Here is a 130,362-nt window from a genome sequence, read left to right as displayed (position 1 = left end):
TTATATTCAAATGGACCCACAATTGAGCAGTTGTATCTGATGTCCAATGTGGGCAAAAAGTCTGCTATTTCTGCTATTAATGCATATTGTTAATCTTTTCTTTTCCTTCTTGGAAAATTATACATTTTCTTTTTGTCTTAATAATTTCCCACACAATATATGAGATTATTCATGTACAGAAAAAAAAAAGAATTTTCACAAGGTTGTTAACATTCTGGTTTCCCCCTGGAGGCACAACGATCACTAATGCCCTCCTTGGTCTACAAATCAACTAAGTAATGTTTAATGAAACTTTGTAGGAAATGGGATCAAAAAGGGGTAAAATATGGATATTGACAGAAATGAGAGGGGTTCTAAGTTACTAATCCCCTCCTATTTTACTTAAGGGGGCACACCAGCCATCATATGCATTAAAAAACCAAGAGGTCCCTATCTACTGAGACCCTATAGAACCAAAGTACTTTCATATGCTTCTTTTGTTTAGCATGGGACACCGGAATGATAAAAAATGGCTAATCTACTTTATGGACAATTTATATACATGGAGTGGGACATCATGCACTCTATTATTATTATTTTCATCGTGCATGAGTGATGATGCGTATACCTTATGGTACATTTGTGAACATTTTTTTCTCTTTTATTTCTAAGAAGGATATTTTAGCTGTTACTACTTAGCTAAATCCTCGGATGAAGGGTGCAGCACAGTTCTTCAGTTCCACGAAATGAGTTATTGGTCGAGGCATACTGACATATAGCGATACTACTTATAAACGAGATGGTGAAATGACATAATACATATTAGTGTTCTCCATAAAAGCTCATTATACATTCAGCATTAAGGTTAATTAATAAACACAGCTTTTCCTGAGGGTTTCAAATACATAAACAGCAATTTGTCTGCTGAATGTACTTTAAGGCATCCACCACATCCATTACTGTGCATCTCATTAAGGCATTTAAAGTCCAACTTTTCATCAAGTATCAGTTTCAGGAAAGCTGTGGCATTTCTGCGGGGTGCCTATTTATAATTTTATTTAATTATGCAGCTTGCTGCTTGTGTATAACTTGCTGAGCGAGTCTTCTCCCAATCATCTCACATCACAAAGTAAATGCTACACAAAAAACACCGCAAAGACTGGATCAAACGGTTAGGTTGTGGTCACCGGTGATTAGACAAATTATTAAAGTAGTTGAATGCTTTAAATTGTTACTTAGAATAATAATTTCTAGAGAGTGTTTCTTAAACAGCTTGTAATCTTTCTTCAGACTGAGGTGCAAAGATTTTCCCCGCTACTTAATTGTAAAAAAGAACTATGTTGAAAGGTGATACAGCGTACCATGGGAAAATCCCATCAGATAATATGTATAGATCTAAATACCTCTGATGGGTTTGTGAGCCCATAGTACACGATCCTTGTTGATATAATATAGGAGCAATGTAGATGAACTAACACGGCTCTGTTAATAAAAACGTTTAATATGGTTGGTCTTAGTGGTGGCCACAGGTTTTGCTGCTGTTGCTAACAATCAATGGATCTCAGAAGTTCCTTAGCAGATCTAACAATTAGGTTAATACAGCCTAAGATGAACAACTACACATGACATATTACACCGTGAGTTGACTTACCTACAGCATTCTCGGTGCCCACCATCTGTTGAGGGTACCTCGGAGGTAGTGGGTTCTTTTGACAAGCCCTGTGCCTTGCAGCTCTTCAGACTGCAATCTCTGCAAGCTGGCCGCGCATGTGAAACACGTCTACACGCGCACACGAGGGTGATGCACATACTGGCTCTTATGACCTCAAATTACCTACATGGCCTATATTAACTCAGAACTTTCAGTTTATCTCTTCTTTTGGTTGGTGTAACTTCCCTCTTCTTCTTTGCACCAGTTTGTTATTGTATGTGTTATCGTATGTGTTTCTAAATTGTTCTTCTGACTGTAACAGTGCTGCGGAATCTGACGGCGCTTTATAAATAAATTTAATGTAATCATAAGGTGTGCTTAGTTTTTTTTACACATGGCTTGTCCATTTTGGCTTTATTTTTGTCGAATAAATGATATGTAAAACCATAGAATTCAAAGAGGGTGTGCTTTATTTTTCCTACAACTGTAACTTTGAATATATCAATGTATTATCAGTCATAATTGCTATTTAGGTATTAGTCAGGAGGTTGAATCGCTAGCCATGCATTTTCCTTTTCAAAAAATCGAGTCCTCTACATTTTCTGGACCAATTTTAATTTCATTCAGCCTAATGGAAACATTTTTTGTGATGTAAAAGAAAGTAGTGGTGATGAATTCAGCAATGACTGTTTTTTCTATGGAGTCCACTGGCTTGAAAGTGAAGCTGTATTGCATGCATTAGGCGTTTTTTTTTTTTTATCTAAGAGCTATAACTCCAAGGTTCCATGTTTAATAAAAGAGTGAATAAGGCTTGTAATTTGGGCAATTTTCAACTGGCTATACTGTTCTATTTGTATTTTATATTCTGCTTGTTTCCTGGATTAACACATTTTATTGATAGCTGGCTACTTTTATATATAGCTGGATTCTGATATATATATATCAACGAGGGCCAGTAAAAATATAGCCTTTCCAAACATATTTCTATCTATTAAAGTAATTCCTTTTCCATGCACATGTTTCACTCAAAATGCAAGGTCATATGCTACAAAGTAATTAAGACTGGCTGATCTTGCCCAGAAAGGGCCTGGTGAGTTTCGGTTAAGGAATACATTAGATTGTAACCTTATTCACATTATTAAATACATCCAGCTGGATCACACACCTCTTCCAGTAAAACTGTAACTGATACTTTCTGCAATTCCAATTTGTATTGGATTTTAAATGGAAATTTAAAATTGTACCTGATGTATTAGACTTGCTGGCACTGAATAAAAAGAGGACACTACGCCAGGGATATGTATTTTTTGGCACCACCGCTCTTATAGGTTACAACGCTCATCGTTCGTGGCTATTCAGGGAGATACTGGAGAATTCTATGGGTCATTTATGGACTACAGTTTCCATGCTAATCTTGGATGTTTGGAAGAGTCCTAATCAACAGTAACTAAAATAACAAGGTTTCTGTTTTCTAAGTCCAGAATCAGTAGATTTGTATGCTTAAATGTTGCAACAAAACTCTTGAGACTAATATCTAACAGAAGAGGCTGTAGCAGTGACATTTTGATTTGGCACAGCATTTCCATTTGAATATTTAATTATTCTAGCATCTCAGTTCCTTATTTCCAACCCTTTCAAATTATCAAATAATATCATTTTTTAATTGACTTTGTAGTTTGAGCGGTGATCCCACTGTGTCTCTATGACTCCTTTTTATGGAAATAAATAAAATAGACAGAATCTTAACTCCTTGGCATCCATGTGTACTGTATAAAGATGACATCAGTGCTTGGCAGATAATATAGGATAGAATCTTATGTGATGGGATTAGGAGTAATCAGTACACTAAAAAAGTCATCATACATGGGACGCCTGAAGCCACAATTTAGTACCACTGATCCTTTTTAATAAGAGATGCAGATTGAAATAGAGTAAATAACACAAAACCTGCCACACTGAAACCCACACACACACCAGGACAGGCTTTGCCACACTGAAACCCAAACACACACCAGGACAGGCTTTGGCACACTGACACCCAAACACACACACCAGGACAGGCTCTGCCACACTGACACCCAAACACACACACCAGGACAGGCTCTGCCACACTGACACCTAAACACACACACCTGGACAGGCTCTGCCACACTGACACCCAAACACACACACCAGGACAGGCTCTGCCACACTGACACCCAAACACACACACCAGGACAGGCTCTGCCACACTGACACCCAAACACACACACCTGGACAGGCTCTGCCACACTGACACCCAAACACACACACCAGGACAGGCTCTGCCACTGGTCTTCAATTCTCCAAAGCTGGACACCTCCAAAGTAAACAAACTTATTTTGATTCAGTAGCTATTACAATTTGTCTTTCCATAATGTATTCCCAGACATTGATCTCTATGGTTAGCTAGACTGCAGCTAATCCTTTATGACATAATGCTTTAATTTTTACAAGTACACTTATTAAATTGATAAGCTTATAAATTCAGTTTTGTGACAGCTGTAGAATGCATTATTCTTCAGATACCACACAAAGTGTATTGTACATTGGTAGAACAATAAAATCAATACTTTGTACATTGGGAAATAGTTTTAACTTACATTTAAGTACCCCGGAGATTCAGCATTGTCATAAATCTGTTAGAAAGGCTATTTGTCACACGTGGGGTATAATATACTAAAAGCTTCTCAACTAGATGAACCACAGTTATAACCAAATTCCAATTTGTTTGCATTATGATATAGATGAGCAAGCTAGATAGCCACCTATGTTTTGAGTTATCTGTGGCATATATTCTAGTATAATCATAAAGTTTCCATCTGACATCGAAAATACCCAATTCTAATTTGTTTTAGGCTCAATCTTAATTAGGAAAATGGATTTAGCCATATTGGTTCAAGATGGAGTCTAGGGTTGAATGTCATACCTCTATTTGAAGAAGACACCTCTGAAGTCCTGAGTCTTACGTGACTCTGTACTTCCAGGTTAGGATTGTCTCAGAGTTGCCATTAATAAAAAATATGCAACAAAGAAATATTTGCTTACAAAGTATTTTTCGTTGTAATTGAATATGATAAAAACACTTTAACATAATAAAAGCAATTTTATCTTTTCAACAACTAATATGATTTTCTGTTATACACACGCAAAGTGGGCATGTTTTGTCACTCTGAGAAATTTTGAAATGAATGTAAAGTCCCAAAATGAAGCATTGCTCTGTTGAAACAGTCAATCAGTGGCAGGAAATCACTCCAGTTGATATCAATGAGAGCACATTCTGCACAATCAAGTCTTCACTCAACACTGGTTATCTATCTACATTTATGTTGCAGGAAAATGTACATGAACCCTTTGGAATTACCTGGATTTTCACATATAGTGTTCATTAAAAGTGATCTGATTCTCAACAATAGACAAACACAGTCTGCTTCAACTAATAACACAGAATTATACTTTGCATTTCTATATTGACCACACCATGTAAACATTCATGGTGCAGGGTGGAAAAAGCATGTGAACATTTGGATTTAATAACTGAGTAAACCTCCTTTGGCAGCAATAACCTCAATCTCAAACTGATTAACCTCCTTTGGCAGCAATCAAACATTCCCTGTAGTTGTGGATCGGTCCCACACAACCATCGGGAGAAATTTTGGACCATTCCGCTAACCAAAACTTTTTCAGCTCAGCAATAGTCTTGGGATGTCTTGTGTGAATCGTTTCCTGGAGGTCATGCCATTGCATCTGAACCATTCTGTTGTTTTACCTCCTGTGCTTTGGATCTTTGTCCTGTTGCCTAATCCAGCTTCTGTTAAGCTTCAATTGGTGGCCAGATGGGCTTGCATTCTTTTGCAGAACTTGGATATTCATGTTTTTGTCAATAATAGCAAGCTGCCCAGGCCCTGAGCCAGCAAAACAAATCCAAATCATGATGCCCCCCTCTTTATACTTTACAGTAATTTACTTTACAGTATACTGTTGTGTGTTCCTTCAAACTCACATTTGGTTTTATCTATGTTCACAGATATGTTCACAGAATAGTATTTATAGTAGCACCGGGGAACATCCAGGTGCTCTTTGGCTCTTTAGAAATGTTTTTGCTTTTGGTTTTACAAAAACTTGTTTATTATTTTACGTATGGTAGACTCATCAACAGAGATGTAAGCTTGTTCCAGAGATTTCTGTAAGTCTTTAGCTGACACCCTTGGATTTTTATTGACCTCATTGAAGCATCGTGGTCTTGTCATTTCTACAGGATGCCCACCCCCAGGTAGAGTACCAGCAGTGCTGAGCTGTCTCCATTTGTAGACACTTTGTCTTACCACAGACTGATGAACATCAAGGCTTTTAAAGATACCTTTGTATCCTTTTCCAGTTTTATATAACAATTATTAATGTTGAGTCCATAGAGGTCTATTTTGTTCAAGGTATGGTTCACTTTTTGGGAACACCAAGCTCCAATTTTTTTTTATAGGGCGGCTCTGGCCAACACTTCCAATCTTGTCAAAGTGATTGGGCTCCATGTTAGTTGACTGCAGATGTGTCTTTGGAAAAGTCATTACCCTTCACCCTACACTGGGAATGTTTACATGGTGTGTTTAATAAATACATTAAAATGTATAATTGTGTGTCATCATTTGAAGCAGACTCGGTTTGCATATTGTTGTGAGTTGAAGATCAGATCTAATTTAATGGCTCATATATGCATCAATCCAGAATTCCCAAAGGCTTCACATACTTGTTCCTTGTGTATACATCAATGCCATCCTTCCCCATCTGTGTATTAATACAGAGTCCCCTTTGCTTGTGTCATGGGTGATTCATAGTTTTTTGTCCCACTTCATTCACAGATGCTTGGAGGATGCACATTAGTGTTACTGGAAAATGTGTTATATGATGTATACTTTACATTTTATAACAAAACTGATGAGTACATTTGTTCTGAATTAGACTGCATGTAATAGCTGCTATGGCACATGAATGAAACATCATTTGAGAGTCACATTGGTCTGTCACACTCATACTTCGCCAGGTTGGGATCGAATCCATGTGTCATGTTTCCTCTTGATTGATTCAAACGGCATTTCATGTTCTTGTTACTTCTGTGTTGTTTTGCAGCAGTGGGGATATAAAATATGCCTTTCTTTGCTCTTTAAACCTGTCATAATTAATTAAACGTAGCAGCAGGTCCATGAGGTTGCTTTACTCAGGACAGCAAGGCAGAGGAGGTGAAACGGCTCATACATCATCAGAGAGCAGTAAAGAGAGACAAGCGATTAAGACTTATTTACATTGCATTAACTGTGATTTTCATGCATATTTTTGAATAACATTTTGATGATTAACGTCTATCATGTGGGCTAGAGATATTCCAGGTGCCCCAAAGCATAAGGAAGAGTGTCCTTATCCTGTAAAAAAAATAGAAAGTGACTTCGTAGGAGCAGCCTAGGCACTGGAAATGGTTGGGAGCATGAGCAGATTTTTAAAAGAGCATTCCTTTATCACCAAAGCATCCGTTTTGGCTTAATTTTTGTTGAATAAATCATGACACTGTGAAATATGTCATGTGCTGTTGTTCATCTGAGGTTGTATTTATGTAATTTTTACACCACCTAAGGAACAGATGATTGTTATAATGTCCTGATATGTAAAGCCATAGAATTCAAAGATGGCGGAACTTCTTTTTACCTACATTGTTTTAAAGCTTATAATAGCTGAGTGCTCCACTTACATTTTTGTGTCGTCCCTGTTGCTATTGTCTATTCGACAACTGTCTATGATACTGTCTAAGATATGTCTGGCCGAACATTCTTCTGACACATGATATACTTACCACCAGTCAACTCCAGAACTGGTGAAGAACGCTCCAGTGAGGGTCTAGAGATAGAGAGAGTGATAAATCCATTTCTGACATTATTCTACCCATTTTCATGGATCCTTCTTCCATGCTCACCTGCTCAGTTAACGCCAATACTCTGGCTTTGCAGCCTATAAAATTATGATTTCTTAAAAAACCAAAACACTTGTATGAGTGAGCTTTTGGAAGTATTTGAGTGTGTGGAGACAGGAGAAATAAATGCACCCATAACTAGACATTCCATTCAACAATCTGATTTAAATGATTTAAATCTTATTTAAATCTTATTTAGCAAATCCCCGTGATGTCCACAGAAATATTCATGAAAAAGTTGGATGACTTTCCGGTATTGGCTAATTTCTCCTACAGCTGTACTCATGTCCAAGGTTTTACACCGTTCCACATAATCTTCTGTCACTTCTATCTCTTGTACGTTGTCTCAGGCTCTGTCTTATTCATCTTTTAGCAGGTAATTAGCGTGACAGACTCACTGCGAGAATCTTATTCTCTCTACAGATCAGGTTTTTGATACTCAATAGTTTCCTATGCTCTTTGATGCTTTGAACACCTAAAGGGAATAGCGCTAATTGTTACAGCCCTATGAAACATGTCACAGTCTTTTCACCCATTAGGTCAATCTCTTATGATTTGCCTTGAATGCTTTGGGCTACAGCTATCAAAATATTAAAATTCTTTAAATTATAAAGTTATATGAACAAACGACCATGTGCTTGATTGGAACGTCATATAATCCAGTCGTTTAGAAAAAATATCAGCTCTGTATTTGCAATGTATTTTATTAACTTCATACTACTACATTTCTTCATTTTGCTTATGAACCATTTTAAAGAAAGCTTTGTTTCGTGTGATCACGGTGATCTTCAATAATTATAAACTAAAGATTTATTGGAGTATTTGGGGCATGCCGCAGAAGATCCGTCTGGAGATTTCATCTGAATTTAAATTTCAGGGGCGAAGTAGATAAAAGCTTCATATGGCAGATTTAGTAAAATATAAAATATATTGTGAACTGTTTTCTGGAAATGTTGATATATTTAACCTTGCCAAATTCCAGCAGTAAATTTTATATATGATGCATACGTTTATTTATATGCCGCCTCCCTGTCGGAATAAATTTACCATCACATCTCAAGCATGTATTTATTGTTCCCAGTATAGAAGAATGTGGTTTTGAATCGCCCCTTCGAATATATGAACTACATTGCTCTATGCAGCCAAACCTAAACATGGAGATATAAATCATCTGCTTATTCTCTAGCTGTGGGAAAATAATAGAACAGATAAGATTAAACAAATGGGTGAAATAAAATAATGGGGAGGAATTTTAACCTTTCAACTGTTGGGAACAAATATTTAAGATCATTTTTAAATGAAGGGTGGCTAAGAATTTCATTCTTTTTAAACCACGCTGTTCCTTGGTTCAGTTACATTAATCTTCAGCACCACGGACAGCAAGTGCCCATTCCCGACAGTCAAAGCATTTAGCGTGCACGGGCGTACTTATATATGTAGCCTTTATAGTTAAGTCCATGTGATGTTCTATGAGCCGTATTATATTACCATCAAAATATATGGGTTACGTTCTTTTATAGGCACATTCTTGTACCAGGACTGATGTGTTGGAGGAGATGCCTAAATTGCCTTATGTTTCACATGATAAAAAGGGGGGCATAATTTGTCTTTTTTGTTTAAACATTTTTTTTGCTAAAACTTTATTATATTGTAAAAGTTTAATACAGCATACCATTTTTTTGTTTAAAGGGATACTTCAGCTACCATATGCACTTTAATACATGTGATAGCTGCAAGGTCCCTTTATATTTTTGGGTGTTTCCCATTGCAAATGCATAGGGGCATTCAACAGAATCACCCGTATGCATTTGCCCTTTTTACCCACCCCCAGCTATTTGCTTTGCAGAAGATATGTTTAGAAACTTTAGGTTGCAATGATAGTAATAGTGGGATAGTAAACAATAGACACAACTACCCTAGTCTAGATTGTAAGCTCACAAGAGCAGGGCTCACCATAAAGAGGCCTACTGTCTGACCTATGTGTATGAATTAAAACGTATCCTCAGTTTTAATTCATACACACATACACAACATATTAATAATGACCTTTTATTCTTTTAATATAAGCATTAGTACAAAAGTGATCTGTTATGTTGTGTATGTGAGAGCTATCATCTTGTTGCTGCAGCACATATTTTAAATAGCTACTTTGCTCTAAAGTATTTGTGTTAATAATTTTACAAAGGAGATTCAATGTTGTAAGCAATCTTTCGTGTGTGCCGTAGGAAACATGTTATTGATTCTTTCCTAGACTGACAGTAAGATTCTTCATTGGAGGTAATTCCGTGAAATTTGCAAATGGTCTGAGTTTGCCTTTAGCGTAAACAGATGTGATGGCAGCGCTGTAAAATACAAATCTGATTATGTAAGAAAACTAACAAACGTGATGTTTGAATATAAAACAAGTGATATGTTGTAGTTTTCCACTTCTAGCAGAGGTATCACTATACTGGTGCACTGTGAGAGTGAACAGAAAGTACGAATAAGAACTATCCCTTCAAAGCGGTTAAGCCCCAAGGCCAGGACTTTTCCTTGGACTTAGCCTCCGTCTTCACCAGAACCAGTACAGTTATACAGCAGTTTGCAGATAACCAGAGCCAGCAACAGGCCTTGGTCAATGGACAGGGGGATATCTTGATGGTTAGATAAGCCAAGTTAGTAAACAGATATTAGGATAACCGGGAATAAGCAAACAAAAGTCAATATCTACAATTGGTAAGGAGAGAAAAGAATCCCAGAGTGGATAGGAAAGCTTGGTAAGCACACAGAAGAACATATCCACAAGGATTAGAGAAGTGGAGTTTGAAGCTCGTGTCTTGCCAGTCTCATTCACTATAAGGACAAAAGTATTGGGACACCAGACCACTACACCAACAGGGACTTTTCTGATATTTGATTCCAAATACATAGACATTAATATGTAGTTGGTCCCCCCCTTTGCAGCAATAGCAGGTTCCACTCTTCTGGGAAGGCTTTCCACAAGATTTTGGAGAGTTTCTGTGGGAATTTTTGCCCTTTCATCCAGTAGAGCATTTATGAGATCAGACACTGATGTTGGATGCGAAGGCCAGGCTCTCAATCTCTGTTCCAGTTCATCCCAAAGGTGTTTGATGGGGTTGAGGTCAGGGCTCTGTGCAGCCCAGTCAAGTTCTTCCACACCAAACCAATCCAACCATGTCTTTATAGACCTTGCTCTATGCACTAGGGCACAGTTATGGTGGAAAGGACCTTCCCCAAACTGTTCCCACAAAGTTGAATGCATAGCATTGTCCAAAATTTCTTGGTATGTCCTCTTTAGCAAACCAAGACATTTTGGACAATGCTATGCTTCCAACTTTGTGGGAAAAGTGACTTATTTCTTCATCCTTGGTGTGGTATTAAAATTGACGATTCACAAAGAAATGTATCTGACAAAACAGTTGTTGCTGTAGAAGCGTTAATCTTTATCCAGTATAACTATGTTGAATAAAGAACGACAAGGTCGTGGTGGCCCCAGATGCTATTCCATTGTTCATTTAAAAGCAGAAGCGCACCCGTTAGTGTGGCGAAGCTCATAATTCAGCATTTCAGAGCATAGATCTCATCACTTTCCAAACTGCAGTTAAAGAGTGAAATTCATGACATCAACAGCACATTAGCTAATCAGAGCACAAATTCCCCTGCCAGCATCATACTCCCATCATCCTATGCTCTCGGCACGTGTATCAGCAGGAAAGAGCACACGTCTGATTGTGCTGAGCAAAGACCGTGCTCGTTCGGAGGAAGGCATTCACCACGATGATTATGTAAGAACGTTTCATGGAAACATCAAGGACATTTGCTGACAAAATGTGGGCTTTCTGCATTTAGTGCTTAATTTTAACCTTCTATATACCAGCGAGGTAAGCAGTTATAACAGCATTCGTTTCTGAAGGTTTGGAAGGGTGAAGCTAAAAAGGTCAAAACTGATTGCACATTCAATAAATATAATGCAAAGGTATACACAAATTGTTATTCTTTATAAATTTAGGTCTACGTGTCAAACCTGTCTACCCTACACACAGAGGTGTTGATTATCAGATATAGAGAATGTTCTCAATTCATTTGTTATATCTTAGATGCCCATGCCAGAACTTAGTGAAGCATTAATATTGGAGTTAGTTTTCAGTTTGTGAAATTTCTGCGGTGGTTCACCCTGGTCTCCTGTGAGTGCTATTATTGTGAAGTGAAGGTGTCCAGGAGTAACAATGGCTCAGACACGAAGCGGTAGCATGAACACTCACAAAGTCGTTGTTTGGGGGACATGTTCCTTATCACACCTTGATGTTTTGATTTTACAAGGGAATAAAAGTTATGTTTTATATGTGAAGAACATCCTCTCTTTTATCTCCCATGTGGGTGTGCCATATCTGGGTGATATTCATCATCGTCTATCATTGCCATCCTTCTAACGGACAAGTTAAGAGACCTGTACGTGGAGCACGACTGGACCACACTGTCTATATTGGTTCTTTTTTCTTTTGCAAGTATGTTCTAGTTTGCACTTACCAGTAATCTCAAGGTGAGTCCTCCTCCACTAAATTGAATGGATTTGGTTGACCTTAAAAGAAGCCCTTTCTCTGACAAACCTCTGTTAGAGTGCTTAGTTCAACATGTTTGACAACAACTCAAACTGTCAACTGAGCTGGACTTTCATAAACAGTGAATTTCTGGACACTTATATAGTGTTTCATGTACTGCGCTACAGTTAGTACATAAGTGGCAGGACTTGGCAGGTGGATCACATACTTACCATATAATATTCACGATAGACTGGTTGGCTACTGCCAAGGACCCGATAGAATGGCTGGAGTATAGGATTGTAAGTGAAGGTACTGTAGGAGCTCTTCACTTGTAGTACTAAGAATCATATAAATACCTTAGAAAAATCCCCCTATACACTCATTAAAATACATTTGATACAATGCATACTAGCCCTTGTTGTGTGGAGTCACAAAGTGTAAATTCATCAGTATCTAAAGTATTTACTGTATTTTCCAACTTCTAAACAACCTGGATATTGTTATTCTTTACTGTAGAGATTCCCCTGTGTAAATAACCATAAACATTTGACATTTTGGTTTGCAATGGGATAAAATACAGAAAAAACATTATTTCAAACCAACAAAAACAACTGTGATGAACAAAGTCAATACATCAATAGTGGAAATGCTTTGTCACATTTTTGGGATTAAAAACCCCCTTTCCATTTTATAGCTCAGATACAGTCAGTGCAGGACAGTAGGAGAGGATGACGAGGCAGAGCTGAGACCCCACTTCCACTCGGCTCATGCGTGAGCTTAGAACCCAGTTGCAGCAACTTGAAGCTGGTTCACCCGCCTCTATTACAACCTCTAACGATAAATGTGTACCATTTTAAAAAAGCCCAACAATAATCACATCACAGATAGATACATTCATAACAAGGAATGTCCACTATTTGAGGGTCATAATCATGTTTTGAGTGATTAGAAATAAGATTACGTCGCCCGTGCACAGCTAAGGATGGATAGTCCAAAACATCTTTATATACAGTTTTACGATACATAAACGAAGCCGTTCTAATTATGGATAGATCTCATGGCCAGGAGAATTTCCAGAGGTTGTCTATCCCTAAATAAATGAACGGCTATAGATTTATTCTCTTATCTATATATACCCTGGAAGCAACAGAATGAGTAATGGAAATAATTTTACTTCATCAATCTATTCCTTATATCGTATATACATTCAAATAAAAATAATAACAACGGTAGTAATAATAATACAACAATAATACTAAAGACTCTCAAGGCTCTGTTTTGATACCTCGGTTCTTTTAGCTAAAAGGAATAAGCTTCACTTCCAGTATAATGAATGAACAGACCGTATGTGACATTAGACGGCAAACAGTGCGTTACTGAGCACAATGTGCCTCTACGCATACAAATACAATAACCGATCAACCCCCCCACCCCACCCCATATGGAACAAGGCTGTTTATTGAAAGACACTGCTAGAGGAACATTACAAATGCTACATGGATTTTATTGAGTTTGTAGACAATGCATTGTGAGCGATTGGAAGTGAGATAGCAACGGATAGGAAATGAAAATCATATATGAAAATCAAAATATACATATTGTTTATTCTTAAATACACACATATAATGCGTTCAAATGCATTTGCCATCAGAGGTTGAGCTGTTTTGAATAAATTATAGTACATGAAGATGTTATGCTGGAAAGTTAATGTCTGCAAAGGATTCCTGCATCGGCCTCACAATATTTGAGGGGGCTTTCTTTAACACAAGTCTACGGCAGGTTCATTACATTGGCTGTTTGAGTTCCGGAATACCAGCATCTTCTATCGTCATCATCATCATCACTAGTGTTTCATGTAGCTGTGGTCCAACCTTCTTCAGGAATCTATGACGTTTTTTCCATTGACCAGTATACCATTCCACCTCTTGCGACGCTGTTCTGTTATTGTATTATTGTTAATGATTGTTTGATTTAAATTTCTTCATTTTGTTCACGTGTTGCTTTTTTTTTACCTTTCGTAGATACTTCACAGTCCAAAACACCTATTCAAAAGGCACCATTAGCCATAATTTAGGACTACTGGCATATTTAATCACCCTTCAAAAAACTTGTCGTTCCCTGTAGTACACTTGTCATTGGAAGGTGAAGCACAGTTATCGTCTGTGAAGATACTGCCTCTGGTAGAGCAGAGAAGATCCCTCTGAATATCAAGGAATCCGGGAATACTTTAGATTTGCAGCTGGGTCCCTAGCGCATGAAGGTTTTGTATGCTTGACAGGATTTTTTTCTGGTGTCCAGCTAATGCGATTCCCATTCTGCTGAGTTCACTGAAAGACAAAATCACCACAGCGTTTAATCGGAGGAAGGGGTCTGATTTACTTTACATCCCGCTAGAATGAATTGTGCTCATAAAAAAAGAACATTGAAATGAATATATTACTATTTTACCTAAATTATTTCATGGTATGCACATTTTATTGAAGTGACTTTGAGGAAGCATGCACAGAAAGATTTTGTAAGGATCAAGAATAAACAAATTCGGATGTGACTGTGGGAGTACATATGAAAGGATGGTGCTGAGGGAGCGAAACAGTTTTACAATGGCTAATCGTGTCTGTGAAGGTCTCCACGGACCAAGATGCACAACGCCACCACCGGCAGTGTCCCTTCAATAAATGTTATCTATTTCTGAAATACAACATAATCCAATATGTATTCTGGCAGACTAGAGAAAATGGACGCTTTCAGAATATAGAGTATCTTTGAGGGATTCAACTACGTGCATCATAGAGGCTTTTATCAACGGACTCTGTGAATGTAGTTTATGTATAAACGTATAATGTCTGAGTGGGTAACAAAAAAAGTGTACAAAGAAAAACAATATTTATATGAAATCAACACAGGCGATCAGGGGACTCTGAATGGAAAGTAATGGATTTAAGAGAGACCTACAACCTTTAAAAGTGTCCCTTTAACACATTCTGAGAGATATGAAATAATTAGCTTAGAAAGATTCTGCGCATCATGTTCCACCAAAGGTCAAACGTGAGGAATGTGTAAGCCTTGTAGCGGTAACACGTGTCAATGGAAATAGATTTCATATTGTGAGAGGACAACACAAATCGGACTCCTACCTGTTGTTAAGAAACATGACAGAGTCTAGAGTGACGTATCCCGCCATTGTGAAGTGGTCTTTATACTGGATCATCTTGATAGCTTCCAGCCACTGTTCAATAGTCGTCACAGAGAAGGAGTCAGACATGGCAGGGTCCTGCCTGTGAATATACGGTTATTATCATAACTTGAACATACTCATAGATGAGCTATAAGGCTAATCATCCTAAACAAGCTTAAGACTGTTAACCATTACGACGAGTTACTCAAGAGACGGCTTCCTTAAAAGTAAGATATGACGATCACCGTTGGGTTTGATTGGAAAAGAAACATAACAAATTACTTTATCAGACGCAAACTAATTTATTATTCACTACACGTCCTTTAACACTCCCAGGATCAATCAGTTCCACCAAAAGGAGGTACAATATCATGGGGAGGAATAATCATGCAAATTGTGATGATTAAATTCCATGCTCCCGTGATATATAGAAACACAGAAATTGAAAGCACATTTAAGAACTATTCAGTCCATCTAGTCTGCTTAAATGATTTAAAGTCTTGGACCTCAATAAGTTCTTGGTCTCATCTTAGAGTCAGGATATCGTTTTGTCTATCCCATGCATGTTTAAACCCCCTCATTGTATTAGTCTCTACCATATCTGCTGAGATGATGTTCCCCTTAACTAACACCTCAGTTAAGTAAAACGGCCTTATATTACTTGTAAGCCTCCGACGCTTTAGTTTTAGTTCTCTTATTTTGAATAAAATTTGCCTACCCATCCCTCTCCCCAAAGAATATTTCGTTTCATTTCTTACCACTCAGAGCTATTGGCAAGCTCACTCAGACTGCTCGGGGTCCTTATGAATTTGTCTAGAATGTTGACAATTTGACCAAACTTGGGTCGGTCACTCCGACATTTTTGCCAACAGTCCAGCATGAGTTGGTGTAACACTACTGGACAGTCCATGGGAGGGGGGAGACGATAACCTTCATCTATGGCTTTTATCACCTAAAATGAAGCATCCACCCGTAAGGTTAGACAGAATACATTCAGATCTTCACATGCGCCATAGTTTGCATGTTATTTGATAAACATACATGTGCTACATCACATTATATTTACAAAGAAGATTGGCAGAAGCCAGATGTACATCTCAGTTACATTTTAATTATGGTAACGTTTAAAGCAGCTTAAATGTGTTTTACTTTTTGATGGAAACAGAAAATCTTATTAAACTTATTCAAATATGGAATTAAGTGTATATTTCCGCTTGGCAAAATAAATATCTGGTTTTTTTTCCATTATATCATACTGCTAAACTGAGTGTGGTTGGATACCCATAGCCTATGGGGGTTTATTCACTAAATGAGATTATGCATATGAGTTTTAGAGTTACCGATTACAAGAACAGCACAGTTGATGTTGTACAGAGCTTACTTAAGTCAGTGATAATTCTCACATGTTATCACACTGTTTTAATTAAATATTATGCAGGGCGACTTCAGAGATTCTTGTAGGTGAAATCGCTAGGGGTACGCCACTATAATTCCACCAACTACTTAACTGCGTCTCTCCCGTTGTACAGCCCTTCAGAATACTATGGTACTTTTTACTTAAAAAGAAGAAGAAGAGGTAGAAGAAGAGGAAGGGTGCGCGTTTGCATCATATAAAGAACTCTGAAATCTAATATTGATATTATAAATGTACTTTTTTCATCATATTTTACAAATAAATGTAGGTGTGACGTTGTTGTAGTGTGACAGCTGGATATAGAATTTCGCTTTATTCTGTCTGCTCGGGTAGGTGAAATGACATTATATGTCGAGCCTCTCACTGATTGGAGTGATATCAGATCAGTGACCTAATCAGATTTTGTCCAATCTATGCAACTTAAACTTCAATTTCATTATTTTTAATAGACGAGTACCTGAAGGGTACAAGTTCACATCTGATATAATTAAAGGCAATTGCTTTCTTGTACCGCTTACTCTTCAAATTCTTGGAGCCCCAGAGGTGTGACCGGTGTATGACAAAGGAGCGCAAATACATACAATCTAAAATTAATGGCAGCTTAAGGGTATTAAAAAAAAAATAGATGCATACACTACTTAGAGACAAACTGGAAGCCTTTCTCCAATTCCAGTGTATTGAAAGCAGCCAAAGTGAACACGCTGTTATGGAACCGAGCAAGGGGGGCTCTTGCAGAAGAATGGTGTGTTTATCAAATAATTATGAAATTATACACTGGACGTGGCTATACATTTTTTTTTATACATATCATCCAAAATCAAGTTTGCCGTTTTGGGCTATTACATTAAAAATGCAATTCAACCTATGGATTTATTTATTTTTTAAGTAGGCTGGGGCCAGTATAACCTGATGCCCTACAAGGAACAATGAGCTAGAACAGAAAACAAATAAACCCAAAACGTAAGGTCTATTGCATCAGATAATTTCTCCCAATATTATGAATGAGATTTGGTAACAGACATGTTTCCCTAAAGAAACAAAAGGATATTGAAAGTTTTGCATCCCCGTGCAAAGTAGTAAAAATGGTGCAGTGGCCATGGAAACCAATGGAATGTGCCATCTCATTGCTCCACTCATAGCTTTGCACTATAAATGCTCTTTATATGTAATTTTTTTGTTCTACCAAAATACATCTGGTGGGGGTGGGGCCATAAAAGCGTGTTGTCGGATGACTCACATCTTGATTTGACATTTCCCAGTAAGGTCTTTCTCCATATGAGTTCACTTCCCACATTACTATCCCGTAGCTCCACACATCACTTGCTGATGTGAATTTTCGGTATGCTATTGCTTCTGGTGCCGTCCATCGAATTGGAATCTTTCCCCCCTTGTGACAAAAGAAATAGAGATGTTAAATGTGGAAAAATAAAGTTATTAAACACATGAAATATGTTAATTCAAAGTCCGCTATTATATGCATTTATATAGGTCTACAAAACAAAACCAGTGCTCTGAAGAAGAATAAACAATGAAAATGGATCTTTTGTTATATATACTCTGTAAACCTTGACTGCCATAATCTACATTTGCATCTGGAGTAGACAACTATTTCACATAAGACCCATCAGCTCATCTATCTTGTCCAAGTGGTTCTTGTTCCTCACAGAAGAATTATTGTATATTCTATTTTATTGACAGCTTTAATATATATCAAGCCGCCTATTAATCTCTTCTCCCCTTCTATCTAGGCATACATATTGTATACACATTATTTCATAATGACGATAAAGCGATATATATAAAGTGGCAAAATGTGGCAAAATGAACAGAAACTCAAACAGGGGACAATACAAAAGACAAAAGTGACAAGACAGTCTGTGGAAGTTATTAATAGAAGGCACTTTACAAGATAGATATAGGTTGATAATGAAGTGACAGCACAGAGAGACACACAAGGAGATTGTTGAGATACAATGTTATCAAAGGAAACACATGAATATTTATTCACAGACAGACACACAACACACACTGGTCTACCTGTTCTTTGTTCTCACTACACAGTGTTATTAGTATGTTTTCAGTTGTGTTAAAATGTCTCACCACTTCTCACCATGGACTCACCATCTCACGTGATGGCAGGAATCCAGAACCTCCCCTAGACCTCCTGCAAACTAGCTTCTGGCACTATTCATTTACAATTCCAAATATTAAACGGAAATAAGAGTATATAATATTTATATTAAACCTTTACACTTTCTAGAGTACTAAGCAACAACCACATTTTGAAATCCTATCAAAGTGGAAATGCGTATGTTGTATCTTCTAGAGTTGCAAAGGATGTATGCATATGTAAATTATACATTGCTACAATGAAGCTTTCACTTCCCCAGCCTTATTAGACCATCATACTACCGTATTTCAAAGAAAAAACTCATTACAGATGTAAAATCATCCCACTGAAATGTTTGTATGATTCTTTGATCTTCTGGAACATACCCTAGTGGTATATGCAGCTTCAGGGTCATCTTCAAGTACACGGGAAAGGCCAAAGTCAGAGACTTTGCAGACCAAGTTGTTATTGACTAAGATGTTTCGAGCAGCCAGGTCTCTGTGGACGTAGTTCATATCAGATAAATATTTCATTCCAGATGCTATGCCTCTCAGCATACCCACTAACTGAATAACCGTGAATTGGCCGTCGTGCTTCTGGAAGATAAAGAGAGATCATCCTGGTCAGAAGGGAGAGCAGTTGGGAGAATACACAAGGGGCAATAACATACAACAGATAAAAGCAGAGTAAAAATCCTATCAACTGTACCACATTAATGACGGTATGTCAGACTCTCCTGTATACACCATGTCTAAAACATCAGAATTAGATAGATAGATAGATAGATAGATAGATAGATAGATAGATAGATGATAGACCAACACAGCTCAGCTGCCATGAAAGGCGGTAGTAAATGAGAAAGAGTGGGGGAGAGAATAGAGAAGAAAAAAGTATCGAGACAGAGCTTGAGTAAAAGAGGGAGAAAGTATATAATAAGAGGGTAACAGAAGGATGAATGAATAAAAAAACCCAGAAGATGAAAAAAATAGCGCTTGGTTAAAAGAAGTCAGTTTCACAAGTGTCATTGCTTTCCTTTGTAGCTGGTATCATTTAAAGGCACAGCATTGTAATAAAATGGCATTTATACCATTGAGTTGTAAGCTGCTTTTACCATGGATCCAGGGTTTCCATTTCACGGAGAATTACAGGTTTCATAAAATATACTGTTGTTGACTTTTGTACACGTTTTGTGTCTAACAGTCATAATTAGCCACCTAAGATCAGCTGTAAACCCATTAAGGTAAGTATTTTATATCAAAGTGTTTGCTGGCACATGTCCTGTGTATTCAGTGCTCCTTCCCAGCAGATACCCTGCACTATATAAGTTTTGTTTACAAGTAAGAGAAACAAAAATCACAATAATTATTGGGTTTCTGGTGATAATACAGTGTGTAAAATTCTCAACAAGTAAATCTGTCTCTTGAAGACTAAATTATATGTTTGTCAAGCAAGTGCAATTTGCATACTTATTTTATGCGTGTGATATATAGTATTATTCTGTTAAAGACAATAAACAGTTTGTCCTTCATGCAAAGCCAGCTTGCACATACTTTGCCTCCAGATCCCAGGATGGCCAAATATATCCAACAATGTTGGATAGGAAAATGGATCTATTGATCCAAGAGAAGACATCTAATGAAGATAACCAGTAGTGGAACCATTTCTTGGGACAACACAGAAAAATATGTTACAGAAGCTTCCTCAAATCTTAGAGGTGTCATCAATTCCTTCTGGAGGTCTTGAAATCTTTTATCCAAAATAAAGAAGCAGAGGCTCAGCACTCAAATGATAAGGTCTTTCACACAGGCAACGTTTCGACGCACAGGTCTTTCTCAAGCCTTAGGCTTCTTTATTTGGATTTATTGAGGGACTTGGTGGTACCCTGGCTCGTGCACCATTTCACTGCTGAGTGCTGCATTCCAACCTTTCTTTTTGAAATCTTTTATGACTCTGAATATTTTTTATATATTGGCGTAATAAAGAATCTGACATTTTTAAGTATGATAAAATATATGTGAAGGTATTCTTGGAGGCTCACAAAAAATCTAAATTGGTAGCTCCAAAAATAGTGCATACAATAAAATATGCATACATTTACATGTTCTTAATTCAAAGTAGTTTGTAGAGCGCAAGTGTGGGAAGTTCAAAAGGCCTAAAGGGGAGGACAATATGAAATCCCACCCCACCCAAGCAGATACCAAAATCTGAAGCATTCTATAGCGAGGCATTTAGTCAGTTATGTGAGGAGCTGGGGATGATCTCATATAGAATCTTTCCACTTACAATGTTTTACAGCACTAATGCGACGTATAATTAAGGCCTTTATACAATTCCAAGATTTAATGGATGTCAGATAAAACTTTATATACATATTAAAATCATCTTAGCTGCACCTTTGCTGAATGCCTACACTGCAAAGATTTAATTAGGGGACGGATTTTCCCTGTAGTACTATATAAAGTGCTATACGATACGTTGGTGGAGCGACTGGCCATATTTCATCCAGAAAACATTGTTGGCAGAGTAATTTGATGTTGAAAGGTACAGGTAAAGAAGCCACCGCTTACTTCTTTTAGCAGTATTAAATATCTCGTATGAAAATAATCAGCGAATCATTGTCCTTTATGTTTTTTAACATTGTTCTTCTTCAAGAAAACTGCAGTTTTCTCTGACAGTCTTCATTCTTTTTCAAAGTTACAAAAAAATTAAGTGATCTCTTAAGATTGTAAGCTCGATTGAACAGGGCCCTCCTCACCTGTTATGTCCTGTCTACCCATTGTACAGTAATACTGAATATGATGGTGCTATATAAAACAATAAATAATAAATAGTAATAATAATAAAGTTGACCCACATCATTCATACTGTTATGTGGATTTATCTTTTCTGTATAATGTTACTGCAGTAAATTACTGATTGCAAAGAAGATTTGTAAAGAAGACAAATCTATAAACACCAATACAATATTAACCCTCCAGGATATAGGTATTTTTACGTACTTAGTTTACTGTGTGACATCACACAATATAAAGCCCAGTATAAAACAATAAGTGATGTATATATCATTTTCATATTTGGGAGTTCACAAGAAGAATGTGGCGCTATTATTAATTTCATGGGCCACAATTCACCTTGTATAAAATGACAAAGACAAGAGGGACATTAGGGTAACATAAGAAGAAGGTGCAAGGTATATGACTTGAAGACAAGAGGTGGCTAAATCCAGTGTACCCTCTGATATAATCCTTGTCAACTAAGAAGGGAATACATTTCAGGTTATGGTCATATACAGAACCAATGGAGACTGGAGAACACAAGTATTCCATGAAAAACAGGAAAAGAAAACAAGGTAAGGATAAAACACCCAAGGCTAATGACGTGAGGATGAAGGAACAAGACTAAATCAGGGCAGACAAGGAGCCAGAAACAAGACAATCACGTGGTGCCTACCGTGCAAGTAGTTTATGTGCACAGATACCCCTTGGCAATTGTATCAGTGGCACTGTGCAGCTGGACAGATGTTCCAAGGTCCACAGAAGGCACTCCTGTGAGAACAACGACTAATGCAAGACTAGAACAAGACAGGGGATATACTAAAACATACAGTCTTTTCAAAACTCAGAAAGACCAGGGCAAGCTCCTGCGATTGAGAAAGACTGACTACCTTGGATTTATTTCTGACTAAATTGTCACAATGCCTGCCTCATCTCAGACCATATCACGGAAGTCTCAGCAAGCCAGTGAGCAGAAGTCAAGGATACCCATCAGCCATGGGAACCGTAGGGTATTCTTTGCCTGTACTTCTGGGCAGTAATACACTGTATTCAAATACTCATTGCTTTTTAACATGAGAAATAAAATGTAAATGTATTATTTTGAAATGAGGTGACATTTGGTATTTAGTGATGTGCACTCATTATTTACACAGGGTGTACCATTTATATTAACCAGCTGGATGTTTTGTTGATAGAATCCAAAAAAACTGATTTTTAGGTATGCTCTTGGTTCTAATAATGAAAGAAATGATCATACCTAAATTATACCTAAAGAAAAAGTCTACTGCCACAAAATGAACTTGAAAGCATACTGAACCACTTTAGCTCTTAATATTCTCTAATTAAACCTATTACTTCTAGATTTAATCTGCAATATAGCCCTTCCTTATTGAGCTTGCTACATTCATTAACAACCAACAATAGGTTATTCTTTACCCACCTGGATTTAATGTATTTAAATGAACCACTGTAATGTGTTTTAAAATGGTGCTATAAATATTTTGAATTGCTAGATATTTTATAATCATTTTTCTAGTTAAATGCAAGTAATACAGCGAAATGTTTTATTTAATTTAAGTGCCATTTTGCAGATTTCTATTCACTGATGCGTTTCTGTGACAATGTGATGGAGTATGTCATTCTTTACTCCTCGCATTCTATCATCAATAACCATTTATAGTTCTAGTACTCAAAACACTTATTGTTTTATCCTTTTTTTCTGCTGTATGTCTATCTGTATCTATATAGACAGATATCTGGATAGACTGATACATACATATATATATATATATATATATATATATATACACACACACACACACACACACACACACACACACACACACACATATATATATATATATATATATATATATCACATTATTTGACTGATATTTTGTTTTAACTGGATGTTCCATGCAAGAAGATTGTCTTATCTTCGAGATGCTCCTAATTTTCCAAATTTATAGGATGTCTCTTTTTTCTCCAATCCTTTTTTTCTAAGTGCCATTCTACAAAATCATTACGAGAATTGAATCCGTTTACTGCACGTAACATCTACTCTTGTCATTCTCTTACAACTTCTGTCAATTTTTACTTCAAGAAAAAGCCAATCGGCCTGCTACTTAAGGTTAGAATATATACATTAACAGTACAAGTAAAGTTCATCTATTTCCTACAGAAAATATGTACACAATAATGGTAAACTCATTTAAATTACATAGCAGTACATGTATATAATACTAATACATTGTAATGGCTAATTCTAAGGTCGGTGGAAAGACTAATGGACTTTACCTAAGTTTAGCTCTTTAACACTGGGGCCATTAAGGAAAATTGGTATGGAGTGGGTTATATGTGATGGATTCAAGGAGGCGAATCCATGGATGGAAACGCCATAACCATATTTATTTTAATATACCAATGAAACCGATGTGACTGTTATAACCTCATATAAAGATAGTGGCTCATAAAAATGCTTAAGCCCCAACAGATCTTGATAGATTGAACTTAATATATATAAATTCAATTACCGTATTTTCAGGCGTATAAGACGACTTTTTAACCCGTGAAAATCTTCTCAAAAGTCGGGGGTCGTCTTATACGCCGGGTACTGAAACTTACCAAGCTGAAGAATCACACTTCCCCACGAAGCCCCTAAAACTGTAGCGTATCTCTAGGGGAGGGGTGAGCGGAGAAGCCGCCTCCCCTGGGCCGGTCTTCCGGGCCACGCCGAGGTAGGTGCAAGATCGTGATCTCCCCAACTAGCCCTGATCAGCGGGCGCCCAATGAGCAGGGCTGGTTGGGGAGATCATGACCTCCCTCTAACTAGCCCAGCATTAGGGAGCTCGAGGTCTGCCACTTCAGACCTCGGCTTCCGTGCTCCCTAATCACTACACGCCGGCTATTGATGCTGAGCGTGGGGAGAATGTCATATATATATGTGTGTGTGTGTAAAGGCAGGGGTGTGTGGTGAGGGCAGTGTATAAATGTGTATGTATGGACAGGCGTATGTTAGTATGTGTAGCTATATATATATATATATATATGTGTGTGTGTGTGTGTATGGGCAGTGTATGTGTATGGACAGGTGTGTGTAAGGGCAGTGTATGTGTATATGTGTGTTTGTAAGCTGGTGTGTACGTGTATATGTGTGTAAAGGAAGGGTTGTGTGAGGGCAGTGTATGTCTATACATGTGTGTGTGAACAGGCATATGTTAGGGAGAGCTGACCCACCCAATCCAAGCAGGCTTTGTATACAACAACCAGCCAATCCCCGGTAAGGTACATTGTTTGCCGTGATTGGCTGGTTGTTGTATACTGGGTAGAGGGGTAGTCTTATATATTCTCTAAAATGAACATGCAAAGGACTTTGTAAAAAAAACTCCAACTCGTACTCGCATTCATGCAAATTAACACTCAGTTAAATCCCCTCGACTTAATGTGAGCTGAAAAAAGCAAGCAATTTATTAACCCATCCACTGTGGAATGTGAGCTGAAATGCGAGCCACAACTCGCCACCAAACAACTATACATTAAAGAAAGGACCTTTTTAAAAAATTTCCCATATTTTTTTACACCGGAATGGGATGGAGGTGAGAGGGGTATAGGTGAGCTCTATACCCCCTAAGGGTTGATTTCTATTACTTCCTACCCCATTGCACACGGGGGCAATCTTTGACTAGACAGATATTATCAATCAGTAGTAGCGGCTACCACCGGTCAAATTTAAATCACATTCAGCATATTCGGCTCTCTCCGCTGTTAAAAATAGAAAAATGTATTTTTCTTTCTAAAACAACAAAGTGATTTTCCCAGAGTAATTTCATCTCCTGTGGTTTTATAAGAAAATTGAAACTGAAAGTAATTTTCAGAAAAGCTTTGAAACACGCTTTTTTTACTTCCTTTTATTTCTAAAAATAAAACAATGCTTTCTTTTGAGGAATAAAAAAAAAAAAAAACAGAACGGTGCAGTTTAAGAGCACGGATTTAACTGCTTCATGGGTTATGTCTTACAATGACCAGATACACAAAACAGCATTAATAATGCCCAGAAATGGGTAGAATTGCAATACAGGCAGGGGGCAATTGCTCAAATTTCATTAAACGAAGACTTTGCAGGCACTTTCAAGTGTGTTTTTCTTTATGAACAAGAGCTGAGATTGCCCTGCATAGTGCATAGCTCACATGGGAAGATTTAACTATGCACTATACAGGGTTGGTTCAGTTTTTCATAACCCAGTCTCTGGTGTATTGGTCATTGGTGTGGGGTGAGGGGGCTATTGTGGATAACACATTGCCACATGTCTACATGTCTACATTCTTTTTATAAGCATGTACAGTTCATGTCAGCTATATCACTGGACCATTTAGCAAATATAATACATTCAAAGCAACAGGTGAAGAAAAAATAGAGGAGTATAGCACAACCAAGTATCTCTTGTCAGAACATGGGAAGGCTGGGGGTACATCAATATTTAGGAATGGCAAGAGCTTTAACTAGGGCTCGTGGCACCTGAGGCAGAATCGGAGGGGGCCTCCTATTCTGAAGTCACAACTGCTTCTGAAAATGAAAGAGGACACAGGACATTTGCATACTGACATATAACCTGGTGTCAGAAATATTAAGTGGATGGGCTCAATTCTTTTTCGGGCAGGTAGGAGTGCTGCAAAACCAGTAACCACCAGCAAGGTAAGTTAGAAAGGTAGGGATAAAGTTGTCACTGGGAAGCTATTTGGGGACAAACTTGACAATGGAAAGCTGTTTATGCAAAAATATGGCACTGTGAAGCTGTTTTGGGGACATAGTTGTCACTGAAAAGCTGGTTGGGGACAAAGTTGGCAATGGAAAGCTGTTTGGGCACAAAAATGGCAATGGTAAGCTGTTTGGAAAAAAGGTAACACTGGGAAGCTGTTTGGGACTAAAGGTGGCACTGTTATGCTGTCTGGGGACAAAGATGACACTGTGAAGCTGGGGACAAAGATGGCAGAGACAAGCTGTTTTCGCACAAAGATGGCACAGTTAATCTGTTTGGGGACACAGATGGCACTGTTTAGATGTTTGGGGACAAAGATGGCACTGTTAAGCTGTTTATGCACACAGATGGTGCTATTAAGCTGCTAGGGCACACAGTCGGTACTGGGAAGCTGTTGCCACTTCCTGTGCATGAATTATTTAAAACAACATAGGTGAAATATATGTTGCTATTTGGGGTTCACCATACAAATGGTGTATGGCCCTACTAGTCTGCTGAGCTGGTTGGTACATGCACCATTTTCTCCTATAAAACATAAGTACTTCAAAAAATATTATTTTTCATGACAGTCTCTTTACAACATATTAGTGCCTTATTAGAGAACATTTATATCAAGCAGCTCTTTACAGGCCAGAGCTGTATGTGTGTGTGTGTGTGTGTGTGTGTGTGTGTGTGTGTGTGTGTTCATGTGGAGCTACAAGAACATGATTATAGTTAAATTAGTGGCCACCAGAACATGACCCTGGCCACATCAATGCACAATCCCTTCTCTAGGGCAATACAATGTACAGTAAAGTGGGAATAAACTGCAGAACGTTTTCCATTAAAAGCTAGACACATTTTCTTTTACCTATGCTCTAGACTACTTTGTACTATTCCCCTACGGGACCCCTAAGGAACAAATAGGAAACACTAATAATAATGATAAAAATTGAGGTACACAAGCAACAGACTGGACAGAATATGAAGAGGACCCATTAAAGCAATTCTTCAATGGGAAATCTTAATGTAAATACTATAGGTGCAATAGATTCAGTTCTACAGCAAAGGTAAATTCACCTTCATGAGTGCAATGTATTCTGCTTTTAGATTAACCACCTGTAGCAAACAATTCTATTATTTGGATATCTCCAAATCTAAAAACCCCCTCGAGATAACACAGGGGATTTTACAAAGCCCCAATTTCTATTCTGAGGAAAATCTAAGGGAAGGACATTGGGCAAGCGGTGAACTAATTACTAGGAATTGATTTTAGCATTAACCTGGATTCCAGACCTCGGCAGAAGAGGATAACAAGGAAAAAAATCAAATGTTATTAAACCTGCACAATTAAAGCAGAAAGAGATGAAACATTGGATTTACTGAGCCTGCTAAAGCACACAAAGGAAACAAAAGTGAGGCATGTAACGCTACATTGACACAAAGAAAGGTCATGCCGAAAAAATATTTTCCACACCGTGTAAAAACTCCCAAGTAAACCAATAATCGCCACCTTTGTCTATGAATGTTTCGCTTTCTTTTTATATTGTATGTAGACAGGCACGCATCTTTTATATGCCCAAACATCATGGAGAAGGAGAGCAAGCCGTGTGGGCCGAATCTTTGAGGGTCTCAGGCGGTCTCTGTTTTCGGTCATTCGTTGGCTATAGTCATTTTTCTTGGCACTAACAATGAACATCTTAACCGGTTGTAACCTGCACTTTAACCTGGGAACAAAACCTACTTTTACAATTGAAATTCCTAATTTCCAATAAATGAGCCTAAATTATTCGGATTTTCAAAAATAAAAACTTTCATTTTTAATTAAAGAAATACAAAAGGCATAATTCTAAAATTATTCATACAATTTCTGCTTCTTAGCAACATAGCTGCTCGTAAGTATTCTGCTCTTGAAAAAAATGATTTCCTTTCATTAATCGAATCCTAATCCTAATAAAGCATTTTCCTGTAAACATTTAATGCATTCTTATTACTCCCTGGATGAAATCAGCATTACCATTCTTTTTACTCTGTACTAACGGTGTCAATAATATGCAATAATGTGAAGGGGTTAAAACAGAGACTGCTAACATTTTGCAATTTTTCTTTGCTGTTGGGTGAAAATACAGAAACTTTTTTTTTTCTGTAAAAAGCTAATTTTACGCAATTGTTATGATCGATCCTCAAAGGACAGGACTTAAAAATGTAAAAAGGTCAAATATAATTTAGAATGTAAATGAATTTCAGTATGAAGCATATCTGCAAAGTTAGACATGGCTAATTAAACTCTAATTTTAGGCATACCTTGCTACCATAATCATATAAAAGAAACCTGCGTGTGCTGATTCAGCTGATGAAGAATGATGGAGATTGTGGCTCATAGTTCTATGTCCTTCATGCAGTTTAGCATCTCTGATGTAGGTAATTAAGGAAGAGGGCTTAACTTCAAGGGTATATATATATATATATATATATATATATATATATATATATATATATAAGGAATGAGCTCTGTTCTTTAATTTAAGAAACCTGCCTTTTACAATGGTAAAATAATTTCAAACTCAGTGTCCTCTTGCTACATATGAACTGAAACTCCAACTTTCCCAAAATCCAGGTTGTCTCTTGGACCTTTAAAGCTATGAGGCACTAGTAGGACCATTACTCCTTCAAAACAATGAAGCCAATGCAATAAAAGGAGCAAAAGAACCAGGGGGTGACGTTGGTTTCAGGAGCACTAATCATTGTGATGCAGTATGGGTTTCTCTATTACAAACAATATATTATATTAAAGTTCAGTGGATGGATTGATTTCACATTATGATCTATATGTGTATTACATAGAGATGTCTCTTTCCAAGTGATGTTCAACCTGCCAATAGAGAAAAAAACATATAGCACATCTTGTAACACTTCCCTGTGCTGCTACATCACGTCATTCGTGTTAAATACACTCCATCATTTCTATTGTCAAAGAGAGTATAGTTTGATTTCTCGGAACAGTGAGCGTTCAACAGCACTCCAAGTATATATCTTGCTGACATATAACTTAGTTGGAGGGTCATCCAAATTGACAATATGGCTGATTGGCTCACTGTATATGAGGGCTGAGAATACCTAAAATGAAAATGTTAACATAAAGTATATATACTGTCTATTGTGTTCAAAAGAGCAGCTCTTCTTGGGCTAAAAACTAACTTTTACATAGTGAAACCAAGCAAGATTGCTTGACGTCTTTGGCTGTTGCGCAAGATGAGGCATGGCCATAGCTTAGTTCACTGAGTACTCTAACTCTCAGCGTCTGAGAGTTTTTATGAGCTACCCCAATGGGCTTTCACTGGGCTAAGTCCAAGTGTTAAAGAATAAAGTCATTCATTTACAGATATGAATATATCAACAATCTACAGGATGCAGTTTATGCAATTCTTCAATATAAAATTTTGAGGTCAGTACACTAAACAGTGATTTTGCGGGAGAGTTGAACATTCTCTCGATGTGCATTATGAAGGGCAGATTTTAGTAAGCTTTTCTTGCTCAAAATGCCGAGCCAGCTCTGTTTTAAGGATAGCTAATTAAGTGAAGAAATAAAAAAAAATTACTTATGCATCATACGGGGCCAACTCAGACTTTCTTATAGTATAACACCACTGGAGTTTTTCCCTTGATAATGCATAGCGGTAGTGCATACACTGCATAGTAATATGTACAAGTTTCCTGCAAACGTCTTTGTTAGTGAATAGATTCCATTGGGATGGTTTTTAGTACACCAGTAATGATACATCGGGAGCTGGACCTGAGCAAAGAAAGACACGTAATTTGATCATATGTAACTGCAAAGGGACTATTCAGTAAGTACAGTCATTGTAAAAAAAAAACATATATATATATATATATATATATATATATATATATATATACATATATATCATATTAATAATAGAAGAAGAAGGTTCAAGAGAAATGGCAAAAAAAATGTTTTAGGCAACACTGATTGTGATATGAATATGAAAGTATACACGTAATTTATTTTCTTGTATTTAAGGATGTTTAAAATTATAACTATTATCATCTGTAAGGTCCAGCACGTAGAGCACTGTAATTTGCACAAACACAATATACAATCACCCGAAAGATATGGCAGATTTAAAGAAGCAGATCCAAACCGAACAATACCCTGCTCAGAAGTTTTGACATTTTATAAATCTTTAGCGGGTTATAATTTTCTGATCTGTTATTCCAATATCATTCACTAAGCCCCCATGTGTGGACTTGGACTCAGCGCAGAAGTGTTTTCATACCTTGTTTGATTATATCTTCTTCAAAGTGTTGCTTCGCTGATTTTTTTCTAATACTTTACCATTTTTTTTTTCATGACCTGAAAGGCATCCTTAGGCATTTTAACTTCAAATCAATTCTAGGTGCTGGAAAAGTACTGGTGTGTGAAACTAGATTTTTTTTGTGCCTTGTAGAGGATTGATTGCGGAGAATGATTTACTCACCATGCACTCAAGAATAGTGTGTGCAACAGATACATATCGACAACAGCCAAACGAGTTTCAGCCGTGGTAGAAATAAAACCCCCATGATTCTCAGCCAGCCTATATTAATAAAACCAAATACACAGCCAAGTGCCCCACCATGCGCTTGGCACCCTGCCAACCAATAGCTTGCCACCTTTGCCTTGGTCCCCTGATCAGCGCTCCCCCATAACCAACTTGGCCCTCTGCTCTACCGCTATGCACACGCAGCCACGATTGATTAAAGAAATCAGACTGGGCCTGCATGAAGTATTTCGAGTGACCTGGGGGGAGCAAATGCGACCCCGCTAAACCCAAACCTGCAATAAAAAAAGCTTTTGAGTTGGAGAGCCACACAATGCATCTATGAACTCCCAAAAAACTTTGTGTTTACATCCAAGAATGTAATATATCAACAGTGGTGAGCGGGTTCATTACCTTTAGAAACGAGTCCAATGATCCATTTTCCATGAATTCTGTTATTATCATGACTGGTTTGCCTGTAATGAAAAGAAGCGTTAGCGTGAGTTACTGCATTGTAACCTGGCTTTCCACGGTATGAATAATATCACCTTAAACCGGATATTATACCGAGCGCATTTCAGCATCATTTTGTTGAGGGATCAGAGATTAACACCAATTGAGTTGTGTCAGTATGGACTGACTTCCCCGGTGTACATAATCATATAGACTAGTTCTTACTTGGACATAAATAAGTCCTGGGCACGTAGATAATGCTGCGATGCCTTTAAGGTGCAGTTAGATGGTTTCCTAATTCCTACACTGTATTTTGTCTTGAGAAATGATATCCCATAACTAGAATTAGAGGATCGTCTATACCGAGCCTTATATATACTGTATATCAAACTAAGGATGATCATCTAATTAGCTTTAATGACTTCTTTTGGTTCATTCGGTTGTCTGCTCATTTGCCTGGATGAGAGTCATTTAAAGAGTAATCGCCAATCCAATATTGCTCAGCTAGTGGGATGTGTTATTAGGCTAGAACGGGAAATTAGAGGTACCTGCTAATTGATCGCCCATTTTCCCTGTAGTGCCCAGGACAGATGGACGGACAGCTAATGGTTATGTTCACTGCATGAGCGACACTTACGGATTTAGTGCAACAACAGATAGCAATCAGATGTTTCTTTTAATGATTCCTATCAAGATAAAGTTCTAATTACCTACATTAGACTAGGGCATTCAAGACTATAGATCCCCCCTTCTAAATGTCAAATGGATAGAGAGCTAGACACCGTCATTAGTCGATGCATTAGCCAAGCATGATATTGGTTCATTTGCATAACCAATTAACTAACCTCTCATCCTACTGCTCGGAGCCGGTAAGAACCCTACAGACCTCAACAGCCTCATTTTTATATTTAAGTATTTCTTGCTGTGCTTTTTCAAAGTTCGATTTTTTTTTCCTCTCATTTTTCAATTATTATTGTGGAGCTTCTTTGTTCTTTAGCGAATATGGATACAATATAATGTGCTCTTTAGGTGGATACAAATCAAATAGTTGGCCGCCTAGTTGTCCTCAAAGTTAAATATTAAAGCATTTGCAATGTATATTTTAATACTGACATTATTGTAATAAGTCTTTGGCGTGAGCCGCAGTGACCAAGTTACCATTTAAATTTCTGTTTTCAGCTAATTTCATTCATAGTGTTACTCTTAACACATTTTACACTTACAGGAAAGCTTGGCAGCTTCATACAATACTGCGCATACATTTTAAAATCCTTTTTTAATAAGAAGTGGCTGACACGTTACAATACAATACAATATTTAAATCAAAACTCAGCTGTGGCTAATAGCATTTGGGATATTAAAAAAAATAAGTGCTTGTCTACTAACTTTGTAAACGGCTTTAATGCAAAAATCAGATATTTTAAAGAATACAAACAAAAAAAACCTTAGTAAGTCTGTGTAAATACTGATTTTCACAATTTAGTGAAATTTGGTAAGCTGGTATATACATATATATAGATATATATATATAGATAGATAGAATGTTTTAGATTTCAAGGAGTAAATAAGTAACATAATCCATTGATGACAGTGTGTCAGTTCAAGATAATGAATGTTGGGGTTATAATGTCAGGGAGTTCTTTTAGTAACAAATATGCAAATACTCCACGGAGGTTTTAGATTGAATAATCTATGGCTGGTTGAGGTCAGACCTTGATAAAGCCAGGAGCAGCCCCTCAAGAAGCCAAAATCTACTAATGGCAGTTGAAGCACGCTCCTGTCTCTTGTTCTCAGGGGTAAATGGCTTTTTCGACTGGTTCCAGTAGACGGTAATCACATGAAACAGGATATCCCACTGGCATCAATCCTTCATTCTCACACATGGCACCTTTACAAATGTTGCTCTTTACACTAACAATATCAAGGCGTCTGTTTTCTTGAACAAAAACATATCTTCTCCATCTCCTGTGTGCGCCTTTATTGTGATTTGGGAGGCAGCAGGTGGATGGCTCTGTGTTATTTCTCTGTTTATAATGCCAGATTAGTCTAGGGTTTAGCTGCTAGATAAAAAAAGCTGTCAGCTGTGATAAATGATTCTCTTTGCCGAACAGCAGAATTTCTTACGTCTTGCTGCATGACAATGGAAGGGAGAGCGACGGTAATCTGATGCCAGATACAGCTTGGAGACCAGACCACCTCTCCTACAAACTGATACTTACAAGAGATCTTGCAGCAGTGATTTAATGGATCCCTGCCATGTGCGTTTTCAATAAGCCTTCCCGGTTAAAGATCGCCTGACCTTAGCTGAACCCTGGAGCAAACCCATAAGCATGCCATAAACGTAACTTTTACTATAGTCACGGTGATGGAACCCAATCCTATTCAGCCAGGCGGAGTGGTAATGCATACCGATTCAGGGGTTAACATAGAATCCGACACCTGATAACAGCCATTTACGCTCTAGTCTGCTAATTTTGATACCTATTAAATAATCAGGATATATAACCAGCACCTGCCAGGTATACGTTAAAAAGATGCAGGTGCAAGCAGAGTTGTATTTGCATCCAAGTTCTCCTAGGTGGTCAGAATACAAAATAAGCAAACAACTTTGTAGCTGGTAGTAAAATACAGACAATGACTATATCAATGACTATAGATGAGTATATTTCCCAAAATGTCTTCATCTAACCTCAGATTACTCGGGGTAAAGACTGACTGCAGTGTTCCATGTAGTCAACCACAAATCACAAACATCTTATGACTGTCTGAAGGAGGTTTTTAATCTTGCCTTTTATAACATAGAGGAGTGAACTTGTTAAATCCATACTCTTTTATTTTTTTTACTCTTACGCTTACTTTTTTGTAACCTCAGTGTCAATTGAATATTGATTTTTTTTAATACATGTTGTTAGTCTCTGGCACCATTCCTAAGTGGTACGGAAAAGGTGAGAGATGTGTCTCTTAGCAAAGCTGGCATTTGGTGGACATCGCTCGCTAGCAGTGGAAGGGAAAGTGAAGAACATGGGTCATATAATAAAATATGCAATTTCATGTGACCAACTAGAAATGTTTGACAATTTCCTGTCCCAAAAATCAAATTATAATTTAACTTTTAATTTTAAAGAGCATCCACAATCCCTTGTACCAAAGACGTTAATATGAGGATAGTCTTGGCCATATCTTTAGAATACCACCGACCGAGACCTCTTCCTACCCTATAACTCCCACTTGTTTTTTCACCTTCAAACAATACACATAGAAGCAAACACTTGTTTTCTGTTAAATATACATATATATATATATATGCTGACCTTAGTTACCAGGCTAAATGAATTAACTTGATCTGATTTTTATTTTAAAAAATACAGAATCACCCCTACACTCACCTACACCAAAACACAATACTTTGTGGGTAAACCTTGTGGATATGCAACACTCAACACTCAACTAGCATGTCTTCCGGGTTAAGGTGGTGAGCAGCAGTTCTCAGTGAACGCTTACTCCATGGATTTCAAGGTGAGAGGAATAAACACGCTTCCTTACATTTGGTGACGACTCCTTCCAGTCGGATAATGTTTGGATGGTCAAACTGGCCCATGATGCTGGCTTCTCCCAAAAAGTCCCTTCTCTGCTTTTCTGAATATCCAGCCTTCAGACTCTTTATGGCCACATAAATCTCCCTCTTGCTGGGTAACTTGAGACGCCCGCTGCAAACCTCTCCAAATTCGCCTGTTTAAGAGAAAACATCCACATCGCAAAGTGATCTTTCGCCACCAATAGGTTTACACAGGAGATCATTAAATATTATGACTGATCCGTGTCCTTGTCAAGTATTGCTATTATATTTTTTCAAACAATAAATGAAAAAGTGGCCTAAAGTGCCACGTTGAAGTTTAATTACCCTCTAGAGGCAGCCATGCTACGGATAAAGAGAGATATGGTCGTAAATTATTGAAATGCATTGGGAAGTACACACCGGGGATTAATCTGCCGGTGGAAATTATCGTGCTCCCTACCACACTAATGATAAAATTAACTTATAGATTTGAAAGAAATTTCACCCATGCATAATTTTATAGAAACACGAAAAGGGCCAAATGCATCTCCATTCTCAAAGCGTAGCCGTGACTTTTTTTACAATAATTCTGCGATGATGACCGTTGAGAGCAGAAGTTGTATCGTTTTATATTTTAGGAGCATATAGATATCGTCACAGGACCCTTGGTTCTACATATTTTTGAGTCACCAATAGGCAAGAAGTCATGTTGGAAAAGATCAGTCCTATCATGGTTCCTGGATGTAATGCAAAGAGTAGAACACATGAGATTGACACAAAATCTCACGTGACATCGACCCCTTTTACAAAACTGCAGTCTATTTAAGTTAAAAATATCTTTTTATTGTCCAATTACATTTCCCATATAAATATCATGGCCTGATAGTGATGCATATAATACATTTGTAGCCATAGCACATAGTACCTTGTCAAAGAATCCTGTTCTTGCACTCAGGACGGGAGGACTAAAGGGAGTTTGCCGGTATTAACACGCATCTTAACGACATTTATTACTAGATAAAGAAAAACATGTCGGCAGCATTGCACTGGTTGGTCTGCGGCCGCTCAGAAGACACAGAGAACGCTTCAAATTAGGATTGGCCTTTTACCGACAGAGCACACTTTACCTAGTGACATATATTATAGAATTTGTTAAATACTTTCCAGATTCATATAATATAAGACTAGATTTTTCTAAATCTCAGAAATAGCCACTGAATGCTCTGGATACACACTGTTTATTCTCTTTCATAAGCGAGCTTTCGTTCCATTAAAATGCTGTGCGCGGGACACTGTATTCCGGAGCACATTGCGTTCGAGAGGCCAGCTTTCCTGCTCTTAGCTGTTTCTGGGTAGATTTTTCGATGCCAAACCATTAAAATGTTATTAAGGAGCTTTTAGTATCAAAGTCACGGAGCTGGGACTTCTTCTTTTCCCTCTTCAATGAGAGGTAACGTCTCAGCAGTGAATGGGTAATGGACACAGCAGCAGTAATCAGGGCTGCTCTCTCAATAAAGGTACTTAAGGTCCTTCTATAGGAACAAGGAACTAATGTGATTGGGGATGTTGCAGATCAAAAGCCCACTGATAATGTAGAGGAGAATAGCTCAGAACAAGTGGGTCTGTAATGTGAAAGAAGTTTTTTTTTTTTTAGATCAAAAGCCACAATGCTAAAGCTGGAGCATCTATTAGTGATGCATTGGGTGCTTACCAAGACAGACAAGCAGACCGATAGATAGATGACAATAATAGGAGATTTAACATTTGTATATTCATGATTCACTCTTGGATTATAAACACATTCCACAAATACATTTAGATAACCATTGTTTGTCCTCTGTAGTCTCCATTCTCCAAAAAAGAGGTTTATGTTAGCACTTTATCACAGCCCCTAGAGGTGAGCCAAGATCCACGTACCTGCACCGATGACCCGCTCGATCCGTATAGATGAGGCGTCAATCTCTTTAGCAAAGTCTCGCACAGCCTGGTTGGGATCTTCATAAGTGTGAGGGTGGATGTAGGTTCTACTGCCCGGCAGCTTCACTAGCAACACAAACACAGGGGTGTTAACAATAATTCCATGCTATAATAATCCGCTATTATAATAATCCGCTATATTTAAAAACGAATCATCTTCTGGACACACACACTGAGACAATTCCATGTGTAGAGCAGGCACATGGGAAGATGGCACAAACATGCGTTTGCAATAAATAAACTTAACGCAAGAAATATCTGAAATGCACACAGACTAGATGCAGAACAAATATATGAGGATAATGAAATGCTGCCCCAGTGATAAGTTCAATGCTCAGATCAGTATCATTACTTATCACCACCTGCCCCATTCACTTCTTTCGGACAATGTCCCATCACAGGTGTCTGAATGGTGCTCTCAATACCTTCAACCCTCATTTTATCCAGCCTGAGGGTTATTCAGCCGTACGATATACTGATAGGAGCCAATACACCGGGTAAAGGCTATATAATCAGATCCAATTTACACCACCGTAAATAGGATCGTCCTTTTCACATATCACTGTGAACACTCGGGGTCTATTATTGCTATTGCATTCATGGGAAAGAGTGAAAGATATAGCATGTCTGACTGCAGCTCATTGAATGACGTGGATGATTGGGTCTTGACAGACAAACCGTTTTGGCTGGTGCTCTGTTAACACAGGGATTATCTACAATACAGTTTTGCAAACGTTTCAATAGTTTTATTCAATTCTAACACCCAAAGAAGTGTATTTGCAAATTTGAACGGTTGAACTAACGTCTATATTTCCAAATCCGTACCCTTAGCCAAAAATGTACGCCATGTTGCATAATAGCATTGGGTAAATGTAGTTCTGAAGGTGTTGCTTATTTTAATCTCCCAGAGGCTTTTGATCCAGTGAGGCTTCTGTAAGCTCTGGTAAGGCTATACTGGTTGGGGTAGAAACATGAACTAGGAAAGTAAATGAAAGAGTCAAGTCATAAGGATAAGAACAGATTTACAGGGGAGTATTTGCTAATGTGGAGCAGGTTTGCACAATGTCAAGCTGATGCAACAAAAGCAACTAAGATCTTCCTGCCTTTCTACAAAACTTTGGTAACACATTTCTTTAATAACATCATTGACATCATTATTTGAACTACAATAACAGAAGTAAAAAATCAACACATTCAGACTACATTGACTGTGTCATTAAATATATCAGTTGTTTTTATTGCTATTGTAGCTGTTTTATATTGGGGGTTTTTCTAATCCCAATAACTTTGTAACTGAGTTATATGATAAATAACGTTTGTGGACATAGACCTTGTTGTATATTAGAATAATGCACATAAAAATATGCTAGAAATGCCCTTTGGTGCAATGAACAACAATAGCTAATGTTGGAGAACCTACCTGCCAATGGTTGATGGCAAAGTGTGCAATAATTTACCAAATCTCTTAAAGGCACTATGTGCCAGTAATGTACATTTCCGTTAAAATAATATCTTTCAAACTTTAAAATGTACTAAGTATGCCTTGAACCTTTTGTTCTATTCTGCACAATTTCATATATATTAGCAATATAACTATGACAGACTTATGTTTCTCCTGTATCCAATCTCACATATATTCCATCACTGAGAATGACAGCATTTTGTTATTACACAAAATGGACTATTGTTAAATGGTCACCATTGTGTTACATGTAGAAGTAATGAGAAACGTCTTTTGTTTCAAGCATTTCATGTGTGTTCTCAACAATGAATCCATACCACTTCTGTAAAATACACACTAACACAACTCTCAAAAAGTTACGAAGGAACATCGAAAGGATACAGTCCTGGATGTTGCTTTTAAATTGGGTTATATGTTTTTCCAGATGCCCCCTGAAGATCTATGTGGAACCACAAAAAACTAAGAGCTACCCTGAGTACATGCTAACACCCCCTTGAAATATAACTATGTTTATGTATTTATAAGTTTATCTATATTTGACAAACTGTTAAGTATATATATTTATATATATATATATATTTCTGTACACAGCATAGTAAGGAAAATACGAGAATAATATGTACGTGAATTACCCCCAGTGTTGTTTAGAGCCAAATACTTATTTGGAATATTTTAGCTACTTTATGTGACCATCGAGCCACATCACCAACATGTTTACATCGCCTAGTTGTATGTAAGAGGGACAAATTACAGTACTACTTGCTCATTGACCGTGGGTTTTAATGTTATCCACAAGTACTTTACACGTACAGCGTCAGGGAGATCACAGAGCACAGTCACGTTTTGGGCCCTAGAAAAGCCCTTTTACAAGCTCAGACTTCAACAAACATTTTTCAGACCATTTTGGCACAAAAATAGTATTACAAAACATTTCGATGAGGTACACATTGCCGTTCCTGTTTATGTTATAGAATGAACTGCTTCACATTTGTGACAAGTAACAATAGTAACAAAATAACAAAGTTTGTTTTTTTTTATCTAGAAACAAGACCACAATTACTTTCTGACCCATATATAAACAACATTACATTAATGAGATATTTTATCAAAAACATAAACATTGTAATAAGAGTGATACATTCCAAAAAATGTTAGGCGCAGGATTTAGAGCAAACTCTTCCCGTGACGGATTTTTCATTTTATATAACACCTCATTTGGATTTAAATATTGGATCATATTTTAGGTCCAATGAGAATGGACAGATGTCAACCATACCTTGTCGATCATTGAGAAGTATACGTTTAATGTCTTTCATAAGTCTTATGTTTTTTTTTTTGTGTTTTTTTTTAAGTTTGTTTCCCACTCTTCAGACGTCATGAGAACATTCAGCCGTTTAAACATTCATAATAAAATCAGTGTACAGTGTTCTAAAGAACTTCATGGTTTCAGAATCTGAAAGTCTGATGAATTTATTCATGAACCCAACTTTACTCAGTCTACTGTTACAGCTTGAATTAGTTCTCTCCCCCCCCACCCCAAAAACAAATGATAGCAGAATAAAGAGAACTCATCAGGAGCCACTAGCGGTTAATGTGGCTTTTCCAGATGCAATATCAATCCAGTCAGGTGGCTTCATAAACACAATGCTGAGTCTTCATTCTCAGGTGGTTAGTATATCTTACCTCGGCCGTGCTGAAAATGCATCTTGTCTTCATCTGGGTCCTGCTTTGCTTTGATATATCCGCAGTGTCTGAAAATAGAAACATGTATGTGTTTGTTGATTGTGTCTGTCAATCAAACTCCAGTTAGGTGGAAGCGATGTCCAAATACTAGAAATTAGCACAGATGGAATTTACAAAACATTGCCTCAGTGAAATAAGCCAGGAGGAAGAACATTTCAGTTACGATGCGCAACAAAATGATTTACTCCCAGTTTTGTTTATGAACCGATAACCACAGATTTGTGTATCTGATACGATAGTGCTTTGAATGATATTTAGTTCATTTGCAGTTATCTGGGGTATATGATAAGAGAAGAACGCTGTGATGGTCGATCCCTGGGGTTTCACGTTGGCCTTCAAACTATGAAGAACCCTCGGGTTGAGGTAGGATCTCATCAGGATAAAATTAAAGGCGCAGACTGACATCTAATGTGTAATGTGCAAGCCAATTTTATTTTGTAAATTAGACTCAGAACTAGAGGAAACTTCTACTGTACGGGTTAAAAGGTGATGAATTAACCAAGATACCATTGTTGTCCCTATGGGAGCTTACATATGAGAAAATATCACTGCGATGGGGCATGGGTAGTTTTGATGGACCTAGAAATAATATGCACTACGTTTTTGCTAATACTTGGTGACACAAAGCTAGGTTATTTAAGGTGGTGGAGCAGTGTCTTTGGGCAGTACTATTCAGTACGTATATCATGAAAATGGTGTAAGGATGTATTATATCTGTCAATGAGTTTTACAAGATTTTTACATCTCTCAACCCAATAGGGCACACACTGGCTTTCTTTGTGCTGCTAATACATAATTACCTACCTAACAGCCTTTAACCCACATATTCCCTCCGCAAATCCTGGGGTACATGCCGAGATAATGATGCTCCTCAAATGATATCTACTGCTGTCCAAGCCCCATACTGACAGATACATTCTCCGGGATAATAGAATCATCATAATAGGGCCAATTTACTAATGCAGGTGCAGAAATTATATTTAAGAGGAATTGGTTTCCCTTCGTGAGTACCCACCAAAGGGTATGAACTTTTCCAGCAAAAGAAATGACAGATTTGTAGTGTTTCCTTGGATTTCAATGGATAGATGAATTTTAATCAGCAAAATATGGACGGGAAGGAATAGCGTAAGGTTTCATTAACTGGGAGTCATTGGGCAGACTTGGATTACATCCAGAAGCCCAGATTTCCTATCTGACTAAATATCTTTTTTTATGAATTATAGAACAACATGTTTGCAAACACACAACACGCATATATATCTCCTAGTGGTAAACGTATACAAAGTGGTTATTGTGTTAATACAGCGGTCACGTTGTTGCACATCCCAGTCTTCAGAATTTGAAATATTGGTCTTTAAGAGCTGTGAGTTATTTCAACTTTAATACGGCACCATTATTATTCCGTTTTGTGCCCAAGGGAACGACAACCTACCAATTTTCCATAAATTTATACATTATACATGATGCAATCTGTTCGTAAAGAGTAAATCTAAATTCTCACACAAACGGCTGTTGACATCATCCCAAGGTCTATTGGCTTTCACTTGCAACCTTTTTCTGTCCCCAGGAGCATGCCAAATATACCGGCGATGATTTTACATTAGAGCCCTAAAACTATGAGTCACTCATAAACACTGATTTGTGTTTAACGAAGCAAGCCTCAGAAGCAGCGATCAGTGATACGTTAATTGTCCGGCCTCTCCTCATATCTTCCCAATAACTCCCAGTAGCTCCATTAAAACCAGTATAAAAAAAAAAACAAAGTGACTTTAAAGTTAGTTTTAGTGCATTTTAATTGGTAGCCTTGCCGGCTTTTTGTGCTCTGCGTCCCCTGACACCCCTAACCCCTGTGACACACACAATAATACTTAGTCCTTTTACTTTGTGAGATCAGATTACCCATAAAGGAAGAGCAGTTAGTGCTAATGTGAAGGCTCGAAACTACGGAAGATCTCTTTAACACGTTTGTTTTAACGCAGTGATAAATCCGAGCTCATCTGTACCGCACCTCTAGGGCGTGATAATAACTCAAGAAACCGGCTACATTTACAACCTGCTGTTATTCCTCCTCGCTGTCTCTTTTCTTGACATTTTTCCTGCGTTCCATATTATTGTAAAGGTTAATCTGATTAAGCCAGCTGATGGTAGGGTGTCATCCCCTCCTCTGAAATCGCGGCTCCTATTTTTCAGATCAGCAAAAAGATAACTATCTTTTCTAAGTGACTTGCTTTCTGTAAGTGACCAGTTTGTGCACCACAGCAGCGGCAGAGAAGTGGTATTATAAGTATACCAACAGTGGGTTTGTATCTCAACCAGCAACAAGAGGGTTGAAGGGTTTGTGGTAAAAAAACAAAAAAAAACAAAAAAAAAACTGTGTGTTTTGCATTAACTGTTTGGTTTTTTTTTTCTCCCATTTTCTATAGTGTAATTAGTTAAGGGTGGGGTTTATAATCAATTAACTGTGTTGCTCTGTATATAAGGAAGTGGTTGCTCACTGTAAGGGGCTTGCATTTTCTAAGTGACTTGCTTTCTGTAAGTGACCAGTTTGTGCACCACAGCAGTTAGTGCAACACAAGAGTGCAAGAGCAAGGAGGGTAAGTGACATAAAGCAACTGTTTAAATTCTATACTCGCGTCCCTTTATAAAGAATGAGCAAGCTTGGAGATTTCACTCAGTGCACATCATGCCATATGTATGCATGCTTGGAACAGCAGTTCCTGGGTCCATATCGCTGTGGTAAGTGTGATCAATTGGTCTCTCTGGAAGCTGAGGTTGGTGCTCTGAAGAGGCACATTGAAACACTGAGAGAGATTGACAACCTTGAGAGGAGTCTGTTGCTCACTGAGCAAAGTTTAGATGGGGCCCCTAGCAATGAGGGAGGAGATCAGTCAGAAGGGAGTCAGGCACATAGCTGGGTGACAGTAAGACGTGGTTGCAGTGGGGAAGGGAAGAGGAAGAGGCAAGCCAGCCCAGAGTCTCTCCCTCCCAACAAATTTGCCCTTTTAAGTGAGCATGTTGGGGAGGCAGACTCAGAGGTAGGCTTTGCGGAAAAAGCTGTTCTCCCTAACAGCCGGGAGAGCAGCTCATCCAATGTGCAGGGGATCCGAAAGGAAGGAAAGCCCAGGCAGGTTGTGGTGGTAGGGGATTCAATAATCAGGAAAACAGACAGGGTAATCTGTAGCTCTGATCGCAGCAACCGAATGGTTTGCTGTCTCCCGGGTGCCCGGGTTCGGCATGTTGCGGACAGAGTGGATAGATTATTGGGAGGGGCTGGTGAGGATCCAGCTGTCTTGGTGCACATTGGCACCAATGACATAGTAAGAGGAAGATGGAGTGTCCTAAAAGATAATTTTAGGGACTTGGGTAGTAAGATTAAGAAAAGGACCTCCAAGGTAGTATTCTCAGAGATACTACCTGTGCCATGTGCTACACCAGAAAGGCAGCGGGAGATTAGGCAGCTAAATGCATGGCTGAAGTCTTGGTGTAAGAAGGAGGGCTTTGGGTTCTTAGAGCACTGGGCTGATTTTGCTTTGGGGTACAATCTCTATAGTCGTGATGGATTGCACCTAAATGCAAGAGGGTCCAATGTGCTTGGGGAGAGAATGGTTAGACGGTTGGAGGAGATTTTAAACTAGGAATGGGGGGGGAGGGAATAAATACCGGGTTAGACAGTATAGAAAGGGAAGGCGATTTACTTAGTAACCAGGTGGGTGGATCTGGGGGCTTGGTCTATAAAGATAATAGGGAGAAGCATATGTTTTGCCCCCCAAAGCAAGGACAGAAAGTGATTGCAGCATCGGTGTTAAATGACAAGCTGAAGGTCATGTCTACAAATGCTCGCAGTTTAGGGAATAAGATCCATGAACTTGTAACAGTTGTGGCAACTGAGAATGTTGATATAGTGGCTGTTACTGAGACATGGTATAATGAGAAAAATGACTGGGACATATCAATACCGGGGTACTCTTTATATAGAAAAGATAGAAAGGGCAGGAAAGGGGGAGGGGTGGCCCTATATGTGAAAAATAACATAAAATCTAACTTAATACAAGTTGGTGAAGAGAACTTAGAGTCGGTTTGGGTTACAGTACAATTTGGCAAAAGTAAAGTAACTCGCATAGGTGTGATTTATAGACCCCCAGGACAAGTAGAAGAACTCGATAATCTACTAGTGGAGGAAATAGCTAAAATGACAGTGAAGGGGGATGTTATAATCATGGGTGACTTTAATCTCCCTGATGTGAACTGGAAAACGAAAGTAGCTGGTTGTACCAGGAGTGCGGATATTCTAAACTCCTTATTGGGATTATCTTTAAAACAGGTGGTTGAGGAACCAACTCGTAAGGAGGCCACATTGGATTTAGTGTTCACAAATGGAGATTTGTTAACAGATATTTCTGTAGGTGAAAGTTTGGGATCTAGTGATCATCAGTCTGTGTGGTTTAATATACAAACAGTGACTGAGTCACACCACACAAAAACAAAAGTTTTAGATTTTAGAAAAGCTGACTTTTCTAAAATGAGAAAATGTATAGAGGAGTCATTATCAGACTGGGGCAATTTAAATGGTGTTCAGGAGAAATGGGATTTTGTAAAAGCTGTTTTATTGAAGATAACAGAAAATTGTATTAGGTTGGTCAGTAAGAGTAAAAAATTAAGGAAACCGCTGTGGTACTCTGCAGAAGTGGCCAAAATCGTGAAAGACAAGAAGTTAGCCTTTAGTAGATACAAAAATACCCAAAGTGAGGAAGATAGACAGATCTATAAAATTAGGCAGAAAGAGGCAAAGAAAGTTATAAAAACTGCCAAATCACAGGCAGAAGAGCGAATTGCCCTATCAGTAAAAAATGGAGATAAAACATTTTTTAGATATATAAATGAGAAAAGGAAAGTTAAACAAGGATTAGTTAGACTAAAAACAAAAGGCATATATGTAGAAGAGGATAAAGGTTTAGCTGACTGTCTCAATGAATATTTCTGTTCAGTTTTTACAGATGAGAATGATGGAATGGGACCTCAGTTGGGAAAAAAGACTGAATCATTTGAAATATGTGAGTTTATCGAGGCGGAGGTTTTACTTCAGTTGTCTAAGGTAAAGACAAATAAGTCGATGGGGCCTGATGGGATACACCCCAAGTTATTAAAAGAGCTTGGGGGTGTACTAGCAAAACCGTTAACTGATATATTTAACGAATCATTGGTAACGGGAGTTGTCCCTGGGGATTGGAAAGTAGCGAATGTTGTGCCTATACACAAAAAAGGCAGTAGGGAGGAGTCGGGCAACTACAGGCCAGTTAGTCTTACATCTGTAGTGGGAAAATTAATGGAAACAATGTTAAAGGAAAGGATTGTTGAACATCTGAAGTCACATGGCTTTCAAGATCAAAAACAACATGGGTTTTCCTCAGGAAGATCTTGCCAAACAAATCTTATTGATTTTTTTGATTGGGTGACTAAAGTAATTGATCAAGGTGGTGCAGTAGACATTGCGTATCTGGATTTCAGTAAGGCCTTTGACTCAGTCCCACATAGAAGACTTATAAATAAACTGCAATCTCTGGGTTTAGATCCCAATGTTGTTGAATGGATTAAGGAGTGGCTGAGTGACAGAAAACAGAGGGTTGTAGTCAATGGAGTATATTCAGAACAAGGTCTTGTTACCAGTGGGATACCTCAGGGATCTGTACTTGGACCCATTCTCTTTAATATTTTCATTAGTGATATTGCAGATGGTGTTGATGGAAAGGTATGTTTATTTGCCGACGACACAAAAATTTGCAACAGGGTTGATGTTCCTGGAGGAAGAAGCCAAATGGCAAACGATCTAGGTAAGCTGGAAAAATGGTCAGAGCTGTGGCAATTGGCATTTAACGTGGATAAATGCAAAGTAATGCACCTGGGGCATAAAAACCCAAGGGCAGAGTATAGACTATTTGGTACTGTCCTAACCTCAACGTGTGAGGAAAGGGATTTAGGGGTAATTATTTCTGAGGATTTAAAGGTAGGTAGACAATGCAGTAGAGCAGCAGGTAATGCTAGCAGAATGCTTGGTTGTATAGCGAGAGGTATTAGCAGTAGGAAGAGGGAAGTGCTCATGCCGCTGTACAGATCACTGGTGAGACCTCACTTGGAGTATTGTGTACAGTACTGGAGACCATATCTCCAGAAGGATATAGATATGTTGGAGAAAGTGCAGAGAAGGGCTACTAAAATGGTTTATGGATTACAAAATAAACCTTACCAGGACAGGTTAAAGGATCTTAACCTATATAGCCTGGAAAAAAGACGGGACAGGGGGGATATGATAGAAACATTTAAATACTTAAAGGGAATCAACAAAGTAAAGGAAGAAAGTTTATTTAAAAGAAGAAATAAAACCGCAACAAGAGGACACAAGCATAAACTAGAGGGGCAAAGGTTTAATGGTAACATCAGAAAATATTACTTTACGGAAAGGGTAGTGGACGCATGGAATAGCCTCCCAGTGGAAGTGGTAGATGTTAATACAGTAAAGTCATTTAAGCAAGCATGGGATAGGCATAATGCCAAGCTAGATATAGGATAAGGGCAAGTACTAAAGGAGAGTACTCAGAGGTTGGGCAGACTGGATGGGCCTTCTGGCTCTTATCTGCCGTCACTTTCTATGTTTCTATGTTTCTATGTTTCTATTACCTTTGCTACACTTCTTTGCATACATTTAACCCTTTTCCTACTGGGCAATATCGTTAATGAGCAAAGGCACTTCTACTGCCAACAAGAAACTACTAACTACAGTTACAGGAAGGACTTAACTGTGAGGTCATCTGGGCCATTCTGGCACAAAATACGGCAGATTTTGAACAATTAACCTTTGCCCCTGCTATGCTCCATGTGACCATATAATTATGCACAATGCAGAAAGAAGCTGTACAACACCGTCTCTTATCCATCCATCATGGGCCATAAAGCATTACCCTGAGGGGATGCTAATATACCTGATATACGTTCACTGTACGGGACTCGGACATTTTCAGAACTGTACAATTTCCCATATCCAACCTTATACAAATAGTTAATCAAGTGTCTTTATGCTAGCTCAGACTGATGTGTTATGTAGCATTATATTGGAGGGGTTTAATTGGATCTTGGATTCTGGGTGATGTTAATGCATAGAGGGCATGTTTTAAAATGGTTGTTTCATCTGTTTTATAAATCCGAATATTATCGGGTGAAATGTGCATGTAGTTATCTTAATATGCTTAAGAGGTGTACATTTTCGTATTGCCCGTCTCCTTCATTGAAGGAAATAACCCATGGATAATCCAGGGTGACCTACGGTTTTGTGCCGCACAATCTCATCATTCATCTTTGCAAATAAATCAGGGTAATTGCTCTAAAGCAGGAATCTTGTTTAATTATATAATGGATGGTAACAAGATTGCCGTTCAAAAGACAGAACCGTGTCACTCGGCTTTGTGTTGTTTCTGCAACAAATATAAAATTAAACTGTAAAACATCCAGAGATATGGATTTCTCCTTTATTCACACCCGTGAGATGTCTAAACCCTGATTTTCATCTACCTAGATATTTAAAACAAGGAGATTAAAGATCTACGTAGATATTTAGAACAAGAAGATTAAAGTTGGTGCAAGCTTGAGCTCATTGCCCGGTTTCACTCATTATTACTTGGGAGTATGAGATTGTCTTTCCCCGTTCCATGTCTGGATCCTATCATGTGTCCAAAAGAATCTTCTCTATCCAACATGGAACCCTTTCTCATCTTATACGTGGCTCATACTCAACTTTCGCACTTCCTAACAGAGCAAAACATGTTCTCGTTCTTGCTTACAGTTTATGAAGTCAACTTGAAGTCAACTGCGGTAGGAAGGAGTTCACAAGTTTTGATGGGATCATGAAAGTTACATTAAAACATTAACACGTATGTTATTGTCTCTTAACTAATGTTTGTTTAAGTGACAGGCGTACTTTAAGAAGAGGCTAATAGACAAATATAAATATAAATATATATATATATATCAGGTTCTTCCCTACCCCTTTTAAGTCTATGCATCAGCGATACTTGCCTCTTCTACGGAGACATATAGTAATCTTCTTACTGCTTTGCACAGCCATTGTCATTGTCGTTGTCGTTACAAGGACTATTTTAGTTATACCCCAAGGCACAAAAGAGCACTAAAGACACTTAGACAAGCTAAACTGCTGTGACAACTCATATTGTAATCGATGTTAAAAAAAAAAAAAAAACATTTCAGAGACTACGCATGAAAAGATTGTATCTGTTTTCTGACACCCTCAAGGGTCCATTCGCTAGGCACTTGCGCGGCCACTCTGCTGATTTGATACCAAGGCGGTCATTGTTCAGAAAATTGTTGAAAAAAAATAATTACCAAGTTGTATATAATACCACAATGAACGGCTAATAGTATGCGGCAGCTGAGCCTTGTAAGAGAACTCTGCGGCGTTAACTGCGGTAAGGAAGCCAAATCACTTTTTTAAAGAAGTCTAATGTCAATAAATAATTTTCAACTTGAGCATACATTTTAGTGTTGTATACAGTAATTTTGGTGAGTGCTGGAAAAAAATGGTTTTATTTCCTCCTTTTCTAATAAAATTTCCTTTATCTGCAGACCTGGAGGCTGCCATTGTTGTCGGTCAGGTGATATTTTGGATGACTTTCCTTGCACCATCACCACACTGAGCTGATTCTTTATGGCAATGCTAATGAAGTCCCTTCAAAGTCAGAGCATTTGGTTGGGTGATTAACAATGAGCCACTAACTTGTATACCACAGTATGGTAAGGTTTGTCTAGGTTGAGCTGAGATAACAAAACTAGAACACATACACACAGTATATTATGCTAACACTAGAACTGTTTTTTTAAAGCACAATATTTTTAAAAGCATAATTTCAGTTATATTATTTATTATTTTATATAGCGCCATCATTTTCCACTTTACAATAGGTAAACAGGACATAACAAGTAGGGGATGATTATGGAAGCTGGCTCCATCAAAAACAGTGACTGCCTATGAGAAACATTTTTTATCCACGCGTCCTCGGCTTAACTAGCCATACAACCTTTAAATAAACACTTGCCATTAATCAATACAGCATAAAAACTGAATGTAAGTGGTGTGTTAATTTTTTGAACGCACCATATGGCAGTCTTTGAGATATTGAGCGTGAAACAATGAGAAATCTTTATCCCCATATAATGGCCACCCACTGTTACAAGTCCCACTAGCGAGACCAGATGCTAAATCCTTTACAGAAGTGTTCTTTGCTTGCGCGATCGCTTGTTCTTTTTAACCCTGATTCACTTAATTCATCATTTCTCAATAAATTTGATCTGCTTTTCAACGCAATAAAGTCATTGTGTACATACTCGATTAATTATCAGCATTCAAGAAATGGTTTCCAGGCTTCTCTCACCACCTAGGAAATTGGTCAAACCCTTCTATTTAAAATAGATATAAAACAAAATAGTCTTTATGCCCCTCACTATAAAATAGTTACGCATATATAAATAAATGTTCAGAAGTTGGGAGTAGGAAATGTGTTCGGTGTTATTCTGGTGCGCTATGTCCTGCAGGGGTCTATTAAAGGATCCAGGTTGCCAACAAACTGTTCATCTGGCCATGACCATGGGAAACAGGTAGCAGATGATTGCAATCAGAAGTGTGTAACTCCCCGCTGCTCCACGGCACGGGAAGCATCTGCGAGACTCCAGAGCAAATAATAAGGGAGCGGAACAAGAGGAAGGAGGGTGGGGGTAACCCCGTAGAGAGGCAATACATGAGGGGGGGGTCATACTACAAGGTCAAGGCATTTAAAGGCTCTCCCTCCCCATAATCACTTCTACTAACACACACCTCAACTATATATCCCTTATGGCAGCTTGCAAGTTCTTGTAACCTTTATTTTATGGGGCACATTATACCGGTATATGCAGTAAAATATTTACTTTCCCAAACTAATATACTTGCATCTTATTATTACAGGTAGAGTGCATTTTGAGGCATACACATCCACTGACAGTGTCTGCGACTTCTCTGTATCTCCACGCTGCCTACAGCAGATCAGTTCAGATGAAATGTATCTCCAGACACTGTATCTCACTCATTAGCCTACTTTCACATCTCCAATTTGATGTTCATTAACTTGTTTGGTGTGAAAGTCTCATTGGCAACAAGACGCTGTTATATCCTGGAGATGTGTAGTGGCAGCCACGCCTGTAAATAACAGGACATCCATCCATCCATCATTTATGGTGTCCAACCTTGGTTAGCATAGATAAGCATGCTCGCTCCTCTCATGCCCTTGCATTCTCTCTCTCTTCTCACGGGCTCCCTTTTCTCTTATATCTATTTCCTCCCTATATCTCGCTCTCTGTGGTCTATTCGCTAAAGTATGTCTTTTTTCTTCAGTTGGTACCGAATGGGTTAGTATTAAGTGATACAAATTCAGTGTGAATGAAATGCTCCTACTGGCAGTTCACATGGAAGAAGATGCTAAAGAATAGACAGAGATGGGAATTATGAACACAACATTCTTTAAGCCAACCCCTGCTGATATTAACATTCACAAGTGATAACATTCATGCATATGATTCACATCTATAGAGTGTGGCCGTGGAACTGAGGAAAGTATTGGATGTGTGAAAACTGCCAGCCTGCCTTTCCTTGCAAGTCTATATATTGTAATATCTGTATGTTAAAGTGTGTCTGCGGTAACAGGAGGACAGCCTAGAGGTGTTAATCAGTTCTTACCGCCAGTTAATGAGACTCATATCTGTTGGGATTTTTCTCTGCTATTCCATTAAACTGTACTTTTTCTCCCTCTGTGCTTATGTACTAGATTGACAACCGCATGGAATCTTTGTATGAAAAGTGGCATTTGATGGCATGTTTCACTACTGAAACTTTTGTTGGTGTCAGAGCTGCCTAAACGACCAAGGTGATGATGCATTCACATCTGTATTGTGAGTCGATGCAATATTAAGTACCTAGTTAATTGAGATATGAACAAACATGGTAAAGTCAAATGGTTTATGACCCATGAATTTGAAACAAGAGGCATTTGGCTACAAAAGAACACAGTTCTGCAAAATCCATACGAAGCAGCCCAGCAGACCATTCAAAGCTGTGTGTTCCACATGAAACACTATGCACATGCCTAGACTGCAACTTATTTTAGGGATCCTGTGGGCTGAAAAATTCACGGCCAAATGATAGAACCACAGATATTGCTAGAGTCTAACAAGTTCAACAGCTATGACCTAAAGCATCTTTAAAAAGACTAGAACTCAACACAAATGATTACCATACTCAATTAATACAAGCACTATACAATGCACAAAACACGTGGCCCATACATGTAAACTGCACAAAATTCTAAGTAATCTATTTTTTGTCTATTAAAATAGGTTTGTAATATCCTCTAAATATTGATCTTTAATCTTAGCTATTTAAGGCCTCAGCTTCCTTATGTTACCCAGTTTGGGGTCAGAACTCAGTGTTGCATAGGATCAGGTCTAATGCTAATGAGAACATTCAAACATTTAGCTGGGTTGCTGGGAAAGCTCCTTATTCCTTTCAGCTTTGTTATCGATGGTTTGTCTTAAAAAGCAGTAGCTTGACAAGCAGTTTCTTTATTTAAACATCTATGTATCAAAAATACCTTGCCAGGTTTGGGCCATGCTTTGTCCTTTGCTTTCTATGCTCACCCATAAAATCTCCAACAATGCATCTCGCCTCCAGCCTCCAGTCAACTGAGTGACTACTTGGTTAAGTGAGTACTGTATTGCACGCCTTCTAACCTAATTTTTCACACATGGCTTATCCATTTTGGCTTTATTTTTGTTGAATAAATCATGACACAGTGTAATATGTACAAAATAAAGAAGCAGAGGCTCAGCACTCAAATGGTAAGGTGAGTTTATTTCATAGGAAATAAACTCACCTTACCATTTGAGCCATTTGAGGGTTGAGTCTCTGCTTCTTTATTTAGGATTTATTGAAGGACTTGGTGGTACCCTGGCTCGTGCACCATCTCACTACTGAGTGCTGTCTTCCAATGGAAAATATAGTTCCTCTTATGTAGACCTTCTAATGACAGCTGATTGTTATTATGTCCTGATATGTAAAACTATAGAATTCAAAGAGGGTGTACTTTCTTTTTCACACAACTATATATATATATATATATATATATATATATATATATATATATATATATATATATATATAGCATAGACACTTGTAATTATGAATAAAGAGTAATCAGAACCTCTGATGGTTAGTAGAGCTGAACCAGCAAAGCTAAATGTAGTTGATCAGAGTCTAGAAAAGACCTAAAAAAGGAGACGCAGTCATAATTAGACAGTACAATCTTATCAATAATATAATCAGTGGAAATAAATATACTCTGCAAGGTTACCTTGGCTTAGATGCTACTGGAGACAGGGAGGAAGAGCGGAGATGACTGTGGTCGTAGAAAAAAAGGAAGGCTTGGAATACATTGCAAATTATAAAGAAAAAAGTATTGCATTGGAGCCTGAGGTTTTATGTGAGCAGTGAGGACACAACAGTCACATAGCAAAACCTGATGTGAACTTTGTTTATAGGATATTAAGTATAGCCGCGTGAGTATCCAACGCACCCCATTTAAAATGTTACCCTGTAGGATCGAGTCTTTAGTAAACGTTGATACCTTTTATCGGGTGAACAGGAGCTCAGAGGTCACTTCTTTAGATAGCAACCCTGCAGGACCACTATACATAAACACAGACTGGATTCAATTGTCATGGATAACTCTATCACATGTCATTGAATATCCATCCTCCACAGGCTAAAAACACAGCAAAATTAACAGATATAGGAAAGGCTGAACTTCATGGATGCATGTCTTTTTCAGCCTATGTAACTATGTAACTATGTAACAGTGATACATTTTATCTCACTTAAAGAATACTGTTTTTTTGTAGTGCACATTTTTCAGTGCACTCGGTGGGCAGACAGCAATGAAATTACTTGTGAAAGATTTATCCCCAGCAATTGAATCCCAGCCTATTGTGAGGAGCCCTACTTGTTAGCCGATAGCAAAAACAACGAGAAACAAGCTTCCAACAAGCACAAGAAAAGTCCAAAATGATTTTGTTCATGAGAAAGTAAGTGACCATGGGTAAGTATACCAGTTTGAACGGCTACCCTGCAGAGTCATCGGCGGCCAAAACCTTCCAGTCTTTAGCCTCTAGGTAGTGGAGAGAAGTAGCATTTATCCAGAGGAACCTCCAGCCCAGTGAATCTTCTTCAGGAAGTAAAAAAAAAGTCCAAGAACAAACCACAACACGTTATATGTAGAACAGGGCTGTGGCTGCTTAGGTGGCCACCAAAGCTTGTCTGTAGCCGCTTTTGTGAGAATCACTGCTCCGGACTGGTGAGTTAAGCATTTACTTGAAAATGAATACTACGTTCCCCGTGCTCTTTGAAATATATTGAAAATCACAAAAGCAATAAACTGGTTGAGAAAATGAATACCAGCCATACTGAAATCCATGAGACTTTGTACAAAAGACATATTATTATTCCCAGGCTGGATAGAGACTATGTTCAACTTCACATGAAAATAATTAGTGAACCTATACTATCTTATTTTTATATTCTTCTTGGGCAAGCTCCAGCTATAACCAACACAGATCACAATGCATTTACTCAGTGACTCCTATGGTGAGTTATTTATTGGGGGGTAAGAAGGCAGCGGTGTAGGAGTAGAATGCAATTTACTGTGATATTGCTAGTGGTAATTTGGCATCAGTTGTGCAGACTTAGGTCATTTGATAAACAATCTTGGCAGTCAAGCAAGGCGTAACGGGGAGATTAAACCCAGTATACGCAGGAGATGGAAAGGTTGATGATGATGATGACATTATCAACAATGTGCTTTGCACACGACAATTTACCTTCCACTGACAAAAAAGCAGGTCACCAGGAAAATCAGCAGAACGATTCCTCCTGCCACAGAAATGGCCAGTATAGTGATTTGGTTTGGGTCAGTGATGGCAATCATGTCTGAAAGATAAAAACACAGAGAGCTCAAAAACATGACCTGGGATGAGTAAGTATAATGATACAATCTGTGCTTTTGAAGTCGGAGGAGGGTTACCCAATAACCCCAAAAGAACTATATTTTCCATTGATTGCCAGCTCTTTGAAATGGAAACTACAAAGAAAGGGCAATTTGCTATCATGATGCGAGTTGCTAGAATGATGCCAAAGCAACTGATGCAGGAAATTCTACCTTTATATATAATGCGCCTTGTGAAAATTAAGGTGAGGAGCAGTGTTCCCTCTGAAGTGAGTGGTACAGTGCTGACACCGTTATATGATATTACATTTATTTATATAGTGCCAGCAGACATGAAATATACATATATACACATATTCAAGGAAAAGGTTTTCTAATTGAGTAGAAATGTTGATAGATTTTAGCTTAATCTTCACATTTAACAATGAGTCATTGCACTAGATATCTGCGATTTCACTTTGGGGCTATAAAGGTAGCCTAAAACATGCTGCATGGGACAGCAAAATAACTTTAACTTAAACCGTTAACTTGATGATTCGCTGTATAAAATCCAATGTATTTTATTACTAGGGAGCAGGTCTTGGATTGGTCAGATGATTATGTGATCTCCCCATCTCCTAATCACACAAACGTCAACGTGGGATCAGAGATCTGTATTGTTGTAACTGCGATTTGGATCTGGAATCCAGTATATATATGATATTATATCTAGGCATTATAGAAAATAATTAAATATTTATATATGATTGGTATTTTTCATGTTAGCCATGCTTTATCTCTCAACAAAGAGCAGCCATTATTATATTATAAACATGTTTTTTCATTGAATTAATATACTCATGCTAACATTTACACATAAGAGTACCAATGGTACGCTTATTATGAGTAACATAAAAAGAAAACTACAGCGCAGTAGTGATTAGAAGGTGGTTTTCATGGAAGGCTCTATTGGGAATGAATTAGTCCGCATACAAGTCACTCTACACAATGAAATGAGGGGGGATTTCGGATTAACTATTACAGATTATACAAAGATCCACTGGGAAGAGTAATCCTTCTGCAATGCAGGCTTGTTAAAAACAACCGAGAATGCCAAAACGAGGGATTTAACCTGATTTATATACATACAGTATCGTAGTTAATTAACTGCATAGAGACTTGCGCATCTAAACACTAACAAAGGGGGGAGAAACAATGATTGTAATGTATTTATTTATGGCCCTGTGCGCGATACTCTGAGGAGTATCCAATCTTCCAATTCTAACGCATTGTATTTGTAAAGAGCATCATTTACAAGGCGAGAGAGTTCCTTCATTAACATGAGTATGGGGCATGCTGAAAATGAAGTTGCTCCCAGAGAGATGGAGCCGCAGGCTGTCTGCCAGCCATGATCGTGGAGAGGCTGGCACTGCCCAAAACTGCATTCTTATTGTCAGAAAACAAAATGTCATAATATCTGAAATCATGATGATTACTATGATTACTATGATTACTATGCATAATATCCATACACGTACACCTCTGTCCCGGTCTCAGTGTACCACTGCCTAGACCCAGGGAGCTGTATAATCAATTGCCACCAAATGCCACCAGGTGGACAGGTAAGGCGTGTTTAGTAAGAAGGGTGTGAAGTGAGAACACTTTCAAAAACAGACATGTTAAAAGCAGTAGCGTACCTAGCGGGGGGCGGGGGGGGCGGTCCGCACCAGGTGCCGCTCATCAGGGGGGTGCCAACTTGCCAGCACCCGGCACCCCTCCAGAGACGGACAGTAATGTCCGCCGCTGGAGGAGCAGGCTCGCAAGAGAGCGGTATCGGAGGTCTTTAACAGACCTCCGGCTCCCTTGAGTGATTTTAAGCCGGTTCCCTTGAACCGGCTTAAAATCACTCAAGGGAGCCGGAGGTCTGTTAAAGACCTCCGATTCTGCTCCCTTGCGATCCGCGCGGCAACTGCTGCTGTGCAGAGGGCACTGTGGGCGCGGCTTCAGTGCCGCCGGGATCTGACAACAAACCCCGGCGGCACTGAAGCCGCGCCCACAGTGCCCTCTGACCCGGAAGAAGATAGAAGAAGAGGAGCGAAGAGGAAGACTGCTGTAAAAAGAAAAGACTGCTGTAAGAAGAAAAGAAGTAGAAAAGAAGGTAGGAAATCATTCATTAAGACTGAGTGACAGTGAGAGTGGATTGGTATGTGTGGAATCTGTGGATTGGTATATGTGTGGATTGGTATATGTGTGGATTGGTTTATGTGTGGATTGGTTTATGTGTGGATTTGTATGTGTGGAATCTGTGGATTGGTATGTGTGGTATGTGTGGAATCTGTGGATTGGTATGTGTGGTATGTGTGGAATCTGTGGATTGGTATGTGTGGAATCTGTGGATTGGTAAGTGTTGATTGGTAAATGTGTGAGAGTGATGGGTGTTATGCTGTACCATTTCCAATGTCTTTTTCATTATAATTATGCTCTAAAGTACATCATAACTCCCATCACTCTATACTGTTCCGTACAGTGGCAGAGCTGGGAGACAGAGGCCTTGCACCCCCACCGCAGGGTGCTGGTCAGGTTCTATGTGGGCAATGTGGACGCTGGCTTGGGGTGTGCAATCCGTGATCTATGCCTGTAATTTAGGGTGTTTTATCTATAACTTTAATGCTGAGTTTTTATGTGAATTCCAATTGATCAATACCTGAAAAGCTGGGTTTGTGTGTTAATGTGTTGGTCTATATCTGCTATGCTATGTTTCTATACATTATTTATGTTTACCAGCAAATACAGGATTTGTATGTCTTATTCAGTTGATCAATACCTGGGGTGCTGTTTCCATGTGTTGTTTATTTGATCTATACCTTCAGTGCTGAGTGATTTCCAGTTGATCTATACCTGCAATGCTGGGTTTGTGTGTTCTGTTGATTTATACCTGCAATGCTATGTTTCCATACATTATTTATGTATACCTGTAAATACAGGATATTTATGTCTTATTCAGTTGCACGTGCTGTTTCCATGTGTTGTTTATTTGATCTATACCTGAACTACAGGGAGTAATTAAAAGAGAGTTGTGGTTTAGTGACGTAGGGGACAAATGGACTTTGGGGATGATTACGGGGAGAGGACCTCCCAATGTCACGGTGCAGTCAGAAAAAGGGAAGGCTGTACTGACTCTCACAGTCTTCCCCTGATCTGCAGTTGAGGGCAGTACAACATAATCCCTATCACTATACATCAATCTAGACATTTACAATAATGCAGCATAACCCCTACCACTATATACTAAGCCAGACACTGAAGTGGTAGGCCTACACCACATCAATGGCTTTGTATATAGTGATATGGGTTATGCTGCATTATTGTAAATGTCAGGCTCAATGTATAGTGATATGGATTACGCTGCCCCACCGTCAATGTGTGCTCAGTATAAAGTGATAGGTGTTATCCTGTATCACCGGCAATGTGGGCCTCAGTATATATTAACAGTTATGTTGTACCACCGTCAGCTCGTGCCTCAGTATATAATGGAAACAGTTATGTTGTACTACTGTCAGCGCGTGTCTCAGTATATAATGATAGCAGTTGTGCTGCACAACTGTCAATGTCTGCCTCAGTGTATAATGATAGTTATGTTGTACTACTATAAGTGTCTAGCTCAGTATATAAAGATAGCGGTTATGCTGTACCACCATCAATATCTGGCTCAGTTATAGTGATAGGTGTTATGCTGTTCCACTGTAGTATCTGGCTCAGTGTATAGTGATAGGAGTTATGCTGTTTCACTGTAATGTTTGCCTCAATATATAATGAAATTACTTAAGCCGCACCACCGTCAATGTCTGTCTCAGTATAGAGTGATAGGCATTATGCTGTACCACCGTCACTGCCTGGCTCAGTATATAGTGATAGGTGTCATGCTATACCACAGTCAGTGTCTGGTTCATATGGTATATATAATCATGAGTCGACATGGCAACACCACTATATATGCAAATGCTTAAATAAAAAGAGAACAATGTTATGGTGACTCCTAATTATAATATCAGAATTTTTTTTAGTTTATAGTGTCTTTAGCTGCTTAGCCAGTATTTAATTTGTAATGTGTGTCACTCATTTGTTAGGGCTTCTTAGAAACTTGTTGTGTTTGTTGTTTTTTTGGGGGGGTTATTAAAGAAAGCACTATTATATGTTCAGTAAATGTTATTTAAACATATTTATTTTACTTACAAGTTATTAATTTATTTTTTCAGATTTCTTGTTGTTTACAGTTGACATACAGTTTACAAATTGGTGCAATAAATATTCTTGCCAACATAATTTTGTAGATGTCTTTACATTTGGGGGGGGGGGTGCCACTTACAGGATCCGCCCCGGGTGCCAAATACTCTAGGTACGCCCCTGGTTAAAAGTTTTTTTTTTGATCATTAACAAAACCACTTGGTTTTGTTAGGCCTACCACTTGGTGTGACCACCCATATAACCCATATCACTATATACAAAGCCATTGATGTGGTGTAGGCCTACCACTTGGTGTGACCACCCGTTGCCTTCAAAACAGAAACAAAAATATATGCCGCAAACATGGTTTTAGGTGTTGTGCCGGCAGGAGCTTAATAAATCTTTCCCAATGTGGCAGACTAAGTCACCGGTGGATATATATAAAGAACAATTCCGGTACCAAGCCGTGCAAGCGATGGAATGTTCCTGCTGATATACATCCCTGGACCCTAACAGAACATATTGAAAGGCAAGAACAAGCAGCATAACACAGGATTTGGATTAACCAAAGAAATGGCGCCAACCACCGGGTAACACAATTAACAGTGAATGACGCAGACTTCAACACCAAAGCACACAAGAACCAAAGCTCTCGCTGCACTTACATTCTATTAACCCCTTAAGGACAAGGGGGGGTCCCTAAACCCATTGAAAACAATGCATTTTGAGCCCGTACATGTACAGGGGCTTTGTCGTTAAAGGGTTAAAAATTGTTGACATGCAGTATTCTAACATGCTCATACTCTAAAACACTCACGTATCACATCGGTGTTTAGCATCTCTCACACACGTTTAGTTTATTTTTTAAATTTCTTGCATTACACGTTTTGTTTTTCTCTGCTGCTACCCAGCATACGAAATCTTGATTGCGTTTTAACTACATTCATATGGACAACCGACAAATTCATTTACGGGGCTCGTTTGAAGAATCTAGAAACTTTCTTATAATATATTAATTGGGAAAAAGAAACGTAAATAAAAAGCTTTTAGCACCGGCGTTGCTCTATCAATGATCAATTATGTCCATGTTGTTCAGGCATCATTTGACACGGTAAGAGTGAGAAGAAGAGAATATTATGGGGTCATTAAATGATCAAAAGAATTATATTTATTTTTGAAATGTTATTAATCAATGGGTTTTTCTGTACAGTTAGAATGTACTAGAAAATTGGGCCAGTGATAATTAATGAGTGGTATCAGAAAACGATAATATAATAATAATATTGTCAGTTCCTAAAGCTGTGTATCTAATGAAGGCTACGCCTATCTCCTATATTTTGGATTATTTTTATATTACATACTTATTTTTATATTTTATATATTTATATATGGATATTGTAAAAATAATATGGCCAGATTATTTTTTTGGGACCAGGTCATTGTTTGAAGTTATCCAAATGATTTTTATAGAAACTTTTCTTGTACTTGATTTTATTGATTTTTTTTTTTTGTATAAACAGATCTTCAACAACATAATAAGAAAAATTGAAGAACCTCTAATGTTCTAGTGCATGTATATTTATAAATTTGGTCTATAAAACAAGGTAATTTGGGACAACACAGAGCCGCACAAACTTTTTGGAAAATTCTTGAGATGAAATATATTTTTAAACAGTTTTCAGTGTAATTTACACAATATGTTGTTTAACAAAACGTAGCAATGCCAGCTTAGATTAGCAATATTCAGCTTCATTCTTTAGTATTGAGTTCCATATTCACATGTATTTAAACAATTTAAAGTTTTATGAGAACAGTATAGGGCGGTAACTTATAGTTGGATTTGTATAATGACAACAATGTGTACATTTAATAAATGCGTCCCACACGGTATTCTATGCATGACCTGCTGATGAGACAAAGCTCAGCAAAGTAGTTTGAATGGCAGGGAGAACAAGGTGTGAGGAGCTACATGCAAACTGCTCATTATACTCTGTTTCTTTTTTATAAAGCGTTGATGGCTGACAGCTCAATGTAATTTCACAGGGGTGGTTAGCAATACTTAAGTTCCACGTGGCTAATGGCCTCTGCTAACATTAAGCTGCCAGCATGCACTTTACTGCTCATTCTTGCGCTTGGGCCCTCCAGGGAAGAAGTGACATGATTACTGGGTTAAACCATGGTGAATTATATTAATCAATGCCTTCACTTTGACAAAAGTGTGAGCGCTAAACAATAAGATAATCCTGTCTGTGCTAGACAGCTCACAGGGATTCCCACATCCCTTATAGTGTATTGTCTAATATAACTCTCACTGTAAAAGGTCTTTGATCCGACACTAACAAGTCAATGAAATTGTTTGACTGTTTTGTGTATCCAGAAAAGAAAAGCATTAACCCAGGTTGTGTATTTTGTACTTTGACAACCATAAAAATGTAAACATATAACAAGCAAAATGTTTATGGGATTGTTGGACAGGCTCAAGCACTCCTAGATACCCCTAATCGATTTGATCCAGTTCAAAACAAAAAGAAAACACGCTTTAACTACATCAAAAATTTGCCAAGAAGTGGGAATGTTCCAATATCTTACTGCCATATCGCCTACATTGGACCAAAAGCCCTTCCTCTCCAATCTCCTGCTTTCCTATGAGTTTATAAAGTTTGATGGGCACGAGTGTATCATTCTATTCTACATCCTCAAAATTCACAGTCAATTCACAAGGTCCACAGTTATAACAGAAGTGTTACAGCTAATGTCCCTCTCAGTTAGAAAATCGAATTACCTTCGGTGCTAGTCTCCAGCTCAATCTCTCCTCCATAAATCCCTTGGCCTCCAACTGTATGAGCTCTGACTCTGAAGACATAAGTCGTTCCTGGTTTGAGGCCATCCACGGTCATAAAAGAAGACCGAGTTTTTAATACAGTGTAATTTTGCTCCTTTTGATTCTGTTAGGAAGAAGGAAATATTGTTAATCCCGCAGCACATCAGAACTCAGTCACAGCGCGAGACAATGTTTCAAATTTCATTATTATTCTATATTAATTTCATAGAGATAATGCAGCTTAAATAATTCATAACTTAACGTCTGGCAAAAGCTTTAAAATGAAGAACCAGATCTGGGTGAAAACACTATTGGAACTTTTGGAACACTACTTTTGGAACTCTTTGTGTTCACTACTTCTTGCTCCTTGTTAGTGCCGCAATTTTTAAATTTGCAATTTGTATGTCTTAGTGACCAAAAGATAACTAAAAATGTGTCGATAATGTGGGGCAAATTCGATAAGTATGAAGTTCTTTGTCTGGGCAACAGATTTACTGTTGTCAAGACAAAGAGTTTTGAGAAAAGAGTTTTGTTTGTTTCACTAGGAAAATATATATCTGGGCAATACACCCTCCACTTGTTGAGGTTTTGGTAGCTCCAGCTCAACTCATACAAACTCACCAAATAAAACTATTCCTGTATGGCTCTAGTTTCACTCATACTGTGCAACAGCCGGGTCAGCTACCTGATGACTTCAACAGGGTTCTCATGTCAATGCGTGGATAACGTTTTAAAGAGACCTTGGTAAGAACCAGGTACTACATGGCTCTCAGCCATACAAACTACAGACCTTAGTTGCCAAACATAAAGTTATACCAAATCAATTAGCATAATCTCAACAACTGTAGGGTAAGGGAGAATGATCCGATGAGGTCATCTTGTATGAATATTTCCCGACTTCCCTCAGTTTGGAGTGATGCATGTTATGGAACATTGTGTCTTAACTTGTGGCATAAAGGGTGGGTGATGGCTGTGTTTTGAGCACTAACCTTTTCATAGTAAATTACTTCATACTCCACAACAATGTCATTAGTCTTCTCCAGTCCCTGGAAAGCCAATGTGACACTGTCCTTGCTCTTCCTTTCTTTCAGGATCACATTGACTGGAAGGGGAATTGAAAGAAATTTAGATTGTCATTCACATTTATCTAGTTTGATTCCAGATTTCCAAACCACACATAATAAAACTTAAACTTAGCACGACTGTTCTACATGGCTTGATATCAGACACTCATCCCACAGTACTGCAAAGGTATATTAAAATATTGTGATATGGATCGTTACTGCAATATGGACCATTCCTAGTTGACTAAAAGCGGTCCGTCGACAGGGGCGAACAGTACAAAATACAGAAAAAATCCAATATCCAATATAATATTTCAATAGATTTCATCATTGGATGGTTGTCTTGAATACTTGGTATAGTGTAAGGCTGTAAGCCATACATTATTTGTATTTGTTTCTAATGCCCAGCTAACTCTTAAAATCATTTCCATTTCTGAATTTCCTCTAAAAAGTGTGTCTATAATGCTCACAAAGGCGAGGCAGTCTACCACCAAATAGAAGAATCTATGTTGGATTTAGAGATCAAATTTCATAAAAACATCACTAGGTGTTAATCTTAAATGGTATTAATGCGACCTTGTCTTGAAAAAAAAATCTTCTGAACCTCCATCATAATATGTAAAAGAAGAATAGAGTTTTGTCTCGGTCAATGAAAAATGCCTCACCTACTTGACTGGTGGTAACATTGACAGAAATGAATTGCTTAGGACTGGAGCTCAGTTCGGACACCCCATTCAAAGCCTCTATGTCAAATGTATAGTTGGTATAAGGAAGCAGGTCCGTGATGAGGACTCGAGGGTGAGACAACCCGAATTGTCGAGGTATATAGTGGATGCCGCTCCCACAAGGGCTGCATTTCTGGGATTCTGCTTGGCATCTTCTACAGTGTATATTGTACATTATATCCAATCTGCCCCCAGTATCTTCGGGAGGACCCCATTCCATGATGACGGACGTTTCATTGACAGTGGAAATTGGATTATTTGGAGCAGATGGTGGTTCTTGGAAAAGAAAAAGAAAAAAACAGTATTGAGGAGGGTGACAGATAAGGAGGCAGAGGAAATCAGAGGGATGCAACACCTGTCTCAGACATCATCAATGACACTGTAACAGATGACCTTTTGAAGACAAGTGCTATTCATCATAATAGGGCTTTTAGAGGGCCACTATTAATCATTCACTGATAGAAACACAAATTTTATGACAGCTCCTGCTTGGAAACTCAACCTCTTTTCCATTCATCCCAGTATTATGAACATCTTTCACCATTCATCTTCCTGTCAGAAAAGTGAACAAAAAGGATCTGTTTTCAGAGCCTTCATAGTATGATCTGGATTTAAGGGTAGGACGCTTAATGTTATACATGATTCCACTGTTTGTTTAATGATTGTTCTTTCTGAAAAATGAACGCGTCCATTCAAACGATACCCATTTAGGGGAAACTCAATTTATTTGTGTTGCATTCTCTAAATTAAAAATGTTGTTAGCCAGAAACACACTATTTGTTTAACTAGGATAGCATCGTTTGGTACAATGGCAAATTATCAACGAGTCAATGCAGAGATAACTCCTTCACAAGTACCTACAGCAATTTTCCCATATAGTAAAACCAAAAAGAGCTACAAACAGTGAAACATCGGTGAATTCTTCTGGGCCAATATATACCTGTTTTTAAATATATTTTTCTCCATTATAATCTACATGAGGATTGATATTGGTACTTATGATAGAGTTCTCTCGGACATTTAATCCAGACTAATTATTGGTTACAATCTAGCAGTTTCCATTCTCTCGCTGAGGTGGGATTCTCTGTGGCTTTATCTGAGCAGGGTCTATTTTTCAGGTAACCAAAAGCATACTAACAGACAGGGCCGGCCCAAGGCAAAATGCCGCCTGGGGTGAATTTTAAAATGCCGCCCCCCCTCTTATCTACCCTTTCTCTCCCTCCGTCCCTGCCGCCCCCCCCCCCATTATCTACCCTTACCCCCCCCCTTGTCCCTTGTACTTACCTTTCAGCAGTCCTGCGGCGAGTCTCCCTGTTCGGTCTCGGTGCCGGCTTATAATGCGGGAGACTCGCGGGAGACTCGCCGCAGAGGAGAGAGGGGCGCCGAGCGGGTACTGACAGCTTGGTAAAGTGCCGTCCCTTCAAAAGTGCCGCCTGAAGCGGTTGCCCCACTCGGCTCCATTGCCGGGCTGGCCCTGCTAACAGACCATTCAGTAACCAACACATTCTATTCCAAAAGGGGAATTCAATAAAAGTCGGATCGTTGGTGTGCTTGGACAATTGAATTGGGAACTACTGTTCTTGAGAGACCACGTGGAAATGGTTTTGGTTGACAGTGTCATTAGAAGTTTCAGCCATTATCACTCAGAATCCCTTAGTATCATTTTTATGACATAAAAAAGTAATGTAAATCTGTAGTAATGGGTATATGCTCCTGATTTCTTGAGTACCGGGCCGGTGCCACCTATAGGAGGGGGCGCCGGCAGCTGCCCAGCTGGCCGCGGTCATTCAGTAAGTGCGGCTTCGGCTCGCGGTCACTATGGGGAGGAGTGGGAGCGAGTCAGCCACTATAAGTGGGTGTGGCAAATGGGGAGGGGTTTGTGGGGGTGGAGCCAGGGTTCGGCAAAATTACGTTTTGCCTAGGGTGGCAAAAATCCTTGCACCAGCCCTGCTTGAGTATCGACTGAAACCTGCTAAAAGCGTTTTGCTTTCCATTAAAACCACAATCCTCTGAGTGTTCCTATGTTTATATTATATATTTGTTTTATTATATTATATATATATACAGCATACATATAGTATACATTACGTTGTCACATTAATAACACAATACATGAACGTATGTTTTGTACAGAACTGTAGGATGTAGGTTTGGAAGAAATGACAGGGTTACGTTAAATATTCTGCAAACATTGACATGTATTTATTGTATTTTATTTTATTTCTACTTCTTTGACACAATAAATCATACATACAATATAAAAGGCCTGGCAAAGACGTATAGCTGCACAATCATTAAGAGAAGCGACCGAGCTTTTACCTTATTTTCTTTCCCATCATAAGATGATGAAGAGGAAATTAAGTTACTTGTACATCCAGAAGTGCAGATGTGTAGAACTGACTGAAATCAATAAATGTGATTGCTGTTTTTTTATTTTTCAATTTAAAATGTGAAGAATCACTATTTGTACCCTCTGTGGTTTTCATGGAGAGTCGCAAGGAAGGATCTGCAGTACTAAGATTTTCATCAAAGCTCCAGGAAACAAGATGATTGTTTTAACCCATTCATGGCTATTTTTAGATGTGACAATCGCACGTAATACAGGCAGTATTTCTTGGAAACACAAATACATATTTATTAGTTACGCAAGTGATTTCAACTAACTTAAAACGTATCCATGTTTAATGATCATTTTTTCATTATGTTACCAAGAACATTCAAAAAATACCCCTAAATTCAACCTTATAGTTACTAGATGATTGACTAACGCAAGACAGGGTCAGATCCTGAAGAATTGTATTACAGGTGCCGTATCAAATGTACGAAAGAGATATTTTACAAAACTAAGGAATTATTTCCAGGAAAGATGTTTCTAAGGGGTTATTTAGTTACACAAGTGTTACCATCAGGAGAGTAGGTGGAGGTGTATGGTGCGTTTACCATAGGAGAGGTTAACCCCCTATTCTAAAATCTGCATGACAATTACTTCCCATTAAATGTTAAGTTCAGAAAGTCTTTGTAAGGGTAGGCGAAGAGACATGTACTGATCAGTGCCACCGGATGCAGGCAATATCAGCTTTTCTGGGGAAAATATTTCAACTAAACTTAGCCTGAAGGTCATCAAGGTCGAAATAAATCAATAAATCGAGTTAGGATTACTTTTTCAACAAGTGTGTGAAATTTTTGTTTTTTCCCCCCATTTGTTACGGTGTGCATTTGCCCTTTTCCATTTAGGAATAATTCTGGAAACTCATGATGTAATAAATTAAGTGAAAAGCTCTAATTTAGTTTTCAGCTATTCTTGGACCTTTAAACCATTACGCACAACCCGTATTTCGTCATCGTGCTTGGATGTCTAGAACTGACAACTGAATCTTCACCTTCATTCTAAATCCAGAAAAGCACACAATTACCCTGCGTCAACCAATGAATATTAAATGAAACGAATAAGCCTTGTCAGAGCCCCATTCATTTATCAAAGGGTTGTCAAACTTGGTCTTCCTCAACCATTATCTTGCCAGTGTTTTAAGATTTCTCTAGCATGTATTTAGCATATTGCATTGTCTATCACTGGGTAATTTGTCAGGAATGATCAGATTTCCTATTAGGGAAAATAATTTCGTGTATATGGTTCTACGGACAGAATGCCTACGAGGAGCTGGCATTTTCCTTTTATATGGGTGAAATCTGTTATTCTATATATTTATTCTTAAGGACAGATTTTATGTTAGATGCACAAAAGCATGTCTTTTTTTATGTTGTAGGTGCAAATAATGTATATCCGCAAATGGCCTTATGTCTCAGAGATCATGATAAAACTCTAGCCTTTGTGTTAAGAATTACCCTGAAAACACATCGAGAGCCTGCCGTCCCGTGTGAGATTATGCGTTATTTTTTGGAAGAAGCTGTAGAAAGAGAATGATCTTCTCGGCTCTTTAGCAGAGATAAGACCAAAGGTTCTTGGCATTCCCAATGCTTATTTGCACAGATAACCAAAACAATTCTCACAGGCAACTCGACAAGAATACGCATGTATGTGCTCTAGCATGCATGCCCATGAAGCAGTTAATGTATTCTATAGTGTGAATCTTATGGCTTAATAATGCTACAATAGGGACAGGAAAGATAGGCAATATTCAAACATATCATATCAGCCAGCAAACTACGATGAGAAGTAGCATTCGTGGTCTACTAAGAAAATAAAAACTTTTCCACTTAAGTCCCAGATTGTCTAGGTCATCATAAGCAGGCGGACGAGCAGTTGTTTCCAGCGCTGTATGCACTAACGCTTAAAAAAACAGCCTTTGCGCCTCATTACATGTCACGTGGGAATGAATTTTGTTCTTGTGATATTGTAAAGTACCGGGAGACAGCTACTTGCCTTTCAGAATACATTATCTGATAATAATCCCCTCGACAATAAACTCCCATTTCTCCATACCACCAGAGAGCCGTTTTTACTCTTGAGCCGTATAGATATAGTGCATAAGATAAAAAGCACAGCTGTTGGGCATTAAGATCAGAGAATGTGCATGCATTTATATCACTTTTAACGTGTTCTTTGTGATGCATTGGCGAGTTATTTTCTTTTTTGTATTACTTGCCGATGGATGAAGCAGATGGAATAGGCAGGGCAAATACGGTTTGATTGATACCATTAAGTCACCAAATCACCACGATAATATTCTCAAAACACAAAGTATGACTGTACCCTCACTTTACATCTCACTGATTAACACAAGCACACTTTAAGACAGACACATATATTCATATTCGCTATCTTGTCGTACATATTTATTATTTTTCAGCCACCGCAATAAGATTTCCGTCCCCAGTTTACATTTTTCTTGAGATGCTCTTAAATATAAAGAGAAACAATATTTTAAAAGTTTTTTTTTTTTTTGCTTTAAATGCAATCAAAGCTATTTAGCCAATAGCATCCTCGAAAACCATAGAAATTCATATTTGGTATTCTTTAAAATATGGATGTGATTTGACCATTTAGTCTCATATTCTTATAGTCTTTGAAATACAAATCAGGAACTCGACTTACGTGTGCAGGCAGTCGACTTGGGGTCGGATTCAGCTCTGTAAAAGCCCTTCTCGCACGTGCATTCAGCAGAGCTGTTCTGCAGGGAGAAGCTGTGAGGAGGGCACTTGGTGCAGTAGGTATCCGTCAGCAATGCCTTGTAATACCCGGGGCGACAGGCTGCAAGAAAGAGACAGCGTGATCAAAGGTGACCATGAGAACCTACAGAAGTCTACGACTATTAAACTATTCCTTCATGTACAGATGCTTTACAGAACATATTTTAATTGAATGCAAGACACACAGCAAAACTTTTAGACCTTTTTGAAGAGTATGTAGATTCCTTCCAACAGGGGAAGCGAGAAAAGGAAGAAACTAGAACAAAAACTGTCCTGTTTTGAATAACCTAAGCAACCACCAGCAACTTTATTATTATTTTACACAATGATCATAGATGATGATCATAGGGACCTTCTAGGCTAATGTGGATTTTTTTCTTTTTTTCTAAGGATTTCCATTACAATCTGTTCACCTATGTGCTCCAAGAGTGCTGGAGTGTGTTGGGCATAGCTGATCAGAATGCATTGGCAATTTGAAGTGATTTCGGGATGCCATAATAATTACATGATAGATCAGGGTCAGGTGGGCTCCTAGGGCAAAACTATTACAAGGGTCCCCTCCAATCTAATTATATGCATACCCAAACACACACCATGGTGCAAGCGCATTGGCAAGCCTTTGGCTGCTGGGAGGATAATTAGCTTACCTTTCTACAATTTTGTATTTTTTTTTTATTCGTACTAGAGGTAATCACATCACAATTGGCCTGAACGCATATACATGCCGATAGATATCCACTTAAGAGGGACACTGGCCATCTGAAACACCAGGAAAATGCCCAGTAGGCTGCTGCCCAACATCACCAGCAAATCGGGTGCTGTAGCATGAAGTCAGTGGATGGATATGCAGAAAAAAGTTGCAGAATCCAGCTGTCGGCCGCATTTCACGTTACCAGGTGGCCGCCAGCCTTAAAATGCCAGGGCTGCTTGGTCATCTCCAGTTCGGCCCTGGACATAGCCACACAAATACATCCCCACATGAATACACACGAACTCTGGCTCCTGCCTGCCTGTGGCTGCTGCGTACTAACCAGTTTAAGAACTTAGGTATCTGCTTTAGAAAAAGAATAATAAATAGTGATTATTCTCTTTAAGCAGATATTAGTTGCTAAAGTAATTTTATTTGTCACCCTGCCCAGAGTAGACATTTGAAGATGTCATTCATTCACATGTCCAGGACGGGACTGGCCCACCGGGATACCGGGAAATTTCCGGTGTTGACCAACACTCAAAACAGCCGCTGAGCGGCTGCGAGCAAGATTTAAAGCGGTCGTTGTGCGGCAGCCGGGCCACCTCCTTCGACCGCCGGCGCCTAATTAAATTAAAGGGGCCGGCGTGCACGCCGTCCCAAGTCTTAAAAGAGGTGGGACGAAGAGCTGAGACACGGCCATTGGGCGCCGCAGTGCGTGCATGCCAGCCCCTTTAATTTCATGAACGCTGGCCTCCACCCGCTGCCCCAGCAGACACCAGGGAGTCAGAAGCAGTGGTAAATTGGGGGTGTGTTATATGGGGGGCATAAGGCTTGCCTCCAGAAATGCCTTATAAACCCTATATGGAGGGCAGGTTGGCAAATAAAAGGAAATAAAAACAAAAAAATAGTTTTCTCAATCATATCTTTTACTAAATACGAATAAATAGTTTACATGAATTAATAAAGAAATAAAAGTTTCTTACAAGAATATCGTGAAGAATAATGTGATCAGTGTTTTGTTCCACTTTTTTTCATCTAAAAATGTTTGCAGTAGCAAATGTTTTGATCCCATTATGTGTAACGTATTTAATTTATTAGGGCCTTTTAACACTTTTGCTTTCTGGCATTTTAATACAAATGATGTCATAAAAAGAAGGTTTTATAGTTATTTGTATGGCAAATAGTGTGACTCGGGTATGTATAAGGGCTGCGTGTGGGTATAAGAGCTCGACCGCGAGATAAACTATATGGGGCTGGTCTCCAAATGTTTCCAGAAAGCCCCAGGCGAGAGTATGGAGCAAGAAGGGCGCATGACTGAGGGGACGACAGGCAGCCCTCTCCCCCCTCCCGTTTTCCTGTTTATCTGAAATTCTGCTGAGTCAGCTCAGGGGGCTGTCAGTTTATGTTGATTGACGGCCCTGGGCTGACTATGATAGGAGTGAATCATCCTACTGTGCTTAGGGGTGGGGGTCACTATATATATGGGAGCCCACCCCATTTAGGTCACTTTTTCAATTGACCTGAGAAGCTTTCCCTCCCTCCCACCCCTCTCTTTCTTTTAATTGTCTGTTCCTTGGCGGTTGGTTATCAAGCTGGCATAGAGCAAGGGTTAACCACCTTAGGTGTGGTTTTACCCGTGGTGCACAGGCCCTCGGCCTAAGTGCAGGACACTCCCTGGGCTTGTGCCTTGGTGAATCCTAGCAGTGACAATGGCTGCCGTGCAGGGGACGCCGGTGGTCTCTACGGTTTTACGGTTTTACGCCTGTGCCAGCCGGTTCGGTAGTTTCAGTCGTTGTTTACAATTTAGGGTTACGATGTGTAACCTGTACATTTGGTTTACAATTGTTAGTTTTAAGGCTTGCACGTGTCATAAGTAAGTCGGGTGGTGCGGCACGTGCATCGCTATATTATTATATGGTGTTTACATAATAAAGTTTATTTTCTATTAATAAAGTTATTTATATCTGTGTCACGGTGTGGAAGGCGTAAAGCGGACTGCACCGTGGCCTTATTTTTCCATAAGTTGACTATAATAAAGCATTATATTGTTTACTTTGTGTTTGTGTATTTATTTGGGAAGGGGGGTAAAAGAGGGCGACGCATTGGCGCTACCTCGGTCAAGGGCTGCATTTCATTCCCAGTCTGGCCCTGGGGAGTGGCATGGAGTTTGTTCACGTCTACTTCCCACTAACTTCCCTCCCACTTCACATACTAAAGGCGAACCCTCCCTCTACATGTGGCTACCATCCATTCACACAGCCCACCCCAGAAGAGGGAGAGCTCTGACTAGCTTATCCTAGGAGGTTCCCTTGCATGATCATTGACCCTGCTACACAATTTCACTTCACAGCCATTGGAGAGGTTTTACCCATTGACCCACCTCTCAATCACATGGTGGGTTTAAACTGACAACATTGTACAGGTCCAGATGACAGCTATCCCTAGGCCAGGTTATGCCGCAGATGAGTGAGGCGAGTAATATGAATGTATGTATACTTTTATTTATTAATTGCTAGCTGATGGATACACATCGGATGACAGATGCAGGAAGGAGAGCTTAATTAAAGAGAAGATGTTATTTTGAGATAGAAGACTGCAGGGGCCAGAGAGGTAATGATGAGTGATCAGTGATAAGATGCGGAGACAAGCAGTCTTATGAGCATTAAGACAGGGGTGATAGTGAAGTAGAGGAACATGTTAAAAGGCAGCATGCCCCCAGACACGTCTAAGAACATGCACTGCAGAGATGCATGGACTTCTCCAATTCAGTAAGATATAGGATTTTTAAACGACATTACTCATTAATTTTTAAATTTAGCTTTTCTTGAAAAGCAATCTCTGAGATGTCTCTTTTATCTGTCTCTCTCCTGGCTGTCCTTTTATCTGTCAGTCTCGGTACATTCACATTCATACTGTTCCAGCGAGTCCTCACACTCTCTGTATATGTCTCCTCGGTTGGGTGTGTGCAGACTGTCTCATCTCTGCCTGCTCTTTATCCATAGTCTTGCTTTCCATTCTGTCAATCAACTCAATAGTTTTGGTCCTGATTTTCCTGTCATTCTCCCGTGTGCTTTGTTTGAGACATGGATGTCTCTTTGTGTCAGCAGAGAATCAATGTGTGTGTTTTAAAGTGAGAGAATACGAAGCATGAATAAAATATTATTCCTCAGGGCGCAGGGTAAATATGGACCCCATCTTTACAGCAGTTGGCGACAAGACACAGCCAGGGTTGTATAAAAAATGGTTTCTGGTATCACCGTGGCTATAGGAAAGTCTACGTCAGCATCCATACAGACACTTGTGAGGGCTACATAGAGTAGAGTTCAAACCCAGAGTTCCCAGGTATAACTATAGTAAAAAGGTTGAGTCAGCAAGAACATTCCTTTGGTTGCTATGGCGATAAGCCCACTTCTCAAACTTTGCACCAGAATCACTTTTATACAAACTATAGACCCCCTGTTAGCATGCATTGGCCAGCATTTTAATGGAATCCCTGTAACGGCAAGGAAGCATTTTTTTCATGAAAATGTCAGCAATATTGTGTAATTGTACACAATATTTTCTATAATCAAAGCCACCATCTCTCAAGCATTATCACTAAATATTTAAAATGTTTCAGCCACCATATGCCGGGTGCATGTAAATTCTACTCTGGGAAGATATTTATATGCAAGTGCGGTGTAAAAAAAACACATGGATTTACATTTTGCGAAAGCACAGAGAGATATGGCCCACATTACAGCCATGACACATGGTTTCTTGGATACGGAAAAACGACATCAATAAAACATTGTCTCATTCTGCTTCGCTGGAAATCAAGGACACATTTCTACTGCAAAGCTCAACTTTGAGGGAGGAACCGAGAGGGGAGAAAAGATGGAAAATTGGAGAAATACAAAATATGGTCGACACTGCGTGCAAATGAGTTTGAGGGGAAATATGTTGTAGGTGTAACGACGGAAAATATATTGGCAAAATATACTTGGTGTTCTTGGAACAAGACAAAAAAATTGCTTAAACTGTAACGTGAAATTACAGAATAGCCCCTGTCTGATAAATATCATGGCATGCGGCTAAACTCTCATTTAGACTTCCTATTGATATCAGTATCATCTGCACCACAAATCAATCCTGACAAAATCAGCTCGTTGTACAACTCGGTCTGCTGCTTTCTGACTTTTAGTACCCAGCGTTTTGCTAAACAATCTAAACTGGCTGACACTTGGATCCCGGTATCTCCACTTTGGCTTAGAATTAAGTCAGGCGTCTGAGAGAAGTTTAACCAGTCAATTGTTCAAGGTGTCCAACTGAATTATAATATGACGTCAGTTTTGCCATTGTTAAGTCATCTTGAACTAGACATTATGGCACCCCTACTCTGAGTTACTAATTACTCCCCAATTGGTCCTATTACCCGGGTTTAGCTCCACTTTGTGTCACTGAGGGCAAACTCCAGGTTGTGGGAGTTGTGTTGCGGCATCCCTCACTCCCCCCATACTTCACCTTAAAAAATAGCATGTATCCCGTGATGTCAGTGGAATCATCTGCAACATCAACATTAGTGCCTACTGACATCAGCGCCAACCCCCCCCCGCCATGACAGTAGAATTGCCCACGAATGCCAGCAGGTCCACACACTGACGACAACAGAGCCTCCTACCTGCATTCTGCATGGGGGGCTACGGGTAGCCAGAGCCTGAGAGTTCCCTTTCTACTTGGTTTCCCCTCACCCTTCTTGCACAACTACATGTGTGGAAAGCTGCCTCCCTATCGAAGCTGTGTGTTCCTATACCTCTTACAACGTCAGCTCATGGTTCCACATTACAACAAGGAAACTGACAGCTCTTCCAGTTATTCCTCCTGTTTAATATGTATATGTATATATATATATATATATACATATATATATATATATATATATATATATATATATATATATATAAAATCCTGTACTCTTCTGTGGTGGTAACTGGAAATGCTCCAATACATACATGGAAATGAGACAAATGGAGCACTTTAATATGCATTTCTTAAAAGCAGGAAAGCACTGAAATCGATGGGAAGCGCTTTCCACGCATGTGCAAGGTAAGGTCTCCTTACCCCCCCTCATGACAATCATTGAGCCTGCGCTGGAGATGACTGGCAGTAAGCATATCACATGTCAGGAGATATGTTCAACTGAACACATCTTCTGCATTGACATTAGCTGAAGGTAAGGAAAGAGGCACATGGAAGACCCCCTTATTTGTAAGGGGGACACAATGTACATTTAAAGGGACCTCTCAGCTATTATACGCATTAAAGTACATGGAGTGTCCCTTTAACATAGTCTTTCTGTAAAAGAGTACAGAGAGAAGAGGTCTGTCTAGCACAATAACTGAAGACGCTACAGTCAGAGTACAGAGGACATTCACGATTCATGTTTTAGGCGACAAACTGGGTACATCTTCTGAAACTGGGTACCTAAAATGGTTTTGTTCAAACTGAGAGAATAAAGAGGCATAGATAGCCGCAGAAAAGATATTTTAGGGGGAGTTATATACATTGTTGCTTTTTGTAGTCTGTGTTCCTCTTCTCCAGATCAGTTACAGTAACAGCTACCATCGTTTTGCTGCCATTCCCACATGTCTTACCAGCATGGGACCTCGGAATATCCCTCACATTCGTAAAACATGGCTTAATTAACAGCGGAAGCTGAAACGGGTAGGAGGGGGCTGCTTTATTATCACACAGACATTATGTGTCTGTGCTAGTTTATGCTAGTTTATCACACAGCCACTTGTACTCGGGGCTGAGCAAACAAATGGTAACAAAGGAATATAAACAAATAACTTGGATGCTGTGGGTACCACCAACTTCTCAAATCAGCCATCCTATTAAATATTGAAGACCTACTGACTCATATCTGCTCTGCGGAATCAATAGCTTTCAGATTTAATGCTCCCGGACACAGAGCCAGGAATACAAATTTTAGAAGGTTTGTGTGAAAGGTGGGATGGAATTTAGGATTCAGCCTGTTCCAGGACAGGAGCTTCCAGTGAAAGACGCGTGTGTGGCTGGCATTAATGGGTTAATTATAGGGATTACCACATGCTTTAATATTTTATCATGAATCTGGATCACGTAAGTAAATATGCTGTTTGGTTTTTCCTTGCCGTATTGAATTTAATGCCTTGTAAACACTATACTTATCCAAACAGATGCACATGCCTGGCAGTAATGATATTGACAGCAATGTGTACATATTCTACTATAATAGTTGTAAACTAAAAGGTTTCTATTGTGGAATTCTCCAATAAATCTCAATACCAGCCGACAAAGTATTAGCAGAACTGACAGCACGACAATGAGCTATAAGGTAATGTGCTCGCCTGCTTGTGAAGGCTATTTTAAGTCTATGAATAAAATTGGGGAGCCGTTTTAAAGGATACTGATTGTCTGATGCAGGACTTAATGTAGTTAATGATGAAAGGCTAAGCAATCAATAGTACATTAATAAATAATTCAATGGCCTAGTGCTAGATCACGTGGTTTGGTGGTTACTATAATGCCGGTTCTAGAAACAAACTTTATAAAAATTACGTGCATCTATAAATATACATGAGAGACTCATACCTAATACCTGTATACTAATACAACACTATTAAAATGTTAATCAAATAAAGGAGATTTTTATCAAATATTTTATTTTCTATGTTTATGAGAATAATTCTTAAATGGCAATCGAAGTATAAAGAATATAAAATAGAAAATAAATGCGGACATTATGGGGATTAAGAGTAGGAAAGGGTAATCACCTCCAACTCTTCTGAACCAAAAGACATCTAGAACTAATTATTATATTAGGCTTTAACAGGTCGTTACCGCGTAACTATAATGTTCAGCATATTGTTTTCATTTTAACCATAATCTAAATATTTAAATATAATAAAGCCAAGAGAGTAAAATGTGAGTTTGCAGTATAGAGGAAAGGTGGCCTTCAAAGCGTAAGCGTTTTCTTCTTTTTTTTTTTTCTTCTTCTTCACATATTTAGTTTATTAACGGGCTATTTTAACTTAGGGCCTATACCAAAAAGTTATCTTCCTCCCCTTCAACCAAGTCTTACAAAGGCTGTTTAAATCAACCATGAGTATGCAGATCGATGGGCTAACATGGCTGACACAAGATATACACATTATGTGGACTTCCTAATATATATAATTATATATCCTCCTTATATCTTTGGTAGAACCAGGTTGCCCAGCATGAGGAAGAGGACCCCTGGGGTCAGAACCATATCAGGCCAAATAAGTATGTCACGTATGTCACATTTAACAGATTATAATTGTGTGAGAGCAAGTATCTATGTTGACCTACAAAGGATTTAACTATATTCTAGGAGGCGCTCAAAGTGAATGTGATGGTTAACTTTTTTGATGTTATTTTAACTAAGAAAGTGTTTCTCTTCAAGATAAGTATAGGAATGGACTAAGCATTTATTACAACTTAATGTCTTCAGTAAATCTGATTCCATGTCACATTTTATAGACATGGCTCCATGTCTAAGTCTCTGTCTTAATCAATCCTGCTGTATTATTGGTAAACAATAGTCTAGCATTTCTTATACCCAAGTATCCACATAATTACCTTTCTGGCTTCAGGACTTCATCTGTCTAATAACCTATATGGATTACTATGTTTTTATTGTCTAAAATCAATCCTACTGCACCAGTACATCCACTCAATGACCCCATGTCTCTCAATGGTTCAGTACTGTACAGTATTTTATATTTAACAGCGGCATGCGCTGATGAGGCCCTAGAAGGCCACCACACATCGCTAGGGCTGTTGGTTCCCTCATGTAGAGGAAACGTTCCTCGCATTTCAGTTTTAGAGTGCCCTTCTTGGACGGGCATGACGATGGAGATATTTTTTTTCTCTGTAAAGGCACAAGTGAGCAAAAAAACAATTTGTCGTGACTAGATGTAGACTCACATAAACATCTCCAAATGGAAACATCTGAAGAGCGGACTTCTAAGTATAATCAATACAGCAATATCCCTTTTGGCACGCGATGTGCTCCTTTATTCATTCTACAAGGAAGCACAAGAGCCCATTATACATAAAGGGCTCAGGAGCTCTGGATATAGTAATTGCTAGACCCTTGGTGAGGAGTCAGGGATCATAAGCCGAGTGCAAGGCATGGAATCTACCTAAGTTTATCGAAATAAAACTGTTTTTTTGGGACGTTCTAGCCCTATACACACATACGGTAATAATATACGTTCATTTGTTGCCAGTGCCCTCGCTCTAAGATGAAACGGCGAGAATGGCTTCCACACAGTACTTATTGGAAATGTTATGTAAATCATCAGTCCGACAGTCTGCCTCGTTAATGTAATATGACAAACTGAATTGAAGACCCAGACTTCTCTGTTTTATAACCATGTACTTTCCGGGTTTATATGACAGCTGAAAATTCACAGCAAAGCAAATTTAATGACGCCAGCTTCGTATTCTAGGTCCTTCAGCTGATAAATCATTTATTCAGATATGATTGAGTGCAGTAGAAAAACAGTATAGTTAATCCATTAAACAAGTAAAATATATCTGCGTATACGGTTGGCACTCGTCAGGGCACAAGAACCAAACTGTCACTGCTTTCCATAGCAAGAACAATAGGGATACATTAGGAGAATCTATATTTTTGAGTATATGTGACTTCATGGGAGAACGGAGGTGGAAGAATAGTCATAGGCATACACAAATATGTTAAAATGTACAATTATTTTTGTAAAAGAAGTGGTAATCTTCGGAAACTTTTCTTAACCTGCAATTTATTATCAGTAATATCAGTAATATCATGTTTCCTTTGTTTCCTTTATTTTGGGGCAGTTAGAGAGAGATGAATGATCTCCCCAACCAGCCCTGTTCCTCTAGCCGCGGTCAGTCCAGTCCGCCTCTGGAGTGAGCTAGCAGGGTGGCTGACACCGTTATCCATTTATGGACACCTTGCTGCCCCTGCTCCCTCGTTTTTACTTCCCCGTACGTGCAGAGAGCGTGAAAGTCTGCCTGCCTACTCCCGTCAGCGTCAGTGCACATATCATACACCCCTAAGACCGGGTCTGGGCACAGGTATACATACTGATAGTGGTACGACTGGGGAGATCAGTGATCTCGCTTTTATCTGCTAAACAGGGGTGCTACAGGTAGCCTGTTTTATTCACATGTTAGTGAAATGTTACCATAATCATCAAATTACCAAACAATAATCCAAACAGTAGTTTTTCACACACAGCTATTATTATAGCATTATGATCCATTGTTTAAGATAGTATTAGATATAAGAAATTATGAGGTCTGTTGAAAAGCAGAGTTAAGCAGAGTATAAATGGTCACATAGTGTATGGATAAAACAGAACAAATTCTGGGGATACAGCTTTAAAAATACTCTGTAAAGAGAATAAAAACCACAAATGGTGCAATAACGTTTAAAAGGTTTAAAACAGCCCCCACTAGTTGTGCCACACTCACAAGATTGTAGTAGGAACTGCGCCTTAAAGATAGCCTGTATCTTAGGAATCCTGAAGATTTACTGGAACTTTTTAAAACCACCTCAAAGTTTTAAAAACCGGTCATCTGCTGGATACAAACGGATGGTAGGCAGGCAGGGTATCTTCCAAAAGTTCTTTATTTAAAATAGCCCATTAAAAATGCTTAATGTTTTAAGAAACTAAGTCCAACGCGTTTCGTCATATGTTGACTTCATCAGGGACTAGTTATAATACATCAAGAAGCATGAGTTAACAAAATATAAACTAAAAACCCTTGCCCGCCCTCTCCTTAAATCATCCAATCTGTTCTTCTATTGGTCTAAAGTCTTCACGCCTCCTTTGTTTCAATTAGATGAACACAAATTTTCTTGTTTCCAGGTAGTAACCCTTTGCGTTCCAAAATATGTTCCAAAGTAGTGTCCATTATTTCTGAATGCCGTCTTTTTTATTGTAAAGTCCAGTTTAAATAGTTAATTGTTTGCACAATACTAGAATCTAAAATAAAGGAGATAGAAATAATAATATACATCCTATAATACATATACATGTTATTTATAGCTTTTGCAAACATCCAGATGCGGAAATTTAACTGAATTACCTAACCATCCCTGGATATTTTAGGGTTAACCACTATTAGTTCTTGACATAGAAAATTCATTGCTTCATTCAGAAATAAGTATCTACACTATTATAATGTATATACATATATAAAAAATATAAAAAATATAAACATAGTGTAGCAGGACCTCTTAGTGAGGAGTCACTCAAATGAACCCTTTCCTGACAGCCTGTGACATCACAGATATTGACCTAATTGGTCATAAACTATTATTCATGGAATTGGTTTATCGCACCAATTCAATTCTTTCCAAGAATGGCTTGTACATGAGTGCTTTATCCCGTCTTAAGGCGTACTTATTTCTAGAGGGAAAGGTCACAGTTAACAACCTGTTGGATCCGATGGCCTACTAAATTGATACAATTAAATAGCGATTATAACATGTAGAAAAAATAACAGAAAATAGACCCAATACATTTGATTTAGCATTTTTCAGTTTCGGTAATGATTTTCTCTCTCAGCCCTCAATAGAGTAAACTAATTAGAGTGAAGGAGAGATTTTTTCTGTTCCGATTATACAAAACATTAACTGCACTGTCCGGTATGATAAGCAAATAAAACTTGACATATCTGTCTTTTTTTTTGTTTTATCATATGAAAACAACAAGGCTTGAGCATTCATGTGTACGATGGCACCGCTCATAAGACGAGTGTATGTAGTTTGTAATGCAGCATTTAGTTACAAAAGAGTAGGAACAACACCTTTAATTCACAGTTATATCAATGCATATATGATACTTAATTCTAGCTTTGTCCAAAACATACAAAGTATACACTCAGCTGGCAACACTTGTTTCCAGCTACCTCCTATAATCTAATCTACTTGATTATACAGGGCTGCCATGACAGGAGGAATTCTCTGGGGTTTTCCCATCAGAGTATCGGGTCAGGGGCAGAAGACTCCTAACATGTAGCTGGAAAAGTTGGAAATATGTTTTATTTCAACTCACTTTCCGCCTATGGCTTAGCAAGGAAAGCAGTAAGTAAAAATACATTGTTTATTTAAATATCCACATATTGACGTTTGCCCGTGTACATATATAGTTACGCGAAAGTGATGGCCCTTCGGCACTCCTGCTGTTATTGACTATGACTCCCATGATGTGCTCACTAAAACGTCATATGGTCTCATGTGGAGAATTCAATGCCTTTAACCGCTTTGTGCCAATGGTTTACCGGCGTATATAAACAGATTCCCACATAACCAGGGTTTGTTTTTAGAAGTCCTTCCCTTCTGACGCTCATTTTATTCATATTTTCTTGTTTTTTGAGTGGCCCGAATATGTGGATCTGTGGCTGTGCTTGACAACTCTGGACGGTACTAAATGGTAAATAATCTATTTTTACAACTGGCATCCTTTGGGTGATTTTTATCGTTCACCTCACTGCATTGGATAGACTTCATACCTTGGGTATTTAGGAGTTTTTCATGACTTAACCCATTTATTCCACACACCTGTAGACTGTAAAATGCTGTCATGTTTTGTACAACATTCCTCACAAAGCTACGCTTATTTACTCCCGATGTATTCTGCTCATATTAGCACATTTCTGCAGTTATGATATTTCCTAAAGGAACGAACAAATTACTTTTTATAACGCGCGTTGGATAATCTTTATTTATCCCTACGAGGCAGCAGATTCTGAAAGATACTGGCCCACAGCACAAAGAAATAAACCTAGTGTATCTCGTTGTCAAAAGCCTTGCTCCTCAAGGTATGTGGATGGCGGCCAAGCATGTCACATCACGGAGGACTGTCTCTTTTATATTAAAACACAATCTCTCCCCATAGATCCCAGGCACGTTTTGTGCTCTCCATAACACATGAATAACCAGCCTTCAGATTTCCACACACAATTCGTTGCCTCTATTAGACTTTCCACATCCCCGCAGAGAAGAGAATAATAGAAGCTTGTCAAGATATCATGACAACTCAATAAGCGGAGGCCGGGGAAGACAAAGGCTCAAAGCACGAGCAGATAACCTGCTGACTGCTTCCTGCGCAGGCATTTTTCTAAATTTGTTTGGTCAGAACATTAACTAGATTCTGATGAGACAAAAACATATAAGGAAGTCTTTTTCACTGTTGTGTGAAAACAAAGTTCTCTGACCACATTCTAAAATGGGAATATTTTATACAAATGCCAATTTTCAGTATTTGCGTACCACCTGTGTTAAAATAAAGATGCAATAAATCATGTCAAAAACATTCTGATGACACTTTCGGTGTTATCGGGTGTGAAGTAGTGAAAAGGGGAAGCCCATGATATGAAGTGCCCATATGTCATGTGAACTATCTTTACGTGTACCTGTCTCTACTGGGGTACAACACATTTTTGAGTCTCTTCTATGGGAAATCGCTCTTACGCAAGGATGAAGCCTTGGCTTGGAGTACCTTATGCTCTTGGCAGCTTTGACAGGTGACACAATTTGGACACAAGAATAGAGAAGCCCAATTAACAAATCAATAAATCAGGACGGGAATATATGGTGCGTTTTCAACAGCAGCTTTATTTTTGAAGGGAAATGATGCCATTATGCAGGGACAGAATATAGGTCTGAAACCATGTAGTAGAGGACAAGCCTTGTAGTGCTTCAGCCGTAAGTGCTGTATCATAAAGATGCTATGTCCATGATTTGAGATACCACATTTGGCATGTCTCTGCTGTGTGTCTCTATGTTTTTATTCTATCTTGTTTGTTTTGCATACCATGTCTTGCCACGTGTGTCTGTGTGTCTGTGTCTTACTGTGTGATATACACCTTATTGAAATATTCAATCCTTCTATACAATTTTGTTGCTCCGAAACATACTTTAGTATTCAGAAATTGCTCTTCTAAGATGAACTTTTCTGCATATATTTGAAAATAAAAGGAATACGTCTAACCCTGTACATCATCAGTGTGAATGTCTGCAATTTATCAATACAGTGATTTTAATACAATCTACAAAACCAGATTCAAGAAAATGCAGTGTATTTTTAAGGTGAAAGAGTTGTGTTTCCCCTCACATCCCAGCAGGGCCGGCCTTAGGGGTCTGCGACCTGTGCAGCTGCACAGGGCGCCATGGCAACAGGGGCGCCTGCCCGGGACTTAAATTAAAACATTGTGTTTTTGTTTTTTTACTTTATTTAACATCCTCCATGTTAAATAAAGTTTTTTTGTAACTTTATTTAACATGGAGGATGTTAAATAAAGTTAAAACAAAACAAAACAATGTTTTAATTTATGTCCCGGGCAGGGGAAGAGGTGGTAGATAGTGAGAAGGGGCAGAGGGGGGAAGGTAGTGAGAAGGGGCAGAGGTGGTAGATAGTGATAAAGTGGGATAGATAGTGAGAAAGGGGAGTTTTGTTACAAGATTTTTTTCCTTCCTATTTTTGGGATGGGGGGGCGCCAGAGGAGTAGTCCGCACAGGGCACCAGAACACCTAAGGCCGGCTCTGCATCCCAGAGATGGCCAGCCAGGGGCACACTCATCACTAGCACGTCCGAGGGCCAATGCAGTCTTCTTTCCCTGTTCTTGCGTTGGCGAAAGACAAAGCCAGTAAGTGAAATTACCATCCAGCGCAAACGGTGCAAGCTATTTTTTAAAATCTTGCCTCACACAAGATGTTTTAATGAAAGAAGTAATCTCTAAACTTCTCTAGAGTGTAAGCTTCTGAGCCGGGCCCTCTCTACCTAATGTATCGGTTTGTCTTAATCTGTCAATTCTAGTTTTGTCATGTATGGACTGTAACAAGTGCTGCATAGCTTGTTGGCGCTATATAAATAAAAGATAATAATAATATTAATATAAAATGCAAAAATATAATTTAATATTTAATTTAATAACAAATACTAAATAATGGATTGCCATATTGGATAGTGGCAATGGAATATATCCCTTTATTGTACAAGGACAAATTGAAAAAAAATGTATATAGACATGTAACCATGGTTTGTTTTAAGGCAGAATGTGTCATGTACGGGAAATTAGGGAACGCGGGCTTATTTCTATTTTCCGTATTCCTCTGCTCTCAGGTGTACGCTGCCCTTACATGTACAGGTGCTCCTTAGAAGTTTCTTATCTGTAACTGTGAGACTAAGCAGCTGCAGAGGGACCGCAGAGCCACCTGCACTGTCAGAGCGCATCACGATCAGGGAGGAAACTGGAGCTTCTTCTCCATAGAAACACAACCGAGAGCATCTCTGGGAGCAGACCGGGGAAAGCTAGAATAAAAATCCCTGGCACAATACCAGGCATAAAGCACAACATATCCAGTCATACAGAACTATTTACATTTATTTGGTTTTCTAAAATCACTAGGTAATAAAACTGATCAACGTCACAAATAAAGTACCTTAATGTTAAAAAACATTATTTTTATTCAAGCAGTGTTTATGTCACCAGTGTATTCTGTAATTTTTACAATATTCCTATTCTAGGTCACAATGTTTTTTGATGGATTCCTGTTATACATTTAGCTTGACGTTATGTTTGTCTGTTTCTTTAGTTCTGGACTTTGAAATTAATGACGCGACATTAAAGGGACACTCCAGCCATCATATGTACTTATCATATAATAGCGGAAATATAGGATAAAGCACCCTGTGAAATTCACAAAATGTATTTAGCAAGAGATTCTGCTACCGGAAGAACTTGGCTGGCCCTGTATGATGCATGGTGAATGAACATGTTGTCTTTAATTGTTCCAGCGACCTTAAACGTGTCTGTGATTATATAACTTGATAAAGACCTCATTGTGAGGTCGAAACGTTGTTGCTGTTGTCCTTCAATAAATCTGCCGGAGCTGGAACCCTTGAGTGTCTGGAGCCCTTATTTAATGTGATTATATTTGTGTGAAAAATATGATGGGGTTATATTAAAAAATAATAAAGATAATCATTTGTAATAGTGCCACGGATAGTATAATAAGAGAATGGTAAGTATATTAAAATTTTATTTAAGAGGCTATTACGCATATTGAACAGAACCGATGGAACCCAGACACACCTTGTAATAATTACTTTCTACGTAAACTGTGTTCCAATGGATGGATATTTGATTAATAAAGATAGCAGAATGTCCAGCTACAACTAGCAACAAGACATTATTTTCTCACCAAAATAGCATTTCTAGTATTTTTAAGCTCATGCCGGAACAGCAATTAAATTTGATGGCCTTTCGTGACGTCTTCAAGTTCATAAACTCAGATGTTATTGAGATACGTGCCTCACGAGTATAAGTGTACTTTTTAAAATTTTATTTCTGGAAGTGTGTTTGTAATTATATTTCTCTGTGAAGGAGAGGATAATTTGTAGGCTGTGATAACTTTTAATGCAGTAATATTAATCTAATGAAGCGTACTAAGTCCTACAGACTACTGAAAATATGAGGGCTATAATCATTCATCAATTCTCAAGGCATTTTCTTGTTAAGATAATGGAGCAGCAAGTTGAATAAATAAGCCACAAGTAGAAATTACAATCTGACCGTATTATTACTGTAGCTTCCACTCAAATGACATAACATATGGAAATGACTTGGCATCTCCCATCAGTGTATTAGAAATATATAGTTGTGATATTCCTTCTGGTGTTTTACACCATCCAACCTCACAGAAGGAACATGGGAACTGGGACTTCTCCTGTTGGTACTAACCAATTCCTTAATGTCAACCGAAGAAAAACTGCACTGAAGAAAAATAATTCACTAAATCATTAACAGAAAAAATTTTGCATGATTAAGTCGTTAGCTTTTTTCTGTTTGTTTTTTTTAGCTCCTACCATTTATATAGAGCTATAAGGACTTGTCAATAAGGGCTTTAGCGGAACTTCTGACATGGCATGGCTTGTGATTTTAACTGAGCCTCCACTATAGTGTTTTTTGTATTCTTGTGCATCCTCGTGTCCTTATGAGTAAAAAAAAACGTGGGCAGTAAAAACATCACCTAAAACATCTGTTTCTTACATTCGGATGATCCGGCACTCAAACCCAATGTCTTATTTGGTGTGGCTTATCAAAAGCGGAGGGTTTTGAGTCAACTCAAATTTAGTACTTTGATCCTCATAAGCATCCAGACGTTAATTTCTTCTATGGGAGAGTCCAGTCTGACTCGCCATACAAATCTCATTGTCTGTCCCCGGCTCAGTCCATGCAGTGCCACAAGAGCATTGTGTAAATGGCAAAGAACATATGATGCTGATATAGGGAAATCTGCATTTCTGTATGTAGTTCCTTTCTCATCAAAATATTCACAATGGCAAATGTTTCAGAATTTAATTTCTTATTCTAATCTATTTGATGCACTACTTTGGGGAACGTACACAGAAAATTTAATTGGTAGAATTTTCTTTTCCTTAATGTAGCTTTCCAATGCACAGTTGTATATTATCGACTTGACATACATATATACATATACATATTGTCTAGACATCCTTGATTGTTTATAGATTTCTCTCCATATTCATATGTTCAGAATCAGTTGCATATCATAATCAATAAGTAGCATCCGTATTTAAGACTCCGGATGGAATGCTGCCTTTTTGCAAAGTATAAAATAGATATTTAACAGATTCATCATTTTTCTGTATTTCACCTGATCAGTGATACTTACCCACTGTGAAAACCATCACTGCAGGCTAAGAAGTAGATTGCAAAAGGGCAACTAAGACGTTAAATAAGAGGGGTAAATATAAACTAATCATTCCAGCAGACTGGAGGCTAAGGGCAGAAGGGAAATTCTCTGGTAGTTAGAAGAGGCAACCTCAACAAGGTCTTAAGCTAGTATATGGCTGCACCAGGCAATGTCAACATCAGAACATGGGGAAGTAAAGATGCTGGGAAGAAGGAGTCAAGTGACTTAGTAAGTTGTTGTGGGTTAAGGTCATGGGGGTTTGTGTGTGGTTTTGCAGCCCTTTAGGTGAAGCATGGGTGGGAAGGGGTGTATTTCAAGGCTGAAAGTTAGGGACCTAGAGAAGAGTATTTTGGAAAATTGGGAAATAGTACAGAGGTGAGAAAGGATCTCACTTGGGGTAAGTGGTCCACTGTGTGAGAACAAAGGATGAGGTGAGGGACAGCACTTGGAAGTCTCCTGGAATTAGCATGTGATGTCAGAGGACGAGACTGAGAGAGTCATGCAACAAGGTGGTCTATATTTTAGTATTTTATATCAGGGCAACTTAATGCAATTTGAGGAGAGAAGGAATTGTTAGCATAGACTGAAAGGAGCAGTGGGAAAAAGAGGAGGATTCACGCCAGAGAGTCATAGGCTTGGTACGGGTAGATTATATCTTGGCTTTTCCGAAGACGCACGCAATGGCAGCACCCTGTGCATTATAATCAGTATAGTCAGGGCTTTAGGACAGACATTCCCTTTATTTCACAGCAGAAGCTGGATATTCAACAGATCAATACTTCTTCTAATTGGTCTGCTTCCTATATGTCAGCTGAGATCCAGTCAATGACACTCATCCAATGTGAAAAAGCGGCAGTTTGTGACAGTCTGTCCACGGACCAGAAGACAGAATAAAGTAACCCTATCTTCACAGACTTTAGCTGTCAACTAGACTCTACCTCAGCAAATTGTCTAACATGAATCATTCTGTGTTTGTTGCTGGAACATAATTAACCCTTTCAGATGTGGAGGGCTAATGCTCAATATGTTTCATTTCTTCCCCACTGACCCTATAAGATGAATTGGCTAAGGTTAAGTAATGAAAACAGACCAGTTATCAAAATTATATTCATGCGTCTTACAATATGTGTCCTGAGCCAAGTAAATGTGATCATATTTGAAGGTGAATTAAATTTAACGGTGTTTATATTATAGAGGTTTTGCTTCCCCTCAAGCGTTTGTTGGGGGCCATTTAGTAGAGGGATGCATTCATCTACTGGGCACAGGGTAAGGCTCGTTCAATGGGAACTCCAGTCAACCACTGGAGAGGTAGACGTTGGTAGTAGTGATTGGGGTATACCTTTTAAATACCATCTCTCCCACAAATGGAACATCAGCTTTAGATTCCACATAGAAACAGTAACATATTTTAACCCTTTCAGTGCCAGATAGGAATACAATACTGTACAACGCACATCTCTCTCTCACAAAAAACTGATGTGCTTTTAGAGAAGGGTTAGTGTTTTGTCTCCGTAGCAGCAATTACTGCATTTAATCGACATACACCCAGGACTCATAAATCTATGGAGCTGGCAGGATTTTGTCCTACTTTTGATTGTATGTTTAAGAGCGCAGTTTATGTGCAGCCAGGCAGGGTTAATGCCAGCTGCTTTTAGCTGTAAGGTCACCACTTCAAGCTTGAAGGTAGTGAATCCCAATGGAGATTCTACAAACTCAACTTAGGTTTGCAATCTCTGTAAATTATTCATGGTTTAGAATCGGGACAGAGAAGGGCTGCAGTGTTAGCATCTGATAGATCGTTCGCTTTCCTGTAAGAAAAGGACGTCACCGCTCAGCCCTGGAAAAACGCCTGCGTTCGCACACACATGGCTGGCTATGCATTATGCACTGCGAGGCAGGGTGGGGAATGCCCTATAGCGGAATCCATCACTGTGGGAGAGTCCGAGTTAACCACCAAACCTATACTGACTGTTTGCACAGAATATACGGCAGTCTTTTCAAAGGTTTCAGCGGCTAATCTATTTTACGTCTGCCATAAAGAGCTTGCTGTGCCGTTTCCGAATATTTGAACACTTGTCTTATTTTCCCTGAATCAGAAAATCATTAGACAAAAGGTTCATGTTCGCTTTGGGAAAGAAATCCAGGACCACAGCAATATCTGCTTAAAAATAGCATTTTTGGTCTATCACTAATGTTTCAATAAATCTTTGTATCTTTCTGGTTTCCAGGGGCTTGCAGTTTTAATAACATTGTTCAGCATTACTGGGGCATTAAAGACACCTGCAATATCTCCACCAGCATCCCATTGTGAGTGGGCATATAGATGTGGGTAATGTGCATCAACCTTCTGAGTGCCAGCAGCGTCTAAGCAAAGCAAGAATCTCAGTCACAATAGAAACATGATCTATGCAATTTCAATCTGTTCATACTTGGGATATAACTAGTCAACATCATGGACATCTGCTGACAAAGTGTGTACATCATCCTCCGCCAGGGTAGAACTGCCACAACAGGGCATTTTGAAGTTTTGGGGTTGTAATCAGTGGTATATAAGAGCAGGGAACTAAAGTGAGGGATATTGATATTAATGGAGGAGAAACGACGTGAAAGGGATGAGACAATGAACGTGGAGACTACAAAGAGGGAAAAAAGTGTCGGGGTAGAAGACACTATTAATTAAATCAGGGCTGTAATGTATTAAACCTTATGGATCACACAGACAGAATGGGAACATGATGACCATCACAGTTATAGGCTCTCCTAGATGGCACTGATTGTATAGATTATATATTACACCACAGCTGTTTGCAGCAGCTGGAGCAAGCTCTACAAAGTTGGGGCTTCAACATTAAGATCCAAAAAACTTCAATAAGGTGATGCACAGTTACTTCTAACAACTTGAATATTTACTATAATTGGTAATTCTCTGTGGGTACTTTAATAGCCTTCTTAAAAAAAATAACAAAATAAAGTTTAACTAATTTAACTAAGGTAGAAGCTGCAGCCCTGAAGCTGTGCTCCTCTTTCATGGTCAGACCAGCCCCGGAGCAAGAAATAGGTGTAGGGGCACCATGACCGGGGAAGGAACGAGGAGCACCCCATGACCTAACAAGGGGTTAAAATATTGGTTAGATACATACATCCTCTGTGACTACTTGGCCCCTGTGTGAACTTTTGCCCCCACACTCTGAATGTTCAGGAACAGGAAGAAGGGGAGGGCACTGGGTGTCATCAACTAAATAAATTTGGGGACCTGCTCACAGATGAGCTTGTAGGTTTTTTAAGTAGGCGAAATTCCCACCCTCCCTTCCCTCTTTTTATTTTGTTATATCGTCTTATGTGGCGGTTGGTGTTTATATTTTGGTCATTGTTAATATGTGGTTGGCTGGTTCAGTGCTTGAGACAACTATCTAAGGTATGGTTGTACTCGTGGTGCACATGCCTCAGGGCGGAAGTGCAGAACACTCCCTGGGCGCCTTGCTCAGGTGATACGTTGGGTGACGTGTGGTTGCTGGGCTTTGGACGCCGGCAGCCTCTACAGGTGACGTGGTTTGTTACGCCCTTACCAGCCCTATAGATGTACGGTGTTATATGGTTTATAACGTGGTTTATAACGTTTAAGAAATATGATAATGAGTGTCACGGTTGGGGATAATACTGGGATTTTGACCGTGGCCAAATTTATCCAAAATCGAACAATAAAACAATTTTAATTACATGCATTGTCTATGTGTCTTATTTGGGGAATGGGGCCGAAGTTGACGATACTAAGGTCACGATGTTTCTTGACACTGATTGGTAACAGGAAGGCACTTCCACTGAAATCAATGGGCTTTCTGTACATGTGCACAGGGCAGTGATGCATTTACCGTCTGCTGCCCCCCTCCTCGTTCAGACTATGGGTGCTGTACTGATTTGGCACAGCCGCCATAGTATAAACGGGCTGGTTGAGAAGATCAAAGATCTCCCCATTGACCGGCTAATTGAGCAACCCAGAGGTTGATCTGTCCTCTGGCTTGGCAGCAAGGAGACTCTCGCCCCTCAAGACCTGCCACCCTAGGCCTAGTCAACCTAGGACAGAGTGCGTCACTGGCACAGGGGCCTGAGTGTAGCGCATGCTGAGCCAGCGGTAGAGCTATAACATAAATATATCACATGTATGAAGATGTTTTTGGCCAAACACCATTTAGCTGAGGGGGGGGGGTTGGAAAATGAGACAAACAGGCATTTGTAAGGAGGAGACTGAGAAATTAAAAGGGGCCACACAGGTGTCTTATGCATTAACGTGTCCATTGGAGCCATAGTACATTGTTTTCTTATTTTTTGTTATTTTGCTTAAGAGATTTCCAATTTCTGCGAACCTTAGTCAGTCTATCCAGCTGGCGCCAGGATTATCTGCTCCTTAGAAACTGGGTCAGTTGAGAACTGGTAGGGATAAACTACATTACTACAAAACAAAATACATAGGGTAAATTATACTAATCTAATATAGCAAAACTTTGTAAACGCTCTTAATACAGAATTCAGATCTCAGCTCAGTTTCTGAATTACTCGAACTTGGCCTCTGAAATATAGAATTGGGATCTGCACAGCCTGCACGTTATAATTTGCCGTAATGGATATGGAAGTACACTACATTTTAGTCAAATAAATCAATTGTTCCGAGTGCTTTTCCAGGCAGGTATCAATTACACTCTCCTCTTACCTCAACTTTAAGATTTCGTTTCATCCAATTATTAACTGATTTCAATACTTTTTAAAAAGAATGATTTCCTTCTGTGTATAATTCCGAGAACAAACCATACAAAAGTGCCGGAGGCTAATTGTCGAAATCGTGTGGATTTTTGTCAGAATTGGGTTATTTCTTCATTCTTTGGAACTACTCGAGACCTCATAGGGAGAATCTTACAGTAAACATTATTATAAACCCGTACCGTTACTGAAAAGTGAAACGGATAGAGGGTGGTGAGAGGAAGGGGGACTGTAATCTGAATAAACTGAATATGTTATAGATGAGTATAACAGGTAGAGAAGGAACTGGTGCAAGGACCGGGGACAGGTAACTTCAGGTAATCTGCAAACCCGGCCTATCTCTGGATTAGATGATATTACTATACCTCTGACATATCACCCGAGTGTCTCTGATTAGGTGGGACTGTCTCAGCTTTACCAAAGTCTTTGGTAAAACCCATTTTTAGCTGTGTACAGCCTGCCATTGGAAGCCACATACTTCCATAAAGCACCATCTCCACGCCTGAGTCCATTAGTGGTACCCCAACAGATGCCAAAGATAGCAAGTGCTGTTATATACCTCAGAAAGTCCGCCAGTACCAAGGTAACGTATATCCATCATCTGAACACACATTATCTCTCAATCCTCCTTGAAACCTCCATACAGACTACACTAGATTTGTCATTTATGTGTTGATTATCACATACACGTTACATGATCGGCTGGCAAAGGTTGTAAACAGTGTTTAGACGACAGGGCCCGTTTCCTGATGGCTGTAAACAACCATGCTCTTTCGACGTTGTCTGTTTGCTTTTATTTATCCAGTCATGTAACTTGTGTTAAAATATAATGTTTATGCATTATTAAAAGAAGCGGCATCCCTTTTAATGCATTCTTTTTCTCCTCAGCCAATAGACACTATTAATTACTGATGGAAGATGGAAGCGCTCGCTGTCTGAGGCAAGTGTGTATCCACAAACATAAGTCCGCAAATCCCTCAATGTCTGCGCAGGCAGAATTTCTTTACCTGCGGTATGTTTACCTATCTTACAACTGGTAGACCATGGGATGAATAATTATGTAGAATAACATTTAATGGCATTTCTTGCAAAACTATACCATTAGGCATATGAGTCAGAAAATGGTCCTGGAGGAATTTGGCTGAAAAAAACCTTTTAGGTAGGGAACTTTAAAAAAAGTCAAGAAACCATGTTGTAAAGCATTTTATGCATCTGTATACTTGTAACGATGTTGTTTTATGACCTAATGCTAGCAGCCAAAAAAAATGATCCCATAAAAGCATTATTTTCCATAACTACCCTGGTTACAGAGATTTGGTTGAGTTTCAGATACAACTCATTATTCTGGTGTTTGTTCGACATTGTAAATAAATCCCAGCAACAATTATATGTGTTTAACGCATTGTTGCGATATCTCTATAACATGGTCGATTATAGAATTAGTTAACCCCTACACAAAATAACCATTCATATAGTGTAGGCTATATGGACACACTGAATGCAACAGCTGTTTGAAATCACAGCGATTGCAACCAGTCTTAACCTTTAATCCTTTAAATGGCATCTAAGAAACATGCATCGCTTTATATTTTTACATAGAAACTCAATTTTTAAGTACTTTTTCAGAAATGCCAGAAATGGAGCAAACAAAAAAATGTACTTACAATGGCAGGTATCTTTTTTCTCTTCATATCCAGGCTTGCATGCGCAGCGGCCTATAGGCACCAGCCAACCGCCATCGGCACTGCAGTACATCTTGGGAACATCAAACTCCACCGAGTTGTTCACACAAGATCCCTTTACTTCCACCAGCGCCGAGTCACCTCCAGTGACGGTATCCGAGAACTGGGCAAGGTTGCGGATTGTCATGGGACATTTTTTGTAGAAGACCCTTACAGAAACTAGAGCGATACAAGCGCCGACATCTTGAAAAGCCAAATAGAATCCCTTCTTAAACAAGTTACTGATATCTCTTACTTCTGTGTTCAACTTCATGACTCTGTCTCCAACATCCACTTGAGTGAAGCTTTCATCCGCCGCTATGGTGTCAATCTTAAGATACTGATTCTCCTTAATGAACCACAGGTTGTTGTTGTTGGATTCATAATAGTACATATTAAAGGTCTCCTTACAAGTTCCTGATACTCCAGGGAGACTATTGCAATCGCGAAGAGTAAACTTAATTTCGATGTAGACGCGTTGCGCTCCTCCTCTTGGAATCCAGCTGGTTCTCAGCCAGTTATTCTGACTGACTTCTAGAACGTTACAAACCTGATATGTTCTCATAGGTGTATTTCTTTCATCCATTACGCTAATTTCTTCCCACTGCCAATAACACAAAGAGAAATAAAGCCAGTTTTGTCAAACTCAAGTACATCTATGCAGAGTCCTAAACTTTGCCTCGTCCCATATTTAGCCCATAAATCATATTTCAATTATTTCAATGACATCAGGCTGATAAGCTTAAGAAATGCTAATTACATTTAGTTTCTGTCGCTTTTGTGATGTCATATCTTGAATATCGTATTGCAAAGCATATATAATTAGGTTACAAGAACAACCTGTTAAGAGGATACGTTATATTTGTAAAAAGCAACACCAAAATATCCAAGAAATGTATTCCTACAGACTTTTCCATAGCTGTCTGACAGAATCTTGCTACTCGATCGTAAACAGGCCAAGGAACATAAGAATTAGGAGAATTGTGAAATCAGGTTTACTAACCCCTTCTGGTGGGTATGCCACCCATCCCAGGTCTCCATGCGCAGACATAGAATCAAGCAAAGTTACTATAAGAAAAGGAAGAAGAGAATTAGCTTTATAGATTTCTGGTGGTGAAAGCAAGAATGATTTGACCGGCATAGATCTAGGACACGAAAAGCAACACCACACGCTGGAAATACGCACAGCCTATGGAAATAGGGTACATTTATTTAAATAATACAAAAAAAAAACACAATATAATTTTTTTTCTGCCGTGTTCGTTCCACTTTCCAGGGTCTCTTTTACTTCACTGTATTAATGTAACATCCTAAATAAAAACCTATTTTTGTTACAATTGATTACTTGGGTACAGTATAAACCTATAATTAAAATACAATTAATGAATAATAACCATAAATACACAAAATTATTTGCTTACACACCAAGATATAAAAACATGTTGTACATTAAAACTGGAATTAGTCCCACCATACCTTCCACTGCTCCCAAATTTAATTTAACCTCAAATGTGACTCTCTCCAAAAGGAGGAAACATTAGCCTCTGTCACCTTGTTTCTTATCAATGAAATTGTGGCAAAATGTTAAATATTTGTTGAAGTGCAAAAATATAACTTCTCAATAACAATGAAAGGGCTGGAGGAAGAGAACCGCAATTCTAGCATGAGAGCTCAGACTGTTTACTTGGCACAAATATATTATGTTCTACAGATGCAAACATCTTAACACCATGTTTATAACAAAAATAATGTGATTAAATGTTAAACTGTAAAAGTACATTATTCATCTTCTCAATTCCTCGTACTAGTTACGAACTCAGTTACATAACTAGTTATCATATTATAATATTGTATACATATGTCCAAGGCCAATATAAAGAGCCCTTCAACCACGGAAATGTGCAAACAACCAGAGGTCATCCTCTGAGACTGGAAGAGCAAGGATTTCATAGGAAGGGATTCTTTACAGTAAGGGCAATAAAGTTATGGAATTCACTGCTAAATGAAGTGGTGTTATCAATTACAGTGGATGCCTTCAAATAGGGTCTGGATATTTTAAGAAGAATACATAAATTAATAGTTTAGAGATTATTGATCCAGGGAGAAATCTGATTGCCTCTTGGATCAAAACCAGGAAGGATAGGTAAAAGGGTTGGAGATGATGGACTCAGGACTTTTTTTCAAACTAAATTGCCATGTTACTAAACCTCCCAGGTATCCCTTTTCAGATTCCATGCTTTGGATCTATAAACCTGAGCCTTTTTTTTATTGCTAGCTTTATCCTCACTAAAAAAGGTTAAAATTATAGGGTTTTATGCAATACATCCACGCGCAAATTATTAGTATCATTAGTATCATTAATATTAATATTATTGTTATTATTATTTATTGATTTATATAGCGCCATCATATTCCACAGTGCTGTACAATGGGTAAAAAGGACATAACAAGTACTATAAAACATAACAATTAGACTTACAGAAACAACAGGTAAATATATGAATACAGTATATTTACGTGTCTCTGTATAATAATTACATATTCTAATCATACATGCTTTTTAAAACATGGTATAAAAACTAATAATCAAGGCTTTAATTGTATTAAAGCATATTTTAGTTATTTACAAATGAATTCAATCAAGTATTAATATTTATTAAGACCATCCCACGACCATTATCATTTTATTCCTAAATTCGATCAAATATCGGCTGCATATTAGCAAGAGTTACCAGCGTAAAAAAAAAAATGGTTAAATGTTCTCTTTAATTTTTCTCTTTAATGTGTATTAGATGTATTCCTTCTAGACAGCCGGCTGCTTCCATTAATTCAGCAAATGCCTGGAGTCCAGCCACTGCCAGACTTGGTAAAGGTTAAAAGTAATAACAGACTATAGCCTGGCACAGCTTGTGTTTGCTTAAATAACAGACTACTATTGACTCTTTCACTCCATACATGTACATTTCCAGTACGATGCAATAGCATTTCATACCCACCAGCGATAGTAATTTACACTTTCTCCTTGACCTTAAGCCTCAGATCCCCGGAGATCTCTGGGTTTAATAAGCTCCCCAGCTAGAGGCTAATTGCAGAACAAATCGTTTGTTCAAGTGAATCACGGCCAATCTGGAACTGAATATGACTTGTATGACTAAGTACAACAGCGGTCGCTTCCCCTGTATTATTGTAAGGACAAAGATCTAGAATATTGATGGGGACGACAATAAACTTCCATATCAAATCACACACAATATTTTTCGTGGGCTTGAAGCACGTAAATGGCTTTCTTTGCAAGCGGCTGATTATTAGACAAACGAATATTCGGTTCTGATTCAAAATGGGGTTTTTCAAACGTAATATTTGTATTATATTTAAAAAAATCCTTCCAATGGTCCTCTTTAGGAGGAACAAGCACTTTTTGGGAATCAAACCGCTCTATCCCTATTTTCTACAAGCTCAGAATATTCGGTGGACAGAAAATGAGTTGATAAATGGAATTGCGTATATACTGTGTATCATCTTCTTTTGAATGTCTTGTGCAAAAAAGGTTTTTAATATTTTACATGGCTACATAAAAGGTATTTGTAAAAACTGTGCCCCCCCCATCACACACCCCTAAAACAAAAAGCATCCCTCTTTCCCAATCTTAAAATGTTAGGAAGGTAGGTAATGTAGGTTAGGCACTCTTGGCGCTCTGGATTAATGTTTTCAATCTCCAGAAAAGGGGGTGCAGTATGTGGTAGTGCAAAGGGGGCTGCCTATCACAGTCACAACCCCATTATGCCTCCTATCAGGAGCAGAAGCTGTGCAACCAGCCATGGAGCGTTCCTTAGTACCGGTACTAGATCAGCATAGATCTATGTTATCGGTCCCTTGTGTTTCTCTGTACTGCGAGATAGGAAGTGCTGGGTTATGGCACCATTGCCTACTTTATGTGCATTCTGCTGGGAGCTAGGGTGACCACATCCACCATGTTTTCCAGAACAGTTAGTTATAGATCCCACATACTGCAGGGCAGCATTTTCTCTGGGCTGGCCAGTTATATGTAAAATGTATGTGTCCTGGAAACAAAATGGTCCCCCTACTGGGAGCAGTCATCTAAACTTTTGTTTACAGCAAGGCGTATTATTTAATTCTCCCCTTTTGGCGGCCTTTGTAAAGGTGAGGATGGAGAAGGAGCGTGAGGACACAAAAATAAGCATATCTGGGAAGTGCTGAGTTTTACGCCGAGTCTCTGGGTGAAGCGCCAGAGTAAGTATTTTCAATACTATATATTGCAGGTCTAGATTCAAAACCATTTTTATAAGCCCCCTCCAGTGTAAAAGAGTGCATCCTGTCACCCATATGTGTTTATTATTGTGGCATTTAGAAGCCAATGACATACATGCTAACATTTACTTTAAAGATGTACTGCCCTAAAATCCAAATATTCTGAATTCCCCATCAGTTGCTAAATGCCAAGACAATATATTGCCACTGATATTATATAGGCATATTCTCTATAACAACTAATATGTAATTTTAAATTCACAATATGTGTGTAATAAGATTCAGTAAATAAATATTAACCAAATAGGTACCAAGGTCAACCTGAGTGCAAAGGATATCTTGTGCTGGAGTCCAAGGAGTTATAAAATGAAGGACAAGTCCTAAATTTGATTTTCTATATGCCAATATATAATACATTGGCCACCTTTTGTTTATTTCCTAGTAACAATGTAATTAGAATAACCTTCACGGTGAAGGCATCAGTTACTCTACTGTACTCATTGATTTTATTAGGAACCTAACTCAAAATTCTTGAATTCCTGAGAATCGAAGAGAAATGCCTTTCCGCTGCTCTTGCTGAGGTTTGAGACGGCAAGGAACCCTGGTGAAGATTTTCAGAGAAAAGAGAAGTTGGCTGTGGATAGTATGAGATGAAAAGTTCCACGTCGGGACTATGCTCATCCCAACTTAGCCTTCCGTGAAGAGACTTTAAAATAACTTTGATAAAACCACATAAGCCATGGCTGGAATCAGGTAAATCACTGTCCTTCCCAGTGGACTTGCTCCCGTTCTTCTTCTTTGGAATGACTCATATTCCATTCAAACGAACAGAGAAAATGCAAGGAAAGGAAGGAGAACATTCCCCGCTGGTGTCTCTTGTAATGAACAATACTGACCATTTGTGGCTTCACAGTCAATAACAGTCATTTGCTGGAAGAAAAGCACCCATTCTATTTCCATGGTTTTTAGATTTTTGCATTGTACTGCTTATGGCCAGGTGCCCGTATAATAAACACACACAGGTTATGTTTCTTTAAATTAATTCTATGGCTCCGTGGGAAAACAAATCACATAAGAATGGTATAAAAAGATAAAAGTATTAACGTATTTGCTCGATTATAAGACGACACTGATTATAAGATGACCCCCCAAAATTTTAATATTAATTCACATGTAAACTATTTTTCTTTCTTACCAGTGCTACCCTAGACTTGTCGCGATGCGCGCAGACAACCTCCGCTGCTGCTGCCGTCATAGAAGCCCCAGAAGAAGAAGCAGTGTAGGTTGTATGCGTGCATCGCACAGACGTCCACCAGCAGCAGCGCTGCGGGGGACCTGGATATTAGTCTTGTAGTCAGACCTCTATTTGAGGTCTGATTAAAAGACGACCTCTGAAAAAAACCTTGTCTTATAATCGACCAAATACGGTCATTCCAAGAAATAAGATGCATTCCCCCCCAAAAAGTCTGAACAAGACAAAATGCATGCATCATGATAGAGTGGGAACCATTTGATAAGTTGTGTTTAAAATAAATTCCTTTAAGTCTCTCATGCTTCCCACTGCTGCGATTGTATTACATTACATTGATCTATAGAGCCTCAGGAGATTCCATAGAATAGGGAGAGAGTGAGAAATAACAGTAACATTAAAAGTGACATAAATAAATACTTGACAATAAGATTAACACATGTTAAGTTATACTGGTACTGTAATTATATATAGATACACATTCACACACAGAGCAACATTTTAAACCATTTGGTATATAAACACTACTATTTAAAAGTTTGGGGGGTCACTTAGAAACGTCCTTGTTTTTGTTGAAGTAGAAGTGATTTTTAATGAAATATCTTCATAGGAATACAGAGGCCCTATATAACTCCCATCACTCCTGTGTTCCAATGGCATGTTGTGTTCGCTAAGTTTGAGTTTAAAAAAAAAAACCTGTACAAATTTCCATGAGAACAGTTAAGTAGCCCGAAACTCTTGAATGGTAGTATATATATATATATATATATATATATATATATATATATATATATATATATACACACACACACACACTATATATACATGGAAAGTAACAGTTTTGTGTTTTTTTGTATTTTAATTGCATCCCTTTAAGTAACAATATTTTTATCTTTTTTAGTAAAGGAGAAATAACCTGATTATTGTTTAACTGAGTCATAAAGTCAGCCTTTTTAATATCGCATTTCAATTCAACAAAACAACCTTAATTTAAAAATCTCTTTTTTACATATATAATAAATAACATCTATTTATTTTAAATTTGGTAATGTTCATTAAATATACATTTTCAAGGGAGACAGGAACATTGCCTAAACGTTTCTTATTATCTTATCTCATTGGCTTGTCTCCCGAATAGAGGTTTATTCAGTTAGTTATCGTAGAATTGGGCTCGGGCCGTGGCTCCATTAACATAAAATGCCTTTTTTTTTTCTAACTCTTAGCCTTTTCTTTAATACAGTGGCACACAATACTGGGCAGCATGTGGCCTCCACCTTCCACAACACCCATTATGCTCAGCCAGACAAAGCCCTCCATCCCCCTTTGTGGTTTATAGTTGTAGCATCTAAATGTTCTCTTGCTCAGAATAATTATATTAAAAGAAAGCCTCCCACATTATTGTTTATTTACTGAAACAACCAAAAACACTCAAAATGGGATAAATCTATACATTATGCTGAAATGTATAATTTGCATTATATGTAGGGGTTTAAGTATCAAAATGCCTTTAGACATATACTTAGAGAGTTTGAAAGGAATTATTGTAGACTCTTTTCCTTGAGAAAATACCTACTTTCCGTAAAAGAACACGATGGCAGACAAGCTGGCACCAAATACAGATGTGCTTTTACTGTGATTAGATGATATTGAGTCCGGCAGATGCCTGGGAGGGAATGAGTTAATGAAGTGCGCTGAGCAGGTCCCTGGGAGACGTTTGGAATTATCTGCCTGAAGCCAACTCCTCTTTACGTCAGTGACGATGCTAGATGAATTCCCATCGCTCGGCCCATTCCCAGAGAGGAGGTCGTGTAAGAGGAGAGGGCGATAAGATCTGTATATTGGCCGACTGAGAGGTCATTTAATATGTGCTCAGATCAAGTGGCCTCTGTTGGTGCAGTCACAGCGGCAGAGATTCGGGTGAAAGGGTCAGTATTTCTGTTTCCATCGACTGCACGCGGCAAAGTGTATCTTGTTTTACGAGGTCCCCTCAAGACACAAGATAGTATCTGATCAGTACAAGCGCTTGTGCGTCAATGTGCTGTAGGTGTTTCTCCATGTACTAAACATGTGGTTTGGCAACCATCACAAATGTTCTAGTCTCAGGAAAACATACCGTTCAGTCTGGAAGTATGGAAGCTTGACACGCAGGCGTAGGAACATGTCCCCACTACTAACCACACCATCAACCATATCGCAAGCTCTACCACTACAACCTACACACTCGCTGACCATCCCCACCATTTACAATATATAACCTGTGACCCTCTACCCCTCACCCCTACCTCCCAAATCCTCACACCTCTCTATTGCTTATGCTATAAAATATCTACCTTTATCTACTTCACACCTAATACCTCCAGCTTGAAGGACAGCGGCAGGTGGGTGGTATAATGCAGAAACCCTAATCTGAAGTTTGGGAGGGCTCAAAGCTCCTGTGGAGGGTGATTGGCATCATGGCCAAGTCCCCCAAAAAATCTACTACTTCTGCTCTGTTTACGATATTAAAAGAGAAATGCGTATAATTAAGTTATGGACAAAATTATAATGCTGTGGACGAAACTAAATTAATGCATCGTGAGCTCCTTCTAGACGGGGAGTAAATGTATTCTGGTGCCGAACAAGTTAATTTCCGTCATTCTATGTCCCAGTTTGCCTGTTTGTTCCCATCGGAGTGGAAGTCCCAAGTCCCAAGGCGTGCTTTATTTCACGTCACACCTGCGTAGGTATAACAGTCTGACTGCGACGTGTCATCCACAGACTACATCGCCACAGGTAATTCCATGTGCATTGCTTGATATCATTGCTAGGCATTTCGGTGTTAAAGGAGGACAAGTCACCTGCAAATGTATCTACAAAGCAGGGATTTTAGTTCCATCTGTATGCCATAACCAGCTAGTCCAAAACAAATAGATTTCTGCCCTTGTTTGACCTTTGTCTTTCTCTAGTGTGCGCTGTACACGATGCACTTGTCACTACTCAAGGACATGCACATAGCATTGAGTGATCTCAAACAGTGTGCTGCGAATGTACAACTCTTCAGCAGGACTATAAAACAAATCTATACGTTAAACATGCAATGGCATATTCTAGGCTAAGCGGGCCTGGTGCTTTACTGGGCAATAATAATCCCTGGTGGGCCACTGCTCAATGGGAAGATCAGAGATCACCCTTGAAACTGGTCCCTTTACACCCCAGAGTAGTATGATGTCATGTCCCAGGGCTCATCACCGATGACATGCAGGAGGTGGAGTACTCAAAGTAGGTCCTGGGGCGGCTGGGGTTACAGCCCTGGATCAGACCTAGGAATAATAATACAACAGGACCACATATCTGCTGGAAACTATATAATTTAATCTGTTGAATTGAAATCTTTTAATATCATTTAAAATGCAACCATGTTGTCTTATAATGTAGGGTGTTTAAAAGGGTAAATAAAACAAGCAACTAAAGGGTTACACAGTCATTGCGGATGCAAAACCATTTTGAAAAGGCAATTTGGGCATTGAACATGCAGACTGCAATCACGGTGCTTTTTATAATTCCTTCTACGTGCCCCATGAGAACCTAGGTCCCTGCAATTAGAGGACGTGCGTGGATACTAATTTGTCTCAGCATCTGATAACAGGGTAGGATGACATTGACTCATGTAATGGAAACATGGAATCCAGCTCTCTCATATAAAAAATAAACATGTGCAATGGCTTTTTTTATATTATAAGCCATGAACACTCATACTTCACCTTGTGTGTCAAAGGATAATAACGTAGAAGTTAGTAATAATTCTAGTGGTGAATCTTATTTTTGAATAAGCAGCTATTTATATATAAATATATGACACAATATATCTGCACATCTGGAAGCAGAGATGATAGACCTTTGTGGGGAGATATGGACATAGGGGCTCTTGTACCCAAAGCAGATGAGGTTGGAATATGGAGACCACCAACAGAGAGAATATACCTTTGGGAAATGTGGTTTTCTTGGACCACCTGCGCCTCTTCTTACGCACATCCTGTGGCCGATACACCAAGGATAATCCTACCAAGTGCCAGCTGGTGCCCCTAATATCTGGATACAGGGAGCAGGAACTACCAAAATACACAACATGATGAAAGACAAAGACAACTACTGTGTTTACACAAAGTAAAATGATACATGACGATGTAAGAGAGCCCAAGGGAATCTTATCATCAATAAATGATGCTTACTACATAGGATCTCCTTTCTAATGGTCAAAACCCCCTTCATTGTGTATATTCTATATAGTTTTTGTTCCTGTTCTGTACAGTAAAGCCAGTATGGTATCCGCTTAAGATAAAATAGCATTCATGATATCACATATGTTTTAAGAACAACTTCTGGTGCACATAAGACGTTGCCTAATCACCCATGGAAGACGCAGCCAATATTCCAAGTAGCGTTTCACTCCAAGGTTGTCTGTGTTGTGAATAAAAGTCTTTGAACTGACATTTGTCGAGTGACCTAGACCTTCTTATAGACCACTCAGGGCTAGTTTTTGTATAAAATGGATGTCACAGAAAGTCCCAACATATTAGAAAATAATAGGTAAAATTATTCTTTTTCTGTGGTATACGTATATCCATCATATCACTGATATAAGTACTATCTCCTTAAGATAATTTTAGAAGAAGCTGTGATTTGTTTCTACACTGGGACTGCTTGTCAGGTTGATTGCAGGACTCTCTACCTTCAGGACCTCATGGTTTAATGTTGTTATTGTATTGTAGGTCAATATATCCAATGGAATTCAGCACTACAAATCACGCGTAAGGAACTGTCACTAATATGAGCCCAGTTAGTCAGGCTTTCACAAAGAACTCTTTATTCTCATCAGATTCAAACCTTCTAATACATAGTCAGAGCTAGCGCGGTTCACACCTCTAGTAACAGTATTTCCTGCAATACTTGGAATACATTCTCATTCCTTCACATGTATCTAAATTAACAGGAATTAATTCCTTTGTATTATATGCCAGCTTAGACAAAGTACACTCACGCTCAATTCTCTGAGATGAATGATCTCGAGGGGCTTCGTAACAATAATAGCGGGCTTCTTTTTACTACAACCTTAGAAATCTACATGCATTGTATATTATGAACTGCTGATGCATATAGAAAACATTTTCTATTGAGCTTCTGTATGTCTCAAGCCTTAAATTCAAATCAATATTTAGAAGATGGAAAAACAGTCTAAAGGCATGAAATAATTACATTTGAATGAATTCAGTAATATGCCATCTATAGCTTCCCGACTTCAAGAGTCTAGACTTCAAACCCCATCAATCTATGTCAGTCCTCTAGCCGCTGCACCTTACAAACCCCCTCTGCTTATTCTCCATTCCCATGTTCCTCAAGACGTTTCACAGCGACTGATCGATACCAGAAAACTATATTATGCTCCAAACTGCATTACGGATCTCGGCCAAGTGAAGCAGAGATACTTCAACAACTCAGAGACCTTCAATTAACATGTTTGTTTCTCAACCAACCTGCGGTGAAAGCTCCGATCCCCTGATTTATTAATCTCCTGTATCTGCAAACAGGTGTTCTAGACTCTTAACAGGTGATACGTCTCGATTGTGGAGGTACCAATAAGTACAGTAAAGATTCCCACAGCGTATAGTTCTGCGCAGGCATTCCTAGGCAGGTCAGGTGCCTGGTTTTGACCCATCCTAACAATATGTAGCTTCAGCCACAGAAAAACCCCAAAAAGTTATTGTCGTATATTGCTTTGAACTGGATTATCCAGTATTTGGGAAACCTGTCCTAAAAAAACATCATTCTAAATACCCCAGCATTTATCATTCAAACTGCTTTTAGTTATATACAGTATCTGATTACAATGTATTTATTCCCTATGATGTACGTCTTCTTTAGACAAATATTTATTCTTATTCACAAACTTCCTTTTGTTATCTTGCCAAGAAAAAGCAAGAATATTTGCCCTGATTAACCCTACTATAAAAAGTAAAACACACATACAAGTATTTACTATAAAACAATCTATTATGGCTGATTCTTTATAATCTATTTAAGGTCCAAACGTGGATTGCTCTCTATTATTATGTTGTATATTTCATAGTGTAGATCGTTTTATACCGGTTACGTGTATGCGTTATGAGCAAAGGTGTAAAAAGGTAAACTGATTGAAAGTTTCGTCTTTATTGAACAAACAATCTGGTTTATGTTTATCAGCAAATCCCTAGGAATCATATTATCTGACCACGGGATAGTAAATATTATTTGAAATATATTCCAAATATTTTTCCACGCTGTCATCTTCGTTTGGTCCCTAGGTTCTCCACCAGCAGGTATTTCAGGTCACTAGGTTATGATGTCATAACGAGAAGCTCAGACTGCAAGGGAGATGGTAAAAAGTTCCCTGTGCATCCCCTGTATATTATTACGTACTAGGACCATAGTAGAAGAAGAGCAGTTTGTCATCCCAGTACTTATAGTATTACTATAACAGGTGCATAAAGATGGCCTGTGTGGGCTTGGTCCTAACGTCTGGCTTGGCCCAACACGCCAGAAGAGCCTTGCGCTAACTTGAGCCTAAAATTCCTCCTAGTCTTATGTCTTTGAGCCCAGATGGACCCTTGTGAGGATCTGCGTATGGTCTTTGCTCATGCGCAGGCTCAGTAAGACAGTAGGACTGTCCAGCATCATGCTATAGCCGGCTCCCTACTTCTACATGTATGTATAGATGGATGCGGACACATCAGCGTGTGAACAGCTTCTGTGCAACTCATAAAAGAACCGTAATGAATGATACTGAATGTAATACTAAATAACCAAATATAATATAATCCTTACATTTCCCTATTTAACCCTATAAACTCTAAGCGTCAGCTACTGCACCTCTGTTCTTATATCAGTGTGTGTGTGTGTATTGTGTTTAAGGGCACACACGTGTATGTGTGTGAATGTATGAGTTATAGTGGAGGAGGAGGAGGAGGAGGTGTTGATATTCCAATCAAGAATGTATGTCAGAGAAAACACCTCTCTTTTATACATCGCACTTCAATACACACGAGCAACCTTAAAATATCACGTGGCGTTTCATTAATCCGATAGTAAATCATGCACGGGTGTTTCCGGCATACATATTAAATCAGGCCACTGACAAGGAACGAGGTGTGGAAAGTCACAATGTAATGCAATGTAAGGATGTTTACCTTTACTGAGAGGGTGGCAGATGGATTGAACAGCCTCCCGTCAGACGTGGTAGAGGCTAATACAGTGAGAGAATTGAAACATGCGCGGGACAGGCATAAAGCTATCCGGAGTCTGAGCCAAGACCAGAGACAGATTAAGATCTGAGGCTCACATCAGGAAAAATGGGCAGACTAAATGGGCCAAATGGTTCTTTTCTGCTGTCAAATTCTACGTTTCTATGCCTGCTCCGTATACAGATAATGTCTTTTCTTAATACTTTTTGTTAGCGTGTTATACTCTTATACTCTATTAATTAGTAATAGAACTGCAATAATGCACATCTGCCACGCTTCTTTTCATATTAGTGTATTCTTACCCCACCCTACAGGCTCCAGATATACCAAACGACACATCCATCCAGGTGTAAACACAGTGCTTGATATATAATATATTATAATTATTATTATTTTATTACTATCATAGAGGTAGTTAGTAAGGGGAATTCACGTGCCAAAATAAAACGGCAGGAGTTCTTCCAGTAGTTCACTGAAATAGCAGACACTTTCTTTCTCATAAAGCGTACGTACGTTATTTACATGGTTAAACTAAAAATATATGATGTATACATTCTATACGACTTCTTCTAGCGCAGGGAAACACTAAAGGCTGTTCTCTGTTCATTCACAGACTGTTCTATAATGTACCGACACACTGAGCCTACGAGCCGACGGGGTCCTGAGTGCCACGGACTGTCTCCTCTGGGTCTCTAACCAGTCACAAAGAGGGCTAATCAATAATAAATTAGGCAAGAGTACAGCAATAGACTGCTTTCCACTCTTTTTCACAAGACTGTCAGATATCCTACAGTCAAAGCAAGCACATAAACAAGGGAAGCATTACTTTCAGTAGACACGCTCTCACATTAGATCATGGAATAAGACTTTCTGAGCAAGGAAGATCATTAATTCTTCTGTTTTAGTATCTATCCACCTATCCATCCATCTATCCATCCATCCATCTATCTATCCATCCATCTATCCATCCATCCATCTATCTAGCATGCTCTAATTTATTGGAACTTTCATACATATTTTGGAAAATATTTTTTTTATATCATCCTTGAATTAGTGAAATTTGGATATTGCATAGTCTACAAAAAAGTGACTGATCTAGATCCATACATACATACTGAGTGCATATTATATGACGCTATACATTATATATATATATATATATATTTAGAGCTGGGCAATTATTTCCCATACACTATTTTATGCTGTCCGTATAACTGGTGTGTATGGTTTGAGCACGCTGTCTACTGGATGGGGACGAGTAGCATATATATAGATTATAATTGCTGAGTACACAGTGTACTTACTTTGATTATTTTGTTGGTATAAATTACACTTAATATACTAAGATGCACTCCACAAGAACATGCTTTATATTAACAGAATTCCTTATTAGAACCTGGCTTATACCAAGTTACCTGTGAAATGCTACGTTATATTGGGGAATAAAATACCTGCATTCAGGTGTAACATATGATAATTTATTAATGTTCCTTGGTACATAGTATGCTCCAAAACTCAAGTTATTATTAGTATTATTATTATTATTTCAGATCAATAATATCATCATGTTTACATCCAATTTTTTCACCAGTCATTTATTTCCATCCAAAATGGCAAAAATGTCCAGATCTGTCCATTAATGAAATCTAGTAGCAGGGATTAAAGGGACAGATTCCCTTCTCATCCTGTTCTTTAGTGTCTTTACTATCCGAAAGGTGTTTCTTGACAGCTTCCCACGCAGAAGCACTTCATCCCTACCCAAAGTGATGACTGTGTAGTGGGACTATGGAAAGACTTAACAATAACACACATCACTCTATTGTGTCATTCAGTGGCAGTACAAAAGAATACTACTGGAGAGTTAACCCATTCATCGCTACAATACGATTTAGACTGTGATTCATTAAATTCACTTAAGACTACTTCTAACTACATTTAGCATTTTACAGGTAGGGTAATACCAACAATGCTTGAATACAGACACTATGTATCAATCAATATGTATTAACAGGTAGATTAGATAGATAGATAGATAGATAGATAGATAGATAGATAGATAGATAGATATAATAAGATATATATAATAATAAGTGGCTGCTCTAGATCCATACACACTAAGTGTATATTATATGATGCTATACATTATATATATATATATATATATATTATTTTTTATGTTTATAATATATATATATATATATATATATATACACACACACATTTTATTTTTTATGTATATATATATATATATATACACACACACACGCACAAAGACAGCTTGGGTTTTTAACCCATAAATAAGCCAAACATGTATTCGTGCCCAGAGAGGCAATGAAGATGTTAACTTAAGGTAGCAACTCATCACCAAGCCACCTACCTTCATTGACTGGGTATATCCTTAGTGCCTGGGTACTGACCAAGGTGCAGAGAGTGATGAGAGTTGGGTAAATCCACCAGAAAGACATATCGAGGCTGTATCCAGAAGCAGCAAACTTACAGAGCTACAGAGAGCGAGACAGGGAGAGAGGGAGCGAGGGAGGGGAGAGGAGATCCAGAGCCTTAAGGAGGGCAGGCTTCTGAGCGCAGCTTGGATGGGAATTCTGTTCCCATAACCCCTCCCTGTGCATTATCCTCCTGGTGTACACTGCCGGCTGCACAGCAGCAGCATCCCTGTGCATCTCTACAAGCAAAACTTTGCTAATGAATATGTGTTGTGCCAGACATTAGGCTCTATTATCCGACCATCTACAGCTTATCTTTCTTCAGCCCAATGTATTTAACCTGCTTACCCCTTGCTGGTTTAAAGAAATGTATGAATACACAAAGCAAGGCTTTTACAATAGGGAAGCTGCTGCTGATTGCCGGCACGTTGCCGAAACATGGATGGCGCACCTGTCTGGCGGGGGCGCACAGTTTGCAGGGTTGTACCTGTTTCTTGGGGTATTTGGTCGGTAGGTGAGGTGTGCTGAGCTATGAAATCATCCAGTCCCAGACCATTCAATGATTTAAGTATAGGAAGAGATTTACTTATTATTTAGTGCGATGGTGGGAAGGTTTGTGGGGGGGGGGGATTTTCATATAAGCAGCCCTGATTCAGTTTGAGAGCTCAGTACTTTTTGGGGATATAAAATGCGATAACCAATGGGCAAATTCTGTGGCGCAGCATAGACCAGGTGGGCCACTTGGCCCCTGTCACCCACACTCAGAGGATATGGGGTAACAAATATATAACTCCAATGGGCTAATTCCCTACCGCACCATATGCCAGATTGGGTGAGTGTGCGGTGCTGTTGTCCAGTGGCCCACCGGGCATGTGAATGGTGTGCCAGATGGCCAGCCCGAGCCTGCACTTGACCACTGTAACCCAATGATTGAGTGCGCCATATGCCATGTGGGCCACTTGACCCCTGTAGCCCAACCTCAGAGGAAATGGGGGAACTAAAATATAACTTTCTAGTTCCCCAACATACTTTGCCAGCCTCAATGGAGTTCTTCAGACAGTACAGATCAGGATCTTGCACATAATCACTCAAAGGGCAAAGCAGAGAAGCCCAAAATACGGAAGTGGCAGTCATAGCCCCCTGCTAAACCACAAAAAGGTAGAAGAGAGGGGGCTACATGGGAATTTAAAGGGAGCTTCCAGTGTCCCGGGCAGCCTCATCAATAAAGAATGCATATTAAAGTACTTTGTAAAAACTTTAATATAAACCCTTAAATCTGTAAAACATAACATCATTTTGATGCTGCTGATTGGTTGATAGATGCAGGAAAGAGCTCCCACTGAAACAAATGGGAGCACTTTCTGCGCATACTGGGTTTAGGAAACCTTAGCGCTCCCTGAGTATATAATTCGGGCTCAGTTAGCAGGAGACACATTTTCAAGAGCGACCGACTGCTATCATAGGCATTTAAGAGCATATGGTGGCTGGAGTGTCACTTTATTTTTTTAATTGGATTGGGGTAAATAAGGATTAAAGTGGAAAATTAGGACAAGAAATACATAGACTATTAAAATGTCTGATTTAAAAGGGGGTGATAAAAAAATTGTGAAAGATGAGGGGTAAAAGATGGGTTAAGAAGAAGAAGCATTAATGGATATAGAGAAGGGTTAACGATAGACAACGGGACAAAGTATTCAAATAAAAAAAAAGGAAAAGACATGGCAGACAAGCAGAGAAAGACATGGAGGGTAAAATAAAAGAAAGAGTTAAAATCTTTAAAGCAAAAAATAGAAAATGAGTAAATATCAGTGAAAAGGCAGAAGGGATAAAGGTTTATAGAGGAAAAGATTAAGGGCCAATAAGTGATAAAGGGAGATTACATTGTTTACTGTGACAAAATGTACAATGATGTTAGATCATATTTTATGGCTTTACGTTTGCAGAGGGATTTACACAGAAGTCAAGGTCTGTAGTTAAGCAAGATTTGGAATGGCTTTTGTCTTGTGAAAGTGATAAAAGGATATGTGTTTAGACGGCTTGGAAAGAAATCAGCATTTTAAAAATGCTCGATTTTTTATGAAATCTGGCATCCACCAGTGAATTAATAAAATGACTTTGATTTAGACCAAAGAATAGACAGAATAATGAGAGCATTTCACATAATGTCCCTGTACAAGCAAGCCAAACGGCGTCACATGGATCTAGCGGACTGCTTCTTATTAGAACGGCTGCGTGTAAATTAAAAATACTGTTTACTGAAAATTCAAAGGACACATTATTTTAAATTGGGGAAGTCACATGGAAAATGTTTCCTCCTTCAGCATAAAATACAGTGCTGTATACACTGGAAAAATTCTAGTTTTATCTAATTTTTCACCAAGAAACCTCTTTTACCTGCAGACCTGGAGGCCGCCATTGTTGTTAGTCATGTGACTTTTCTGCTCAAACAGCACGCTGAGCGGAATATTTATGGCGATGCAAATGAAGTCCGTTTCTCCATAGACTTTTACTAGTCAGCATGTCTGGCTGTCACAAGCAGTATGATATGGAGTCGGGGTGTTTATCTAGTAGATTGGGCTAAGATAACTGAGCCAGAACACTTACAAATAGCTAATATGCTCCTGCCTGAAAACATTATATTATGCAAACATAGAACTGTTTTAATATATATATATATATATATATATATATATATATATATATATATTTGAATATTTTTACAATTCTTCTCATTATCGATAAGTTAAAATATATATAAATGTTTTTTCATGCTATTTTTCATTTTATTGTTAATCAACTTGATTCCCCCAAAAAACAATGCTTGGAACAATTGTATAGAGTTTTTTTATTTGTGCTTAGGTCTGTCATCTTGGTCATATGTACCAGACTAGCAGACTATCATAGTGCCCTGTGGTAAATAAGAGAATTCCTCAGTCTTAATCACCATATGACTAATAATAGTATAGGGGAAGAGTGACTTAACTGGATAAGCATGACTTCCTTAGCATTCCCTTAAATCATTAGCTCAGTGTGACCAAAATATCAATGGATGCCTACAATGGTGACCTCCACAGCAGCAACATTTATTGGAAGAAATGAAAACAAAGTTCTCTTTAGTGCTACATTAATGTACGTGACAATGTATGAAAAACTCAAAGAAAGATATTCACTAGACTTTCCCTTTATCACAAAGTTTCACTTATTCTTGCCTTTTGAGACTGTCAACTAAGTGAAGGAACAATTCAATGGAAATAAATAATCATGTAATGGAATGGCTATTATGGAAGCTTTTTTGGGGATGCCCTTGCAATATTTCTAATTTATCCATCTCTATTATTTAACACTTTTACCTCAATTTAACTATACCGACAATGGTATGATTTAGTACGCTTACTAAAATTAAGTGAAAATATTGGAGTATATTGGAGAATATTGGATGAAAACAAACTGCGTATTTTAGAATGCAAATGGCTAAATGATGAAGGCACATACATTAGATAAGGTTATTTTAATGTCACAGGAATCAGAAAGGTCTCCTGAACTAGACCATCATATAATCACTATCTATTATAGGGAGCTTGACAATGAGTTGTATATTAGCTCCCCTTCTTAGCTATTGCGTGATATGATTTGTGTTTGATATATTGTTTTTAAAGATGTTGGATAAGATGGCCGATGGATGGGTACTAGGTTTCCGTACATGTTTTTTATGAAGCTTTACTCTACAGTCTCAACGGAGTGGTAGCTTATCCTCAAGATTGTAAGCTTGCGGGCCGGGCTCTCTCCACCGAATGTATCGATTTGTTTTAGTCTGTCAATCCTAGTCTTGTCATACCCCTTTAATAAATGTATTGTAAGAAGGGCTGCATAAATTGTTGGCGCTATATAAATAAAACATAATAATAAAAACACCAAAGATGTTTTATATTTAACTCCCATGTACATTCCAGAGGAGTATCCAATACTGTTCAGTAATATCTATGTAAAAAAGAAATATAGAGAATCGTATGGCACAATAAAAATATTAACCATATCTGTGTACAAGAAAATTCAGAAGTTCACTCATACTTTTTAGAGCAAGTTATAGCTCCTTTGTGTCACCCCGGACCCTTGGGTCACCGTTATTGCTTCCTCCCAAACAGTAGCTGCGATAAAATAAGAGATGAACCAGAAATTAAAAGGTAGTATTTTTCATTTAATATAAACAATATTTTAAAATAAAAGTTCCTATTCACAGTCCCGCATAACCATCAATATTCTGATAATGTACACCGTGATCAACCCGCACAGAGGTGAAACGCATTGCGAATCGAGGATGGGACTGAACTTTTACGTTTTAACCAGAATTTATACAGGACGCCGCCAACTAAGAAAAATTAGATGGAACATTGCTCCCAATACTCATATATGATCAACATTCCGTGATTTATAGGTATCCATCCCTTGAGAAAGGTAGCAGGGGCTACCGAAACATTGGGGGTCTCATACATGTTCTGCCTTGTTTTACTTTTTGCATTGCTCATTGTTATGTGTACTATGAATTATATTGTTTTATAACATCATGCTGATGGAATGAATTGTAAAGTAAATAGTGCGCCTTTCATATTATATATTGGTTTGATTTTTATTGTCTGCAGCTTGAAAATCTTGAAATAGTTATTGTATATTACAAGATTACAATTTAGTAACATAATATTATATATATTATTGTATATTTTATGTATGTGTATGGATATATTTTGTTATATAATGTTATATAATGTTTTATATATTATTGTATATTTTATGTATATATATATATATATATATATATATATATATACATACATATATATATATTTCAGCTATTATAATAATGCAGTCCATCTCATTAACAGTAAGCTTCCAATAACTGGAACCCCCCATTACCATTGTCCTTTATAAGATGCAGTGATGTATTGTGGGGCTGCTTGGCCCAGGAGAGGTTTAATCTGACCCTGTCTGATCGATTCTCAACCTGGGAAGGACAGTTCAGCTAATTACAGCCTTTGTCATCGTCATCAAAGAGGAAATCAGTTGATTACTCTCAAACAAGTCAGCATCTTGTTATTTGTTGTGGAGCTCGGCTCACAAATATGAACCTATAAGTCTTGGTTTGGAATAGAGAGACTTTAATGATATCTTGAACATCCTTTGATAATATATTAAAGAAGCGGGGTCTCCTTTGTTGCCCTTTTCAGAGTAGAGACGTTGCACTCAGCAGGATAAGAGGCTTTGTGCTGCGTTTACGCAGAAGATGCCCAAGCCCGTGGCTATAAATTATTTTCTGTGGCTTGTGTATGAGGTGAGGACATTGCAAAAATATCTTTTTCTCTCTTAATTCTCATGTGCCTTTCAAGTCATCTGAGATATAAAAATATGGCTCAGGTATTTCATTATTTTAGTTTTTTCCTCTATATATTCAAAGTATCAGGTTACATGCTCAGAGGAAGGCTGGCAAGGGGACAATTGCAAACCCAAGCTGTTTGATTTGAAGGCCTTGGGCCGCTACCTAAAACTTTTTCTTGAGTTTTACTCGCAGTTCCGCATAAAGAAACAGGGTGTCCAGAACAACCTGAGGCAGTGTTAATGTATCTTTTCTGAAATCCGTTTATGCAGTCCATTTTTTAGATATAATTTGGACAGTGCCGCAATGTGCACATTGTAGCCCCTGCAGTCCTCATCCAAGTTATTTTGGAGACATTATATTTTTGGGCCGTTACTTTGGGTTTGGGATAGCACCAGCCATCCTTTTTAATCCTAAGAGATTTTAAGAAAATATTGCTCCATTGTTAACACTTGTCCATTATATGTATTTGACACAAATATAACACAATTTGTGGTGTCCACCACACTGCTGGTGCCCTCTAGAGGCATACTGAACTCTCATTGATCGCATTCTAACTGGCCCAAGATGAAGGAAACTCAATTTCTGCATATGAGAGAGAGAAAAGACAAGAAGAAAGTGTATATATATATCTTTTCTTATATATATATATATAAAGTCATGTGAAAAATAAGTACACGCTCTTTGAATTCTCTTGTTTTTTTATATCTGGGCATAATAACAATCATCTGTTCTATGGCAGGTCTACAAGTTAAGTAAATACAATCTCAGATGAACAACAACACATGACATATTACACTGTGCTATGATTTATTCAACAAAAATAAAGCCAAAATGGAGAAGCCATGTGTGAAAAACTAAGTACACCCTTACTGCTTCCATAAGGAGTAAGATGCTAAGTAGCAGATAGGTGCTGCTAACCAAATGCCCTTAAATAATTGATCATCAGCACGCGGCCATCTCTTTAAAAGCTAAAGTTTTAGTAGTTTGCTAGTCTGGAACATTCAGATGTGTGTTAACACAATACCAAGGAGGAAATACATCAGCAATGATCTTATAGAAGCAATTGTTGCTGACTATCAATTTGAGACGGGTCATTTCCAAACAATTTAAAGTCAATCATTCTACAGTGAGAAAGATTATTTAAAAGTGGAAAACATTCAAGACAGTTGCCAATCTTCCCAGGAGTAGACATCTCAACAAATTCACCTCAAGGTCAGACCATACAGTGCTCAGAGAAATTGTAAAAACCCTCTGCAGGCCTCAGTTAGCATGTAAAATGTTAAAGTTCATGATAGTACAATTAGAAAAGAACTGAACAAGTGTGGTTGTTTGGAAGGATTGGCAGGAGAAAGCCTCTTCTCGCTAAAAAGAACTTGGCAGCACGGCTTAGATTTGCAAAGTTGCATTTGAACAAACTACAAGACTTCTGGAGATGTCTGGCCATAATGTACAGCTCCACGTTTGGCAAAAACCAAACACAGCATATCAGCACAAATACCTCATACAAACTCTCAAGCATGGTGGTGGAAGGGTCATAATTTGGGCTTGTTTTGGAGCCATAGGACCTAGGAACCTTGCAGTCGACCATGAATTCCTTGGCTGAAATTGGGTCATGCAACAGGACAATGATCCCAAGCACACCAGCAAATCTACAACAGAACAGCTGAAAAACAAAAAGAATCAAGGTGTTTCAATGGCCAAGTCAAAGTCCAGACGTCAATCCGATTGAAATGCTGTGGTGGGACCTTAACCGTTAAATGACCAATGACGTGCAGGTCACGGAAAAACAGTCAGTTAACGATGACATGCCAGGCACTTCATGGCATTATATAAGCTTAGAAAGTGATCTAATAAGCTTAGGAGGCAATTAACAAATCATTCAGCAAGACCAAAAACACACCTAGGGTGCACTGTGACCTCTCAGGTGAGCAGTCACAAGAGACAATGCAGATTTTGCCTCTCGCAAGATGGCAGCACCGATTAAAAAATAAACAAATTCCCAAGAGGGTCTCTCCAGAGTCTCTTCAAGCACTGCATTCAACCATGTAAGTCAATGAAACCAAACCTTCTAATCACAATGTGATTAGTAAAAAATAAATAATGGGGGGGGGGATAGTTATAAAAATGAATAAAAATTTGGTAACATTTAAGCATAATTATGTAGTGATGTCACCATCGGGGAAACCATCCAGTTCTAACAAAATGAAAAAAAAATCAAACAACACAAAAACATATAAAAATAAATAAAAAGTTTATTTTTATGAGCAAGTGCTAAAATTAGCACTGTATCTTCCTAAAAATCCTGGCATAGAAAGAGTTAAAATACTAGCATTTCAAATACCCTTGGGGTGCCTAGTGCCAATGCATGGGTGGTATCACCGTACTCAGGAGATGTTGCTGAACATACACCAAGGACTGCAAATTCATACCTGAAGTACAATGTGTGTTTGACACACAAAAAATTAATAAAACAAACTTTGACAAAGGCTAGTGGTCCTTGGGACATCTTTGAAACCAGCTAATTCAATTTACCCCATTAAACCATATAACTAGACACCCCAGGGTATTGAATTTGAAATACTGTATGGTGTCTAGTTTTAGAAAATATATGGTTTGATGGGGTAAATTGAATTATCTATTTTCAAAGATGTCCCAAATAGAACATGGGACGGAAGGACCAGATAAAGTTCCAAGATGAAAAATGGGCATTTTAACTCCCAACCAACCCAACAAACCCATGCATGGGTGGTACTACACAGGAGATGTTGCTGAACACGTATTGGAGTGTTGTATGATGTATACCAGGAGCTCCAAATTTATTCCTGAAGTACAATTTGTGTGTAAAACAAAACAAAAAAGAAAGTACTACCACAAAGTGGAAAGTGTACTCTTTGCCCTATAACTTGCCAAAAAAGCCAAAAAAACTTTAGATATTTCTAAATGCAGGATAAATAGTAGAATCTGTTTAGTGGGTGTTTTTCATTAGTTTTTTGTAGATAAGTAAAAAAAATCTTCAAACAAAAGTAAAACCATATTTTATTATTTATTTCCTATAGTAAATTAGATGCTATGATCAAAAATGGCATCTGTAGGAAGTCCTTCTTTTGTGGGTACACTAAACGAGAGAGAAGCAAATTACAGCTAAACACGAGTACCACAAAAATGTTAAAATAGCCACAAAGGATACAAAAATAAAAAAAAACAGTCTGGTTCTTAAGGGGTTAAGAGAGTTGTGCATAAACAAATGTCCACAAACCAAATGAACAGAAGCAACACTGCATAGAAGAATGGACCAAAATTCATCCACAATGATGTGAGAGACTGATAAAATCATACAGAAAACTAAAGTTATTGCTGCTAAAGGTGGTTCTGCAAGCTATTGAATCATAAGGGGTACTTAGTTTGTCACACACAGCTTCTCCATTTTGGCTTTTTTCCCGTTGAATAAATTATGACACGGTGAAATATGTCATGTGTTGTTGTTCATCTGAGGTTGTATTTACCTAATTTTTCTGTAATGGCTCTATGGAGGTATTGGCCAGGGGGTACAGTGGAGTTTTTTTTTGTTTGTTTTTAAAAAAAGCAATTCCCCTCCCCCCCAGGTGGTGGGCAAAATTGCCATATTTCAAAAATAAGTTTTTGCTTGTCTTTAATGCAATTAGCCATATCTTGGAAAGATTGAGCTTGATTGAGTTTTTCAAACCTATTTAATGATGAAAATAATGTTTCCTTTCTTCCAGAATAGTCATTTAGAGAACACTTGAGTAATTTATATTCAATTATTTTTATGCATATACTGTTGTTTAATGCATATCCCCTATTGTGTAATGTGTTTAATGTTGCAACAAAGTTATTAAATTTGAGTGCAGCCACATGGGAAGCTTAACATTAATTAGCTTTTTTCAGTACTCAGCATGCACGACAATAACAATCTGCCTTAATGTGTTGCTATCATGAAAGGTGAATACAGTCAACAAGTTTCTTTTGCGAGTTGAAAAGTCTGAAAAAATGAATGCACAACTATATCATAATAGGCCGAAACATAAAGAACAGTCCAATCTGTCACAATGTTACTGTACAAGCGTACGATGCACAATGCAGAGTAGGACCCACAACACAGCTGGGTGTTCACCCGCATCAACTGTGATTTCCCAGAGGTAGCGTCAGGGTCTAGCACAGGCGCGTCCAACCTGCGGCCCTCCAGCTGCTGCAGGACTACATCTCCCTTCCTCCTCAGCCAGTCCCTTAGCTGAAAGAGCATTATGGGAGATGTAGTCCTGCAGAAGCTGGAGGGCCGCAGGTTGGACGCCTCTGGTCTAGCAGCTGCCAGGACTTACAGGAAGCAGGGCAGAATTCAGGCAAGAGCCAGAGACCAGAATCAGATGCCTTGTTCTAAGACCGGCCCTGGTTCTCTCCTTTTCTCCTCACGTTACCCTTACAAAGGCTGCTTGAGCCAATTATCAAAAATCATAAGATTAACTATAGGGGAGAGATAAGTTAAGGAGCAGGGGATACTTTGCTCAGGAGAATATTAACTCATCCAGCTCCAGAAGGGAAATGGGCTCCTCTAAGAGCAACAGTGCTCAACCTGGATAACCAGTGACCAAGGCCAGTAAACAGACGGCCCCCAAAAGGGTCTGATACAAGCTCCTCGGTACCGTTACATATTTGCTAAATGATAAAGTGCAATGCATGTAAATTACGTATATGCATTATGTACATTAGCTCTAACATGTGCTTTATAGAGGCAGTCCTTCATTGGCACCCACGTTTATCTGTTATTCTTCCCACCCATGATGTCCCTCTTCTTTTTTGGAGCTCAGGCAAGTTGGAGGGAAGGAGTGCACATCTACTATAAAAGTCACAATAATGTGGATATTGCATGTTTTTTCTCACATTTAGCCATATATCCAAATAAACAGTGGAACTTTCATGACAATCGCCAATGACAATCGCCTCAAATCATATTTTCCAATCCATTGATAGTGAGAAGACCCTGTGTATTATTTGAATTATTATTTAATGACTTATCTATCACCATTTTATTCCGCAGCGCTGTAAAGAGGTAAACATGGCATAGCAAGTAGCGTTTCACATAAAATGTGGATGTACAGAAACAGAGAGTAAAGAAGGCGCTGCTCAAATGAGGTAAAACATTAATACAAAAACTAAAATGAATAAAAAAAATACAAATGGGACAGCAAGAGACAACTTTGTATCTATATTATGTTAGTCCTTTAGCTCTAAAGGGGCTTTTACGTGTAAATACCTGCAACATTGTACAAAAAAATATGTTGAGCAACTCTGTACTGTCAAGATTACTTTACTATTCCACGGATAGGTGTTTGCAGTGCACAAAGGTTAGAGATGGGATGCCAGCGGCGTAACTTCAGGTCCCAGGTGACCCCTCGTTCTTGTCTCCTCGTACCGGTTCGAAATTGTTTAAAAAAGGGCCCTTCCGACCTGGCTCCCCCCCCCTGATCAGCAGGCAGAGAGATGAGAGTGACAAGGGGGCAACATGTTCATGCTCTCCTCGCAAATCCTTGGACCTGCCTTGAATGATTGTAAATTACCTTTTCAAAGATTACACCAGAATTACTTTTTATATGTAATCTGCATATTATATGTCTTTTCTGAAAGCCGCTCTGTATTATAAATGTGTTTTATTTGATTATTTAAACCCCTAACAACTGTTTTATCATTGTTTGGAAAGCACTTTATCGTAGTGAGAGCTACAACTAATGTAGATGACACTAACGCTATTTATTTATATTAAAAACCTAGATATTCAGCACTGCATGTAAATAAAGGCAGGTCACATCTCTCTACCATTAGATTTCCTTGCGAAGAACGGTTGTTTGTTAGCTCCCTGCTACCATCTTCTGGACTATTATAGGCGCATGTTGTCTCTGTATCAAGTAATGTAAGATTAAGACACACTCCATGACCAAGTACCGAAAGACTGTAGCAAAAGCATGGGATATCCAATGGCCTGTCTCTTGGGACATGCTGAATTGCTAAAAGGGGCATATGGGTCATTGTTCTGTAGCAGGCTTACTTTTCTGAAATAAAAGATTCCAGATCACTACATTTTAGGCATTAGTCAGCAATGCCTACACATTGGTCTGAAGGATGCTGAAGGCTATACAGGTCCAGGTTCAGTAGTAGGACATGTTGTGCATCAAAGGAACCCGACTGTCAAGCGTGAGCGGCCCCACTACAAATTGGAAGCCATACTCGACGGTTGGTTAAAATGTATCTTTATGAACGTATCGCTAGCCCTAAGAACTAAGGTTCTAGGTTTTTGCAGCAGAAAAAAATAGGTAGATTGGGCAAATGGTTTTAATCTGTCAAATTTGATGCTTCTACGAAGACTTCTGTACTTCCAAATTATTTTCTCTCATTTGGACCAAAGGCTGGTTTTTAGTTTTTAGTGCTTTGGAAAGTAGGAATCGGCGTCTCCTCTTCCTTTAAGCAGCCTAGAAGAACTGAAATAAAATGTCTCAAACTGGTGCATCTCACAGAGAAAAAAGCTCAGGGGTTGTAAGGTGAGTATGCGTATGTGTTTTTAGCCCGAGAACCTACTTTTTCTAGTGGTGCCCCTGAGAGACTTTATTGTTAAGTATAAAATTAAGCTGATAAGAAGTGTTCTGTGGATATAGGCTGTCCACTTTTTCCTTCTGTAGAGACTCCGACCTTAATCAATCCTTGGTCTTGTCATAGTTTCAGGTTTGCTTTACATACATTACATTGCATCCCATGTTCAAATTCCCTCATTGTAATAGCCTCGGCTACTTCTGATGAGAGGGTGTTCCATTTATCTACCACAATCTCATTAAAGTAACAATTCCTTGCATGACATCAAAACCTCTGACCCTCCTTTCACACGTCGCTACCTTTACTGGTATATGGTGGTCATACGGCTCAGCAGCTGGAGGACTGTCCACATTATTCAGAAATAATAATAGTCCGTATTATTATATAAGAACCACTGCAGTCTGTTGTGTTCATCAGTCAAGATCATTTCCCCTTCACTAGTCCCATGGTCTGCATTATTTCATAGCTAGAATAGAAAACAAAATTATTGGCAGAATTTTGATCATGGCGTCTGTTTTATGTGTCTCTGCTTCTCATCTACATTAACGCATCGGTGCTACCAGGCAGGGCAATGTAATACTGAGCTATTTCATTTCTTTGCTAAAGGGGATGGTAAAGGGTTAAACAGTTTGACACAGTAATACGCTTAAGAAGAAACATGGCTTTAATCATTACAATGTGGAAAACCAAAAGGATTTTTCTTTAAAACCAGAAGATTTACAATATATCAATATAATTTATATTCTTTGAATTTTGCTTAAAAAAAGGTCTTTACTAGAAGTTGATAACCTTTATTGTGCCAGTGTAGAAAATAAAAATAAGTCCCCAGAATCAGAATTAAATATACCTTTGGCATTCATCAACCTAATTTGGCCACCAGTTGTGGTAAATCATAAGCCTTTTACTATCCCATAAAAAGCGGCTAGGGAAACTGAAAACATTTGAAAGCCTTCTACAGTCATTTTGAAAAAGTAAATCAAGTCTTATTAAAATCTATTTGAACAGGTCAGTCAATTCTTAAAATCATTGGATCTATCTTTTCCGCCCCAAAAAAATCAAAAATCAAATCTTTTGTTTTCAAAAATAGTACGTTTTATTCAGGATGAGACATCAGAAAATAGTTAAAATCTGACATGTCATTTATGTAATTTTATATAAATATTGTGCTTACTCTTGAATATAATGATATATAATTGGTAAACATTATGTACTGTTGCGAAATCTCTTTTCTACATATTAGCACTGAAAGTCCGTGGAGGAAAGGGTTTCTTTGTACATAGCATTGCTATAAAGAATCGTCTGGGGTTTGAGCAGGGAGCGTCACCCGAAATATCACATGGCATCCAGGTCTACAGATGAAGGAAGATTATTAGTGCAAAACGGGGAAAAAAATATTCAGTGCTAACCCACATTGCGCAAATTTACTGTGGTAAGTTTGTGTTCCCTGTTGCCTGTAATTCATTTTTGTATATATATACATGTAATAATACATAATAATTAATCAATATTGTGTCCTTATGTAAAATGAAACTAGCTAAAATAAAAGCAGAATAAATATTCCCTAAAACATATATACCTTTATCCAGCTGCTTTACGCCTTACGTACATGACTACCCTCAAAGCGGTGTCATTTGTTCATTGGCAGCCTGCACGAGCACCAGGTGTCTCTGTCTCTGCGGTGTCCCAATACAGATTGGTTTTCTTAGCTCCTCTGTCATATGATTGGTTTCAGTCTAACAAACTCTCACCACACACACCCTCACTCTAAACACCATAAACTAACATATACATACACACACACACACACACATTCTCTTCATCCCCTTCCTCTCCCCCTCTCTCAATCTGTCCTATGTGCCACTAACCCCAGGCATACCTCTGACACTCTAACATCACATGCTGACACATAAATTCACACTAACACCATACAGTAACTCTCACATAAGCTAACTCTCAATGTGTGGAAGTGTGTCCTCTGTGTGATGAGTAATGCTTCACTATCTGAAAGTCTGATGGATGAATCTAGGTTTATGGCGGATGCCAGAAGAACGCTGCCTACAGGAATGCATAGTGCCTACCGAAAGGTTTGGTGGAGGAGGGATAATGGTCTGGGGCAATTAAACAACTGAATGCTTACAATTTACAGTTTAGGGGAAGGCCCTTTCTTGTTACAACATGACTGTACCCCAGTGCACAAAACAAGGTCCAAAAAAGACATGGTTTCATGAGTTTGGTGTGGAGGAGCCTTTGGAGTGAACTGGAATACCAATAGTGAGCCAGGCCTTCTTGTTCAACATCAGTGTCTGAGCCATGTAGATAAGTCTAGCATGTCCCCAGATATTACAAGCATGTCCAAGGCCATTTGAGAAAAATAGTTAAATCAGAGCAGCCTCCCTGCTAATGATGTGTCTTTGGAGCCTTAACCCACCAAAATATTGCAATTTTACAGGTTAAATACATTTTTTTACAATTTAATTGTAATTTTTTTGCTAATGCTTTGACTCATTTTAAGTTCTGATGTCACTTAATGTGATTGTGTGATATTTTTGTTCAAAAAATTAAACGTAATGTTTCTTTAGAAATGAGACTTTATGATTTGTTATATATGCCCTTGAAAAATATGCACATAGTGTAAGGAAGGATATTATGTTTCTCCTTTTTGTCAATATGTGGAGTGGAGTCAGCATTAGATGCTTTAGTGGTAAATATTGATGCGCAATTAGATGATTTCTTCTGTTATTCAGGATGTGCTGTCATCTGTTCTGCATTTTTCTTATCTGTATCATTAGTTGTCACTGTTATTGGGCACAGATGGATTACATTTAGATTATGATAGTATTTTTGGTTTATGAGACCTGTCCATTCTAGTTGCTGGTGAGGAGACACTATCTGTTTCACTTCAAGTTCATTTGTTTTCTGTTTTAGCTTTTGAATGTTTGACGCACCAGTAAGTGTTCTACTCTCTGTATCTACACTTGTTTCCAAAGACTGCCCTTGAGCTGGTTTTCCATCAGAATTTGCCCCAGTCATGTGTTCTGGCCAAAGGCAGCAGTATCCAACTCCTCAATCGGTCAGTAACAAAGGATTTCTCGGAGCTCCCGCACCAGCCATTTATACTTTGGAGGACTGTGCCTATTACATTACATTACATTTATTTATAAAGTGCCTATCCAGCACCGCTTCCAAAAGATCCTGGCGCTTAGCAGTTTGGATGAGGCTGCAGAGATAGGTTAAATGTTTAGTGTTGTGTTTATAGTAATAGGAAGATATTATTACATCATATGGTGTTTATTATGGTGAGTAGATAAAGGGTTTTATTTTTCAGTGGAACTGGAAGTGTTAATAAACTGTATGGTCTCTATTAGAGTGGACTGGATCAAGTGCAAGTGTAGTCTTTAGGCACGATTGTAAAAATAAACTATTTTTGGAGTGGGGGGATTATTGCTGGGAAGCATGCTTTAGTCTGTACTACAATCTTGGTAACGCCTGTCTGGTCTTAACACATCAATATTGCTTACCATGGAGATTCAAAGACTTTAATGTAGAGGCAGACTAAGTGAGTTCAGGCAATACAGCTATACACACATACTGAAACATACGCATACATCCATACTCACATTTACTTTTACATACACATTCATGCTTACACACAAACACTCGGACCAGCCCTTAGTGAAGATCTCCTGGTGCATTGGCAAAAAATGGCAACCAAAATGAAAGTTTTTTAAAAAGAAACATGCAGAACAAATAATGGGTAACTTTGGCAAAGATTGGTGTCCAAATAGTTGTAAATCAAGAGCCCTTTTTTTGCCCTATAATTGCCACAATATTTGCCCTATAATTGCCTCAAAGATGTGGTAATTATTATGTATAAAGGTATTTACAAACTCAAGAGATTTAAATTAATGTATTTTGGTCAACTCATTTCATTATTTTTATGACCTAATTTTTTTTATTTACTATTCAAAGCACAATGAAACATACTGAAATTTTCCGTAATCTATCAGAGATATAACAATTGGCACATTTTAGTATCGAGCAGAGCATCACATTTACAAAACACAAGAAGATTTTGTTAATACGTCATGGATGTTCCATTTTCATTCCATTTTGTAATGAACTTACAGACTAATGGCATCCATCTAAATGACATTTATTCTATAATAGCGTATGTAATGTCTCGCAAAATACGGTGTATCATTTTAACAGGGAAAGTGCACTTCACATTTTGGACAAGAGATGTCAGGCCGGTTAAATTCAAGACACTGAAGTGTTTTCATATGTATTAGGGAAGAGCATTTACTAGAGATTAAGCACTGCTTCTGGTGTAGTTATATTCCAAGAATTATTCCAAAAAATGCTACAAAAATGGGGATTTGACCTAAGGAACTATATATGCTCTGACAGTGAGTGCCATACTATCCTCTTTAAAATACATCAGTCACATGTATATCTGAGATCATCTTAATTATCATTATAAGACTAAATCCCACAGCATAGAGGCCAGACTGCAGTTTGAATGTTTTTTTCTTTGCAAGGCCTCTGCTATATTGTAGTAAATCTGTCCGTCATGACAGGGAACCTGACAGTTAAGACATAAAACATCTTTATTAGACTTGGGCACCAGGGAGGTCTTCGTGCTCGTCTTCAGCAAAAAAAAAAAATCTTCATATTCCGCGAATATTCGCCCGTTCCTGTCTTTTCTTCGGGCGAATATTCATGGACATTCATCGTGTTCGTTTTTTTCGGTTTTGTATAAGGGGTTAATACAGGGTTAACGCGGTACGAACTACGCAGCCGCTCTGGCAACAGGAGTTTAAATGTCCGTATGAGCAACTCTATTGGTCGCAAGCAGGGTTGATGGCAGATGAGCCCCCTGCTGGCAACCAATAGAGTCGCTCATACAGACTTTTAAAATCCTGGTGCCGCTCTCTTCTCTTCTTCATGTCTTCGGAACCAACATGAAAACGAAATGTGTGTCTGAGTGTATGTTAGGGGCGCAAGGGGCAATTACAAGCTGTTTGGGGGCAATGATAGCACAGATACACTGACAAGCTGGGGCAAAAATTGCACAGGCAGGTTGTTTGGGGGTAAGGATGATAGTGATAAGCTATTTAGGGGAAAAGGTGGCACTCACAAGCTGCTTAATGGCAAAGGAGGCACTGTGGGACATGTTGCTTAGTGAAGTTATAACGTATTAACCATGTTTTTCATTGTAAACATTATGTCATTCATGTCACCTAATTTCCATTCCAAGCTACACATAAAACAACTTCCAATATGCCCCATCCCCCATTGTTTTTGTGTCGATATTCTCCTTATGTACAAACAATGCCATAGCAATATTAATCACCATCCATGGTAGCTCCTATCAAAGACTTTGAGTAAGATACAGTAATTTATAAGCTGAAATAAACTGATTTCATATTATTTATATATTTTCTCTAATATACTCAGAAGATATCAATTTGGTATTAGAAGAAAATGTGTTATTTTATTATTTTTATTTTTATAGTAACAGAAATTGTTACAATATATTTATAATAAAGTGTTTACCAGAGGATATGACATCATACTTTATTACAAATGGCACTGTGTACAAGACTTATAAACTTGATAAACAACATTAAGCGTAATTATATTGTGATTTGGTTAACTGTGCTTAAGGTAACATTTGCAAAGCAGCACAATAAACATATGTGTGGTACGTGTCTGAGTCTAGTAATCAGTCATTCAGAGGTGAAAATGTATTTCATCTGCTTCAGCTATGAATTTCAAAAGACCAATCAAGGCAAACTTAGGCTAAAAAAGTTTTTCGTCTCACCAGAACTCACCGACAACCTTCAGCCTCTGGTGTGGCTATTGGGATCACAGCTATTTTAAGCATCAAGCGTTGTCTTTATAGTGTCATTTACATCTGACTACTCCTGACTCTGCAGAGTTTCTGTCTTCACCCCTCACATTCACAGAGAACTGCCCCCCTGGTGTTATTAGCCCCCTTCTCCTTTGGCCCTTCTGTTCCCTCCTACATGGAGAGGAAGGAGAAGACCACTGAGCTAGCCACTGAGATCAAAACGTAGTAAGGGTAACAATATTCCTATGCAATGAGTTACTTGTACTAAGTTGGGCCATTAACTAAGACATATTTGATTTACAGTGCAGGTGTTGGGTAAGAGGAACATCTGGTAGAACTGCGAGAGGTCAACATGTTGGAGGAACTGAAGCGTGCATGGGAAAAGAATAAACATACCTTCAATATAAGACAAGCTGAAAGGGCTTTATATTCTGTTGTCACTTTATATGTTTGTTTGGTAGAGTCTGACAATATTTCTCCTACTATAACTTCTAGTTCATTTTTGTGTTTCGTGTGTGTGATTTCTATGTAGGACAGGAGCATACCGTTATTTAATGTGAAACCCGTCGGTAGAGTAGTAGTTTTGAATATATCATCTGGTTGTTGTGGCAATAAAAATGAAATTGGCATGGGGATTTATTGGCTCAGTGATATTTACATGGCAGTAAACACATATAATATAGTATGGTAGTACTATGACGAGTAAGGTCTCTCCAGTGGTACAAAGGTACATTCCACAGTCAACCCTAGGGTGCCACAAAATGTTATATTTTCCATTTTCAGTAGCCATCATCAATAGAAAACAATCTTAGAACATTATAGAACAGAATAAATACGTAACCCATTTTTAATAATTCCAGAGTATGATTATAAATCCAAACAGTATAGTGAAACTACCGGTAATTTAAACAGCGATAGTGGCTCTGTGTTATTATTGAGAACGATATTCATATGGTGCTCTAAGGATGAGTTGGGTTGGGCATAAAATGCTTTAAATGGCCTTCTGGTTTCTCCTTTTCCTTTTGGGTGTTCTGGCAGGTGTCTTTTTTTGATTTGATGGTGTTCTTGTTCTCCTGTCTAATGATTCGACAGCCTTTTTTACCCACTCCTGTTTGGGATCTGCACAGATAAGTCTGTTTCTCACTGTGGTGAACCTGTTTAGAAGAAAAATAAAGTTAAAAGGCAGCCTTTTATAAAATAACAAAAGATAAATGGAAATATGCCGCTAATTTGCATTGTGTAAGACGCTGAGATGTCTATAATGTCCCTTCTATCCCATGCATGCTGAAGTTTGGCAGAGTGCTCGTGAGAACATTATGCTTTCTTTGACTTAGTACTATGGAGAGCTTGTTAGAAGGCTGGGTGACTTGTCTGAACATTGGAAAATGGTTTAGCCATTCAATATTATCTCCAATATGTACAGCTAAGCCTCACTTTAAAATGGGTTATTGTAGTAAATATCTCCAGGGGAGGGCTGGCAAGGGGTAGGGGGTCAACTGCCCTCTGGTCAGATTTAACCATTTGGGGTAATAGATTCAAAGCAATTCAACGCCAATGTAACCGCCACAATGTCTAGAGTATGGAAGTTAGGTGGCATTTCCACAATGACTATATCAATTTTCTACATGTTTTATTGATTTTCTATATAGTATCTTTCTGTAAATGTGTTTTGGGCAGGAATTTAAGTGCACATTGAGCATATTGGCTCCCACATGTCTTTATTACTGGGTCATTTAACTAGATTTGTCCCCTTACATGCATGTAGCCGACTCTTCGGTGAATGTGCCTCTACAAAATACTTGAATGCCACTAGATGTCAGAAGTTTTCCATATATCAGTGGTACATTTATTCACAGACGTTCTCAGCATATATAGTACATACTCTGTAAATTTTAAGGATTCCATCCTCTGTACCCAATATGAGAATAAGACGCTCTTTTAGTTTTCTCTAACTGATCGAGGGACTAATTAGACACCACCTGAATTCCCACAGGGGAACCTACAGTACATCAGTCATCTCAATAACTTTTTTGTAATCCCATACTTACAGCACTGCTTCAATAGGCTTAGTTTGCATGGTATATCCCTTAATTATCTGCACCGGGAGCTCCTTTGTTGATTTCACATCCAAACAGGTATTTATTGAAACCGTTTCGCCACCAAAAATTGCTAATAAGACAAAAAGTATAACAATGAGGACAATAGTTATGCTTATATGCTAATAATGTGATAGTATCTTCAATATAATCATGGCTTACTCACTTACAAAAAGCAAACATTATAATGTATTCATAGTTGACATAATGGCTATAAAACAGATTCATTCAGTTAAATGTTAATTACATTTAATTCCTTACTTTGTGGGTTCAAAGGGACCATAAGCCAATTTTAAACAGCCTGCTAATGAAATATCACCTTGATGCCCACCATAGTCCTCACTCAAGCACATGTGTTTTCTTTGATCCATACAATTTGATCTGTTATAAAATGCACAACACTAATTTATCTACCTGTTCTTATAACCAAGCGAGACAGAAAAAAGACTCAGGTGGAAGTATCTAAAATAAAGTATCTAAATATTAAGTTAAGCACTGTATTCTAATAGTGATTAAAAACAGGCGCTTCTTTTGTTCTTAACACAACATCTCTTACCAGTGCTCATGGTGGTTCTATAGCCTGATAAATGCATGCTGACACATTTACCTGTTTCAAATCAGGATCTATTATTCCTGAGGGTGATTCAATTCATCTTAAATTATAATACCTGGGAAAGTGAGACCTTTACATATAGGCAACGTGTAATTAACAGTTTGTTTCTCTGTATCGTGGGCCTGGAGAACTTTCTCCTACAGGTTTCACACATTTCTGCGAACCTAACTGCAAAGCATACAGAGTACGAAGCTGCAACCAACCACAACAGAGCGAATTTAGTTACTTAAAAGCTACAGTGTGGGCAGACATGAACCTTGAATTAAAGGTTTTTGCCGTTAGGCGGTTACAATAGTATTAATTTCACGATGTCCCCTCCTGTGTTCATGTTTATCATAGAGTAGGCTTTCCATTGTCTTGGTTCAACCGGCACTAACGCAGTCCTGCTTTCTCCAACCCACACACACAAATTAACGAATTGTGGCTTTGTTCAGCAATGCTTTTTTAGTAATACAGGGTTTTACTGCAGGAAAATGACAATAATTTACTATTACCCAATTTAGTGGTAATAGCGGTAAGACAGAGTGGTATAGAGGTTAGCAATGTTCCAAGCGTTGCAACTAGTATCTTTTCAACTTTTATGTGCTTGTATTTAATATTGCTTGACTGTAAGCTTTCACTACCAGGGTTTGTAAATGTGTCACCATTTGAATGTTTGCCATTTGCCATTGCAACTTTCCTCCGTCTTCCTAATCACCGTAGAGTACCATATACAGGATCCCTATAGAGAGGATTCTCAATGAGTCATCCATACATATGACTGCTCAGATCCTCTTTCTCGGAAAAGAACTTTGATTTAGTGAATGGAATTTTAAGACACAGTGAAAGGGGATGGATTTCACAATGTGCAATACTCTATGTCTGCATTTCATCTGACCCAATTTATGTATTATTTATTATTTGATAATCTGACATGGTTCTGGAGGAGCCACTTGGTATTTAAATATGTAGCTGAACCCAAGAATTACTGGTAAAACTACTGGTAAAAATGTAACCACTAACATGATGAGCTATTCAATTCCACTTGCGAAAGCAAAAGGTGAATTTCTACCATATACCTTGCTCTATATTTGTCTTTGGTCTGTTCTCCACCACTCATATATAAACATTTACCAAATCCGGCCACCTTCACCTTCTAAATATCTAAATATCCCTTACATTTGCAACTACTTACTAAGCAGGTATATATATATATATATATATATATATATATATATATATATATATATATATATATGTGTGTGTGTAGCAGTGACAAAGTTTCAAACTATTCAGGAATATTCCTTATTTTATAGGTACCGTTATTTGAAGCTGTGTGGCTTTCTATCACTTTATTTCATTTATTGGAAAGCTGATTCTATTAAATCCATATGATTCTGAAATGCAGCCGAACTCTTACTAATGTAAAACTTCACAATGTATAAATGTTGCAAGAAAAGAAGTCAGAACCCCAATGTCTCCATCCTATCAAAACCACATGAGGATGAGCAGGGTTAAAGAGACCTAGGGTTCACCACTGTGTGATATACTGGTTTCAGTTCATATAAAGACACTTGCTTCTCAACATATATACTATGCCTGTGCAACACCAGAAAATTCTGAAAACAGATTCCATATATATATATATATATATATATTTATATATATATATATAGTGTATAATGATGATAACACCAGATAGATCAATAGATCATAAAAGTCCACTAAAGACTAAACTCTGATTAAAATAGCAACTTCATTATGGTTGTGACATATCTATATCTCTCTAAAAATATATATATATACACATACACTGTTTATGTATATACCGTATACACACACTAATATTTGTGAGTAGATACAAACGGGTATATATTGTATATATAAGTCCAGGCTTACCTTGACTAGTAGTAGCCAATAACATGGCTCCAAAAATTATAAAAATCACTGTTCGGAAGAACTTCATCCTTGAGCTTGGTTAAGTAGAATAAGAGACGAAGAAGGTATTGTTAGAATATTTTATAGATAGTGGGCTGGGAAGGTAACAATTAAGGTTTCCACTAGGTGGAAAATATGACTTGTAAAGTTTAAAGGGTCCACCTACATCCTAAGCCCCTCATAGTCAAGTGGGAAGTTTTGTTAAGTATTTCTAGCAGTGGACAAGTACAAATAAGGCAACAGAAAGCACAAACCACAGACCGCTAGTGGAAATGTAAAGGTTTCTATGAAGCACTCAATAAAGAAAGTAAAATTACAGTTTCAGAAACATATTTCTACATCATAATATATACAGCACATATCACTCACTCTTACTAACGTTCTCTCACATTCTCACACTCTCGCTCATACTTACTCTCTCACACTCTCACTCACTCTTACTTTCACTCACTCTTACTTATACTAACACCCTCATTCTCTCTCACCATGTTTCCCTAACTTCTTGTTCTTTACCGGGACACTTGGGACCTCGGTGTGCCAGTGTGGCATCCCCTTGATGAGTGGCACATTTTGTTTCATGAAAAAAAGTAAACTAAAAAAAAGAATAACATTATAAAAAAATTATACTGAATGATGGTTTAC

The 130,362-nt window shown here is 38.4% G+C and overlaps 2 protein-coding genes across 2 annotated transcripts; both read right to left on the bottom strand.

Moving 5' to 3' along the window:
• Positions 1 to 13,625: 13,625 nt before the first annotated feature.
• Positions 13,626 to 107,365, bottom strand: LOC128482805 (ephrin type-A receptor 3-like). The gene is made up of 17 exons (XM_053458719.1): positions 107,212 to 107,365; positions 93,067 to 93,131; positions 92,007 to 92,667; positions 68,037 to 68,192; positions 62,924 to 63,259; positions 62,184 to 62,296; positions 61,156 to 61,318; positions 54,046 to 54,154; positions 40,024 to 40,091; positions 36,819 to 36,944; positions 34,889 to 35,074; positions 31,307 to 31,368; positions 19,228 to 19,437; positions 17,969 to 18,118; positions 16,076 to 16,269; positions 15,277 to 15,417; positions 13,626 to 14,469 (listed from the first exon to the last, which is right to left on the bottom strand). Exons 1-17 carry the CDS (start codon positions 107,297 to 107,299, stop codon positions 14,370 to 14,372), a joined length of 2,928 nt encoding a protein of 975 aa, XP_053314694.1. The 5' UTR covers positions 107,300 to 107,365; the 3' UTR covers positions 13,626 to 14,369.
• Positions 107,366 to 125,715: 18,350 nt separating this feature from the next.
• LOC128484262 (C-C motif chemokine 13-like) lies at positions 125,716 to 129,776 on the bottom strand. The gene is made up of 3 exons (XM_053460593.1): positions 129,682 to 129,776; positions 127,143 to 127,263; positions 125,716 to 126,248 (listed from the first exon to the last, which is right to left on the bottom strand). The coding sequence occupies exons 1-3, from the start codon at positions 129,746 to 129,748 to the stop codon at positions 126,086 to 126,088; spliced, it is 351 nt and encodes a 116-aa protein (XP_053316568.1). The 5' UTR covers positions 129,749 to 129,776; the 3' UTR covers positions 125,716 to 126,085.
• Between the last annotated feature and the right edge of the window lie 586 nt (positions 129,777 to 130,362).

This window comes from Spea bombifrons, chromosome 3 (assembly GCF_027358695.1).
Source record: "Spea bombifrons isolate aSpeBom1 chromosome 3, aSpeBom1.2.pri, whole genome shotgun sequence".
Taxonomy (NCBI): Eukaryota; Metazoa; Chordata; class Amphibia; order Anura; family Pelobatidae; genus Spea; species Spea bombifrons.
Note: the sequence above shows the minus strand (reverse complement) of the source record. Positions and strands in the feature narration are given on the sequence as shown.

Excerpts from the sequence above, each read along its gene's own strand:
- LOC128484262 (XM_053460593.1), bottom strand. The coding sequence starts at position 129,748 with ATGAAGTTCTTCCGAACAGTGATTTTTATAATTTTTGGAGCCATGTTA. Across the intron at positions 127,264-129,681 it reads ATTGGCTACTACTAGTCAAG|CAATTTTTGGTGGCGAAACG; the intron begins GTAAGCCTGGAC and ends TTGTCTTATTAG. Across the intron at positions 126,249-127,142 it reads AAGCCTATTGAAGCAGTGCT|GTTCACCACAGTGAGAAACA; the intron begins GTAAGTATGGGA and ends TCTTCTAAACAG.
- LOC128482805 (XM_053458719.1), bottom strand. The coding sequence starts at position 107,299 with ATGTCTTTCTGGTGGATTTACCCAACTCTCATCACTCTCTGCACCTTG. Across the intron at positions 61,319-62,183 it reads AAGTAATTTACTATGAAAAG|AATCAAAAGGAGCAAAATTA; the intron begins GTTAGTGCTCAA and ends TCTTCCTAACAG. Across the intron at positions 35,075-36,818 it reads CGAGCGGGTCATCGGTGCAG|GCGAATTTGGAGAGGTTTGC; the intron begins GTACGTGGATCT and ends TCTCTTAAACAG.